This window comes from Aulostomus chinensis, chromosome 4 (genome assembly GCF_037954235.1).
Source record: "Aulostomus chinensis isolate RoL2024-O1b breed Wild chromosome 4, RoL_Achi_v1.0, whole genome shotgun sequence".
NCBI classification, from domain to species: Eukaryota; Metazoa; Chordata; class Actinopteri; order Syngnathiformes; family Aulostomidae; genus Aulostomus; species Aulostomus chinensis.
Genome location: NC_141323.1, coordinates 17,682,924 through 17,821,711, shown reverse-complemented (window position 1 = coordinate 17,821,711; position 138,788 = coordinate 17,682,924). Strand labels below are relative to the sequence as shown.

The window sequence follows — 138,788 nt, the reverse complement described above, 5'->3', positions numbered from 1 at the left end:
GGTCAGCCTCCTCCAGTGATTTGTGCTGGAGAAGTGGAACATGATTCCTTCTTTTCTTTATTTCACCCTTTTTTCTGATTTTCTGTTCTTCCATTTCCAAACTCACCTTCTAGTTTGTCTGTTTCTATTCCAAAAAGTCCAAATTGGTGGTCAACATGGAACATAGTTTGATCTCTAGTTTCTCCCACATAAAGCAAAATGTGAGTACTACTCACAGCCCTTTCACACCTGCCTTCTTTGGTCTGGACTATATGTGTCTCCCTGACTGTAGTCCAGTTGTTTGGTCCGGACCATGGTCCTCCTGAACACGTCAGAACCCTGTCTACTTCCATGTGATTCATGTGATGTTCTGCTGAGGTGTGTAAGGAAACAGACGAAATACAGGAAGTGAACAAAAAAACCTTTCTAATTTAACTGGCTTCCACATGCTGTGAGATGGGAAGGAAAGAGGGGCGAGGAAGGGTGGGCGGTTTTTAAATGTGCAACAGAAAGGGGAATAAAAAAGTTAAAAGGAGAACAGGGATATAATTGCAAGAGTAGAAAGTGAGCAGGTTCACGATGTTACTAATGTACAGATTCAGGAAATAAAAAGTTGAAAGGCTCTGACTGAAAGGTCTTTCTGTGATTTGAAGCCACATGGAGGACAGGACGTGAGCTTTTCTGACGTTTGTCTACTGTGTTTGATGAACTTGACAGAATGACAGCGTGAACGTAAACCAGAACAAATCCAAAACATTCGAATTAGCGGCAACTTCTCCTCTGAACTGCGCCGCGGCCACAGAAAGAAAGGTGTGAAAGCGACCTCTGACTGAGCAGGGCGATACAACCAAATCTTCAATCACATGATGGGTTTAGCGTGATTCGGGAAACAGACATGATTAAATGCATTCCAAAAGTAAACAATGTTGTTTTAAGTTTAGTATAGTTCTCCTCATCTTCTCACTGCCATCCATGGGGCTTTTCATGTGATTATTTTGGTCCTCGCAACTTTTTTCTCACACAGTCAGATCATTCGTTAAGTTGTTCAAGCTTGTTTAGTTTTTCTCCTCGTTTTTTGAGGGAGTAAGTAGAAGCCTTTGTTTGGATGCAGCTGTAAATCAGTTGAGTATCGCAGAGGTATGAATCAAGATGGTTCAGCCGTAACTCAGCATCATGGTGATAAAATCTCCGTGTGCACACTGGTGCTAGCTAGCCTGCTTGCTGGCCTCCTCGCCCTGTTTGTGAAGGATAAAGATTGCGGTTGTAACTGCATGGGTGCTCATTTGAGAACAAGAGAATTTATTTGTGTGAGTGTGTTATTGAGTGTGTTTTGATGATGCCATAGTCAGGGCTCCACTTCCTGCGGCATTTGGCCCTGTCAGGAACAATCAGTACTCCATGTGCAGAAGAAACCCCAGGGCCTCCCAGCCTGGACGCCATGAGTATAAAAGAGATTTTTTTTCCAAAAATGCAGTCTTCCCATTATTTTAAGCTTTTGCACCTCCTATCAAAGCCAGAATATTCAATAGGCATCATGCAAGAATAATCATATCTTGTACATGAAGTGCTGAAAACCAAATGACCCCTCTGAGGACATATTTGAAGTCTAATTCAATTGAGTAGTAAAGCACATGCAGTGGATTATACAAATATTGTATTGCAAAGTAATTAAATTAAGCAATACTGAGAGCTTGCTTTATGTTTGAAACTCAATAATTCAAAACGGATGAATTCAGCCAAGTTGGAGGGAGAGAAGATTCATTCATACCGAGTCACAAACGCTGACCATGACGAAACAGTTGTGCTGCATGTGCTCGTGTCGTCGTGTTTGCTCATGGAGGCCGTGCTTGTTTGCCGCCTAATGTTCGTCATGTGATGTAGCCACAATGCTGTTTATTAGTTGTTCACTTACAGCTCCAAAGGCTAAAACATCCTAACGGAATAGATTATAAGCTCTTGCATATCTTGATGGAGGTGTGTGACTCTCCAGTCCTGCTCGCGTTTTGGGATTAAACCGCATTGAGAAGCATTTGGTAAATACAGTATTTCTGAGGCTTGTCAGACAAGACTAAGAACTGTCTTGCATCCTGTCTGCAGAATCATTTAGTGTCAATGATTCACAACGACGACGACAAAAAAAAAAAAAAAAACCCTGTACATGCGCTTAAATCACAGGAACATGTGTTGGATCCTGGGTTGCAGTTTTCGTTGTCCAAAACATCAAGGTACTACTATCAAGTGTCAGGTACTGTTGCCAGTGGTTGTTTCTTCTATCAATATTTGAAGTGGTGATGCTGGTTAAGCTACTCCTCAAACAGTCTAAAACCATAAGGTGAGGACAGACTGCAGGGCATCCAGCTGCACTGGAGAACATATCTGTCAACATCTTCTCAATATTGGGGTCTTTCAGAGCAGGGGGCCACCATGATGAATGTGCATTACTGCATCCTTAATAACTATAATTGCATTTTATTGGAGTAAAACAAACAATGTTATAAAATTTCCATTACCTGCCGATGATTTATGGGGAGACCGCGAAATGTTTTGCGTTAGAATTACATTAAACACTACTTATGTGAGTGATTGCACTCATTCCTGGAAGTACTCAGTTCAAAGTTCAAAGGCATTTCCCGTCTTGATGCTCTGGCTTTCATCTCTACATGATCCTGGACTCCACATTGTGAGAAAACATCAGCAGCTGCCTGTAAAAGCAAGAGGAAGTCTGATCATAGGTGTGTTTGCTTCACTGGCCAGCACAATTAGAGGGGCTCGTGTCTGTGACTTTCTGTCGTTAATTATAATCACCGATGTCTGTCTGTCTGTTCCAGTTGTGGTCTGTGTCAGTGAAATATTTCATCTTGGTAGTCTGACTGGCCCCTGACACTTTTATACAGTGCAATCATTTGTCTGCTTATGAGGCATTTGACATTGATGGATTCTTTTCTGTGGGGGCAGCATGGCTTGGAGGTAGAGTGGCCATCCAGCAACCAAGGGGTCGCTGATTCGATCCTCACTCCCAGGATAGCCTCCAACCCCCCCCCTGTACCCTCAACTGATACAAGGTGTAGAAAATGATTGGCTGGATGGATTCTTTTCTGAAAACTTAGTGATTTGGGTCCCACAGTCACCAACACACAGTCTTAGGATATGTCACAGGGATCTGCGTAACTCTGATGAGCATCAACATATTAAAAAGAAAAAAAATCCTCCATTTAATCATCTGCCGCTGGAGTGTATTTTTATCCAGCGCCCCCCCCCCTTTTTTTTTTTTTCTCAAGAGCTCTTATGATTTAAGATTCAGTACTTAAGTGACAGCAGCAGGTACCAAAGCAGCTCAGCAGTACTCTGATGGAAAGTTCATGGTACGTACGTTATTATCCTTTTGATATGTGGATGGGCTCACCACTCGAGCATGGGAATCATCCACAGGCCACCCACCGGAGGGAATTATCATCTCCCATAGATGAATCGCACCCACCCACATCCACATGCACACTTTGCTCCACTGACGGAGCTACGGCTGGTTACCGGCGATCACTCAAGACTTCAGTATTGGATGGCAGGAGTAAAGAGTTACTTAGACCCGTCAGCCTTTGCTTCCTGTCGTAAGACTAAACTGAGGCTAAAAAGTCATGGGAGGATGAATTTATGGAGCAAGGCTCATTGTTTCTAGTCCTTTTTTTGCCTTACTTGGGTGTGCAGTCTACTGCCCGTTTATGGCCTGCTTGTTAGGAAAAGCTGACATGCTCTTTTTTTTTTTTAGTTTACAAGGACTCAAGATTCATCATTGGGCGTTGACTATTCTTCAGTTTAAGAACACATGCCAGACTTTTCTTAGGATCCTTCGCAGTGATTCGCATTATTTATTGCCTTCTTTTGCCCATTCCATTTGTGTGACCACTGGAAAACCACATAAACAATGCACCATCTATTAAGCCCCACAGAAAAGGCTTGACTGCTTCTCTCTTTCTCTCTCCCTCTCCCTCCAGACGTTGTCGTCAGCAGTGGTCCAGGTGTTCACAGCAGATAGAAACTCCACCTGGAACAAGAGATGTTGTGGGGTAGCCTGTCTGATTAAAGACAACCCCCAGCGATCGTATTTCATCAGAGTCTTTGACATCAGGGTAGGTAAACACACGCCGCTAATGGTACATGAATACCCAGCGGTGGTGTACCACCCTTCAACACTCTCAGTAGAGTTTTATTTTATATGGTACTTAGTGGAATCCATGGGAATGAAAACATTTAATGAACTACAACCATTGATAATGTTTTAATGACATTTATGCATGTCTGGAATGTTGTGTTTGAATTTAACTAACCAATCGAATTGATTTCTTATTCTTCATGGTTTGTTTTTCCACAGGACGGCAAGATGATGTTTGAACAGGAGCTGTACAACAACTTCAGCTTGTATCTCTCCAGAGCGTATTTCATCACATTCTCTGGAGATGTGAGTCGAACACCAAATGTCCCATCACCTTCTTTTTTCTTTTCTTTATTTTTTTTCCTACTTTTGATTCACCGGATTTTGATTTGTTTTCTTTCATCTTTTTTGGAAAACGCAGCTCTCTGCACAGTGAAGTCAGCTCCTAGCTTTTATCTCTCCTTGAATTTTACCACTGTTTGCCATACCGTAGATTTTTCATTTGATTTATTTAAAAAAGAAAAAGGAAAAAGAAAGGAATAAAAGTTTAAACAAAGGTCAACTTGTCCCACAGTGCATTCGGATACATTCAGAACAGCTGCATAATATGTTGTTAAACGTGGCTGATCGCTGGTCTGCTCGCCTGTTGACCCTCCACTGCTGCCACTGTGGGATGGTCAGCAAGCAGGTGGTTTGCTGATAGGTCAAGGGTCAAGCTGACACTGACATTTTAGAGTGTCCTTAACTGTAAAACCATTAAATATGGCTGCCCACGCCATGCTTTCTGTAATCAAAATGAACTAGATTGCACAAACGCTCATAATGTGTCCAAAATTTTGCTGTCAGGTGTAAAAGTACATGTACTTTAAATTTGAAACAGAATCAGCTGTCCACAATGTACACGTCAGTCTTGGTCTGCTGCATCAAAAATGTAATTGCAATGCAAAATACTAGAAACAGAGGAGCGCGTGTGCCGGCTCTGCCTTCCAAAAGATGTTGCTGTCGCCATCTTCCGCTTATTGGGTCGGTCCGGGTCGTGGCGGCAGCAGCCTCAGCAAGGAAGCCCAGGCTGTCCTCTCCCCAGCCACTTCCACCAGCTCTTTCGGGGGAATCCCGAGGCGTTCCCAGGCCAGCCGATAGATATAATCCCTCCAGCGTGTCCTGGGCCGGCTCCGGGGCCTCCTCCCGGTAAGACATGCCTGGAAAACCTCCCGAGGGAGGCGTCCAGGAGGCATCCTCACCAGATGCCCAAACCACTGCAACTGACTCCTCTCGACATGGAGAAGCAGTGGCTTTACTCTCCAAAAGATGTGAAGGCCTTTTATTTTTAAAGCTAAGCCTTCCCATCCTCTAGAACCGGATCTTTGTTTTATGTCATATCTTAAGCATTTTATGTGGCAAGCCTTTTTTTTTTATTTCGGAGCAATAATGTTGCTGGGTACATTGGCTCAGACTCCAGCAGACCATGAGGTATGTGGGATGACAGATTGTGGCGATAAGGCTCCTGAGTGTTCACTGTGTAGAGAGAGAAAAAACTAACATTTTGATGCCGCGACACATGCAAGAATATTCTGCCCCTCATGAGTCAGTCATTGATATATTGTTGTGTAGTTAGAGGGCTCGTCAGGCTGTTACATAACCTGCCAATCAGTGCGCCTCCCTTTGAATTTCACCCACTTAAGCTTTGTACCACTTTGTTCACACAGATGTCTCAAGTGGGCCTGAACTTTGCCAGTGAGGAGGAGGCCAAACGTTTCCGTGGTCAGGTGACAGAGCTACTGGGGAGAAGACAGAGGAAAACTGGTACCAGCTCACTCCAGCTGTTGACTCACCTCTGGACTTACTGACTGATACAGCCCACTGAAAACATGACAGGCTTAGCAAATTAATCTTGTGTTTGAAATAATCTGGCCACAGTAGTGCAATATGACCGTGTTTGTTTTAAGCATCGTTGTCTTTTGTCTCTCTTTTTTAAAAATTTTTTTTATTCAAATTCATAGTCCAGATCATTCGTCTTCATCTTCTGGCAGTGAGTTACAGCTACTGAAACGTGCAACCAAAAAGCTACACCATCTCTACAGTTTCTGCTGTAAAACAGTGGATTAATTGTTTTGATAGTCACACTCAACCACCCCAGAAAAACTCGTTTGACCATCAGACTTTGATCGATTTGTTCCAGTAACATTTGGAAAGTCCAGAAGAGCCACTGAATATTTCAACCTCTCTCAAGTTAGCAGAGGGCTAACCGGTGGTCGCTAGCTTGGCCAGCATGTGTCTTTGCAGAGCATGCTCAGTATGCATTCTCTCAGTAGCAGCAGCAGCAGTGCAGGAATGTTACAACATACCCAAACCCCTGTGAAATGCCTGGAGATTTACCAGGCGTGAATGAGTATTATGAGAACTCGTTTGAATGGGAGGGATGCTCATTTATATGAAAATATGATGCACTGTTGCTTTAAAGGCTCTTGTTTGTAGTTCAAATATGCCCCTGTGTATTCTGTGCAGTAAGTAAATTAATCCCAAACTGGTTCGTCAACCCCAGATCAAGTACATTTCTAAGCTTGTCACGTTTACGGTGCTTAATCACACAAAACTGGGCAAAAAAAAAAGTCTACATTTCAATTTATGGGGGAAAAAAATGCGATTGGTCCTGGATTGATGGTGCATGCAAAACTTTGCTTTTCTTTACCTAAATCTGTCTTTAAACCTCTTTTTTATTTATTTTTTATTTATTTATTTTGCCTGGTTTTGTTTACTATTCCATCTGTTCTTCCTCTGCTTGTCTACTGGGATATCTTCTCAGGTCTCTGAGACTGTAACTGCACATAACACCCCCCCCCCCCCCAAAAAAAAAAACAACTCCTCTCCAGTAGATCCTGATCATCATTGATTAAAAAAAAAAACTCAGCTTAATGGTCACACATTCTTTCTTGCTGTGTGAGTGACACATTTCCTAATAGTCATCTTCAAAGTCATCTTTACGGTCTCGTAATTGTTTTTAATAAGCAAAAACAGGAAGGACAGGATGCATCACAACAGGTTTGGGCCATGTGACAAAATGTGTCCAGCAGAGATTTTACAAGAACGGCAGAGCTACTGTATGTTCTGGAGCGGATATGTTGCAAATCATAGCAGTATCCTGGCATGGTTGCACAAATCATGGAGAATAACGTTGTTTTTAATGACAAGGAGAAGAAGAAAATAGTTCGACGGGAAGCTCATTCTTTAATTGAATGCAATGAACAAATACTGTATCATGCTATAAGCTTATTTGTGTAGTGATATGTGTGATTTTGTCCACATCACACCCCTCCTGTATTACAATGACATACTCTGGCGCTAGTAAACCACTGCTCACTGGCCTAAGGGGGGCACTACAGCCTCAGGTTGAAATGAGCAGGACCTAGGAATGAACAGCTGGGAGAATGACTGCAAAGCATCTTGTCATGAATTGAAAATGGTGATTCGTGTGGCCGACTAAAATCCATGCAAAGCTCTCAGAACATTGATATTTTACCTTAAAATGCGTGCTTTAAATTAATTTTAGAACAAGCCTTGCAAATTGACTTCAGTATGTCAGACCTTCAAAATAACAAACCCTCCATCTGATCTATTCAAGGAAATGAGCTCACGTTCATTTGTGGTCGTGTTCATCCACTCGAACTGAGCCGTTGAACGCTAACACTTCTTAATTCTATGACTTGTCGTCACTCATGAGACCTTGTAGTCATGTGCTCCAGGAAGACTTTCCAACTTTCTCTTGCTTCCTCTCCTGCTGGTCGTTTCCTTCGTGACCCATCAAATGGATCCTACTTTTCATCTTCTTTCCCGCTTCAACCCCTCACCGGGTGCCTCACCTTAACAAGGCTTCCTCGTCTGTTTGACCTCAGTCCAAAGGGCAACATCAGTATTTAGTGTGTGTGTGTGTGTGTGTGTGTGTGTGTGTGTGTGTGTGTGTGTTTTGATCCATTACATCTAATTCCGCGCTTTGTAACATCCTCGGGAGTTTAGTGCTTTGCTCCTTAAATTGTAGGATTTGTTGCCTTGTCTGTGTATGTATATTTACATCTCCAACGAAGTCTGGTTGGTAATTTTTCCAAATAACTTTCCACTTCGTGCAGCAAATGCACAACCCCGCCGAGTCCTAAACCCTCCTCTTTTCTGACGCACTCACACTTTTCACTTCTCACTAACACAGTCCTCCACTTAGCACAGGATTGTAATGATTTCATGTGTCTGTGTGTTCACAGAGAAGAGACGCGACCCTCCAAATGGTATGTTTTCCACTGTTTTCTGCCAATAAATTCAGATGTTAAGAGACAGCAAGCGTCAAACAAGAGGCTGGTAGTCTGCTTGGTGTGCAGGATGGGGTGTAGGAGAATTCAGGGTTTTGTGTCACTTGGCATTTTTAAGTAGCAGCACACTTTTCACATTCTGGTATCCATCATGATGGAATTAAGAAAAAAAGATTAGAACAGGAACACCTTTAAAAAAAAAAATGCATTTACATATTTTAGGAATATATGACCCATTTCAAAGCGCATTCTTAGACTAAGTAGGTTTTAAGAATGCTGTGAAAACCTTAAATATGTGTAGCCAGTATGGAGATTAAAAAAAAAGAACAGCACATTTTAGTGCGCTGTAAATGCGTGTCGCTCCGAAACATTCTGCTGTCCGTCTTTGTGTTTTTGAGTATCAGTGGTTTTCTGAAGTCACAGTTTTAACGTTATGTACCTTAGCACGAAATCACGGTAAAGCACACTTTTGTTTTTGTGTACTAACTGCAAAATTGGTATGTATTCAATTAGCATGGAACTGGGACACAGCTGCAATTGGTTTAGCCCCCCCCCCCACCACCACCACCACCACCACCACCTTCATCCCACTCCTCTCTTTACCGTAGCACTTCTAAAAAAATGACAATGTGGAGAAACAAATCTCTTCCGTATCCTAGTACACATCATTCACACACACACACACATGCACACACACACACACTCCAATTAACTAATCATTTCTCGTTGTTCTGATGCTGTTTTGGCTTCCAATTTTGATAACGCAGAGCGAGCGAGCCGTATTGTTCACAGATTTAGGTTTTTCAGTGCTTGTAATAGTGCACTACACACACACACACACACACACACAGAACAACAGAAGCTTCACTGTGCTCTTCATAGCCTTTCTGGAGTGTTCAATATGGCCTGATCATTGAAACAGATGGAATTAATTTCTGGATATGCACACATTTGTTTTAGAGGCATTACGACGTAGGTGTAGATCAGGGGTGGGCAACCCTGTGCCATGGAGGGCCGTGTGTATGCAGGTTTCCCTTCCAACCAAACACTTTAACAGGTGATTCCACTGATTAACACACCTTCAGCCACAGAAGAGTGTTAATCAGTGGAATCACCTGTTAAAGTGTTTGGTTGGAAGGGAAACCTGCATACACACGGCCCTCCATGGCACAGGATTGCCCACCCCTGGTGTAGATGCAAGAGAACTGATTTTAGATTGACATGTCACATCATTTGACCCAGCTGGCGTGTTGATGAGTCTTTGTATGTGTGTATGCAGTCAGTCCGAGGTCGTAACTGCACAGGTGATGCAAATAAGCTCAGATGCGGAGCATATAATGGAGTAGGACTTCTTTTTTTTTTTGTCTTTGTGTAGCACGTGGTCAGATGCTCTGTACTTGGTATCCTAAGAATATGTTGGTGTCTTTTCAAGATGTCTTCCTTCAAAATCCTTCAGCAAAAAAAAGGATGAAATGTTTATCATATTATAATAATTATAATGATGCACCAAATTGTGCTTCAGTTTCTGTCTTGGATTTGTGACACACGCTGCGTTCTTCTTGTATGAAGGAAGTTATCCATGTTATTTATGTCTCCATTCGTCTGGAGAGACAGTTTGGGTTGCGTCACTGCTGATGTTAGTCTAAACTGTTTTTCCTCCCGATCAATAGTCCTCATCTACCCTTCATCCTCTAACACTTCAAGTCAAGTCTTCATTTGTCTCTCTCTCTCTCTGTCTCTCTCTCTGTCTCTCTCACTCTCTCTCTCCCCATAGATTCATCAGGTCGTAGAAACCCCTGAGATTAATGCAGGATTAGGCATGAACTGGGGTTTATAAATTACGTAAAGTCCAGCAATAAATCCCAGAATAATTTGCCGGGATTATACCCATTCGTGTGTTGTGAAGGGAAAGGGAGGAGATGCCAGTAGATGTGGGTGGAGATGTGGCCCCGGTGAGCCAATCCAAGCGTGACAATCTAACAGCGCGTCCTGCTGGGATGCAAAGTGATGGGGGTGGCGGGGTAGAACATTAGTATTTGAGAAGAGATGCCTGTATGCTTTACAGGGAAACTGAGTGAATCATTTGAATAGAAGAAAAACAGCGGCTGTAATGGAAGTGATGTGAATGGAGGCAGTTTGGCTTGAAAAAGGCTGGCTGGCTCTCGTCTCTTCCGGTGATGCTGCTGGACATCTGCTTCCACAACTCAGGCAGTGTACGGGTCAACACTGCCAGATGTCTGATGAGGATATTACATCGATGAAGCCAGATTGTTGCACCATCTCCACTTGGTGTTTTGGTTGAACCTTTGGCACCTTCTTGACTGTCTTGTCTTTGGGTTTCAGCAAAACAGAAGGCTTGTTTTTTTTGGGGGGGGGGGGGGGTTTGGGGGGGCTGGAATCGATTCTTAATCAAGCAGAGGTGGCCTTTACCTGGGAGGGGAACCTCTTGGATATGTTGCGTGTCCACCATATTTTGTTCCACATTTCCGTCTTGAGTACAACTGAGTACATCAGATCTGCCTGGTGGTTTGGAAGCCACAAAACTGCATTCAAATACTTTTAAACTAGGTTTTTTTCTCAGCGTATCTACCTGAGCTGGCTCCCGCCATACTGCCCATGCCCTGCAGCAGCTTGCAGTTACCATGATGTTCTGCACTACCTTCTTGTCTGCCCCCACTGAAGAACTTGGGTGTGAAGGCAGTGGAGCGACAGTATTGGGTGGAGGTTTAGGCTCAGGTAGCTGCCTGTCGTCTTTACACTGCTTGGTTCTCCCTCAAGATGAGCTTTACCCATCTCTTTGCGACACCACCGCTCAGCTCTCCGTTTACCCCGAAGAGCAGCGAGCTCGCAACTTGTTCAGTAAAATGCTCCTTGATGTCAGTATGACCAGCTGCAGAGCGAGAGACAGCGGGTGTATTTGGGACAAGGTGCGAAGGCGGCGCAGTCGATCGGCGTCACCTTTACCGAGCAAAACGCCAAAGAGTCCCAGTTTTAAAGGTATGTGCTACCTCTGAGAGACTGATGGGAACCACTGAAACAGTGTTAGGGTGATACATCCATGGCCTAACTCAAAATAACGTTAGAGGAGGAAAACAAATCGATACTTGGTGCATTAACTTGTCTGGTTTTTTTTTCCAACAGCGGTGTGACCTCTTGTTGTTTGGCTGAAGGTGTGAGGAAGCTAATGTGATAGCATGTTTGCTGTTTCCTTCATAATGAGTGATAATGTCATGCTTGGGTATAATCATCTTTGTAGTTAAAAAAAAAAAAGAAAGAAATGTATACTCAGCATGATACGACCACATAGACACATGCTAGTCTTAACTATTATGTACCACACACAGAATAAAAACTGCTTTGTGATATAGTTAAGTTAATATGATTTGGAAATACGTCTGTGAAGGTGAAGTCAGTTGAGAATAAATGTGAAAATGTTGTTGGTGATGGCATTTAACCACACTGACCGAACAAGTTCAACCACTCGCTCTTATTCCTCTCCATCTCCGAGACGTTTTACATCTTTGGGAATGAGGCTTTGCTTACTAACAGCTGTGCACTTTAATTAGTTCTGTCATTTCGAAGAGAAATCCCCAGTTCTCTCTGAAGCAGGTGGGATACATAACAGCTGTTAGATAATAGATCACATAACCGAATACTGTTGAGCCCATGATTGAATTTCAGTCTGCAGCGTTTTTTGTGTTTTCGTTGGACTCCATTAAAAAAAAAAAAAAGTCTCTCTGGAAGTATGTAGTTGGAAACCTCACGACCACGTTTTGTCACCATAATCTCCTGTGGCTACTCTTCTTCATCAGTACTGTGTAACGTGTCTAACTCAAGTGTTTGAATCCTTTTCCAGGCCCGACGTTGCCCATGGCCACCGTTGACATTAAAAACCCAGAGGTCAGCAATCTTCAGCGTTTCCATAACAGCTCTCAGGTGAACAACATCGTGCACTCCAGCTTCCCCAAGAGGGAGAAGAAAAGCAAAGGGAAGAAGAAGAGGTTGACCAAGGCCGACATTGGCACACCAAGCAACTTCCAGTAAGTGTCTGGGTCCATACGGTCACAGAGAAGTCATGGAATTTTGGATTCTTGTCCTTTACGGTGACCTCAAAATCTATGGTTCAAGGTTGACGCACAAATCCTTTCAATTTGATATTGACCTGCTTTAACACGTATCCGTGTCGTGTAAAACCACGTAGTTTCTCATTAATTTCAGTTAATATAAACCGGTCAATTTATAGTTTCAGACGATATATACAGTCATGAGAATTGTCCTCATCGGAACGAAAAGATTATGAGAATTGATCGGAAAAAACGCACATGAACCCCAGCTTCTGTAATTATCGATGTCGTTATGCATGCAAATACTTTTCGAGGATCATGTAGTTGTACACTTTCTATTTCAGTTCATAAAGGTGAGTGAAGAGAAACGTCACATCTCCGTTTATCTTCTGGTTTACTGTCATCGTGTTTCCCAGGCAATATATTATCCCCGAAGTCTGGTCCTTGAACATCATCTTGAGGGCGTGTGAATATGTGGGAGGGCGGTCTTTATTCAGACTCCAGTGTTTTCAGTGAAGACCTTCGCTTGTGTCCCTCTTCTTTCTGGGGAATTTGATCTTTTGCATGATCTCATGCGCTACCCCTTTTGTTTTGTCTCGCAGGCACATCGGGCATGTAGGGTGGGATCCAAACACAGGCTTTGACGTAAGTACATGTCACAGCCCGTTTTAATATGTCCGACTGGACACCAACGGGTCATAGTTGATCTGTGTGTCAGTCCAAACCACCAACGGACAGATTTTTCATATTTACTATGAAGCTTTGCTGCTCTGCCAAGTCATCAGTCGGGTTACACAAGGAGATTTGAGAGGGAAGAGAATCAAACCTGCGCCTCCATAATCCGTGGACTCTTTCCCAAAAAGCATCAGTAATTATGCTGAACGCTGGATGACGAGTATGAGATTATGCAGGTCAGGGGACTTGCTGTGTCTCTGCATGAAAAAGAAGATGAATTTCAGATGATTTGCCTTCAGAAGTTAATGCTTTCAAGGACTTAAATTGATTTGAATGGTCGACATCATTCAAATGAAGCTCGATCACCTCTCTAATCCCCTCTCTTAAAGACGGAGCCTAAATGAGCAGGCGGCTTATTTTATATTCTTAATCCGTCCTCGACCCATAATCATTGTAGATAAAACACTGCAAAGTTCCACAATTGAAAGTTTTCCTTTCTTCGTCGAGTTTAAGCCAAGCCTACCCGAACTTTTTCTCTTGGTGGGCCAGTCTTGATAAACCCGAGGATACCTAATGGAGAACTGGTAGAGTAATGTTACCTCACAAAAAAAGAAAACGGCAAATATGGTCAAAATTTTTACTCTTTAATTCATTCAATTATCAGACTATTATTATTATTTTACATCTAGTGGGCCAAATCTATGCTGCGAGTTATCCTTTTTGGCACCAGTTAGCTCTCACATTGACACTTGACCAAGAATTAGGAAGTAATGGCAATATTGAAGTAGAAAGAGAAATGCATTTGTAGCTGGCGAAAAAAGTAGAATTTTTATTAGAAAAACTTAATTATTGAAACTATGGCTTCAGTGGCTTTACTACTTCAACAGTGGCAAAACTTGTAATACCACCCCACACCACCAGATGGTAGCAGCATGGCTGTCATGCAAGGCCTGACTGTGTGTGTGGGTGTGTGTGTGTGTGTGTGTGTTTGTGTTTGTGTGTGGGTGTGTTTGTTTGTGTTTGTGTGTGGGTGTGTGTGTGTGTTTGTGTGTGTGTGTGTATTCTGAAGTCCCAGATCTCACACACATCCATTGTTAAGTGTTTTGATTAGATGCATCTTCCTGTGTATTCTCTTTCCAGTTAAATAACTTGGACCCTGAGCTGAAGAACCTGTTCGATATGTGTGGCATCTCTGAGGCTCAGCTAAAGGACAAGGAGACCTCCAAGGTCATCTACGACTTTATTGAGAAGAAAGGAGGCGTAGAAGCTGTCAAAAATGAGCTACGGAGACAAGGTCAGGCACGCTAACAACTAAAAGTCCTGTTTACTGATACAGTAGCAGTAAATCTGGAAATCATATGAAAAATGTTGAGCTACACTGTTGTGAAATGTGGCCTATGCACCTGTTTTTCAGCGTTTAGAGGGCCAGTTTAAAACAAGCTAACTAGTGTGGTGATTTTATCCCCAGGTCCGCCCAGATGGAGCGGTAGGTTTCTGTGCATGACCTGCTGTGATAGCTCATGACGTGCATGCAGAATTACACTCTGACATGATAAGAATTCAACCACAGTGTGACTTTTTTTTTTTTTTACAGTTATTGAAATGTGCGCTGTTGTTAGATCGACACTCAGTTTTTGCGAGCAAAAGATTTCGACGTTGATACGTAAACAACGTCAGCAAAATATGTACTTAAATCGGCCCAACAAGTACACCCAAGCTGACCAGTAAAATGAGCCATCTGTTGGGCTCTGTCTGTTGTTGTTGTTGTTGTTGTTTTTTTTTTTTTGGTGGGGTGGGTGTCGAGGAATCAGATTTTCCCCTTATCTGACTCTGGATCAGTGTGACAAAATAACTCCAAGCTGCATCAAAATGTTTAACAGACCTACTGCATTTCACATGGCAATCACGTCTTTGCTGTATAACCTCTGTATTAGCATTACATGACGCTACACTTTGAAACTCTCTGGTTTGACATATTTTAACACTTTGCATGTGAATTGATGCTTTTTTTAACACCGTTTTGCAGTAAACTTTCGAAACATGATGTGTGGATGGAGCAGGCCGACGGCTGCTCTCAGCTGATACTGAGCTAGTCAACGACAAACAAACAGAAATGCCTCTTTTATTAGGTGTCCCAACGAGCCCCCCCCCGCCCCCCCCGAAATTTAGAGTGCACCTCTCTTGTGATATTTATGGGATGAAGAGTTTGCAGCGGATTGCAATTCTAACAGGAGAAGAGCTTTATCCATAATATGAAGAATGCTCATTTGAATACTTCAGACTACTTTGGATAAATGTTTTTTTTGTTGTTTTGGGTTTTTGTTTTTGTTTTTGTTTTTTTTTGAGGAAAGAGAAAGAACATACGCATAGATAAAGAGACTCCCTCATTTTATCTGGAGTCTTTATTTGGAACTCGGCATGATTCCGTAGCTGGCTCTTAGGAAGTTGGAATGGATACAGGTGCTGACAAATTACTTGCATCACACAGTTTGGAGTGAAAAGGCTGCCCCCTGTGGATTAATTGTGTAACTGCATGATGCATTAACATGAGGAAGAATTGGGAAACGTAGCAGTGACCTTCAGAACCTTTCCTGAATGTAATGAAGCACTTGGATGACTCACTTGTCAACTCTTGATGATGTTTATTACTCTATATTAACCTTTTGACTTCTCTCTCTCCAGCTCCTCCCCCGCCTCCATCCAGAGGCGGCCCTCCTCCTCCTCCTCCCCCACACCACGGCTCTGCCCCTCCTCCCCCTCCTCCCGCCCGTGGCAGAGGTGCCCCACCGCCTCCTCCACCTTCCAGAGCTCCCATCTCTGCGCCCCCACCTCCCCCTCCATCCCGACCAGGCATGACCGCTCCGCCGCCTCCTCCGCCTAGCCGAGGCTCTCTCCCGCCTCCCCCTCCGCCGGCCCATGCCTCAATTCCCGTGGCGCCTCCTCCGCCACCTCCTCCCCCATCAGTCTCACTGCCATCCAGCACTGGATCAGCACCTCCTCCCCCTCCACCTCCACCACCGCCCGGCCCTCCACCTCCCGCTCCTCCGCTGTCCATGGACACTAACGGAGGGGACGGCGTGCCAGGGAAGTCAGCGCTGCTGAGCCAGATCAGAGAAGGAACCCAGCTGAAGAAGGTGGAGCAGAAAGAGAGGCCGGTGTCCAGCACGGGCAGAGATGCGCTTCTGGACCAAATCAGACAAGGAATCCAACTGAAATCTGTACGTACTGGTAACGTTCCACTCACCTCCTAACTCATTCACCTGTATCCTGACTCTGGCTGTTCTTCTCTGCAGAGGGATGAGAGTATCGACTCGGCGCCTTCCTCTGTGGCCCCATCAGCAGGCATCGTAGGGGCTTTGATGGAGGTGATGCAGAAGAGGAGCAAGGCTATTCACTCGTCAGGTACACGCTCAATCCAGCTTCAGTGAGCCTCCACCATCTTAGTTACTGTTACATCACTGGAGAAACCCTTCATGTGGAATTTAATTGAACCTAATAGTAATAATCCCATTGTGTTTATGTACTAAGTTTATGCTCTCAGATAAATCTCCAGCCATTTTCTTCTGCTTATCCTGTTAAGGGTCTTGGGGGTGGGGGGGGGGGGGCTGGAGCCTATCTCAGTGTCAACGGGTGAGAGGCGTGGTTCACCCTGGACAGGTCACCAGTCCATCACAGGACCAACACATAGAGACAGACAACCATTCACACTCACAGTCACACCTACAGTCAATTTAGAGTATCAATCAGCCTCGTCCCCTCTTGATGTCTTTGGACTGTGGGAGGAAGCTGGAGTACCAGAGAGAACCCACACAGGAACAGGAGAACATGGAGATTCCACACAGAAAGATCCTGTGCTTGAGGCTAAAAACCCTGAACCTTCTTGCTGTGAGGCGACAGTGCTGACCACTGCGCCACCGTGCCGCCCTCAGATAAATATACCCCAAATTATTTTTTAGGGCCTGAGCCAGAAGGTACTTCTGGCGAAGACCCTATTATGTTTGCTCGGCAGAGCAACACATTAGCAGCACTAAAAACACTAAAAACACACACTAAACAGTGTCCCAGGCCCCCCCAACACCCATGAGGCAACTGGGTCAGACGGCCCGGAGCCAGTTTTCACATACACACCCATTCAAAACCTGGTATTATACTGTTCTTGCTCTCAATGAGTGCGCGCTATATGCGCATAATGCGCATAACGCGCATAATCTAATTTGACCCCCTGAACATGCATGAAATTCGCTGAATTTCGGCACAATCGTTCGGTATGTCTCAACATTCACTAATCAAAAACAAAAACGCCACAAAAGTCTATAGCGCCACCTAGGGAGCCACACAAAAAAAAGATAATTTTTTTTAATTTCGCGCACTATAACTCCTCACACAAAACTCCCACAGACATGGGACCAACACCGTTGGACTCGTCTCATCAAGACGAACAATTCTTACACTCTGACCCCTCACCTATCTCCAACAGAATGTCCACAAATTGGACAAAACTGTCAAAATCAGGACTTTTTTTACTCCCCGAACAAAATCTATCTCCTCCTAAACCGTAAATGCCAGGGCTTCCAAACTTTCACACATTACTCTCCCAACTGTGCTGATTAAAAGTTCAGTAAGAATAATATACTACGCGCTCGGTTCGGATTTTATAAGCCCTCAAAGTGGGGGAGACACGTTTCACGCTTACAATGGAAGTCAATGGGGAGGCCGTGTCCTCTCATGGTACATACTCTCGAACAAATGCTTCTCACGTCTATACCATACATCGCACAGCTTTTAAAAACATATCACTGTATTCCTGACAAAAATCCCTACAAAAATATGGTATTTTGTGTTACTTTCCACCAACGTAGGCCGAGTTATTCAGCTTTTACACACTACATTTCTCTTAATCCTCCACTCTCTCCACTCTAGCACAGATCAAAGAAAGTGCAGCGGGGGAGGGGTTCTTAATGGGCCAGCTGGCAGCTCTGCTCTCAGCTCTGCTCTCAGCTCTGACAGAGATGGCAGAGATTTGTTTACTGTAGTCATGGAAACCACAATTGGCACTTCTCTGCCCTCATGTACATACTCTCAAACAAACACTTGTAGCTTCTAAACTAAAACACTCACACCTTCAGAAAACACACCATTGAATTCCTGAGAAAAAAACTCTACGAACTGATTTCTTTACATTACACTTTTGACCAACATATGCAGAGTTATGACTGTGTTTGTCAGTAAAACTGCCAAATCCTCCTCTGCTCTCCACTCTGACAGAGATGGCAGAGAGCGAGCAGAGAAGGGAGGGGCTCTTAAAGGGCCAGCTCTCAGCTCTGCACTCACACTGTGCAGCGCACTGAGGCTCGTATCTTCTAAACTACAAGGCCTAGGGATTTGCCGATTACACCGTTGGATTCGGGCCGGTGTCAAGGACGCGGCCGTAGGCCGCGCGGGGGCTCAGGCCCTAACAACGCTGCTTGCAGCTTTAATTTCTTTTATTATTCACTGTTCACAGAAGTATCCTCCTTCCAGTTTCGGAGCTACCCTCACATCTACTTTCAAATTTTAAATCACGTCATAATCCAACGCTTAAAAGTTGCATCATGGAATCTAGGAATTACTGCACCTCTTGTAACTGCTACTTGAGCAGGGACATCAAGATTCTTTTTCATTCTGCAACGTGTGTTTTCTAACAATACTTTGTCACCCTCATGAGTCAACGTTGTCATTTCACCTTTACCACCAATCTGTTGATCACACTGGAAAGAAGTAGACATCGAGTCAGGTTTCATTTCAGACAGCAGCACATTTGCTCTGCTTTCAGAAGGTTCACCTCATGGCTTCACCCTCCAAAAATAGAGCAGACGCCGAGTTTGTCAGCTCAACATCAAATCTCGAGACTTTACGTCAGCTCCCGCGGGTCAGATGGAACTTTGTTGCCAAAATATAAACTCTCACCACTTCCTCCTCCGTCTCAAACAACCTTGTGATTTCTCGTTTCTATCGTAAGCCTTCAGGTTGAGGAAGCTTCTCTCTGCCCCGAAATAGTCCTTTAAAGTGACCCGAGATGTGTAATGTCTCCTCCTCTCCTCCGCAGATGAGGACGACGACGACGAAGACGACGAGGACTTTGAGGACGATGACGAATGGGAGGACTAGCCACTTTTGTTTTCCTTTCCCCTCCTCAACCCCCAGATGATTATGACACTAAAATCGGTTCTTGTCTTTCTAAAAGGAAATCTTTAATTTCAAATTTATAAATGTAAATGTTCCATCAACTTGCTGTACATGTTTGTTGCCTTCATGCTTTTTTTTTTTTAAATTAATCTGTGCAATACCTCATTTAATCCGTTTAAGTCGGTCACGCTCCTATCTTAGTTTGTTGTGTCGTCATTCTTGTTCGCTCTGTGTTCCGTTGTCTTCAAAGCAAAATCGCTCTTTTTAACCCCCCCCCCCTTTTCCCGTCGCCCTCCTCTCGTCTCTCCTGTTTCTCGCCTCCATCTGTCAGTCGTCTTCCGTGTCTGCTGCCTCCCTTCTCTCGTGTTCTCTCCCTGTCACGCTCGTCTTTTCCCATGTTCCCAGAATAACGTGCAATCTTTACGTCAAGCTGTCTCTTGAACTTTAGAGTTGAATGTTTTGGGGTTTTTGGTTCTTTTTTTTTCTGTTTTGGTCAGTGATTGAAGGGAGCTCCTGCTTGAATAAGTAGCCACAAATCCTTCATCGCGTCATCTATGTTTGTCCGGAGGAGGGGGGGGGAATTGAACTATTTTCATACCCTATTGCTCTGTAGTTTATTTTTGCTTATTCTAATGACCCTAGTTTAGCGCTCATATTTTCTTAAAACAAGTTCAAAAGGAAAAAAAAAAAATAGAAGAAAATCTTTTTTGGAATATTTAGCTTCTTTTGCTGTCGACTGTAAATTTGCTCCAGATTTTGAGTCTTGTTATATTTTTGCACAGAAAGAGGAGACATTTTCAGGTCTGAATGGATCACACGTGTGTATGCTTTAAGAAATGAGGCAAAATACGCTCGGACGTTAAGCATTTTTAACCATTAACACACCGCACTACATAGAGTACACATACATGGTGGTAGCCCACTCTGTCATGGCTGTTCTGCTCTCCGTTGTGAATTTTAGTTCTGTTTTTTTTTGTTTTGTTTTCTTTGTCAGTCACACTACAGATCCAGCTATTGTTTTCTTTTCTTTTGTTTCTTTTTATCTTTTTCTTTTTTTACAGCATCAATTGGAGTCTTGATAAATGCGTACTTGTTGGAATCAGGTCATTCATCTTGTAATACTTGAGGAATAAAGACATTTTAGTTTTACAATCCTGATGCTTACAATGGGTCCATATGCTAAGTTACTGCAAAGAAACTACAGGAGCCAACTCGCGTTCTTCCTGCCGTGCTGCAGTTTAGGAAAACATTTGATCTATGGCATTGTTAGTAGGTATCAGTATTTTCTTGACGAGTGCATAATGAGGTGTAAAATGGGAATTTTTTTTTTTTTTTTTGGTTTTTTTTTTAAATAAAGATCTCAGACAGTGGTCAATTTTCCCTACAATGATGCAGTGATTGAATGTGAAAATTGGTGCACGATGAGGTTAAATAAGCCTGAAAAGTCCTTATTTGAAGGTGTTTAACCTGAGGGTGGATTTGCCACGGCGTCGTCCTCCAGCAAGAGTGAACGACGACTCAGCTGAGACTGTGAATTGTGTTTGGAAATGCAGAGAAAGCGAAGCTAGCGAAAGTAGCCTATTTGTTATTTTGAGCAGATCTTTCATTTATGCCCCGACATGTAGACTTAAAAAAAAAAACAACAACAACCCTTACGTAACAGGAGTAGAAACTTTATAATGAGATGATGTAACTTCTGCTTCATCCCAGCCACTGCACCCGCAGGTATGCTAATATGACATCACGCTAAAGCAAAGCTGAACTCGCTTTAAAATGATATTTCACCCCCCCCCCCCCCCCCAAAAAAAAGTGTCATTTGCACTTCAGTTACTCACTATTTGGTGTTTTGAATTCACACAGATGTTTTTCCACCCCGCATAACTTTTTGGTGACTGCAGAATTCAGAACCCACACACACACATATTTTTAACCTGAAGCACACGGGTGAAAACATCTGGAACTTGAAGATGCTTAAGGCAGTGTTCTTGAAAGGCAAATATTACTTTTACAAAAGCACAAATGTACTGTAGATAAGTTTTAAATGATAATTCATTTTAATATATGTTAGGCCACCTTGACAACTTGTCATACCAGAGTAAAAACCGCAGTAGAGGCAAAATCCTGCTTCTGCTGATCAGGGGTGTTCTTTATTACATTTTAAGCTCAAAACAAACTGGTCGGGGGGGGGGGGGGTTCCTTCCTCCCTCCAAAAATCCCGCAGTGTCACCTGAAATTTTCGCAATGAAGGCCACTCATGACGAACCCTTTAGCTTAGCATTAGCATGGCAGGAATATGAGGGGATTTAATGTTCACAAATTTGGGAAATTCTTAAACTGTTTTTTTTTTTTTATGTGATGTCCTAAAGTTTTGTAAATTAATGATTCAAGCACTTTTTGCCTAACATTGATGGATGGGTTAATAAGTAGAATGTCATTGAGCTGGATTTAAACCTGAGTTCCCCAAAGGCGTATGGCATTAACTGAACATTGTCATGTGAAGGTGTTAAAGTGTCCAGATTATGTATTTATATGAACATTGTGTAAATGCCATGAAGCTGCTTAGGATTTAACGCAAAATTAGTAATGTTGTGTTTTTAATTGGAACTTCTGAAAACAAGCTAGCATCGTACCAACTGGGGGCAGCAACATGGAAGCGCTAATTACTTAGCATGAGCAGGAAGGTTGAAAGAACGAAATCAAAGAGTGGTCGCTGAGATGTTCCTTCGCACTTTAGTAACTCACTATCACTACTGTGACGAACGAAGTGATATTATGGGACAGAAGGGACCGCTGCCAGCTTTTCAGCATTTCATATTTTCGTTTTAATGTTGCTTAAGCTAGCATGTATCATGCTAACATTCCCGCCATAACTCCAACTTACTACGCAACAAAGTTTTTCTTTCTCGTAACGGTTCGCCACTTCAAATGAAAAGATGAACCTTCTTCAACTTTATCTTTGAGAGATAAATTGCCACTTGTCTCATACGGCAATACTGCTAAAAATCTAGCCATGTTTTCATTTCTGTAGGTAACTCGGGTAAATAAGATGTTATGCCAGGTCTCATCATAGAGGCTGGACAAATATGAACTCTTCCATTGTACACTCCAATAAAAGGTTGAAATTAACATTCTTTTGTATTTTGGCCTCCTAATATTTTGATTTTTTTGTAGCATTCGATAGTTCTATATTTCACCCAATGTACCGGGTAGAGAATGACGATGCAAGCGGTGACATCCAGCTTGTGTGTGTCTGACACGGCTGTCTATTCCTGGGAAACAAACAGAAAGATGGAAACCTGCGAGTTTTTATTGGAGTTCATGACTGACGTCAACTCTGTATCGTGGGATTGATCCACACTCATCAGGCGTGTAGTCAACTTTCATTCAATCTAGGGTGCACGTTGCACCTCAACAGTCACGCTTTGAAATCCTTGCTCAGTTGTTATTTTATGTCCACGTGAGCTGGAAAGAATGAGTCAGCGAAATGCTAAAAACGCGTGTAGCCACTGCACAAATGCCTATGGAGACCATAAAATCAGTGTAGCCTGTAAACAACTGTTAAGTTCCATACAGTGTGAAACAAAACAGATGTATGAATACTTTTCCATTTATTTTTAGTTAATGACACCCCTCCAACCCGGTATCATTTCTCTGCTGCAGACCTTTTAAGAGGGATTAGAACAGGTATGGCACTTTCCACGAGTGGCGCAACACGATGTGAGCCATCATAGAGACCGACACAAACACACCAAAGACAGGGGGCTACAACGCGTAGTTTTTTTTTGGTTGTTTTTTAATGCGAACGGCATTATTAAATCTATTCGGTACAATTAACTTCCTTTGAAAAAAATGTTTTAATAATTGCGGCGTCATTTCACGTTGACCGGTCCGATAAATCATTTTGGCTGATGTTGGCTAATCGTGGGTGTGTTGAATTTCGACATATAAGTTGTTTGATATGTGCAAGAAAAATGATATTTTTTCTATATAACATAATTAAGAAAGAGATGCTCTGTACTGAATATTTGGCGAAGTGTATTATTTCAAGACAATGAGATTTACCTTGGAACTTTTGTCATATGTTTTTACAAGCTAAATTTGTGGGATCGATACAAACAATGATTTTAGAACTAATACATATATATATATATATATATATAAAATCGGTCACGCATTGAGTGGTTCATACACGAGCTAGTTGCCTTATAATCTGATCTCTGTTGAGTAAAAGCTGGGATTTAATAACAGTTCAGTTATTGGTGAAATTGCAATTTCATGCACTTGAAACTAGACTTCCTGCAGCTTAAAAGATAGACAAGCGTCCATTTGTGAAACATGCAAGCAGGCATTAAATGCAAATGAACCTCTCACAAAGATGTATAGATTCATGCTGAAGGGACCAGTGCAAGTCCTCCATTCTGAAGTTTTCCAGGGGTTATCTTTCCCCACGGAGTGCGAAAATCTCCGTCCATCCTGAAACAAAGTGTCTTGAATCTTTAATGAGGAGCACCCTGAGTGCAAAGACCACATTGACAAGCAGGAAGTGTCTATATTCATGGCGGATTTTATTGAAAGATTCCTCTATTGGCAGTTTGACAGATATGAGTAAGCGCTGCACCTCCTACAAAGGAGTTTTATTCTCAGGAATGCGTTGTGCATGCTGATCTCTACTTGGGAGGGCCGTTGAGCTGAATGCTCTTCTTAGCATCAATGTTCTCCGCACAGGCTCAGTCGGCTCGAACCAAACCGTCCCACCAGTCTGACTTAAAGTTGGATTTTCTCCATTAAGAAATGTAAAATGTGTCGATTGCTGTTTCTCTCAGTTTTATCCTTTTATTTTCCACAAATCCTCTTCTACTTCTACTCAGTGGTTTGTGTGCTTTCAACCTTTCTTCTCTACAGGAAACTATTGCGAAGCGTAACCTGTCCCAGATGTTCCAGCATCTTTTTGTTCTGCTTTTTTTTTTTTTTGGGATTAGCAAATAAATATCATCCTGAAATCTGCAGAGCCTTTGAGAGGTCATAGACAGAAAAAAGAAAAAGAAAAAAATCTTGTGGCCACAATATGTGTCTTGTTCCCGTGCAGATAATTGTTTGTTTGTTTTTTTAAACAAGGTGTATTTTATGCTTAAAATTTGATCAAATTTAGGGAACAAATAACTACTAGTGTCCAAAAATGTTTTAAAGTGAGGGAAGAAGTTTAATATGGAGGCCAAAAAAATTGATCGCAATGAGGGAACGAGTTTTATATCATGACCAGAATTTAATTTGGGGGATTAAATTACATTTTGTTGCCAAATATTGACTAAAATAAAGGAAAAAGTTACATCTCAAGGCCCCCCCCCCCCCCCAAAAAAAACTTAATTGAGGGAACAAGTTACAACTCGCAGCCAAAATGATTAAAATGACGGATCGAGACAAGTCTTGTTGTCCTGCGGTCGATGACGCTGTAACACATCCTGTCTGTGGCTCCATTAATAACTTTTCTTTGCCGTCACGCGTTGGGAATCGCTCTGATCAGTCGGCGGGGTGTGAATGTGGTGGTGTGGGAATATGCATCACAAAAAGTTGATGACTCACTGATTAAAAAAATAAAAAAATAGAACACTGGCGACACTGAGTGTGGTTCTGCATAGCAGCTTTATCCTTGGCTTTTAAATGGACAAGAACAAAAAAAAAAAAAACACAACCCAACAATCTACATACTTTAACGGGCAGGACAACGACTACGTTTAGAAATTAACATATAATTCAAGCAACAACAACAAAAAAACACACGATATTTACAAGTTTACAAGAAAACAGTGGGTTGAGAAATGTATCGGTAAACAGCTCCGACTCCATTTTTTAATTTCAAAATCAGAATACAGACGATGATCAATTATGTATAAAAAAAAAAAAATCTAAAGCGTTATTCAAATGTAAATCTATTATAGCAGTGCAAATTTCCAGTAATTCCAGCAGGTTTTCGTCACCTTGTGCTTTCACCATCCTTGGCCTCTCCATCACTATTTCCATTTCCATGGCAACAAATAGACCTCTTATTTCCATTCCATTATCGGAGATGATGTGGGAGTTCCACCTGCAAAAAGAACAATGTTATCAATTTTATTTACATCTCTGAGTTGCATTTGAACATTAATTTTTTCTGAAAACAGTGACAGTAAAGACATTTGCATGACAGAAGTTGCCCAACATTAGCTTTCTTTATTTGTAGTCACTGCATTTATGCTTTAAAAGTCATACAATTGATGTTCATCATAACCTTAAGTGTCTTAAATATTTCTTTCCCACGAGTTTATTTTGTTGCGACCATCCAAAATCCGGAGTAAAAAAAAATCCGTCGGTTTGAGTTCGAGGCGACCCGTGGCGGCGCTGACTTCCAGGGTGGCCTGCAACATTGTATAAATGCAACTTGTAGGCAAGTAAGAAGATTTTGGGACTTCCTGGGGTCTGTTTATAGTCAACCAATCACAGTTGAGCAGGCTTCGAGCAGGTTAACTATCGCATTGCCTGAATGCAATCTTGCAACACATCTGGTCTGATGACAGTTTAGCTTTTGAGTGGATTCACGTTCATCGTCCTCAACTCTAAACCTCATTCTCAGATCTCTAGTTTCTAAACGGACAGAAACTTTAGCTGGTTTCCCCCGCAGAGGAAGGAAATGTTGGTAATGTTAACAATAATAGCTCCGAGTCCAACTTCAGCCAAAAGGAGCTCAGCTAGCAGCAGAGGCAGCAGTGGAGGTGGTCCCCTGCTGCTGTGAGGTTTAGCGATGCTCTTCAGCGTGCCTGAGCTTTACCGAGTGATGATTCATGTTCCTGTTGCCTCCCTATGGTCTAAAACTAGTATACTCATTTTTGTCTGTCTTGGTTTGAAAATCAGCAGATACTTGGTATCCATACAGGATTGCAAAATGTGGTATTTCTTGACATGGACTGGTGAACTGCTGGTGATGTGCTTCTTTGATGGTGTTTGTGCGCTGTGCGGTCGGCGTGTGCTTTGTTAACATATCCTATCTGTCTTTATCATGGCCCTGCTGAGGGGTTTCTATAAATACCAGCTCTAAGTGTGGGGAATTTCACAGCTAAGAGACTCCTCTATCTGAGGACAGAGCTGATTTTCCACTGAAATGATGAAACAAGAAGAAGTCGTACTAGAGGTCTTGAAGGAACACGACACCCTTCCTCTGTGTGCGCCCCGGGGAGCTGAGACCTGCTGGCAGCTAGTTAGCTTAGCACAATGAACGGAAGTGGATGGGAATTCAAAGGTCATCTCTTTTCTTGAATGACCTTTGACCGTATTTATATAGCTTGGGGTTGTTGTTGTTGTTTTTTTTCCAAATAATGATTTAAAATGACCAAATATTGTAATTTTAGAATTAAACCCATTTGAGGAACTACTTTCCTCTCAAAACAACTGGGCGAAGTGATTTCCCGAAGCACTTCAAAAAGCTCTGTTGTAACTGAAGTCAACAAAACAAAACTTAGTTGACGACTACAACAGCAACTGCTCCTACTAATCATGGCAAATTTTGTCGGAGAGGATGAGAAGGATTGCCTCTGGACAAAGATCCTGAGCTTGATTTTGGTTGCTTTGGGCAGTGGTATGCTAATACTTCTATGCGCTCACTAACTAGCGGTCTCTGTAAAGCCTTTCCCACCGACAGGGAACAGGTTCAAGGCTCATTCGCAAATATTTTGACCCTTTTTAAGCATTCGCATTGAAAATTAATGGGGAAAAAAACCAAACGAGGTTCTTTTCTTTGTTTCCATGTCGGTTTATCTTGTCCTTTCTGAGGTGACTGTGTTGGCTTTTGTGTTGCTTCTCTCTTGTGGTCGAAGCATTGTGTTCATGCCACATTGCTGGCTAGTGGTGTGCAGTCATTTGGACGCCAGCCACCGTGTAGAAACAGAACATGCCATGTCAGCCACAGAGATGACTCAGACACAACTGGCTCTGTGTCATCCTTGTCTAAATTTAAACCTCCCCGCTCAGTTCGCCTGCAAAAATCACAAGTACGTCGCTTGATTGCTAAATAGTGCTTAAACAAAGGGTGGTCTTCTTTCCTGACGTTGCTCTCCGGTTCAAACCGGAGAGCAACGTCTCCATTCACCTGTCTCAGGTTGCGGATGCTGCTGTTGCGGATGGACTCCATCAGCTGGTCGTGAGCTGACCTCATCGGCGTGGAAGGCCTGCTGCCCTCCTCCCCTTTCCTCTCTACCATCACAGGCCTCAAAGCGTTCTTCAGCTCCTTCAAGATGCAGGTTGTCTCGTCCTTCCCCGACTTCCCCTTCTTCCCTTTCTTCCCTTTCATCTTCGTTGCCTTCTTGCTGCCCGCCTCGTGGGCTTTGATCACCTCTGCAATCATCCTGGTTGGCTTCCTCTTCTCTTGATACGTGGGAGGCATCGGTGCAGAAGGCGGTGGGGGAGGAGGTGGAGGAGGTGGTGGCGGTGGCGGTGGTGGTGGGGGAGGTGGTGCAGGAGGAGTCTGTTTTTTAGCCAGGTCGCTGCGGGGAAGTTTGGGTGAGGACCAAGGAGAGGCTCTGGGTGAGTTGTAAGGTGATGAAATCGGTGTTCCTCTCTAGAGAAAAACACACGTGGAGAATTAAGGCTCAAAATTACAGCCAGTGATGCGGTCCAATCTCCTTCTGTGACATATTTGTACCAGTGCTGTGGTTCGGGGATTGACGGCTCCTTCCAGTAACCCCTGTTGCTGCAGCTGCCTCTGCTCCTGCAGTCGTTTCTGCCTCTGACGGTCCTGGTTCCTGGTGAGGATCCCTGTCATGCTCATCCTGGGACCGGGGAGGTTAAACTGGTAACCCAACTTAATCAAGGTGTAATTTTCCCTCAGAATCTTCACCATCTCCATCTCCACCTGAGGGGTTCCAGTTTGAGGAAGGGAAACGGTGTTTAAGAAGAACAGATGAAATATAGACCAAAAAAGAAAACAAAGACAGAAACCAACCTGCCCTCCACACATGTGTCTCTGATTGTGGAACCGGAGCTCGGTGAGGGTGTTGTTTCCCGGAAGTGCTTGAACTAGCGCCATCACCCCTTTCCCAGTCACATAGTTGGACTCTATATTGAGACTGACGATGGACGTGTTCTCCCGCAGCATCTTTGCGATAGCCAGAGCCACGGGGTCGTCAGCGTGAGTGTTCGCAAGACTAAAGATCCGCACGTGTGTGTTGGACCGCAGAGCTTCGGCAAATCGGATGAGGGTCTCCTAAAAAAGGGGGGGGGGGGGTATTAGCATTAAGATTTGACAACTTTACTGAAGATGGAATTTTATCCTTTAAATATAGTCTCTTCACTGCCATTGAATGTAACCACAGTTCAATGGCCAAAAAACAACAACAAGAAAACACCCTTCATGGTGTTGATTTAGAGCACCATGCCTCTTCATTTGAACGTCTTCCGTTACATAACCATGTGGGAGATGACAGGTTCTAAAAATAAGCTGGCGTACAATCAAAAGATACTGCATGTCTGTCACCCTCCAAACTTTTCCACGCCTTAAAAACCCACAACAAATTCCTTCTTTTTTTCTTTTTTTTTTTTGTTGGATGAATCGATTTTTGCGAATAAATTCCCCTTCCGTCCCAACAACTGGCCCCATTCCTATGCGTACACTTTTTTCTTGAGCGCTTTCGTCCCCCGTTCAGAGTCAGACACAGGAAGCGATTTGGAACTCTTCGGCCCTGACATCCATTACTCACAGAGACTTAAATGTCTCAAGAGGTGTGCACAATAGACGCCAGGAGCAAAACTAAGGGGTTAAAAAAGGGCCATAGAACGTAAGAGCATATTTGTGCTTCAAGACATTTCATGAATGGGGCCCAATATTTCCTCCCATTTGTCACATCGTCCACCTGTACGTTTTTATGCACGTATTTCACTCATCGGACGAGCTTGCGTCGGAGCACACCTACGAAGCGGACTTACGTGTGTGAAATGTTAGCATACACATTTCTTCTCAAACATTGGCATGACATCACCGATTTTATTTCTAAAAACATCTCACCCATGTGTGATTGAAGGTGATTAATGCAGGTATTGAAATCATATTTCCTCTATTCAAGCACTGAATGAAAAAAGTATCCCCCATGAAACCGAAGTAAATTGGCGATGATTAAAAAAAAACAATTTCTAATTTGCCTCTTAAATCAGTATTTCAGTGAAAAATACAACGCGTTCTTATAATTTCAGCCCAGAATCGACAAATATTTATATAAACAAACCTCGCTTATAAAAAAGTGCAAATAATGTTAAAATGATTGAAATATATCTTGAGGATGTGAAGAATTCCTAACGTGAGGATGGACGATATGAGCCCTTATGAAGATCAAACTAATTAAAAAAAACGTTTGTTTGTTTTATCATTTGTCATTTCAGGGTAAACAAACGCAGGTTAGGTGTGTCAAAGCCCAGTTATATTTAGCTGGGTCAGTTCCCTGGTATTTACAACAGCTGTGGTACACTAAATAGAACCCAGCCATAATTAATTTTATCAGTCACACCTGTGTCCAGCTGGCTGCTGAGCCAAGGGCTTGAATTAGCCTTCGTGCTAATGAGCCGTAATAAACTATTACTGATCATGCGGCCGTCACGTTACTCGGCCCGTACCTGTTTGATGTCGTCGATGTTATTTAGATTAACCTCTGTGAGTTCAGGGTCGTCATTGAGAACTTGTTGGAGAGCTTCGTCAACAATAGTGGGGTTTCCAGTCATGTTGGGGTCAGCAGGTGGAGGGGGAGGGGTCAATCTCATAGGCTCCACCCTCTGTGGCCTGAGCAGCTTTGGGACCTCCAGCTGTGACGTTACAGGCCCAGAATTCTTCAAGGGTTCCGCTTTTGTTTTTTCTTCTTCTTCTGCTTCCTCCTCCTCCTCCTCCTCTTCCTCCTCCTCTTCCTCCTCCTCTTCTGTTACGGCTTCCTCACTCTCCTCTTCCTCTTCTTCATCCTCATCATCCTCATCCTCTTCCTCCTCATCTACGTCCGGTTGTGTTTCACGCTCTTTCTCGTTTTCATTGTCTTTTTCATCCTCATCCTCACTATTTCTTTCTGTCATGCTCTCATCCTCCTCTTCACCTTCATCCTGCATTGCATAAAATTCGTTAGTATTGTTTTTTTAAAAGACAAATTTCTTTAAAACCAACGTAACACTTGGCAATTAAAAACAAACTCGTATTTATATTTTTTTCCATCTTTTCAGAGCTCTAAACAACTTTTTTTTTTTTTTGGATCATCTCTCCTGAATTCTGAGGAAAGCCGTGCTTATAATTGCCTTTTAAATACCGTTAGTTTAAGAAAATAAACCAAACTTATGAGATGAAAGAAACCTGTTTAATTAACGCCGTTGTAAAGAAACTTTATTGTTTGAGATAAAGTTTGTTCACGCGAGATCATTTATCCCAGTACCCCAAGGTAAACTGACCGGTTTGGGACTCCCTCCACATATTTCATCTTCCAGCAGTTTCCGTGTCTCGTTCTCCCAGTATTTCATGAGGGCCTCCCTGCTGAAGGTGCCAGTTGGGGTCTTGTCCGTCTGGTCTCTCTGTCTGAGTCCAATAGGCACGTTGGCATCGGGATCAATGTCCGCCAACTCCTTCTCCAGCTCAGCCAGCTCTTCAGGGCTGAGGGAAGCCAAGAGCTCGTCCTCGTCAACATCTTCATACTTACTCAGCTCTCGGCGGTACCCGAAACAACTCATGGTCCAAAATATGATGAGTGCAGACCGGTTAGAGTCAGTTGAGCTACCCCAGAAAGATCACTTATTAAGTTGCATTGACTTTTTGTGGACACCAAAATGAAAAATAGAGATTCCAACAAATGACCAGATCCACTCTCAGCTCACAGGAGGTCCAGAGATGTAAGGGATCACTGGAGATTCAGAATCCACTTGAGTTGGTCCTTGGTGGGGAAAAGGGTTTGAACATACTGGGTCCAGCCTGATGTGGTTCTGCTGTGAAGGAGAGCGTGTATGTGTGTGCGTGTGTGTGTGCGTGTGTGTGTGTGATGGTGTCCTCGCCTCTCTAATCTCCCCAGCTGCTGTTCAGGCCTTAAGAGAGGGATCAGAGGGGAACGTACTCAAGCGTGGGCCCCATGATGCACCGTCTTTTTTGGGAGGCACTGCCCTGAGAGACAGAGCTACAAAAAGCATCTGAGCTCAGAGACTGTTGCCTGTCAACATAGCAGTCTGTCAGCAATGCCTGAGTGGCTTTGTTCATGGCCAAAAAAGACCAACTGGATCCAACATAGAACCCAGAACATAGAACCAGAGAGCCCACCAGAGATAGTCTATCTGTTATTTAAGAAAATGGCTCCAGTTCTGCTCATCACATCTCATTTCTCGATATTTTCTGTTGTGCTGGAGGATTTGCAACTTCAAGATAGATGTTGGATTCTCGGTAACGAATGTACAGTTAATGTTTGAGGAGGAGGAGTTTTCCTTTATCATCAAATCAAAGGATATTTTGTCATATTTGAATATATTTACATTTTTGACATATTTATCACATATTCCTGTTCTTTGGCATATTTCTTAAATACGTATACTCATTATTCTCGTGTAAAAATTGAGTTCGGTTTTCTGTGAAATCAGGGTTGAAAAATAAAATATACAATTCATGCTTTTGGTACAGCTCAAAAATATAATTTCAAAGAATATCTTCACATTTGTTTCTTATGAATTAATGTAAATATATTATGGCTATCTATTAGTACATATATTAATTCTATAGACATTTATTAATCCTGTCACCATCCCCAACATGGATTTGAAGGAACAAGATATATCTTGCTTTTTATTTTTCAAACTCAGAGCAATAAATACAACAATAATCCACTTTATTCTATATGTAATAATCTATATGACACTGTAAAGTGTAGGGTTAATGCATGGAAGGTAATAACAAATCAGACTCGGTGTTATAGTTATGTAAAATATGGATTTATAGATTTTACTTAATTTTACAGGTTTTGGATCAGTCAGCGTTTTTGGAAAAAGTCACAAATACTTCATTGCTTTTAGATCCCAAATAAAGGTGACGGAAACAATTAAGGATTGACAATATTCATTGAAATATACATTCGAAAAAAAAAAAAACTAAAAAGAAAAACGGTAGGAAATAAAACAGACTTCAGCCACCGTACACAGTTGACATAAAGACGCCTGCATGTGTTTCACATTTATATTTTGCACACTGAGTACTACACTTGTTGTATCAATCTGTTCTATTCAGCATCTGGTTTGTCGTATTCTCAGGGCGGTCGGTAAATCACAGAATGCACTTTTAGTGTATGGTACAAAGAGAGCACAGCAGCACGCATAATAATTCTCTCCACAAGGTTTGAGTAGGATGGATTTAATATCTAACAGTAGTTCCACACAAAAGCAACAAAATGGCCCCTACCTTGTTGTCATGGACACCAAGGGGAATTAATAGAATGTGTTTCAGGCGGTGGGACAGAGGTCGTACTCCCTGTAGGTCAGGTAGTTCTTTAGTCTGGGAGGAAAGGGGACACCGGCCATGGTCTCAGGATCATTCAGCATCCTCAGGCTCATGTGACCCCTGATTACCAGCCGGCACAAGTGCTGCAGAGACCGGGGCTTGCCTGGGGACACAAAACGTAAGCCTTAGTTACTCCTCTTTTTTTTTTTTTGCTCTTGTTTTTGTTTGTTTGTTTTTAACTGAGCTATAGCTTCACAGTTTTACTCAGTATATCAGCAATGTCCTCCCACTCTGGCGTCCTCTCCAGGATTATTTTGAGGTTTGGACAGATGTTGACGCGGCTCACGTAGTCCAAGAGCATCCTCACGACACTGCCCACCAGATGAGCCAGCCATGACACTGATACAAACTCACAGAACTGAACAAAGAAAAGAATCAGAGATTTGATTCGATTAAAAATGTTGATTTATTGGTTGGCTGAGGATGTGTCCGCCAAAGTTGACTCTTACTGAGATGACGTTCGGTTGCTGGTAAATGCGGTACGCTTGATTATGGAGGTCAATCCAGGTGCTATCCAGTTCTTCACCATTACCATGGCAACATTGGAAACACCTGCCAAGATATAAAATAATATATAACAGTCAATTTTGGTGTTTGAATAAGTCCAGAAGTTTGATCCAACTTCTGAGGTGGAGCTCTTGCATTTATAAGTATTTCAGATTAAGATATTCAAAACTAATTAAACTAAATTATCAAGACATTAAATAACTATTTTGTTGCTATATCAAAGAAATCTGTGTACTGTTTTGCAGAGCTCCAGCAGAGGATCTTTCTGTGTGAGTCTCCATGTTCTCCCTGTTCCTGTGTGGGTTCTCTCTGGTACTCCAGCTTCCTCCCACAGTCCAAAGACATCAAGAGGGGACGAGGCTGATTGATACTCTAAATTGACCGTAGGTGTGGCTGTGAGTGTGAATGGTTGTCTGTCTCTATGTGTTGGCCCTGTGATGGACTGGTGACCTGTCCAGGGTGAACCCCGCCTCTCGCCCGAAGGCAGCTGTGATAGGCTCCAGCCCCCCCCCCCCCGACCCTTAAAATGGATGGATGGATGTTTTTCAAAGGATGTGTAGCTAACAGCTAATCAAGGTGAGCAAGCAAGTGAAGCCACAGTCCATCCCATCTCAAAATGCTACTTTGTACCTAAAAAGGTGATGGTGACAGTGTAGCATTCTGCCCAGAGGCTATTTAGTACAGCAGGACATACTTGAACAGTATAAAAACTTTACAAATTGCGCGGATATATGGTTTTGCTGGAGCTAATTTGTGCCGTATGGTCTTGCAGCTGCTGACAGTGAGCTAAGCTAGCTGTAATTACAGGCTGACGGGTCATTTGAAGAAAAGCAGCATTTGAAAATGATGTATAATTTTGGGTATCCTGGCTTTCAATATTTTTAACCCTGATTTATGATTGCAATTTATGATTGCTTGGTGTAATCAACAGAAAAATGGCGACCTGCCTCCCCAGTTTTTGAGTGTCGACAATGAATGAATTTGACAGCTGGCCTGTTTCTTTAACATAGCACCGACGGATCGTATGCAGTATGTCAGCACATTTGTCCTGTAACAGGGGCTAAAAGTACTTGTAAGCCTGATATCCACTGTTGAGCAGCAGTCGCAGCATGGCGCGATCCCTCAGGCTGTACTGCAGGGCTGTTGGGAACACGGTGTCACTGATCACTCTGAAGTAACAGTTCACCTCCGCTCCATAGGACAGCAACAGTTGCACCAGCTCATACCTGGATAGAAAGGTCAAAGGTCGCCGCAACACAACAAGGGAGCTCCTGCTTTACCTTTATCATATTTAGAGTGAATACAGACACACGTTGCACCTTTCAGCTCTAATGGCAACCAGGATGCATCTCAGTGGGTCCAAGTCAGTTCTCGCTCCAGCTGCCAGTAACATCTCGGCACAGGTCAGGTCCCCGTTGGAAACCGTGAAGTAAAGAGGTGTTTTCCTGAGGTCTCCGTAGTTCTCTGTTAAAAAAAAAGTGCCACAGGAATTATTTATTTCTGTTAGCATCCCAATGAGTTCCCTTAACCAAAAGCTAACCGGATTTTTACATCGTATTTCGATCGACGTCTTCAACAAGCTCTGCGGCGAACAAAAGATTTACACTTTTTTCTTGTTGCAAGATCTTCACTCGTACGATTTTGAAAGCATCAGTGCAAAGCTGTTATACTCTGAACAAATTATAAAGGCGCATGACTGAAACTTCCCCACATTTCTTTGCACTCGGTTTTGCAGTTCTGTTTTTGGTGTGATGACATTTAATACCTGCAACAACTTCTGTAGTCTCATTTCGTCATTTGTTAGCAACTGCCGTTTTAAGACATTTCATAAATGGCTTTGAAATCCCCCCCAAATGGTAATTATTGGCTTGATTTATGAATAGAATAAAATTTTGAAGTTTCCTAAGCTTGTGTTAAACCACTCAGAAAAAAAAAAAAAACTACTGAAGTAGAGATGAGGGGACCAGATGCTCTTCTTAATTTGGGATTTTAGCAAAGTCCTCCTCCAATTCTTTCAAGTAACATTTGGTAAGTGAACAGGTTTGTGCTTTGGAAGCTTAAGGTTTTCAAATCATACTTGTGTGCTCTAAATTTTGGACCAGGATTAGCTCGCAAAATATTTGTGATGTCATCCACAACGCTTATTTCTCTGCTCCTTCAAATCACTTTTACCAAGAAATGTGATTTTCTGTCAAACCCCGCACAAGAAAGCTTCAACGTTCGACTGTAGGAAGAAGAAGAAAAACATCTTTTTGGCAGCAGGAGGACTTTAGCGAGTGATGTCTTCGAATGTCTCATGACATGAATGCAGTCATCCTCCATATTCAGGTCTGTTTGCATCCTTTGAGATGTGTGTGATACCAGAGATGTGTGTTTCCAGCAGAGCGTTGACATTGTATCCTCTCTGGATAAGCAGGTCCAGACACTCAACCTGCCCACCATCAGCTGCTGAGTGGATGGGACTCTGCCCTGAGAGACGGATGGCTCTCTTGGTGGTGAGGGGGATGAGAGTCCTCAAGGCTCTATACAACAAGAGCACACACACGCGCACACACACACACACACACGCGCGCACACACACGAACAGAGTGAGGTATACAAACTGTGACAAACATGCTAGAAGAAGAAAATGGTTGACAGGGAAAACACGTTCATGAGATTGTGGTTTTGTGTTATTCAGAGACAGAAATGACAAATGTGAGAAACAGACAACTCTTTGTGGAAATTGCAAATTGAAAACACTGCAGCGCTGTGAGGTGAAGCGAGTCATGTTTCAGTCTGCAGCTTAATCACTCTGGCTGCAGGATAGGAGGGAAAGAATGTTAATTTGTCTTGAGTAATGTCTATTTCGGTACTGGGACTTTTAAATTTCAGATACTGTTAAGTTCATTGTATGAGAATATTGTCTTTTTTTTTTTCTTCATCCAGTTTAGAGGGTTGTCACAACATGAAGTTCAGCTCACAGAATGTGTCCCTCGTAGGCGGCCCTGTGGATGGGCAGCTGGCAGGCGTAGCTAGCTACATTTGGGTTGGCTCCGTGTTGCAGCAACAGTTCAATACAATCCAGGTTCCCAGATCCAGCAGCATCATATAGGACTGTGTCTCCATTGTTGGCCTTGGCGTTCACATCCCCACCTAGTGGAGCAGAGGGACACTACATCACTGGGCATAGTGACACTGAAGGAATGTGTGGTAACGCCATTAAAGCGTGTTACCATGCTGTACAAGTACTTCCAACGCATCAGTGTTGCCGTATTCAGCTGCAATTCCCAGAGGTGTCACCCCATGACCGTCTCTCGCGTTCACTTTAGCTCCATGGCGAAGCAGCAGCATGAGGATAACGGGACACCCCACCTGAGACCAGAAATATGAAGGAGTGAATGTATCTCAAAAGTTTGGGCTAAGTTCTATTTCTTACTCGATGTTGTGCTGGTCACCTTTGCAGCTTCATGAGTGGCCGTCCATTTAGTGAGACACAACTGCTCCACGAAGGCCCCACCCATAATGAGAGCTAACACCATGTCATAGGAACTCTGCCTCACTGCTACAAAGCACAAATTTACATGCATAACACGCTTTAAAAAGGATTTTTCTCACTGATACGTTTGAAATTCAACACAATTCCAGATGAATGTGTTGCTGAAAAGACATCAAGGGCAGCCGGAACCATTTGGAGGGAATTATTATCATTATTCTCTCAAAACAATCATGTGTTTTAGGGTTGAAACACGTTCACGAAATGGTCACAAAAACCAGACGGAGACAAAATTTATGCAGAATATTGTTTGACCTGCATGGGTTGCTACAATGAAGGCCTGTAACCTCTATGTCGCACCTCCTAAAAAGTAATACTTGTTTTCGTAATATTGCAAACCAGGAAATGGACTCGGCTTCATGGTCAATCAGTGGGAAACTAAAACATTTTCATATTGCACAAAAAAAATATGTATTATAATAATACCTCCCAGGTTGCAGGTAAAACAGGAAATGGCACATAACCTAGCAACGCAAGATCTGCAAAGTTTGTAACCCATTATTTGGCACTGACACACAAAATTGCACAACAAACTCATACTTTTGAGTATCGGCCAAAAAAAAAGTCTTCTTTAAAGGAGAGTCGATAAGCAGCAACAGAAGATTTAAACTTTTGATGTTGTTTCATTGCCTGTCCACCATTATTACTTGACTATAATCGAGGCTATAATGAAGCGTTACTTAATGACTTAATAACACTGATTTACCGAGGAGCAGAGGGGACTCGTTCCTGTTGTTGGTGTTGTGTGGTGAAGCTCCATGCTGCAGCAGTAACCTAACATTTTCCACCCGGCCGGCCTCAGCTGCCAGAGTCAGAGGTGTGTCTCCGACATCCGTCTGCTCCTCCAGGGTCAAATCTGTGGACGTCAACACAGCTACACACACACACACACACACACACACACAACAGGTACAAAATGTTGGAATAACATAGTCTCTCCAGTCTTCACGTATCAACAGAAATGATTTTTATCTATTTTTTTCAGAGATTTGGCACCCCTTCTGTTGCGGCGAGATCTCACCATGCAAGACCTCAAGCAGGGTCTCTCGCTGGGGCTGCACAGCCGCAGCATGCAGAGGCAACCACCCCCTGATGTCAGTCTCTCTGAAGGCCGACACACAACCCGACAGCCCCTGCAGAGCAGACACATCACCTGTGGAGACACAACCAAGCGCACAGGGAAGTACCCACACAACTGTAGATATACACAGAGAGCAGTGAGTTCATGCGAGTAGAGACGCGTGTGTGCGCACCAGCACTTCCAAGAAAAACAATTAAGGATTTAATGTTAATTCATGGGTCTTTTTCTCTTACCTTTCTGAATGGAAGCCATTATCTTCATGAAGTCATCACTACTGTGTTCCTTTCTATGAACCACAGGAGAGCAGAGTTTCAATTGAAAAGATTTCACTCAAAAAAATAGGAAAGACCTTTAATCCTTTTATATGACAAAACGTGGTTTTGAACAGAACCTGCAGCAGGACATTTTAAGGCATTTTAGCTTCATAAGATGAATGAGAGAGACCGGAGGCAGTAGGAGCCAGCCCAAATAAGCAACTATAATCTCTCGCGCCCCCCCCCCCCCCCCCCCCCCCAAAAAACCTGTCCAAATTTGTAAGTGATTTCCAGTCAAATAAACCCAACTCATTAAGCGGATTTGGCAACACTGTCTACACAAAATAAATGGAAGTGAGATACAAAGACTGCCTGGAAAACCCTCACAGGTAAAAAGTGAAAGAAGCGCGGCCTGAGTTAAGTAAATTTCAAGTAAACATAACTGCGCAACTGACTGCTACACGCTAGTCGGTGAGCAGTTTTAGCAGACGTCTGCCAAAAGTCATCAAAAATACTTTTCTCTCTAAGGCATTGCCTTAATTTACGGGTTGTGCGTAATATACTATCGAATCAGCTAATGATTTATTTATGCTAACACTTACCATTTACTACCATTCATTGTGCTAAGCTAACTAGCGGTCAATAGTTCTTAGCTCCTGAATCAACGCACAAAGGAGAGAAGGGAATCTATCCTCGAGTCTGGCTCTGGAGAGGGCAGCATATCACGCTATTTCCCAAAAAGTTGATACGATCCTTAAAGACTTTTGCTTCTTTTTTTTTCCAAATAAATGAATTTTAACCCATACGAAATCCAAAGCGAAGTATTTTCAACATATAGATGAATTATTTATACCCGTTAATTTGTAGAGAACACGACAGATTGTAGGAATCTTGAATGCTTTCTCGGATGGCAAACTCGATGAGTTCCTCATTTATGTCTTCCTGCTCATCCATCTCTAAATAAAGACACAAACAGATGAATGCGTTTCCCCGGGGCTTCTCTTATTTTAATATTCTGTTATCATAAACAGTAACGTGCACAAAATAGGTTGCATTTGCCTTGTGACACATAACATGTGACTTGCACGTAATTTTCTCCGCTGCATGCAAGGCTTGAAATGACATCTCGCGTGTTTTTATTAGTATAAATCCGTCATACGTGAGACGACACTTCAAATGTAAGTCATGTTAGTCAAATCAATCCGTCTCACCTGTTGATCTGACTGTGTGTGCCCTCGAGCGCTTTGAGCTCACAGCTCTCGTGCTTTTGTTTTGCGGGTTCCTGAGCACAAGTCTGGGTTATATTTAGATGTGACCTGCTTTAAAGGACCTGACTCAGCTCAGCCTGTCATGTTTTCCCTCCCAGTTCCAGTGGACAAAGTACTGCTTCTCCGATTGCTACACACTCGTAAACAAAACACATGTAAACAAAACACATGTAAACAAAACACATGTAAACAAAACACGTTACGTGTTTGCGAGATCACATCGAAATGTATTTGCACCCACGTTTACAAAAAAAAGTTCTCATGATTAGGTTCACATGTGCCACTTGACTCCGCTCGATTCGTTTCTGCCGCATGCTCGATCCTTTTTCTGCAACATCTCCTTAGTCGTATTGATTTGATATTGGAAATCAATAAGGGATAATGGCTTTTCATCATGATGCAAGCACTTTCTCCAGATGTACACACACACACTTTGTATCCTGAATCTTGGATAAAATGTTGGAATGTTACATGTAAATAAATGACAAAAACAAAGGGTTAAATATGTAAATGACCGTAGGTTTGGGGGTCCAAACTTCCAACATCCCAGCTTCACTTTCTAGACAACAGCTTGGGGAATAACTTTGACATATTCCAAGCGAAATATTCCTTCAAGAGAACAAGCAGACACTTTCTACTGATGAACAAATTGGTACGTGGGAGTTTATGGAAAAGTCTCAGACAGCGTCAGTGTGTGACACTGTGACTCAGCCTGTAGGCGGCCTCTCCGCCACGTCAAAAGACTCGATCAGTCTGTCTGGAGGGAAGCAGACTGCCGGCCCATCCTCAAGTTTCACTACAGGCTTGGACATTACACACATACACACATACACACACACACACACACACACACACACGCACGCACATCCACATGCTGTTAGCTCTGGTTTTGGACTGATAACACGGACTTTCATGCGTTGGATTTGAGCAATCTTGGATTCCTGCTCCATATGAGGAAGAAAGTAAGTCTGAATTCATGTTTGTTCTTTACACAGCAAAGCTGGTCTACAATGTATTGATTAATATAGTGAGGCAGCTACACAAAAAACAAGTCTTGGCAAATATATGCGCCTGGTTTCTCATTAATAATTCTAAAAAAAGAAAAAATGAGTAATAATAATGACACTACAGATCAAAAAAACAAAAACCTCAATCGGACATTGTTGCTTGTAGCAAGTGAAATAATGACTAATAATAATGATAGGATTATAAGATTTGAAATAAGATTATGTTGGCTTCAAAGCAAAGCATTGGCATGTACATTGATAAATTATTCTGTCATATTCAGTGCAATCTCATTTATTTATGTAAAGCCAAATATAGTTGGCAAGACATTGTTTTTTGGCAGATCCGCATTCTCACTCGTGTTGTGCTTGTTAAAGATCCACTCGGCTGAATATCGGAATTTCAAATTTTCCCATTTTTTTCAGATATTATTTCGGCGTTTGTGCAATGGGACGGGAAAGTGTCAGGATTTCATTTTTGAACAAATAGAAGCATATTCACACGAGTGAAAAATAAACAAAATGTGGATTTGAAAAATGATGCTGTGACATCCCAGCACGTTTATAGGCTGGTGATGGTTTACCCGCTCCGACTGAAAGCGCACATGGACGCACTTCGCTTTCATTCAGCGTGCTTGATTAGCTGGATCAGCTCATATCCATCCTCATGGCCACGTGTAATTTCTGTTCATTTCTAAAGCTAATGATATATTTATATATTTTACGAGAAACCTTTGAAAGCCTGGCTGCCACGCTGACGACTTTGAAGTCTTAACGATAGCTCATATCAGAGCTCATTTTATGTTTCACAGTAAAAGGTTTTCCTCTTCAAAGTAGCTGTTGCAAACGTTCCCAATTACTTTGTGCCTGCGGTATTATGGCATTTTTAGAGGATGTAATGATTAGACAAAAAAAAAAGAAAAAAAAGAAATAAGAGTGAATTAAACCATTTCTTATTTGGCCAAAGGAGATATATTCACTGTAACTGATGATACATTCAGATATTCCATGTGATGAAGGCAAATATACAATTCAATATACTCAGGGAATAGAAGTTATATTCAGGGAATTTTTCTAAAAGAGCAGGACTATAAATTGAAACAGAGATAAACTTCGACTTGTAGTTGGCGGCCGTCTGCCTGAACCAGGTGATTAGGTCATGTTTTTTTGTTAGTACAATCATGTAAAGACTATCAGGCTGCTGGAGCAGAGAGTCAGAGAACAACCCATTGAATTCAGTGTCAGGTCCATGTAACAAAATTTTTAAAAAACAACGATGAATTTGGCTGAGGTAGCAGCCTCTAGTTTTGATTTTTAGTATTGTTGGTACGGGTGAATTTGACCTTCGCCTGCATGTTTAGGTAGGCCATCAGATCACTTATATACATGTACACACTGACTACAGCAATGCAGTATATTATACTTGCCCTTTTTCCATCCCACAGATCTTGAAAGCACCTTGTCTCTTCTTGAGTCTGTTCACAAGTTTGAATCTCTGCTCTGGAAAGTTTGGGACGCCGATAACTGATGATGTGAGCAAGCTGTCGTTATTGGTGAGTGTAGCAATGCTGATACGTGTCACATTTACATTGGGTTAATAATTAGAACCCGCCAACAATATGTTTTAAATACCTTCTTCTCATTAGAAGCAGAATATCCCCTCGGATTATGAGATTCCTCTTCATTACATACCCAAAGAAGTGGTACGTTCGAATTACAAGAACGCACAAACGGTCAAACGCTTTGAAATATAAGTTTTGAAGGAAACGTGTTTCCTTTATTTCAGGCTGGCACGTGCTGGGTGGTTTTAAACATCTACCCTTTGGAGCAGAGTCTTCGGAAGCTTGCCAACATGTTTGGCACCATCTCCTCCAACAAAGAAAACATCATTGTCTTCATTGCAATGCTGAAGAGTTTACGCTTCACCTTTGACCACGAGGAGCTCGTACGTAATCAAACGCAGCTTGTTCTCGTTTAGGGTTGTCACTTCAATCACGTGTGTGTATTCTCGTTACTGTAACGTGTCTGGAAATTCCTCACGCCGGATCTTTATGTGCATAATTGGGTTGTTTAAAGATAAATTGTTGTTTTAACCACCAGGAAACAGCGATGCAAGTCTTCCAGTGTCACTACCAGGATGGGAGCTTGATGTCTGGCCTTTACTTCGACTACATCAAAGATGTCTTAAACACTGCAGCTCAAGGAACATCCGGCTTCTCGTGCAAACCGCCACCCTGCCGTAATTCACCTCAAACACCAGGTTCATCAATATTTGGCTTTATTTTTAATCCGATTGTTGTGGACAAGGGACAAGGACACACAGGGATCAAACATCAAATTAAACAAAGCAAAATTCGCTTCAAAGCAAGTTTTTTATGCTTCTCGTTTTTTTTATAAGCCTCCCAAGTTTTACCACTTGATATCTCAAATGAGAAACAAACTGGAAGCTCAGATCCCACCAACAGCGCTTCCTGTGGTTCGACAGATAATGATCCATGGAATCGGTTTGCCCGCGATCAGATTTCCAAAGTGTAACTCGAGTCAGACAATTTACCAATAACGTCTCCTTCTTCCAGGGGGGCAGGAAGGTCGGGGATACAGCTCCAAAAGAACTCCCTTGCTTCTGACTTTTATTCCAGTCACAGCATGTGTTGTTCTTATCGTGTGGCTGGTGAGTAAGTGAACCAAATACTCTTCAAATTAAACTGAATTTGTTGCATTCTGATACATAAAGAGAATTAACAGTCATAGAAAAATGTAAACAATTGAATTTGACAAGTATCATTATTATTTTGTTAAATACCTTTACCTTTGTCCCACACTTTAGCTTAAGGCTTGCTATTGCTAATCTACCACTACTCACACTGAACCTTTCCTGTGTGTTTCGTGCTAATTGGGATATGTTTGCTAAACTAGCATAACCAAATAGCTGCTAAACATTAGCACGCTGTCATATTAAGCATATTAGCATTCAAATGGATCCATTTGAATGCTAATACATAATGTGTCAAATGTTACAATGCAGTTATAGGATTAACATAATAGCGGGGCAGTGTTAGCATATTAGCATTAAAATGTAGCCCGTTTAGAGCTGAAATCTCTGTACGATATAGTTTTGGAATCTTTCACAGCCGTTTTAAAAAGCCGTTTCGCTGCTATGCTTTGTGTATTGGAAAACATTTGCAACAACCCTTTAGACAGCTAATTGACTTATTTATGCACCCGCCTCAAAAAAATACATTTAAATGGCACAGTAACAGTTTGTTCTCTTGCTCTCACAATTTTTCCCCCCTCTTCGTCATTTCAGCATCACTTACACAGAATCTGATGTTCTGCCATTTTAGAAATTTACATTGATGTATACCCCAATTTATAGTGGTACCCTGTTGTTTTTAACACAATGAGAAACCTAAGAACCCCCCATAAAACTGTCCTTAATGGTGACTTCTGCTCTGAGTCTCTGTGGGTTATAGGCCTGTTTTAGTGAGCACTTCCAGGAAGGAAATCCTTGTTAAGTTAATAACTGCTCATCAAATATTCAGTAGTACTTTCAGGCTCCTCTATTACCTCACCTAATGATGTCCACTCCACAGATTTAGTATGTCCATCTGAACAAACTGTCAAGAGAAAACACAGTTTAATTGTATTCTATTTCATTTTATCTTTAGGTCAGGTCTGGAAGGCTTTTACCAGCGTGCTGCACTGAAAATGTCCAAATAGCACCTTCTGAAGCGATTCCAACCGTGTCTATCTCCATCCCACTTCAAACACTCGCCCACGCCGCTGATGCTCAGCCAGAGGGGGAGGCGATCCCTGAACATGAAAGTGGATGAAGAGTGATCAATAAAGAAGAGAGGGGGGAAAAAAATCTGTACAGGAGAGAAACAACGAACTCTCCATGTTGTTGGCAGCTGGATGAACGAGTGTGGTCTGACGCTCTGAGTGCACGGACCTGTTATGAGAGAGGGCTCACCTGTTGTGAAGGCAGGTGTTTCATAATATTCCCCAGGCACTTCTAACACCTAACCAGAGGAGGGTTTTTGTTGTTTTGTTTTGTTTTTGGAATTAGAGGGAGAGCTCTCTGAATAATGGCTTATGTGCCAAGATGGAGACTGAGACCGTCATTCCTGCCAGTCTGGAGCTGCATCATTGGAGCCTCGAATTGTAAAATCGCTGGAATGATTCCGCATTTTTCAAGAAGACTTCATAATATTCTGAAATGGGAAGCTCTGTCATCAGTTTCGATGGCTCTTTGGCTCCTGGAGACTTTCATAGTAACGGGTGACTACTCCTGTCCATACATTCTGAGGGTCTGCAAAGAAGCCTAACCCTATAGTCAAACAAAATAAATGGTTATTACTATATCTTAAAGTAAATGAATGCATGAGAAGGAAAAGGATGGCCGAGGAAGCTGCATTTTGAGCTGCTGCTCAAGTCTTCAACTTGTTGTTGACATTATTATGATCTGTCATCCATCACAAAGTACAAACCTGCTGGTTGCAAACAACACGCTCAGCAGTTCAACAAGTGTCCCACTTTGTGTATCAGAGATCTGACCAGATGGCAGATCGCCACGGCCAGAGGCACTTTCAATCCCTTCATTGTGTTTAATAGCTGTTGCCCAGTGATGTATAGCTGCTGCTCAACCGCAGTGAGTGTGTTGGAGTTTTTAATGTCTTATTCACTGAGTCAATCATGTTCAGTCATGAGAACATGACTCTCCTGAGTGTGAGCGCTCATCTACTGTATGTGTCAGAGAGAGAGGGAGCGAGAGCGAGGGAGGGAGCAAGAGATCGGACAGACGGGATGAGGGCAATCCAGATAGATGGACGGACGGACGGATGAGCTCAGTGAGGAGCATAAGGGGGGCTTGTTCTCGCCACAAAAGAACTGGCCGTAGGCTGGAGGAAATGCCAGTTACAAACACGACTGATGTCGACAGATCCCTATGAATCAACAGCCGAAGAATCTTTCCAGACCGCAGGCTATGTGGCCACATCTTCGGAGGATGGTTAGTATTTCAATAACAGTTTTCTGTATTTTGAATGATTTAATTCCACTCCACTGAAACACGGACACACACTTTCATTAAAATGTACAAAAAGTCTACACTTTACCGTGGTATTTGTTGTCTTTTTGGTGACCAATCTGTACGATTATCATTTTCTTTTCTTTTTTTTTTGTCAAAATGGTATATTTGTATTTAATTTGAGATATTTTAACTTATTTCTGTTGCAAACAATTTACAAAATGTCATGAAAATTTCCAGTGTTATTTTTTTTAAAATAGCACTCATTCCATTTGTGAATACATGGGGTGAACAACATACTGTGAGCATATTAAAATAGTTGTATTTTTCAACTGCACGCAATACAGTTTTCCCCTTTTTTGTCATGATTTGCACAACTCTTCATCCAGCTTTTTTTTTTCTTGAATTTACGGTATTTTGGGAAGATTTGGCATCATCTTTTTTTTTTTTAATTTATTTTGCATTTAAATCGCCTCCATGACTTCCACTGATCAACCCATTCTTTGGGTTTTATTTAAAAAAAAAAAAAAAATTCTACCTGAGCAAATTTATCTAGTCAATTTAAAATCATGGATGTGACATGGGTGGTTGGGCATTATATTATTTATTCAATTAAGGATAATTCATCCTGAAATAATTCAAATAAAAAGGATAAATATGTTCTTGGTCAGAAGAGAATCCATTATTCAAATGAGAGGAAAAGGGAGTATAATGAAAACTAACAATGAATAATAGGGCAAAATAAAAGCATAGAAATAAGAATAAGGTCTAAGATGACAAGGGAAATTAAGCCTGCATTGGGTGACATGAATGTGTACAGAGGGGAATATGTATTGATGTAGTTATTCGTTTCGATATCCATGCTGTTTGTTTATAAAATCTATGTACAAGCACACATCTCTATTGTCATTCCTGACGCTTTCAAAAATGTATACCTCACGGCATTGAGCACAGGGTTTTAATTTTGATTTATCCTTTTTTTTTTTTTTTAAATGACTCTTTAACATTATCTAGGAGTACAGATCTCCCTGATGTTGACCAAAACACAGTGATTTGGGGTTATAAACCTTGTGTGGACATACTGAATTAACAATATTCATGACACAATTCATTCAATTTAAAATGACATCATAAACAGTTTGATCCATACTGAGGTTCTTTCTGCTCCACTGCTATAACGAGTCTTAAATCAGTGCTTTTATTTTATAAACAAAGTTCCGCCGGAAGTTTTCGGACTTTTGTTTTGGAAAGCCGCTAACTAGCGGTCGCCATTATTCTTCCTGGCTTGACGTTCGAAAGATAGACGGTTTAATAGTTTTAAATATTATATTACGAGAGAAACTGCAGCATTACCATTGCTTCTCTGCCGTCGGGTTATTGACTCATGAATTAGCGACACACCGTGCGTCCAGAATGGAGAAACGATCCGAGGCTGTCGGTAAGTTGCTAAGCTAACGTTAGCAAGCTAACAGCAGATGCCGCCGAGGACTGTGGTCAAAAAATAAGATGCAGTGCAATAAAACTGTTGCCTTAAACTGAGTGTGAGCTACAAATCGCAGTCCGACGTGTGTGTTGCTCGTTCTGGTTCGGTTATCTGGGAGAATATGAAGTTGATTGTCAGCTAACGAGTAAGAGCGAGCGATGAGCGTGCTGCTTATCAAACTGAACAATCTCTCGGCATCGAATGTCCAGATCGACCACTACATCGTGTAACGTCAACCAGGACCATTCAGCTATTACGCTGACCACACGAGCGGCTTCAAGTGCCTTTCTTCCTTAATGGGTAACCGTTTGGCGCTCATTCGCTTCACGACTGCTCGGGCACGCGCAGACGGGCACAGTTCGGACCTGTTTGAAGAACCTCATCCACCGTGATGGGCGCGCGTCTGTAGCGCCCCCAGGAGCAGCTTCTGAATTCATCAGCTCGACGGTTAATTGGAAACACACACACACACACACACACATACCTTTACATACATTCACATTGTACTGAATTGGTCATTGCAGACCTCGCTGCTGGTTTCCTTTTTAGAGCTGCAGTAACGAGACCTTACACACGTTTTCTGTTTGTAATGTCTCCAATAAGCCATGATCACAGTTGGAAACAACTAGGAACTATACCTAATTGCCTTGTCCAAAATTAAGCTTTGTATGTACATAAAGAATTCTCGTGCTATGTCTTTTCTCCTGAGCAATAAAAACAACAACCATATAAAAATGTAGGTGAAAAACTTTGATTTGAAGTAAATTCCCCGTCTCTTTTCAGCATTCAGTTGTATAATCACTGTTAAAACCAACCTATTCACTACAATGTGAGTGTATGTAAAGGTGTGTGTGTGTTTCCTGTTAACCATGGAGCTGATTCAGTAGAATATGACATGCAACAGTCCACTTGTTTATATATCACTAGAACATAACCCATGGATGTGATTGCTGCACGTATGTTTCTTCTGATAGGAGGAGCTCTTCCTCTGGCCTCCCTCCGTTTGATGGCGTCCCCACTGCAGCTGACGTATTCGTACATATGGCAGGTCATACGGCAGAGAAACGTCAAGCAGTATGGGAAGGTGGAGGAGTTTGTCACCATGGTGACGCAGACGGTTCCTGAGCTCATGAGTTACAAGCAGACTGCTCAGCTCGTCTTGGGATTGAGAGCAAGGGTTAGTGTTTGTTTTTGTTTTTAATTCATCTATATATCTATTTATATATATAAATATGAATACATTTTGATATCTCTTGATGTGAAATAACTGCTGATATAAAAAGGCCTGAAATTATGAAATCTTATGAACTGGTTGTATCAGTAGTCCATAATTCTTTGTTTCCAAGTGTTATCCTGTTGTTTCAGCAAAAGTTTGATTTTTTTTTTTTAAGAACGTTTATATAAGCCAAGAGTACGACAGCAAATAAACCTACTATATTCTTTGTTCATAAGGGTTTTTATATGGACGTGTCCTCCTGTTCTAGATCATTTTGGATTTACTCCATAAAGAGGGCCCACCAGATTCCCGCACAATTCAAGCGCTCATAAATAAGTTGAAGGTCTCTGCGTCTTTAGGGGTAAGTGTGCAAATATTTTCTTCCAAACAAGTCATCTGTCTATATTGAGTGTTGAAGACAAAACCAAATAAAACCTGAGTTTGTCTCTGTGACACAGAAGGACCCAGAAGTGGATAAATCTCAAACTAACTTCATGGTGCTGGTCCAGAATCTGCTGAAAAATCCCACCGAGAGGAAGCGCTTCTTCAAGGTGTCTCTTCACATGCTAATTTTGAGTAATATGAAGAGCAGTTCAACACACAAATACAAAAGATCTTTCCTCTTGACCAGAGTTAGTAGCCTTCACAGACTGAAGGACACGGTGTTGTTAATCTCTCTGCAGGAAGTGTTCCCTCTTCAGTACGGCCCAAAGTTTGACACAGCGCTGCAGACTCTGACTGCAGGCCTGGTGTGCAAGTTGGAGCAACTTCTCCCTGTTCCCAATCTGTCCCAGGTATGCTCTCGAGCTGCTGATATTCTGAGATATACTGGAAAAGACCAAACTCGAAAACATGCACAGCAAACTTCAAACTTCACTTTCCATTTCTTGTCTCTCAATCCCAGCTCGGTTCTATGCTGTCATCAGAGCCCACTGGCTTGGAAGCGTTTGGGGGCTTCATCCCTGATGCTGGGGACCTGAAGGTCCTCCTTCTTCACCAGCAGTCCAAGGGATACCTCAGTGGTAAAGGTATAATTTCTGCTATTTATAGTATTACATGGCTTGCTCCAGGGATTCACTGTGAGTTATGGTTGTTGAAGATATTCTTGCAGTTGAAATGAAAATGAACTAAAACTCCTCTCAAATTGTGCAGCAACCATCTCGTCTTCTGTGGGCGACTGTGTGCTCTCCTCTCTTGCCTTCTGGCCCAAGCCAGTAGAAACGCCACCAGCGCCTCCACCACCACCACCTCCACCTCCACCTCCGCTTCCACTTCCACTTCCACCTCCTCCAACGGAATCACAGAAGCCATTAGAGGTTAGCCTCCAGGCAACGAGCCCTGCCTCCGTCTGTGAGAATGAAGACTTGGGAGGGATGTCGGATGACTCTGACAGTGCAGCTGCCACCGTCAACAGGTCACAGGGGAAAGCTGATAATAGCACCAATGGCAGCGTTGCTAATGAGAAGAGTGTCATGACAAGAGCTTCAAAGGAAAATCAGAAGAGCACTCCTCTGGAGACGCCTGCCACGACTGAACAGAGCAAAGGGGAAGAGGAAGAGCCACCACCAGAAAAAGCAGACCAACAGGGCTCACCCTTGAAATCAATTCCTTTCAGGGTGGTTCAAGTGCCAGTCAAGTCTGCTTCCACCTCACAGAATGCTGGTGGTGCTGGAACAAAACTTGGCCAGAAGACTCAGAGAGTCACACTGCATCAGTGGGTGTCCCAGATTGCCACAAACTCGCTTTCCCTCCCAGCCCTGCCACCGCTTCCTCCAGCAAGGCTGACCGCAGGGGATTACATGAGGCCAAGTATACGAAGAAAGAAGCAAATCCGGCCTCCATCTGACAGATTTACATGCAGCGTGTGTGATAAGAGCTTCCCATATCAGTCCAAGCTCATGGACCATGAGCGTATTCACACTGGAGAGAAGCCTTTCGTATGCACAGCGTGCAATAAAAGCTTCCGTACACAGGCATTCCTAAACAACCACCTGAAGACCCACAGCACTGAGCGTCCTTATGCTTGTGGCCAGTGTGGCAAGTGTTTTGCCAAACTGCAGAGTTTGACGAAGCACATGCTCGCCCACAGTGGTCAAAAGCCCTTCTACTGTGACATCTGCAACAAAGGGTTCACGCAGTCCACCTACTTCAAAAGGCACATGGAGTGTCACACGAGCCAGATGACATTTCCCTGCAAGCACTGCAACAAAAGCTTCCCGACAGCCTTCAAGCTGACCAACCACGAGCGCTGGCACACCAGAGATCGTCCTCACATGTGCGAGCGTTGTGGAAAGAGGTTCCTCGTCCCCAGCTTGTTGAAGAGACACATGGGCTATCACATTGGCGACCGTCAGTATCTCTGCTCCCAGTGCGGAAAGACTTTCGTCTATTTGTCTGATCTGAAGAGGCACCAGCAAGACCACGTGCCCAAAGCGAAGATCCCGTGCCCTGTTTGCCAAAAGAAGTTCTCAAGCAAGTATTGCCTCAGGGTCCACCTAAGGATCCACACCAGAGAGAGACCCTACCGTTGCTCTTTGTGTGACAAGAGCTTCACTCAAGTTGGTAATCTGAAGGTTCACATCAGGTTACACACCAATGAGCGCCCCTTCAGCTGCGATGTGTGTGGGAAGACCTACAAGCTGTCATCTCATCTGAACGTCCACAAAAGGACCCATACTTGCAAGAAGCCCTGGACCTGCGACACGTGCGGGAAGGGTTTCTCTGTCCCCGGCCTTCTGAAGAAGCATGAGCAGCTGCATATGAGGGAAGCTAACCCTGAATTCGCTGCTAAAAGGCGACACAGGGGTAAACACAAGAAACACTCCCTCAAGAGGAAGGAATATGAAGAGGAGGAGGAAGGCAGTGACGACTATTAACCAAAGAAACATCTTGAGATAAATATGGATGTGCGTGCCGATGCCGGTCACTGATTTTATACAATTAGAATGGTCCCACAACAAAAAGCTACCATATAAGACTGTCCAACCATGGGATTTTGTTACCTTGCAGCAATTCAATGATCATGATTGGTTGAATTGTTAAAAACATCCCGAATAATGTGTCAGCTGGATTTTTATCAAACCAGGTCGTTGCTCCTATAGCAATTATTTTCCTGTACAACAATGCTGTTTTTTTTCATCTGATAAGGTGGATAATGTGACAACGCAACTCACTGTAATCAGTACCCTAAGCTGTCACATCTTGAGAAATGTAATGTAAAAATATAACTCTTAATTTTGAAATTGCCTGTCGTTAATAATCGTTCTCACTTAAAGGTGTGCAGGGTGGAGGAAGTTGACAAAAACTATTTTCTAGAAGAAAACCTTTTTGTTTCATAAGAAAAAAGAATCATTTGCTTGTGACTGTGGAGAAAATCCGCTTTTGTAAATAAATGCAGTGTCCGTGGGGAAAACAATGTAACACTGTAATTGTGGAAATAGTTACCATTGGAACTACTCACCACATGCTTTTTAATGTGACATCAAACTGTTAGCTCACGGCTTTTCTACTTTTATTTTAAACTGATTGTAGTTATGATTTTTGTGAAGTAGGGATTCACTTTTTCCTCCATCATTGAATATGTACTGTATAGGTCTAACTTAGCTCTATTTTTTTTTATTAACAAAAATGAAAACTAACCTTTAATTTCAGTCCAATACAATTTATGTAAATGTCTTGCTACCCTTTGCTTATGTCACTGCTTGTGACTTGTCTGCTTTATATAGCCAACTTAATCATATATCCGCTCTGTTTTAATTGCTTTTCATGTTTTGCATTAAAAAAAAAATACTTCGTAAAGAACAATTGCCTTTTTTGTTTTGCTATCTTTCAAAAATGTGGTCATAAATTCTGAAATTAGAATTTCAAACTACTATTGAAAGGAATATTGTATGTAAAGACTAAAAAAAATTCCCAAAATGGTGATTTTGTTTTGTCTTCTATTATGGATACAACTTGGAACGCTCTTTTTAGTTTTGTTTTGTGTGTGTGTGTGTGTGTGTGGGGGGGGGGGGGGGGGGGGGTAATCACCCTCAAGGTTCCGGGGCGTTTTTCAAAATTGTCCTAAAAAAAAAAAAATTAAAGGCAAAAAAGACGTTTCTTATGAAATATGTCAATAATTCAGAAGTTTTTTCCCCCCTCAGCTGATAATATGCTTCCGTACTGACACAAATAGAACAACTATATTAAATGTCTGAGAAAAATAGAATGCAATTGAGGAGAGAAGATACTTGTTGTTGTTGAGGTTATCCTCTAAAAATACACACATCTTAAACACATTGTGAGAGACTTTTCGGGGATTATTTTATTAGTAAAGATCAGCATTTTTTGTCATCAGCGCGTTCTTACTCTCAATTGCGTCGTACGTCATCATTTCGCGACGCGGGGCATTTGTAAATAACCGAGCCATTTTTGTTCACACAACACTTGACTAAGATTAAACATTACCAAATGGCAAACCGCAATATCATGCCGTGGTCGAACGAGGAGGTGCAGACGTTCCTTAGTTTGGTAGCGGACGACAGAATCCAGCGGGAACTGGAGGGAGCGACACGGAACGAAAAGGTGTACCAAGAGGTGTCCGACCTGATGGCGGCTCACGGCTACCAACGGACCTCCCAGCAGTGCAGGGAAAAACTGAAAAAACTCAAAAGCGACTACAGATCTATCAAGGATCTCCGAGGTCGGGGAGGTACGAACCGTAAGAACTGGAGATGGTTTGACCGAATGCACGCAATTTACGGGAGGGAGGAAGGCGGCCTGGACTCGGCTCCAACTTGGCTGCAGAGTCTGATGGAGGAAGGTGAGTATCAGATGCGAGAGGAACTACTTGAAAGCTAACTTCCAACGCTAAAGTCTGTTTTACTCTTGTCTGTCAGCACCAAAGAGGAAGAAAACCCGGACCAGAAGCAGTAGCGTGGAAGGAAAATTCCACCACTGGTCTGTGGAGGAGACGAGGTGTCTCCTGGCCCTCTGGTCCTCCGATGAAGTCCAGGACCAACTGGAGGGTGCTTCAAGAACAAAGCCGGTGTACGAACAAATCCAGCGCCACTTAGCCGCTGCAGGCTACGACAGAAACGTCGAACAGATTATCAACAAAATAAAGAAACTGAAGAGGGAGTACAGGGGCCAAAACATGTATATTGGAGGGAGGGGCGGTGGTCGGTCACGGAGAAATCCCCATTTCGATGTTCTTGACTCGGTCTTCGGTGACAAACCGCAGGTGTGTCAAATGACCGGGGAGAGTCCGGACTCTCCATCCGCGACGCTTGAGGTGATGTTGGATGATGATACGCTGTCGCAAAGCTCCACTGGTAAATTTATTTCCATTTTTTATGCTGCAGCTGTATATTTTCTAAGCTGTATTTTAGGTTGAATTTTGTAATGTCTTGATTTTTAGTATAAATAAAGTTTGAAAAGGGAGGCGCTAGCACAGGGGTGGGAAACCATGTGCCATGGGTGGCATGGAGGTTTTCCTTTGAACCAAACACTTTAACAGGTGATTCCACTGACACACCTTCAGCCACAGAAGAGTGTTAATCAGTGGAATCACCTGTTAAAGTGTTCGGTTCGAAGGAAAACCTGCATACACACGGCCCTCCATGGCACATGGTTGCCCACCCGTGTGCTAGCAGGACAACACCTAGCTAGCAGAGGGATGCCTGGAATGTTTTGTAAGCTAGCAGGACAACACCTAGCTAGCCCAGGAATGTCCTTAATTCCCTTCATTAAATATCATTTAATCTTTAAAATCTTTTAACATCAAATTAACACCATGCTCTATGTTTCTGTGACAATAAAATGTAATTTTTTTAAGATGCTTCCATTACATTATAGTCCCAATATTAATGTGCAGGTGAAGCAGGAGAACACAAATGTACCATAATATGATTGGTTCTAAACTTCAGCTATCCGGTGCTTGAACAACTACAATATCAGACTGATATACGGTGCAAAGTGTCACTCTTGGTCAAATTCTGAAAAATTATTTAAAAAAAAAATCAAAATTAAAAATTACATTTCATGAGTATTTTTTAACTTATACCAAAGAAAGCAGCATAAAAGGAAAAGTTACAGTATATTTGTAGATTCTTAAAAATTATTTAGTCAGATGATTCATTTTTAAAAAATAAAAAGAATTGCAAGTCAAATATAACCTTATAGTTGGTCAGTTTTGGCTCACTGGCCACATTTTGGATATCCCAGAGTTAGCGGGTCAACTCCCTATATTAATGTACTATAAGAATCAATCGGAGTCAATTTTGAAACAACAAATACACAGTATTAAGTAAACAAGCAATGTAGGGAAAATGTTAAAAAAAGAAGGTAGAAACAGTGTTTATTTTCTGCCGAATTCTAGCATCTTTTTGTCTAAAAACACAACAAATGAGTACGCCATTAAACCGTCAATAATTAAGTGGAAAAAATGTTAATACGATGCACAGTTGAGTATATCATTCCCCTATACGGTGTATTGTTTTTCTTTTCTTTTCTTTCTCTGGTTGTTTGATTGACTTTATGCGCACGTCTCCTGCTAATTCTACACCTCTCACTTGTCCACACAAGCGTATGCAGGCTAGGATGTGGAGGATCGCAGAAAGACCCGTAACCTCACTCTACTTCCTGTTTCGTTTCCTTAGATGAAATCCAGTGGATGTCCGACGAAGTTCAAGTTCTGATGACCCTTTGGGCTCAACCAAATATTCAAGAGCAACTTCTCAGCCCAACAACAAACCAGCAAGTCTTCACATACCTCAGCAACGAGCTCACCCTGGTGGGTTTTAACAAGACTGCAGATCAGTGCAGGGTCAAAGTGGATAGCCTTAAAGAGGAGTACAACAGAATCAAAGACGTGACACCGGATAGGGATGTTAAAGGCGACTGGTTTGATATTTTGGATAGTGTCCTCGGCGCAGACGGCGAGGCGGATACGTCTGGAGTGTTGCTGCAGCCGAAATCGCCAGAAGATGAGTACATGAATGGTATGTTGACGATGATACGTTTTCATAGATAGATGCCGCAGCACCGTAAGCTATATGATTGCTCTCTACAGATGCGCTACAGGCCATTTGGACATCAGATGAAGTCAAAGCGCTGCTCATCAGATGGTCAGAGGAGAGCGTCCAGGAGCAGCTGAGATCATCTCCAGGAAACCTGAGGGTGTTCGCTCAGCTGAGCTCACAGCTCGCCTCTCAGGGCTTTTACAAGACCACCAGCCAATGCTTCTCCAAGATACAACTGCTGAAGCAAAAATACAGAAGGATTAAAGAACAGAATGACTCCAAAAAGCAAAAAAGTAGATGGTTTGCCATCATGGATGAAGTCCTTGGTCGTCATGACCAAGAGGCTGAAGATTCAGATTTTTGTCTGGAGACGCCACAGCAGGATCCTTCTGAAGCAGCAGGAAACCTCGGTAAAACACTCGCACCTGCAGCATGAGCTATATTAACAACAGATGAACCAGTGCAGTGCTGGTTTGAGGTTGGATCTGTAGCGGGTTTTTTGTTTTTAAGGCTGTTTTGTGTGGGATAGTTTGAATAATCCTATTTTGATTCTAATCAAATGATTTATTTCCTGATTTCTCAGGTGGACGTCTGTCCTTGTCGTCACTGTGTCTCCTGGTCCCGACCTTGCGTCTGATGTGTGCCTTTGCCTGGCAAGTGGTCCAGTGTTGTAATGTGGCCCACTATGGGAAGGTGGAGGAGCTGGTCAGGTTGGTAACAGAGCTGGTCCCGGAGCTGCTGACCCCCAGAGAGAAGGTCCAGGTCCTGCTCAGGCTGAGGGCCAGGGTAAGGCACTGTATAACATACAGTATGTGTTGGTTTATAGGCAAGAGTAGGGTACTGGAGTAGATATAAATGGAGTTCTCAGTGGTTACCGGAACGTGAGGGGCTTTTCAAAATCATTTAACCACATGAAACTTGCGTAATATTTGATTCCGACTACATTTGTCACCAATTTTAGGGAAGTTCTCGCTAAAACGTTCAAGTATTTCTCACGCTCAGCCTACAACGACGTCGTATTTATTTATGAATCCTTTTGCGGGTTCGATCGGCGACACTGGCTGAGATTTCTGTTGTGTTTTTTTTTCACATCTCGCGTAACACGTCTGAACGCAGCCTCAATCAAAATATCTCTCAATGTAACGACCACTGAGCAATATCATCTCAAACGAGGGTCTGGTCTTAAAGGTTCAGATCGTGGAAAAAGTTCTTCTATTTTTATATCATTTGAGTTGTGTATCAAAACTAAGATTCAGGTGTTACTTGCTTGTGTGTGTGTGTGTGTGTGTGTGTGTGTTGCAGCTCGTGTTGGAGTTGTGCCGCTGTGAGAGCACAGCCAACCTGTCAATCATCGAGCCCCACCTGATGGTCATCCAGAACCTGGAAATAGGCTCCGACTGTCATCAGCAAGTAGGTCTGCAGGCTTGACGGAAGACTGACCTGAAACCAGCTGCGAGAGTCATTGTGTGCTGAGAAAAAAAAAACAGCTTTAAACTCAAGAAGAAGGTTACAGATCATTTAAAATACACAATTGTTTAAGTAAAGATCACATTTGCACTCCATAAAATCTTCAAAGCATCTTATTAATGTACTTTTTTTTTTGTGGTCACCATCAGCAGTGTTGTGGACTGGTGTTCTGCTCCCTCTGCGGAGACAAGCGCCCCTCTTGTACTCATAAGAGATCAAAAGTCAAGGTCAAAGGCAGACCATCAGAGACCAAATGAAGTAGCACTTCGCTTTGAATCCTCTAAGGGCCTTTAGAGAGGAGGACTGCGCGACGTGTATTTGCACCTCACTGCACCCCAGGCAATCATCTTCACCCCTCCAACACTTCAGAGGGCCCCTGTGTTGTCTCGTCTGGACGAGGGCACGAACAGCAGCTCTTTGATTTCTGACCCCTCCTCTGTTCCCGTGGGTTCTCAGGCCAAGCAAAAATCTCCCTTTATGTTTAATTGATGTTGCCTTTGCATCTGCTCCTCAGTGGAGATGCAGGAAGAGGCAGTATTGACCAGCTACCAGAGGGATTTTGAGTAGTGCCTCATTGAGAGATTGATTTTTATTTTTTTTTTGAATTCTTAATTTCTTTAATTACACCCCGTTTCATGCTCTTACAGCCTTTCTGCTTAGGTCTTGGAGCCAGAGTACCTCCAACCACTATATGATATGTAAGTGCTGTGATAGTTGTTGCAGTCAGTAATCATTGCCATCATACACGGGTCAACACGGATTTTTGGGCACTCTGAAAGGGTCGTTTCGGCATTTCCACCCACGTCGACTGACTCGCCAAGCGACCCGGGGGTTTAGCGGCTCGGCTCGGCTGCAGTGTGCAAAGGGCAACCCACGTCATCTCAGGTTTCACGCGACCTTCCTGTCGCATCCTCACAGCGGGAGTTCAGACTTGGGTCTTCTGGAAGCTTGAATGCGCCCTAATGCCGAGCAAATGTGGGTCCAAAAACCCGCATTGCCACGCGTTTTTCAGTGTGAAAAGGGTATTAGTTAGCTAAGCTAAGTTGGTTGTTTTCTTGTTTGTTTGTCGTTGACAAACACTTTTCAGGAGGTGGAGGAGTTGGAAAATTCCAAGTCAAACTTTGTGGACGTTGTTCATAGTCTGCTTGAGGACCCAGCTGAGAGAAACATGTTTTTCAAGGTCAGATATTTCTTGATCGTGTCTGCTTGGTGTGTATAGCTTCGTATGTAACTCATATCAGTGTTGGATCTAATGTTTCCCCAGGAGACCTTCAGCATCCATTATGGCCAACAATATCAAGCCACGTTGAATACAATAGTGTGGAAATTCATCTCCAAACTGGATCACCTTTTACCCGTACCAGACATTATACAGGTAGAAATACCTCATGTGCTACGCATTTTGGGAGCCCTCAGCTCAAGTTAATTTTTGGCAGATTCCTACATGTTTACCTTTTGAAATTCATGCATAGAATCATTTCAGCATTCACCCTGGGATTTATCAACCTGTGTCCTAAAAGCCGCTGTGCTCTCATCTCGTCTGTCTTTTGTTGTAGCGGTGGATGCTAATTTGGAGCACCACTGGAACGTTACTGGAATGTCGGAATGTTGACTTTTTTCCCCTTTGGTAAAGCCCAATTATGAAAATGAAACCAGGAGCGCGGCACTTGCGGAGTGGGGTTAATGTTACTGTGCATGATATGAATTAAGCAAACGCGAGTGGTATTGTGTAAACGTGCTCTTGTCCTGGCTGCACACGCTCTCAGCATGTCCCGTTTGTCCCCTGTAGACTGCACAGTGGCTCAGCACTGCTCCCTCTGTGATGGAAGAATGTGGGCGGCTGGTTTTGGAAGCAGACCAGATGAAGTCATTGATGCACTTCCACCTGCAGATGTCAGGAAACTTAAACACGTGTAAGTCGCCCGCAACAGCTCACAAAGGAAATGGTGAAATCCACTCGGCTATCTGAGGCAGACTCGGCGATGCTGCGGTTCATGTCGTGGGAAAAAAAGAGAGGATAGGGAAAAAAAACCAGCACGATGCCTCAAAATGTGCAGTTTATTCAGTTTTTGTTCTGAATGCTTTTTCCATCTCAAAACTGAGCAAGATCGCATGACGGGTAGTAAACCTCTTCGTAAAACCACAGCAAATAAAAGTCGGCTTACAATTGTGCAGACTCACGGCACCACCCAGTATGTTTCATGAGCACTGCACTTTCTCCATGAACCGGTTTCGCATAATTTTTTTGATCCATGTTATTTCTTCTTTGAACCTTGTGTTAATTGATTTTACTTTCCATCAAACGTGTACGTTTTGGTCGTATTCTCTCTCTAAACGTCTCCTATAACAGGTGTTTAACCTGCACTTTGGGGTTACAGTTTCTGCGTGAAAGCTGCTACTCATGTAAAGCTTCTGTATTGTGGTCGTTATCTTGTGATCACAGGACCTCTGTTTTAATACTTGTCTTGTTATAATGAATTTGGCACAAGATATTAAAATAAATTCCACGCATGGCCTTTCTCAGCTCCCGTAGCTTAGCCCATTGGTATCTCTGAGAAATTCTTTGCTGTTCTTGCTGTTGTATAATTTCGTGCTAACACTGTGAACAAGCTAATGAATTAGCTTCTTTTTTTTTTTCCTTTATGAATTAAAAAGGGTGTAATTATGTTATCGGCCCATTTATACTGGAACCAAACCATACTGAGTTCATATAGTTGGGTTTCGTAGTATTTCTATACACATTTTAGGAATGCATGTTGTATGTCATCATTTGTCCTGGGTGTAATTGCTCCTTTTGCCCCTGCAGATTACTCCGATACACAGAACATGTTTTTGCCGAGGCTGTCTCTTCCTCACAAAGCAAACCTGAGGGCTGCCACGCATCAGGACCCGGCCACGGTCGAGGGAGACGAAGAGCAGTCGGGCAGCAGCGACAACGAGGACTTCGTTGAAGACAGCGATCGCGAGGAGACCGGGGACAACTGCGGGAAAAGAATAGAGGACACACAGTTGCAAGACGAGCAAAGTAATAACGACAACCCAGATAGCGTCAACTTGTGCTAATGTTGAGGTCCGCGAACAGCTCTGCCGCATCAACTCGACATGGGATTGATTATGGATTCACAGAAATAGAATTCATCCAATTTAGCCCGCTAGTTCATGTTAAACCAAGAGAAAGGCATAATTTGGGGACTTAGAGTTGCTATTTAATTGGGATGGTTGGGAACAGATTTGATGTGGATTTGCAGGAAAAGACTTGGACGCATGTCTGAATTAGGCTACCTAACGTGCCCCAGCCTGAATGCTAATTTGCTTTTCTCGGTTGACGTCATAGGCAGTCTTGTGCTGGAAAAGGTAGGCGACCCCTGGTTTAGCGCTTACAAGTCGGGGAATTCAGGTGGAAAGACATGAATTGAATTCAATTGCCAAAACTCCACCGTCTATTTCAGGTTTTTCGTGATGTTTTGAAGTGTGCAACTTTTTTTTTTTTTTTTAACTGACATCGTCGCATATCTTTTCAGATTTGCAGACTTACAAAAGGGCTTATGCCTGCCCTGACAACCAAGCATCAGAACCTCGCACACCTGAAGAACTTGAACCAGACAGCGTCCCCCCGCACGTTACCAGTGAAACGCCTGAGATGGAAAGCACAACCAACACCTGTGAACATTGCGGGAGGGTCGTCAACGATCTTTCAGCCTGCCTCTGCAGCAGAGAAACGTGCACTTACGACTGTGACAAGTGTGAGAAGAAGTACGCCTCCAAGTCGTCCCTGATCGTGCATCGTCTGAGGCACACGGGTGAGACGCCATACTTGTGCTCGCACTGCGGTCGAGGCTTCAGGACTTCGAACAGCCTCGAGATGCACATTCGTATCCACACAGGGGACCGGCGCTATAAATGTGACATTTGCGGGAAGACGTCCATCCAGCATCTGGCGAGACACATGCGAATGCACCGGGGGGAAAAGAACTATCTGTGCACAGAATGCGGAAAGGCGTTTCTCTCCTCCGGGGAGCTGAGGCTGCACACGAGGTATCACACCGGCGAGAGGCCTTACTCGTGCAAACACTGCGGAAGAGGTTTCATAGCCAAGTGCCTGCTGACTCGCCATATTCGCCAGCATACAGGAGAGCGTCCCTACAGGTGTTCAGTGTGTCCCAAATCCTTCCCAACTCTGAGATCGCAGAAAAGACACCTGAAGATACACTTGAAAAGAAAGTCTTACTGCGTGGTAAAATAATCGGGCCAGAAAGATTCATCCTTGTACGCACAAAAGTCAGAACTAGCTGGATATTTTGTGTTTTATTCCCAAAAAGAAATATTTCAGCTTCAGAAGGCCACTCGCGATACAAACATCACAATCCGGCATTTCTACCATTGTCAAATCCTGATTATCTGATTATCAGTATTTTGCAAGACAGTTCCTCGACGTTACATTATAACAACTACGTAACTGAGGAAAGGAAAATACCCCGAAAAAGGTCAAAAGCAAGAATTGTTTCTTTACAGCTTCTCAAAAATCGACAACTGAGAAGAAACCACGCACAACAAAGTGCAGAGTCTTTGTTTCGTGCCTCTTTAACACATCAAACCAACAACTTGTTAACATGGCAACATGAATCTGTTTATATTTAATGATGTTAATACGTTATACAAAAATATTGATATTTACCCCCAGTGTATCGATATATTGTCCCACCCCGCATTATTGTCAGGGGGAAAACTGTCCATGTGTTCATGCCATCTCAGTGTGTAAAGCTACGGTTCCAAACACATTGCGATTTATTGTAAGTAAGGTCTCGTGTCAGCCTGAAATGGTTTCATAGTGAATGGAAAATATACAAATGTGGAAATTAAAATCGGTAAAAAAAATAAGAAATCTCTGCGTTTATGTCCGTATGAATGCGGCTCAGTCATCACATTATCTCAATACTCCATTATTAGATCTACATCAGACTCGGTGTGTGTTACTGGAGCCTCCTGCAAGGGTCTGCCATTCTTTCAGAGCACTCGGTTCACTCAAGCAATCTTTTCGTTGTTAAGATTGAAGTAGTTTGGGAACTTCTAAACTGCTAAATCTTCATGTCATATTTTAAGTTATAAGAAAACTCATCACCGCCATAAGAAAACCTTTAATATCAGACAATCTGATACTGTTATATTGCAATACTGACATATATTGAAGCAACATCTTTGACTCAAAACATGGAAGTTAATTGAGGGCAAAAGCACCAGTTTATCAAAGATCTCTGTTAAAATTATATTGTAGCTTAATCCTTTAAACAATTCTGCTTTAAAATGCACACAATAAGCAACCAAATGCTATATTTTATCAACTTTTTATTCAGTTTTTGTCTCAATTCAGCCATTCCTAGTGTTGAGAAGAAAATCTGGCCGTGCAGGGAGTCCTGGAAGGGAAGGGACCTACAACTACAACTGTGAGCTACAAAAGAAAGAAGTTCTTTGTTACTGCAGCTGATTGAAGTACAATTTCACTGATTCATATTCCTTCATTACTCCGACTTCATTCTCCACATTTCCATTTTTTTCTTGCAGTGCACAATGAAAATAAACGTTTTACTTTGTCATTTATTCTCCACGTTTTGTCCGTGTTGCTGGACATTCTGACGTTGCAAAGTGCAACAAGTCCGATTAAAAAAAAAGTTTTTAAATTTAAAGATACAGCTGCCCGTGAAACATTTATTCCAAAAAAAAGGCCGTATATTAATCTTGCCTAGTTATTACCAAAGATTTCATGGACATACACTTTTAAGAGAACAGGAGCTGTGGCGGCTTGGTGTCCATTACCAGTAGTAGGAAGTCATCCATCCAGCGGCCTGCATCTTCCAGTTGCAGTTTGCCGACCCGCGGCTCCTGGAACAGCTTGGTCACTGCAGCAACAGTGACGTTAGCCGAGGAAGGACTTGTCAGGATAAAGGGAACACATAACCACTGACGTACCGAGGGGGAAAAGGATGCTGTTTCAAATGTGTTCATCAACTTTGCGCGTCCTGTATTTGATCTTGAACTTTGTGCTTGCTAAGGTCCAGAGTGCGAGAGCTCCACTCAAAACCTAGATATTTTAGTCAGGACAAAAGCTGTTGCACCGACAAACAAACAAAAAAGGGTTCTAATAGTTTGCATGCGTCTTGAACATCTCTTACATACCAAGCTGAAAAAAATCAGGCTCAGCTGGATGACATCGGTGTCGGCCACAGAATAGAGCCCTCCCACGAATGTGTAAATGATTGCGACTGCAGCAGAGATCCACACTGCCAGCGAAAAGTTGATATCCATGACAACACTCAATGTTCCTCCTGCAAAAAAAAAAAAAAAAAAATCACAAACACACAACCAGAGAGAGGCACGCACAAGTAATGTGTTTGGAGTTGATCTTTTGGTTTGAACGGGGAAAAAAAAATAGTCTTGGAAAACACGTGGTCCCCGGTTCCACAAAAAATACACAGAGAGTATTCGAAATCGTAGAAATAATTCTTTTCTTAATCAAAATTGAAAGATTTAGTCGCAGTTTCACCAAGACACTAATGTAGGTCATGTTCTCTGACTCACCCAGTGCACTGAGAATACACGCCACCCACAAGACATCTGCCAGGAGAGCAGGGGTGAAGAGGATGGCAGCGAGGGTGCTGCCGTACTTCTCTTGAAACGGATCCATCAGAGCAACGTAATTCTTTCGCCGGATGGGTTTGACGAAGAAGAGCCCACCTGAATATTTTAATGTTTGTGTCACCTTCAAGGGAGGTTTGACCCAACTTTACTGGCTGCGATCTTTTAACAACACTACAGATACGAAAGCAAGTTTGCTATTTAACTCATCTCATCTTCGTTGTGTTTCACTGTCGAATGAGAACTTCTCGATCACCTGCAGGGCCCACTTGTCAGCAGCATCAATATCATCATACTTCAATCAGTCAACAATGTAACAGGCAAGTTACTGATGGTACTAGAGGATCGTGGGTTACGCCTCCATGGCAGGAAGTGAATGTAAAATGTGGCGAATTCACAAGAAGAGCGGAATCGTTTGTCATTTTCGCTTTTCGTGACAATGCACGTCATTCGTTTATGAAAACGGCTAATTCTATTTCAAGAAATGCATCTCATTAGTTCAGAAACAAACAACTGAAATGTTTCCCACAGGATCGCGCATGTCATTAATTTAGAAAAAAAAAAACCAAACCCAGCTGAAATGTTGTTTTTCATGGAACGGTACGTCAATTTTTAAAAATGTCCTCATGAAATAAAGTCAGGAAAAATTGATTAAAAAAAATAAACAAATTAAAAAATTTTTCTCATGATAAAGTGCTATTTCTGGTCCAAATGTCCAGACTGCTGTAGTAACCTCTTCAAAAAAACAGATCAACATTTTATTGTGTGGATATTTACAGTCTATTTTTCAGCGGTAAAAAGAATCGCTATTCTCTTGAAGCAGAAACAGAACCTCACCCCAGGTCAGATTGAGGGCGAAGGCGATGGGTCCTGTGGCCTACACCAACCCCTTTGTAGGATCATAGACCAGTTCAGCATTACCCAGTATATAGCCTCCCCCCACCCAGGTGGCTGGAAAACAGTTAGTAAAGTCTAAGAAAGAACATTCATCAAAATTGGAAATAGGTGCATTTAATTTCAATTCAAAACAAATCGATTTTGTTGAGTTTTTATTAAAAACACCCACCATCAGAGTGACTCAGTACTCACACAACCTTTTTGTACTTGCCATAGTAAAGATGCTGACCCAGATGTTAAGGTTCCGCCCTCCAACCATGGCAATCTCACTGCGTTTCTGAGGGCGCTTCTTCTCTTCCCGTTTGGACTTCCTGGAGGCCCACATGCCAATTCCCAGTACGATCATATAAAACACTCCTACGGACAGCAAGTCCCAGCCAGTTCGCCGCCATCTTCAATCCCTGTTGTGAGCCGAAACTAACACTTAACTTCTCAACATAAAAGGTGAACTTTCAGGCTTTGTTGGCAGATATTAACTCTGTTAAGAATTCAGAATTCGCTGACTAACTGAAGTCAGCTTTTTACCCCTTAAACATGAACCTTTATGTAAAATGAATTTGAAAAATATGACATCTACAGTATTTGGTGAAAATATATTACCATAATTGTGTTTAATATTTGGGATTTTGATACAATAAACAAATGGTATCATGAATCAATTTGCTTGGTTTTTAGGTAAAATGCAGACGAGTTACTGATCATTTTGAAATGTGCCTTCAGACGTACAAAATAGATCATTAAGTTATTTGTACATGAACTTATTTTTCAAGTAATCATATTTCACTCAATTAGTTTTTAAAAAAAAGAAAAAAAAAGGCAATTTCTCCAAAATGTATGCATTCCAATGTTTGTTCAAAAAATGGTTGGTGTGTTTAGTTTTTTGCATTTTTGTATTTGCACCAGTTGACACATTGTGATAGCAACTCAATTAATCACGCAGCACCATACAATATATGTTTGGCAGATGATAGAAACATGCTCACATCTATGGTCACATGGATTAAATTCAACTAATTATCTATATTTAGCTCTTTCGTCCATTTCTGTTGCAGTCACTTTACATGTATGGAAAAAGCTAATTTGGCGGTTCCCTCATTCACGTGTTGGTCGTTTTCAGTCAGACTCTTCATCCGTGTCCTGTACATTAACAGTTTTTTAGCCGTTAAATGGGCAAGTAGGGAGTGTAAATTCATTGTGGAGTGATATAAAGGGTTGAGACACCAGTGCAGGTATACAGACACCCTTGTTTAGAAGCTAACTGTTAGCATAGCGCCTCGAGAAGTGATTCTTAAAACTATGGTACGCGAGCTCCCCCAGGTGGTAGGTGCAGGAATCCCAGACCTTTTTTTTTTCTGAAAATGAAACAAGACCAAAAAAAAAAAAAAAACACATTTAAAAGAAATAACACAAAAAAGTATGGATGAAAATACGTTAACTGAATTCTAACTCGCAAAATTTTTGACTTTTTTGTAATATTTTTGTGTCGGCCCATTACCTGGTCACTTTTAGTTATGCTGCTCACAAGTAGCCGGGGCGTCCAGGCACCTGCTACTGCTACTAATGTTAGCAAGAAACAACACAAGATGGTGAAGAAAAATGACTCAAGTCATGTCCATTTCTGATTCAGTTGGACAGAGGAAGAGTCGAGGCCCCTGTATGCTGTGTGAGACAAAGTTCTGAGCGGTGAATTCGTGATACGTGAGGCCCTCAGACGGCTTTTAACAAAACACCGAGGGCTGAAAGACAAAATCTTGGATTGTTTTTTGAGAAAACACAATGTATCCTGGCGGCGTTCAGCGTGAAATAACACTGGAAACGATCCAATTGTAGCCATAGCTACCAGCGCTTTCCTGTGACTGAAGGTAGGATTCATTCTGATGAGTTCAATTGTAGAAACTTTCTGGTCGTCTCGGTCGCATAGCAACCGATCAGCGCTGAGCTGGTGCCATGTCGCTCTGCCTTCTTCAAGCTTTGATTGATTAGTGATAGTGGTTGATATTAAGCCTTATAAATGCGGTATTTATTTGGTTTACCATTGTGTATTTCATCGTTTTGATGGACATAGATGAGGGTACTCTGGTTGAGGGTTCAGCTCTCATTTTCAAAAACAATGGCGTGAAAGTGGACGAGAAATGTTTGTAGAACCCAATTGGGAGGCCATCTTGTCCAGGTGTTTGGTTACTGGGGATGCCTTTCAGTGCTCCATGTAGTCCCTCAGGTGATGAGGGTTCTTAATTTGTTCTTGTGCTGGTTGGAGTGGTTGAAGTGTCTCTAAGAATGTGATATATGATATATATATGATATGTTTAATGTTTAGTTTATGATCTGACGTGTATATTTTTTGTTGAAAAATATTAAGTATATGTCATATTAATATTATAAATTATATGGCGGCACAGTGTTGAGTGCTTATCACTGTCGCCTCACACCAAGAAGGTTCCAGGTTCGAGTCCTGGCTCAGGCACGGGATCTTTCTGTGTGGAGTCTCCATGTTCTCCCTGTTCCTGTGTGGGTTCTCTCTGGTACTCCAGCTTCCTCCCACAGTCCAAAGACATGCAAATGGGGACGAGGCTGATTGACACTCTAAATTGACCGTAGGTGTGACTGTGAGTGTGAATGGTTGTCTGTCTAAATGTGTTGGCCCTGCGATGGACTGGTGACCCGTCCATAGTGAACCCCGCCTTTCGCCCAAAAGCTACTGGGAGGGGGGCTGGAGTCTATCCCAGCAGCTTTCAGGGGAGTCATCTATCTCCAGGAAGATAAATTTTTCAGGAGTTGATGATTGAACAAGATGTCACTTTCAGATGTCTATAATCTTGAAGTACATGTCCTGGAGTCCTTTCATATCTGACTATCCTAAACGCCATCAGCTGCCCTATGATTCAAGATGTGCACCTGGCAGATTGGAAATTAATTGCTTTTTTTTTTAACCAGTGTCAAATTTGATTGGCCATAGAGTAACTCTCATTTCTACTAAAACGTCTAAACTAAGATATACACTCCAAGAGATATGTCCAAGCGATTTGTTAAAAACTTCCATTGGGTGAAAAAAAAAAATTGGAAAACGGTGGAACTTCATGTGGAAAAAAAAACAATCAACCAAAAAACAGGCAGATGTCAGTTTCAATTGACAAAGATCATTCCCACAATGTTTCGACAGATTCTGAGATGGTCAGACAATGCTCAAATGACAAATAAAGCCCTCAAAAAAAAAAAAAAAAAAGCTTAGCCTTCTGATACCATGAGGCTGAGATTTCAATAATCAGAATCTTTTATGTTTGTGTCAAACATAAAAATAGAATGAAGTGTACGAAGTGCACTGAGCAGTTCTGCATTCTGATGTTTTGGTAAAATGAGACAACTGAGGCTGTGATTCAGGCAGTAAAAGGACCAACCAGTTCTAAACAGAATTGTCTTCAGAATGTACCTGTAACCTTTATTTATTTTTTTTTTTTACACTTAAAGGCACTCCGCAATTTAGATTGTTTTAATTGTAGATTATTACTTAAATGAGTTTGACAAGTCAAAAGTTGCTGTTTTTTTACTTTGCTGAAATGCAACTGCCCACATGTGCCCCTGACAGAAGGAAACCAATCACAGTCGTTGCTCTCGCAATGTAGACTGACGTAGAAGCAGAAATACTCTCGTCTCCAATTGAACTGTGGTTTTAAAACAAATCTGCCTGTATTGATTACTTTCTATAAAGAACCTGAGCTCTGTCCGGCTCTGTCTGTGTGCTGAATATCAGCGAAAAAAGACCCTGTGACACATTTCCTGGTGTCTTGGGCAGGGTCTTTGGTGTACAAGGACGCAGTCGTAAGTATAGAAAGTCAGGCAGCAACATCTGGACCAGCTCCCGGTGCAGCCCTGCTCACAGTCCCCGTTTACAGACTGTTCATTAATGGAAGGAAGAAAATTACACCCTTGCTGCGGATGTACCCACTAAGTGCAGGGGGGGGTCTTTCAGACACCCAAGAGAGTGTCAGAGAGAGCGGCGAAAGGACACACCCTTGGGGTGAGAAGAAACACGGAGTCTGAAGAATGACTCCGTGTCTTCTGAGTGGCAGTGGTCACCTGATACTTTTTTTTTTTTTTTTTTGCTCATATACTTCCTGTTAGCACATCATTTTTAGAGCTTGGCAATCCTCACAAAATGACTTATCATGATTCGACCAGTTTGGTCCAGTAACAGTTTATATAAAGTATCTATAACAGCCAGAAGGTTAAATGACTGTGTTGTCACTCAATTTAAGAAAAGGCTAAACAGGAAGTTGGAAGGCTCAGCCAACAGAATCCTCTTGCTCTGCTCTCTGGTGCAGCCCGTAGAACACGTGCACCCACCTGGGTTTCTTCCATACCTGGAAACGCTGTATCCAGTTCTCCAGTCACCACTAAAGCATTTGCTGGTTAACTAAGTTTCTCCTCATTTCCAGCAGAAATGAATGGGATTTATTGACGACATAGATAATGTAGAATGTTGACATTGAATGAATGACAATCTTTGTGTGCAGTAGGAATTCTTTGTCCTGCTCCGAGGGGGGGGTGACCATCTGGGCCAACCTTCAGCTGAACCCTGAAAGTCCTGATAGCAAGATGGCCGTCTACCTCCTCCAGCCCTTGTGCTTTGTCTGAAAGAAAAAAAATCCTTAATACAAAAGAAATGGTGAAGATGTGAGGGGGATATTTATGGGCCTGTTCCACAAGTAGAGCTTGATTTGGACAAGGTGGTGGAATGGGGGGTGGGGGGTGGGGGGTGGGGGGTGGGGGGTCCTTGTAAGGCTGCTGGGCTGCAACAAACTTTAATTGTATTGCTACATATTTCAAGCAAACTATTTTTTTTCACTGTACTGCAGTGAAAGCACACCAGAAGCTACATCTCTGCTTCTAGAATTATTTGTTTAACACTCCCCACTGGAAAAAAAATCCTTTCCTCACCCAGGAATGTTGTTCACACCATGTTACTTGGGGAAGTTTTGTCTGGCACCACTTTCTCAACATTGTCACCATTGTTCAGGCAGCACAGCAGTGACCCCCCCACCGTCCCTCACCACCGCTGACCGCAGACTCTTACAGTGTCACTTCAGCGCTGACACACGAGGCCGCCGACAGGGAATAGCTCACCACTCGTCTGACCCTCCGACCCCATCAGAGGGAAAACCCCCTCTGGACCGGATCTTATAGATGCTGCCGCACTGACTCAGAGAGCCAGTCCACGCTGAGCTCACAGCTCACGTCTGCTGCTCTTCAACCTATATGACCATATGGGATTGTTCTGGCTGCTTAGTCATTCAAGTCATATGTTTTATTGACTTGACCTTGTTTGAAAGGGAGCACGCAGCTGAATGGAGCTGCAAGGATGAATGAACATATGGGAGGATGCAGTAATGGGATTATGAGTGGCACAGATGACATGGTAACAAATGACCATATTAAAGTTGGATGTTGTGGTTGGGGGGACTCATGTCAAGAGCTAATTAACATACAATCATAAATCGAGTGAATGAAAACAAATCCTTTTAGAGGAACACTGCTGATTTTTGGGAAACACCTTGATTTGTTACATCCTCCAGAAACAGACGAGAAGATACCCTTCTCTCCCTTGTATGTGCTGAAACCTAGAGACCGACTCAGCACAAATATCACACAACTGTTAAATAAAATACTCAAGATGGAATGAGGGAGGAGATAATGGCACTGTGTGAGACTATGGGAACAGTTCTTCAAAGCAATTGCAGTTTTTATATGCCACCAGAACACGAGAATGTTCCATAAATTCTCTAGCCGCGTTGGTTTTATACTTGCATTTTTCGGTTGTGTGAGCTAAAAGGGTCATCGCAGTCAGAGACTCTGTATAAAAAGTGGCAAAGTGACTGCATCCAGAATGATTTCTGAATATAGATGGATTTATCTGTTGTAGGCTGCTTGAGTCTCCCACCCTACATGTTCCAGCACTGAGGCCTCAGTAAGCTTCCCCCTCTCCTCCTCATTTACCAAAAAGCCTGTCAAGACCCAGAGGAAGGTGGATTCTGATCCTGGAGATGAAGTTGATTGACAGTTAACTCCCGGTTGGCAGTGCACCAGATGTGGATTTTCCATCGAGGACAACCAGGGCCAAGTAAGTTGACCCTCAATCTTCTGACTTCTAACATTTTGGTGTCACCGAACTTAATGACTCAATAGAGCAAAACTTTCATACGCAATAGTTTTGTAGATAAAAAGGAAAGCATTCTCTATTGACAGCTTTTATTGCCTTACACAATCTGTGAGACACATATTTACAAAATAGTTTAAAAAAATTAGAAATTCCTCATTAGAGTTCATGGTCTATTTTATTGTGGTGTCCTTGTTTTGGCGATGTGAGCGACTCCCATATCTGAAGGGGAAAAAAGCAACACTGTGGTCCACAATCTCCTTTTTGGAAATCGTAAGAAAAATGTATCCATGGAAACATCATCTGGAGGCTTTGCTGTTTTCATGGACGTCCATCCTGTTGACAGAGATAACGTCAGATAGATACAGAGCTTAGATGTGATCATATTTGAACTAAAAATACAACTGGAATCAAACAATTCTTTGATGCACTTGTTGCTTACTAAGTGTGTCTGAGTGGCGTCTGGCTATGTTTACTCTAACCGACTAGGACGCATGATCGAGAGGGACGTATCGCAACCAGCTTGTCCTCTTCACACACACACGCCTCCGGCATGTTTTAGCCTTCAGATGCCCTTAAGTCCTACACACTACTCTGCTTCTACAGGGATAAAGTGAATTAATACTTCAAAAGAAAAAAACAAACACACCCATTTTCATCTTTGAGGTGCTGGTACAGTTCAAACTTGTTGTTGACTGAGCTCATTCTTCCAAGGAACTCCTGGTGCTTCCTTGAGTTGGCTGTAGTGATCCGATTGGTCCACATGGTGAGGAGGGAGACAGGACCTGCAATGACACACCGTGACATCAGCACACTTGTAATAGGGGCCTGATTGATGATAACATTTCCAAGTATTGGCAGAGGAGATGTTGGTGTGGCTTGAATATGTTTCAGTGGTTCTTAAGCTGGGAGTTGCCAAACAGTTGGATGAACAATAAAACTGGACTGGAAATGTTTTTTTTACACTCCAGCACTCATAAAAGTGACATCATTTGTCATGGCAAAGATTTTAATCAAGAGTGACAGTCGGCTTAAAAGACAAATAATGGAAAGAAATCCATTCTCATATTTCTGAGGTAACTGGTGAACTGTTAACATGTCATAAAACAGTGAGGTCTCAGTCTCACGGGCCTCAGTTGAACAGTTTACGTTCATAGTTTCTGCTCAGAATCACTTTGAAACTATAAAACTACACAAACAGGAAGACTACACGGCGATACTGTTGTATGCACATGTAAATAGACCTAGTTAGCTCATGTTCCATTGTTCTTTCTTTCTTTCCGTTATCGCTCTTAATTTCTTTCCATTATTGGCCAGAATTATGCAGGTTGTGGGCGGGAGCAGGTCAACTAAAAAAGGCTAAGTTTAAAAGAATGGATCCTTCAAAAGAAATGGAATCTGTCCCATGAAAACACAAGTTGCAAAGTGTGCATCTCACAGATCACTATGGTATTTAATTCAAAATGTGGCAGTTAAAATACCTTTTGTAAATGAGTCTCAATACTTTTAAGCCCCTGCAGAGGAGGAGGACAAATGCTGATACCTTTTGCTCTCTCTGGAGGCTGAACTTCCTCTATGGAGAGGCGGGGCTTCTTGTTGAGGGGCTCTGGAGAGTCCGGGGAATCCTTGATGACCTCCGACTCTTGATCTTCTTTATCTAGCAAACCCTTCACCCTTCAAGATAAAAACGTAGTACAAGAGAACTTAATAATACTTCATTCCAATCCCAATGAAATTTCTTCTGCATGTCACACTAAGGAAGAGCATGTTTTCTTTCTGTACAAACACATAAATGATGGCGTTCAAATGGGGAAATGAGTGATTAATACTTATTAATATTTTAAGAAACGAGTTGGCCTCACCTCTCTGAGTCTTTCCAGTTTTTCTCCTCTGTGTCCTTGCTACCATTTTTCTCAGTCCGGTCTTCCCTGTCCTCCCGCTTCCTTCCTCTTTTCTTCCTTTCCTCTTCCTCTGGAGGTTTGCTGCGGCAGGCAATGATGCAGTCCAGTACCCGCTGGTGTCTGTCAGTGGCTCCAGAGTGAGTTTTCACTAATGTTTCCAGCTCGTTCCACATTATACGATACTGTTCATCTCTGAAGAGAAAAATAGTGCAGAAATATTATTCAAGCTAATAAATGCTCATAATCAAAGACAGAAAAATAGGTGATATTTTAAAAAGTACCTCTTGGGACCTTTGCCTCTGGATCCCACAGTGGAGATAGGAAGAGGGTCGTTCTTTCTCTCCATGTCCACCAGGTTGTAAACTGTCTTCTGGCAGGTCAAAACGTCCTCCTCAGTCAGAGTCTCTTTCACAATCAGGTTAGCTAAAGGAACCACCTAGTGGCCAGAAACAGAAATACTACTCTGAAAAAGGACAATGATGAAGGCCCAAGGGTTTACAGTAGAGACTTCTGGTGAAGTGAAGCATCTCTGCATGCTGCTTACTGCTTGCATGTTGAAAATGGTGGTCTGGGAGATGATCATGGGCCAGTATCGCGTGTGGCGTTCCAGCTGAGCTTTGGCCCTCTCTGCTGGAAGCTTCCCGGAGGGATCGTGGGAAGTCTCTGATACAGGAGTCAGACGGTTTTCCCTCATAAATTCACCAAAGTCCTGAAGGAGATCAATTTTAAAAAGATTCAACGATAGCAAAAGTTTGTTTTACACAACACAGCCAGTGCGAGCATAACGTACAGTTATTCGGTAGTCTGTCACACGACCTCCGCAGCCCTCGCTGATGGAGGGCGGATCTTCCAGCGTGGAGCGGTTGCTATTGAGCACATGCAGGAAGATCTCGCCTCCGTGGCTACTGAGCATGTGGCTGATGACTTTTGACCCCGACTTCCTCGGCTGCTCCAGTAACACTGATCGACCTGGTAAAATAATAAGACCAAAACAATTAGTCTAAAAAAAACAAATACTTTTAGAGTGAATGTTCAAGAATTTCAAGAATGTAATAGAGAGGAGTAGCTCACCGTTGAGGAGGAAGTTTGTCAAACATGACGATGGACGACTGTTCACGTCCGTAGGGGAAATGCGATAGGCTCCTGTGCAGTAATGTAGCTCTGAAGTGGCAAATAGAAGAAATAAGGCATCTCAATTCACTTTTGTCAATTAAAGCAAAATATTGCTCATAATTACTTAGCGGCGCAGCAGGAATAAAAAAAAACAACAAAAAACTACTACTAATAATGCCCATTACAAAACCATTTAACAATAAACCTGCTAGGACTTTGCAACGTTTCACACGTTTTACTCAATTTCAAGTCTACTGTATAATTCACGACAAAAATCTGGATATTATGTCAGCATTTTAAATTTTATAAAATATATGTAGCAGGAAAGATGGGGAACTAGTTTCTCTAATCAGAAAATAAGAACTGCATCATCCTGCAGTCGACTGAACCCACCGATGCTGTTGGTTCGAGGAGTGCACCACTTAAGTGTCACTGTTTCTTTAAGTCCATTCTCTCGGGTGCTGGTGCCAGCCATATGCAAGTCTCCTGAAACATGGAGAGAACAACTCATCAGCTAATTACCTCAGAATATATTAAGCATGAATGAGAAGAGATAAATTAAAAACTGAGTTGAACAGCTCTATGTGTGGTATCTAGAGCACTTCCTTTCCTACGCCCTAAATTTTAAATTCTAAATCTTAAACTACCCACCACTTTTAAAGAACTCCAGGTGAGCGTCCCTGTGATGCAGAAGCTCAACATCATAATTGGCTGATGTGTTGGCGTGCTGCTCTTCCTGTTCGCCACGCAGAGACGAGAACAAACATTTATCAGTATGAAGTCAGATCTTGAAGCCGGCAATTACACACATACACACGGACACAGACACATACACTGCTGATTTCATGTTCCAATGAGTAAATGACAATGACATGTTCGCTCCCTACTTTTTCAAACATCATCAAATACAGCATTCGATATTTTGGCTTCAACACCAAAACAGTGTAGCTAACAGTATTCACAAGCCTTCAGTTGCTGTTTTTTTTTTCCTTTCTTTTTTTTTCACTTGGACAAATTTCAGTGCGATTGGTGGATTAAACATTGATGGTAAAGTTTCTAGTTATCAGGACGACACAATGGACTGGACTAAGACACTCAAGGGGAAGTGAGTGGGAACTGACGGGACAGGGGAACAAAGAATTGAGGTCAAGTCTGGGCAGCTTTTAAGGTGGACACACCTGACAGGACACGGACAGTGTTTACGAACTAAGAAGAGACAACACTGGTCACTGATGTTTGGACATACAAGCAGCTTATCCACAGGCTTTTTTACAACTGCGTGTTTATTATAGTGTAAACTAGTGCTGTACAATTTGGTGAAAATTGCAATTATGCTGTATTATATTAAAATATAATTGTATCATGCATTACTGCTAAAATTTGAAGCGTGCCTTGCTCAACTCAAAACACACCAACTTAACTTTAGCATGCAGGAATACGAAAAAACATCTGTGCAGTAAAAGAATCCCTACATCAAAATTACAAAGGTTTACCTTATTGGAGAATGTTAATTAACTTACATCACCGTGTTCAAGTAAACTAAATATAGAACATGGTTTTACTCAATTAAATTAGCAAAAAAAAATACCTGTTACAAAATTAATATATGAAACATTTGTGCTGTACTGTTCTAAATAATAACTGAGTTTTTTGTTTTGATATAATTACACATTTTCACAATTTGAGTTAATAAAAACAGTTAATTGCACAGTACTAGTTTATCATGCTAGTTTAAAAAAAAAACAAAAAAACACCACAACAGCAACAACAAAAACAGATCAATTCCTTTTCACTGGTCCCAAAACCATGCTTGGATGCTGTTGCGGCTTTAAAATTCACTATAAGAGTTTCGGAATCCTGGCGGTATTATTTTCCAATACTGTCTGCTCTTTTTTTCTATTCAACTTTAAAGCATAAAATGAAATCGGTTCACTACAACAGGAAAGTTAGTCAAAAAAGAATTATATCCAGGAAGCAAATAAATAATTGCCTAGTCCGTATCAGCCTTCAAGCAAATCAATTAAATATGAATAGACATGGAATCAGGAAAATATTAGCATATATAGCTTGTAGTCCACTGATGTGTCTATCACCTTGGCAACAAATTTCATCAAGACATCAAACAAGATGAGGAAGAAGGGAGGTTACTTCCCATTTATTATTCTGTAGTTCATAAATATTTAAATCTCATAGGATTTGAGGAGGCTGACAATTTGTTTTTTTAAACAAGCATTGTCTTATACCCTGAAGGAAGGTCAGGAAGGTATGAAAAACCAGGTACCACCCAAGCCTGCTGCAAACTGCATTCCCTGATTGTCCACATGTGACCAGAGTTGCCTGTCCTTTACTGCAACCTCAGCGTCAAATCTTTACACCAGTTCACTTCAAAAATAAATGAATGATGACAACAGAGTTGAAAATATAAACTCTACACACAATGGTGTTTATTCTGCCCCTTCCTCACTTGCATGTGTGTGTGATAAGAGTACTAACCTGTTCGCAAACATTTAATGTGGGCTAGCAAAACAGAAAATACAGCATGAAACCAGCAGCAGGTTCACAGTCATATCAACATGCAGGTGAGACAAACAAAAAGATAAGACTGTAAAGTTTCATGAGTTGTTAAAGGTGAGGAAGGGCTCACGCATGATGTTAAGCAAATAAAAAGAAAGTTCAAAAAGTTCTGAAACAAGAAGGAAACAAAACCAGAAAAATAAGCCATCAATGCTAGAGAGTGAATGGTGCGATGCATGCTGCACATGACAACATTTTAACTTGCAAAAGAAACATAAATAACAGTTCAGGTTTAGGTGAGTTAAGACTTTGGTGAGGTATGTGCAGATCCAGTTGGTGGGCAGGAAGCCCCTTACCTTCATGGGGATGTTTGTTATGGTGGTGGAAGCCAAGTCAAAGTGCTGCTGGACCAGTATGTTAAGTTTGGTGGCCAGGTGCCTCCCCGCACGAACACTGTGAACTTCACTGGTGAGCAGCGCCGAGATCTGAAACATGGAGAGGGGCATGAAGGGAGGAGCGGCATCACTTTATCCTGTCATGGCTACACTTACATGTCTTCAGTATTCCACTAATATTCCAGTTTTTGCCCTTACTTGGAAAAAATTGCAATATTCTTCAGAGCGTCTTTATATGGCTTAGGAAATATAATAATCCAGGTGCAAATTCAGGCTAACCATCCTTGTCAGAAAGATGGAGTTCTATGTTCAAAATTCTATAAGACTACTGACCCATTTTAGGTCATGAACATGCATGAAACCATATGTGGCAAGACTGCAAATTACTGTAAAACTCATGTCTCAATGTGCATATTCTGAATATGCTGTATACATGTCAAAAGAATTCTCTTCTATCAACTTATCACAAATGTTTTAAATAGAAAATACTAAATCAAAAAAAGCCACATTCTGAAAATCCAACCAGTATCTGCTGTTTATTTGACCCTCAAATGTGCAATACTGTACTTTTCTGATAAATTGTAGGACATTGTTGTGCACGTAAACTCAATTTATGAGTTCTTGTATCAACCCAAACAACATTGCTTTTGATTAAGTTCAGAAAGCTGAACTTCTCAGTTTCCCTCACCTCTTTCTTCGGCCGGTCAGACACCAGTGTGTCCTCCCCCTGCGGGTAGATGTGAACTAGAACAAGATCGCACTGCTGGATGGCCATTAGCCTGAAACATATAAGGTAAATCACTCACTTTGGACCCCAAATGCAAAACCAAACTTAATTTAACTGTTTATATGATGAGATTTATCAACCACATGTAAATCTACTCATAGTAGTACCATAGTCAGCTGCAAAATCATTTGAAACGGACCTGTCTGAGCTTGCTGCCAGCTTGTTTTGTTCTAAGATGGTTTCCTGGATGCAGTCTTCCAACATGCGCACATGAGTATCACTATATGTAGGACAAAAATATTAAATAATATGAATCAATATGTTTTTTCAATTATCACATAACATATCCAATAATCATCTGATTTTGGAACTTTCTGTCATAACAGTACAGACAGCACTGACCTTTTAGCGTTTGTTAGGCAGATGATACGACCCCTATTTGCGACTCTCTCCGCCGTGTCCATCAGAGCAATGCGCTTCTCTCGCTGCAACTCTGTGATCTTGCATAAAGACTCGACAGCGGAGACCAGACCGTGGAGAATACTGCAACACTCGGGGTCCTCCCGTGGGTTAGGTGGCCCAACAGCTGCCAGAGCAGACATGAGCTGTCAGAGAGAGAGAGAGAGAGAGAGAGAGAGACCACAAAATCATATTGCAAGACTCCTGCAGTTAAAAAAAAAAAAGGTAAAGATTCCAGAATGCTGAAGTTCTTCAAATTGAGCAAACTGGAGTTGCTGAGGACAGAAATCAATAAGTAAGCCAGAATTCAACTTGAAAATGACTGAGCAGTAAATTACCTCATGAGTGCTCTGGTCTTCCCGTTTCCAGCTATTCAAGATGTGGAACTCTGAATCACTTACAATGTAATTAACCTGCGAAGTGCACAAGAGGCAGAAAATGTTAATGGAGTTGCTGGCATCACTTGCACACTCCAACAAAAACTCTCCAAGTCTACACAATCCGTTATGTTACTACCTTTACTGACCTCACCTTACTACAGAGGCCAAATTTCACACTCACGTTAAGTAAAGATGGACAAAATGTTTGAAAATACATTTCAAGTTATAAACCAATAAAGAAACAAGCTAACCAGTTTGTCCACTGGATAAATGTCATAGAGGATCCGACAGTACTCCATGGAGCACTCCACAGCACAGGTCCAGAGGGACTTGGACACAGGGGCAAGAGGAATGACACCTTGAGCTCGACTCTTGGTCAGCACATCACACTCCACCTGCTGACGGCTAGACTCAGCCATGTAGGGACAGTGGTCCACTACAAAGACAGTCTTGTGAGACACTGAAAACATCTTCATTTTGAGAACCTGCAGGGAGTGCTGATCTGTAAAGATAATAGAAAAAAGACAGTAACATTAAACTCTTTCTCACAGCTATCACAAAGTCTTGATGTTTCTCTCCTGTGTCATATTCAGGGATGTAGCCACCTACCGTATACAAAAATATCTAGATCAATATGCCTAAGTTCATTTAGGTAGCGGAGTTGGTCATGATTTCACGGGGACTGTGAGTGAATCTTTAAATAAATCAGCAATTTATTAATGACTAAATCAAAGAGTAATAGTCAGTGATTTAGTATTTTTTTAATCAATATTTACCTATATTTTACAGGAGTATAAAATGGCCTGAAGGTTCTTAAATATGCAATATACAAAAACATCACTAACTGTGGGAGTCACTTAATTATTTGCACAAACTCCCCACAAAGATATCGAGCAAATAATAGCAAAATATAACCATAGCAACATTGATGTTCATTTAAAGTGCGTAGTATTGAAGGGTTATTTGTAACTTGATTGACAGCTGTCATTAAGTTCGACATATGCAAAGCATAAATGTTACACATTCATCTTTGAAACATCATCAGTATCTTTGTTCAATTTCCCATTAACTTTACAGCTGAAACAGCAGAACGCGTTCGATGGCAACATATTCCCAAGCTGCCAGGCTAAACATTTCTCAACTATTGTTTGATACAAAAAAAAAAAGATACTCACTCACTCGAGGAAAATGAGCAAGGGAAAGCTTCCCAGCCAAGAAGTGGTCGCAACTGATTAAAAAGTGACGTTAGGGTGGGTATTCTACAACAATTTAAACTATCTCTCTGGTTACCACAACCTGTTCAGTTTCAGGACATCGTAATCGCCAGCTCTGTGCCGTTAGCAAGCTAACTCCATACTACCTGCTAAAGGGACATGGCTGGCCAACGCGTTAGCTAACACAAGCCGGAATTTTTTGGGGGTTTGTTCTCGCCGTTAATCACCTGCGACACGAACATTTGCATATTTATATTTATAATATTAAATTTAATGTGTATACCTCCCACTTCCCGATGATAATTTTTCCAACTATGAAATGGCAATAGCTAGCACAAACAATAGCTTGTAAGTCGTTGAAAGCTAGCAGGTTTGTTATGGCGGATATATGGCCGATCGGGTTCCGTCACTAATGTCCTTCCCCAACTATGAAATTGGTTCCTCGCCGCATTAGGAATCGGAACACTCCTCAAATCTTTTCAAGTAGACACAAGTTCAGCATCGTAACGGAACTTTATCATATATTTTTATTATTCCACGTATGTCCACTAAATATTTCAACGAGACGAAGCCATTTAAACATTTCCGCTTGCTACGATAATCATTTTAAAAAAAAAAACTTTCCTGTTGGTAAAAAAAAAAAAGTTTGAATACGACAATAGAAAGCCGTCACAACCATCTTCTGAGTTACAGGTGAAACAAGAAAACGTTTTATTTATTTACCGATTTCACTTGATTTGCATAGAGAGGGCTATGTAAATTACGTAACGGTCAAGTAACTTATGAGGCTCCCGGTGGTCATGCTTACTGAATGGTAAACGTTTTGACAGAATCCAGGAGAAAAGTCGCCGCAGAAACTTTATGTGACATTTTGAAACACCAGTACAACGAAAAGTTGTGCTAAATTTTCACACATAATACGTGCGTAGCGAATATGTTCCACAGCTAACTGTAAATATGAAAGTGGGCGTATCCCGGGCCGTCAAATATGTCTGAACAATATGAGCAGCCTCCTCCTCCGCCTCTCCGCCTACGACCCCACCCGTTTCTCACATTTTCTCAAGTCTCAACCAGAGTTTACACGCTGGTCGTTGTTGTGAAATAAAAGAAGAATGTATTGGGGAGGAAAGGGCTGTTGTGCTGTAAAGCAGCTATAAGTAAACGTTGGAACATTTTCAAAGTTGATGTCGCTGGTGACGTGACCGGAGCCCAGATGAGGACGATGAGCGACAACGATATCCTGGAGATGGACTCCTTGTCGGGGTCGGAGGACTTGGAGGGAGATGTGGACATTGACATGATAAACGAGGACGTTGGTGAGGGAACACTGGCTGTCTTTCTTAAAACATTCAGTCTCAACAGGTTCATAGTGTGGGATTTTGAGGAGAGTCTGGATTGCCTCACTGTAGTTAGGCCGTACTCCTCTCCAGCGAGGTTACTTTTTACTCATTCATTCCTGACAGACTTTAGATTATGTTCAAATACTTTTTTTTAAACTTTTTGTTTTTAGGAAACTTTTAAAGTTCCTTACTGGCACAGAAACTGCACTTCTAAGTACATTGCGCTTTTTCTATTGTACTGTACATGTATTTGAATATTAGTTGAAGGTACAAACAAGGTACAATTTTCCAGATTCAACCACCTAATGTAGCAGTTAAAAGATTACACCTCAAACATTAAAATGCAAACTAAATGAGAAATGCAAGTGTGAATAAATAACTGTGACAAAAAAAAAACAATTGAGGGCTTTGATGCAACACTTTCTTTTGTTTTGTTCCAACTGTTTTGTCACTTGCGGGGGGGGGGGGGGGGGGGGGCATGGCACTCACATTTTTAAGGAGGCCCAAGCTCATACCACCATAACCAAAAGAGCCACGAACCTAGATAAAACGATAATAAAGAGAAAAAAAAGTATAAAAGAGAATATCCCGCAGTGTTGGCCCCCCGCGTTGGTTTTTGCTGGAACGGGTTCGAAGCACTTGTTTCTTTACATTGCTGGCATTCCTGTGCAGCTCCTCAGTAAATGAAGGACTGCCAAAGCGGAAACCCTCACTCGCCGTGTACAGCTGTCAGCTCTCACGCGTCTTATGGGACACACTTCTCTCTAAACACTCCTTTGTGTGAGTCTTGTTCATAATGACACAGTGTCTTGTGCTGCGTGCCAGCTTTTTGAGAGACAAATGGCCCCTTCGGAGGAACCTAAACAGTTGTTAGAAGTACCAAAGGATGATTATTTTTTTTTTTCTTTTCATTTCAAATCCAGGGCACTAAAGCTATATTTTTACTATTTCAAGATTACCCGCTTTTGAACAGAAGAAAAGTACAGTCATGAAATTTCAATCTGATTATCCTGAAGCAAGATTACAGTAGTAGTAGTTGTATGTTTTATCCTACCTATTTTGAATTGTTAAGTATTTGAGAAAGATTTTGCCTTACTTTCTTTGGTCAGTGCATGTATGACTCTGATACTAATAACAGACCAAATAATACACAAAAACAAAATCTATCCTGCTGGCCTGTGCGAGTTTAAAGAAAACTGAAAACACACTGTATACTTTAACAGGGTAAAAATGCTAATACGACTTTATTCTTATTCTTATGGAAGCGCGCTAACTCAGAATGGGTCTCTCTCACTCCACATCTATTTTTAGTTCTACTTACACGATAATCATGTTGACGTGTGATGCTGTCTTCATGGTTACCACCCCTGACTCAAAGGGCATTGTAGGTCAGCTGAGTGATATTCTGCTGTAAATGGCAGACATGAAGGATGTGCCAATAATCACCTGATGTCAGTTTACAATCCTGCAAGATCAAGCGAGCTGAACGCTCCTCAAATGATTGAGAGAATTTTCCGATGAGGAAGGACCCCTGTTTGCGCTTGGACATGAAGAGAGATTGCATATGCTCATGAAAATATGCATGCACATCTTAGAATGTACGCGTCTCTATTGAAAAAGGTTTCTATGTTTACTTTTTGTTGAGTAGATGTCCTCAAGAGAGGAAGTGAGCACTGGGTGGGTGTTTCTTTTCTACATGAAGGCTGTGGGCACAGATTCAACATGCTTTTCAAGAGAATCATACTTCCTGACTCACTGTTGGCTGTTTCTGATTGGTTTTGTTATGACTCAGTAGCTGCTGCACTTTTTTTTAATTAATTTTCAGAGATAAACCACGCAAAATTCAAAGCGTGTGAGACGCTTCTATCTTGTGTAGCTTGAATATACACAGTAAGGCTCTGTTTGTGTATCAGTGAATAAAAGGTGGGGAAAATATAAATAAGTGAGATAACTACAAGTCTGTACCAGTGAGAGGCTGTTGCATCACTGGCATATGTTGTGTTAAATCGGAGTTTCTTGTGTAACAAGCTTTTCCGAAGGAAAGTCTGAGCTGCCGAGCTGTGATTCTCCGGTTAGGTCTCCAGTGAGTCAGTTACCAAGGCTGGTGTTTTCAAAACAACATCTGTCTTCCCTCTAGTGTTCCGTTTAATACGGAAAGATCACAGGACTTCCCATCCTCGTCTGGCTTGTGCATTCATGTTCTGTACAACGAGAGTAGGTGAGCAGTGAGGGTTAACCGCTCTACACTAGGTGGTCAACTATTTTCCTGCTTTTCCAGGGAGGAAGGAGGAAATTTACGTCAACGGTAAACAAGCAACAACAACAGTGTGAGGTTCAGGGATGCTTTGTTACAAACAGGAGGGTGAACATGTGCTGACTTGGCTATTTTTAGGGAATCCCATTATAATCTGTTATAACGCAGCATTAATAATCTGTAAAAGTATATAGATGGGTTTGTTCTGTTTAAAGAAGTGAGGGTTGCTATAGTTTATTTCCACAGTCACATGCACCAGCATATTAGTGACGATAATAATACTGTTAATCTTTATTTGTAAAGCACTTTTCAAACAGAAATTGCTGTTCAACGTGCGTTACAACGTCAAAAACATCTGAAAAGAACAATAAGATTGTGTTAAAAGAGAATAAAACCAGTAAGCACATCATAAGATGGAAAATAAAGTAAAATGACAAAAAAAAAAACAGTAAGAATGAAATATATAATATGAATAAAGTTACAATGTTCCTTTAGAATGGCGGCATGGCTCAGGGGTAGGGTGGCCGTCCAGCAACCGAAGGGTCACTGGTTTGATCCTCGACCCCGGTGACCATGTCGAAGTGTCCTTGAGCGAGATACTGAACCCATAATTGCTCCTGATGAGTAGGTTGGCGCCTTGCATGGCAGCCTCCACCATCAGTGTGTGAGTGTGTGTGTGAATGGGTGAATGAGATGACACTGTAAAGCGCTTTGAGTGCCGCTAAGGTAGAAAAGCGCTGAATAAAATTGAGTCCATTTACCATTTTAGAATAAATGCAGCACAGAGATGCAAGGTAAAGGCTAAAGAAAAGAAGGAATTTTTTAGCTTTCTTTTTAAAAACATCCAGTGACCTCGCTTTCCTTGCATCCGCTGGTATTGTGTTCACCAGTTTTGGGGCGTAATGTTCCCCTGGCTGACAATTGCAGTGTTCTTGAGGGCATGTAGCTAACGAAAGAGTTAGCAATGAAGCTAAAAAAAAAAAAAAAAAAATTAGCAGCGTCGCTAACTAACGAGTTAGCATTGTAGCTAACTAAAGTGTTAGCGAGGTAGCTAACTCATGAGTTAGCGATGTGGCTTGGCCCTTGCTCATGAAGGGCTTTGCATGTGACGAGGAGGACGTCAAAATCTAGTCTAAATGTTACAGAAAGCTACTGAGGAGCAGCTACAACTGGACAAATGTGTTCTCGCCTCTTGGCTCTAGTTGAATTTAGTTGTGCGGTTTAGTTGTGGACTCTTTAGTTTCTATGACTGACTGTTTTTAATTTTGTATTTCCTGATGGTGTTTCTTGTGTTTCCTTGACAAATAATTGAAATGTATGTCAGTAAAACTAAAATAAAGTATTGATTGGATGTGTTTTTGATATTCGTGTGCGACAGCTCATTTCAAAGAGAAAAAAAATCAACACGATTAAACAAAAACAACAAATAGTTGCGTGTACTTAGAAATTCCACAAATAAAATCATTGTTCAGTTCGCAGCTGTACAATTTCATGTTCCTAAGTGTTAAAAATAGAAGATTCTTTGTCCATGTCCTCATTTTTACGTGTTATTTTTTTTTCCTTCAGTTTACCCCGAGGAGTTTCTACCAACATATCACAGTATTAAAGAAGGATCAACAGTCGCCAAAGCGCATTTGGTGAGTCAACACTGTTAGTTTTGTGTTCTTTTTTCTTATATCATCGATCACATGGGTGTAGCTGAGGCCATTGTTCCAAACAAGCATTGGAGCTTCTGTTGCTTGTGTCTTACACGTCAAATGTATATACATTTAAATAAATATAAAACCAGGAGCCTTTTAATATTGTGAAATGAGAGTTACTGGAGAGAGAGGGAAAGAGAGAGAGAGAGCGCACGCAGGGCGGGTCAGATGTTTGTTGACTCTTCCCTCTTTACCTGCATGGGCCAGAGATCATAATACGTGGCTCAACGTCCGTATGTAACAGACGCACAAGCCTCTCTCTCTTCTCACCGTACCGTACATAATGTATGTCAATATGGAGGAGGAGGAGTATGAGTTTCAGGCCGTGGACTTACCGGACGAACCGTGTTTTTGTCCTCAGGCAGAGTTCAATGACAAACCGGACTCTTTATTCTTCAACGATGGTGTGCGGCGGATCGATTGCATCCTGGTCTATGAGGACGAGGACAAGCAGAACTTTGAGAAGAGGCACACATTCCAGCGCCGCAAGGTACTTTCCACTTTTTTTTTAATACGTAGGATTGCTTTCGGAAGTCTTGCAACAGCGTTTCATATTAAATCTTTTATTTTCACAACTGAAGCACTTTTGCGCTTCCTATGGACTTCTCCTTAATTAAGTCTAAATTCTTGCTTGTGTTGTACGTCACTTTGGACAAAAGCGTCTGCTAAATGAAATTGTAGAATAGTAGAATTTTCACACTGAATACACAGTTTTATATGTATGGTGTTAAGGTTGGGGGTTTTTTTTGGGGGGGGGGGTGGACTTTACTCATGAAACATACTACAAAGCCTAGAACTGAAGACACTGACATTACACGATCAGTATCCCAGATACCCTGACCCTCTTCCAGGGTCTAGAGCACAATATCGGAACGATGATGATGATTAAAGGAACATTCCAACAGTTTGTGAAACACACGTGTTTGCTGTCCTCGCCGGAGCCAGACAAGAATACCGATACCCCTCTTTACTCTATGTGTGCACTCAGGAGTTGTGACCTACAGAGATGGGCTGGCCACTTGTTATCTTAGCACAACGAGTGTGAAGTGTTTGACACCTTCATTACTTTTGAACTCGGTATGTGTGGTGACTATAGTAAGAATAGAATTATAGGAATAAGATTGCTTAGAGTTATGACAGTGACAGTGAAGAGGCAAGGAAAGCTTGACAACTACAGACAGTGAAACATTCTACGCACCATGTTTACACACATGGGTGTGTGTGTGTATATGTGTATAACTGCGTGAGTGTATTTGAGTTTGAGTGTGTGTGTGTGCGCGCACGTGTGTTTGTGTGGACAAATTTAGTTGAGGAATTCTGTGACAGAGTCTTCAGTTACATCACTTAATACACAGAGTCCAGGTTTCCTCCATGGACGTTGATAAATTCCTCTACTCTTACTCTTGTACTTCATTCAGCAGTGACACAGAACCCTTCAATCACATGAACATTCGAATTGACTTGAACAGTTGGAATATTGGAATGTTTAAGCACACATACACCCAGGGAGAGAGAGAGTCTCTGTCTTATCATGATCAGACAATGCTTCTTTAATTTAATAGTCCTGGGTTTTCCCGCCAGACGAATGTTTTATGGCATTCTACGGGGGTAGAAGTTACAGAGAGGTGAGAACCCCCTTTGGCTAACCCTCCTGACTGGAATTACGAGTTCCTGGGTCAGGGTGAACAGGAGACAATGACTGGTAGACTGGTAACGGGGCAGCAAAAGTTCTTGGTTGATGTAAGTGCTGAATTATCGTCAAAAAAGTCAAAAGGGGATTGTTCTGCTCCTCTTTCAGAACCAAGTCATGGGGGGGGGGGGGTGTATCACTCCAGACATCCTGAGAAATATGATGAAGGAAAAAGGGGGGCTAGTACACCACGTGTGCTATTTTCTTCTCTGGCTCCGGGGAGGATGCCAAATGAGCCAATTTCCCCCCCCCAAAAAATGCGGTGTTCCTCAAAATTGGCGGGTAACAGAAATGAAATACTATTAAAATCCCAAGAGTGCAAATGGGATTGAAAACTGGTTCAGATGCGGTTTGCCAAACATAATAAATGAAGCGTTGTGCTGCTGTGCTGCTACAGAGATACACCGCCCCGCAAATCATCCTCACTAGATGAAAGGGAAAACGCTTGTTTGCCGGGTTGTTTTTGGGGGAGGGGTATTTTTTTTGCAAAATGAAATGCAAAAATTCCCACTAAAATCACGAGTCATTTCCAACCACAGTCTCATTTTGACAGCGTCTTCTGCTGTTTGAGTACTTGATATGTTTACTTATTTCAACTCTCACTCTCCACTCTCCCTGCATTGTGACAATACTCCCATCAACCTCCACTTAAAAAAAACAGCAGCTTATTGTTAATAGGAATGACGAACAAAATCCAATGTTTCTTGTGTGTTTAATTTCACACACTGTTTATAGTCACTCTTGACTATTTGTTAAGGGAGGGTTCGCTTGCGTCACAATGGCCGTCTCAAGTGAATCGTGAGTTCGGTGTGCACAGGGACTTTCATATCGCTTCAAATGTCTCTTCAGTTGGGCAGAGGTCAGCTTAGCCCACATTATTTCATTGTTCCCACTTCCCAGAAGTAATTAAGAGGAACATAATTAAGGGAGTTGTTCCTGTTGTTCCTAAGCAACAGTGATGTTGGTCGGAAGTAATTAAGGTTTGTTCGGGGTTTGTTTAACTACACTTAAGTGAGTTTTAGGGAATTTTCGTCAAGGGTCGAAGCACACAAATTATTGGTAGAGGTCCTCATCGTTTTCACATTGCTCCGACTTCATAGACGGAACTGAGATGACATTCCGACGGATTTGATGTGTTGTTACCACATTCTTTCACAACAGGCTTACACTGAGTATGAGTATGAGTATCGTGGTGTTTGCAAACAATTGATCTACACGCTTTAAGGTGTGTTACCTTTTCGAATTGTGATATGCCGATGCTTGCCTAAGTTCTCCTCTTGGAGATGATCACAGTTCATGGGAAAATAAAAACTGGCTGGCAGGGACAAAATAAGCTTCGTCACCACAGATCCTCTGGGACTGAAGCAATTTATAATCAACCCAAAAGCTTCTCTGTCAGACACTCCCTCCTGTTTGTTTTTGTAAACCTTAACGCGGGGTTGCAAAAGAGATGGTTGCAATCTGCTCAGTGGGCGTGGCTCGGCTCAGTCAGCGTGAGCTCACTTTAAACGGATTTTTTCGAATATTGTGTGTTTGCCAAATGTTTCGTGTACTTGTGGTATTTCCCGTTTGTCATTAAAAAAAGAAAAAAAATCCACCCGAAAAAAGAGCTGCAATCCTGCTTTGCTTTTCCCTCCAACAGCATGCGTTCTCATAGAAATGACATAACGGAGGGAAATTGTACATTTTCATTTTAGGTCATTAAAAAAAAAAAGAGGTAGGATTTTCTTGAATGATAAGGATCCAAGTTGGCGGATTTTTCTGTTCCTCAAATAATTACCTGAAGCAGCGTTAATTCCTTCCAAACGAGCGGTGTAGCTGCGGAGCATTTCCTTGAATTACTGAATGGCATGTCATGGATAAGAACCTATTCATTGCCTCTGCGTGTCGTGTAAATAGCACCTTCTGTTGTGCAAACGAAAAATGTTCTCAGGAAAAAGGTCAGCTCTAAAGGTGACCTGAAATATTAGGTCACATAATAAATATCAATTCGAATATGTTCAAACAAGCACTCGTTACACACACACACACACACACACACACACACACACAAAGTAGTCATAGGGCACTCAGGCAGCTCAGGCCTTGGCCAAAGCCAATGAATTATTAATCCATTTTTTTTTTTACCTCTATGTTATATACAGGTTTTATACACCTTTTCAGCAATAATGTTCCTTTTTCATTCCTTTGAAGAATATGTTTATTTTTTTTTTTTACAATGTTAACATTCAAAAAATATATTTTTGTGTATTTAACTTGAGATTAACGACAGCTACCTGTGCATCATTTCTCTTAAATTCTTTTAACAATGCATGTATTTGTGAATCAAATTTCCAGGCATTATTTATGGTTGCCGGACCTATAGTTCAAATTCCAGTCAAGCAAAAAAGAAAACTGCGGTGTAAATGTAACCTCCTTTGCAACCCTGCACAGGTTTTCACACTCATGCCAAAGATGTCGTGTAACACGAACACAAATCCCTCACTGAAACAATTTTTTTTTTGTCTTCGCATCTGCAGAGACGCCGAGAATACTTTGAGGCCAGCTTAATGAAAATGGGAATGGAGCTGGAGGCAACGCGATCTGTAAGTCAACGTAACAATTAACTGTTTGTTTTGCCTGCCTATAGACCTGTAAGTGTCTCCAGAGGGAACAGCCTCTGAACAGGAGCGGTTCAGATCACGTCTGTATGACAATCCAGACCCGCATTTTTGTTATTCTTGAGGGCATGCTAAACAGTTTAAATATCTGAACATCTGTTAAGAACACCTGCTGCAAGCACCAAGAAGTTGTGGACATTGAATTGACATCTTTTGGACACGTCTTTGCTGAGACGTTTGTAGCACGCCTCTTATGTTTGCTTGAGGTTGGCAGCCTGAGGCTAAATTAGCTGCTACTAGCATCACACACCTGAATCTGTACAGTCAAGAGAATGGATTGGTGTTGTATCGGTTTCAGGTTTGACAAGGAGAAGGAATGCATGGACAAAAAAAGGCAAAGGAGTGCAATGCTAATACACTTAAGAGCTAATTTCTCTTTGTGCTTTGCAGGTAATTGATGACAAACTGACCTTCGTCAAAGTCCACATGCCATGGAACGTGCTGTGCACCTATGCTGAGGTCCTGCACATCAAGCTCCCCATCCAGCCCAACGACCTGGCCTCGCGCCCCTCGCCGTGGCACTTCCTCTCCTGCATCACAAAGCACTTCTACCCCAATGAGGAACTGATCAGCAAGGAGACTGAGTTCTTCACTGCTCCGTTTGAGAAAGACCGCCTGGAGTACTTCTACGTGAAGGATAAGGACATCTTCTTCACTCCGTCCATGAGGAGCAGGATGGCAAGTTTACTCACTTTTGTTGCTGATTGTGACAGCCTGCAAGTTGTTCTTGTTTATTGTTAAGTTTAGTTTTAGAAATGAGAGAGAATTCAGTGGTTTTGGGAACATTGTGTGCTCGTAGCAGCTGAATTAAGGAAAGCTGAACCGTGACAACGTCTTTCCCCAGGCTTATTACATCCTGAGCCGCGCCCCCTACGAAATACGAGGGAACATAAAGAAGTTCGGTATCACGAAACTGTTGGATGGTGGAGTCTACAAAGCTGCCTACCCGCTCCACGACGTAAGTCAGCCTGTTCGCCACGATTGGGTCGGTTAACTGCATCCAAGAGCTGCGGTTTCCTTGATGAACTGAGAAGGTTTTGAAAAAAGACTTCACAAAACATGCTTTTGTCTTTGTAATTTCTCAGTAAGGCCACGGGGGAATTTCATAAAGCTTCACACAAATGTTCACTCGGTAGAAAAGGTTGTTTTGATGGTCAAGGTAGCTATGACCTCCCAAAACAGGCTGTTGGTCTTGTGATACCTCAGCTTGAGGTTTATTTTTTAACAATTTGGCGTAAATGTTCACTTGGACGCAAACACAACCTGATTAGACTTTTCTGGTGAAGGCCACATTTTTGATCATAATGCTTGGATTTACGTGCTAATCATGACAAATAAAGTGATGCACTTTCAGAACATTTTTATTAAATTCCTTTAAGTTCTGTGCCACATACAGTTTATTTTACGAGCATTGACAAACAGGAATGGGAACTTGACTGGTTGGCGGGGAGTGAATGAGTTGCATTGTTCTACTGACAAACTCTTGTGCGTTAGCGCTTATTTTTGTGCCTCGGCTTTTTTAGTGCAGGTTTAACGTCATGTCCAAAGAGGAAGGCTGCCCCAACGAGAGATATCTACTCTATCAAGAATGGGCTCATCCCAAAAGCTTCTACAAGATGCAACCCCTGGACCTCATAAGGTCAACAGCAGTTTTTATATTCTCATCTTCAGAAATACGAAAGACAACAGTTGCACGGCGATGATTTTTTTTTTTTTTTTTTTGTCCTACAGAAAGTATTATGGGGAAAAGATTGGCATCTACTTCGCCTGGTTGGGTTTCTACACAGTAATGCTGGCCCTGGCTGCTGTTGTGGGACTGGCGTGTTTCATTTACGGGTACAAAACTCAAGAAACCAGCACATGGAGGTAAACTACATGCAGAATACGCCACCGTCCATCTGTCTGTCTAAATTATGTCCTGTAGATTATTTTCTCACATATTTAGACTGCGAAAGGCTTCAGAGCTTCAAACGACATCTGCAGCTGGTTGTCATAGCGATGGCTCACCACATAGACCCCTAGGGATCCGCATCACATGAGCGAAATTGTTTATTTTGGTCAAGTGAAGTTCAACAAGCGAAGCATGAGACAAGTTTGGAAAAGGTAGATTAGTTCCTGGAAATCGATGAGCGTTGTTAAACCAGCAACACACTGACTGATTGTCACCTTTTCGACATCGTTCGTGAATGTGTATTTCACCTACCACGTGTTTTATGTCCGTAGCAAAGAAGTGTGTGACCCTGAGATTGGAGGGAGGATAGTGATGTGTCCGCAGTGTGACAAAGAATGCAAATACTGGAGGTTAAACAGCACCTGCGAAGCTTCAAAGGTGAGTTTCATTTTTTTTCCACTGCAACATCCTCGGAATGTGAAAAATGTGTTCCTTGAAAATTATTTTCAACATCGTCCTACCATACCACGAATGGTGCGCAACCCAAAAACAGGGAAAGTATACAGCTCCGTAATGTTACATTTTGGAAATTCTGACTTTGAGAATCATTTTTGCCATCGCAGTAGCCAATTTAACATAAATCACGTATATGAACATGTTTAACTGTTGGCATGAGAACGGATTTCATTTTTATGTTATTTCTTTTTAGAAACTGTGCATATTTGATAACTTTGGAACCCTCGTGTTTGCTGTTTTTATGGCAATCTGGGGTAAGTCATTTCTCCTCGTCGGTTATTCTTCGGGGGGGGGGGGGGGGCGGGATCACACATTAAATATTTGTATCTACAGAGGAACGCAGACAATCAAGTGTGTCTTTGCTGCTCTTTTTCACACCCTCGCTGTAGTTACTTTGTTCCTGGAGTTTTGGAAGCGCTACCAGGCAGAGCTGGAGTATGAGTGGGACACTGTGGAATTTCTCGAGCAAGAACAGCCGCCTCGTCCAGAATATGAGGCCAAGTGCATCTATGAGAGGAAAAACCCAGTCACGGGGGTAAATGACGCTCACACATAGCAGTTTAGATTTTATCCCACTGTAGGAAAATCCATTTTGTGATCATACAGCAGGAAAAAGGAATGTCGATGGGTTTTGAATGTGTATTTTTTTCTTGAAAGCATAACTTAAAGATATGTCCAGATATAATCATGTCTTGTATTTCATGTATTTTATTTGTGTGTGATTGAGGTGAAAGAAAAAGTGCCTTTTACTGCCTGTGGACGATGTGTTCGGGTGTCGATTGGAATTGGGACAGTCTTATTTTGGGTAACGTAAATAAATGCCATTTTTTTATTTTGGTATATTAAATCTTAAAGTCTTCGTTTTATAGCTTTGTAATTTTCCTGCATTTTCCTTTCTGGATTTAAATGGATAATAATTGCTGAGGAAAAAGTGAGATTCTATCTCTCTCAGGCACATTTCCTGTCATTGTGGCTGTTGCTTTATCAAGGCTTAAATACATTCCCATTCATTTTCAGATCCTGTTGATCCTGGCATCTATTGTGGCCATCATTGTTTACCGCCTGGCAGCATTCTTTGCCTTCTCTGCCAAACTCCGAGCTCAAGACCTGAAGGAGCTGGAGCCGTTAAAGGAGTATGTGACGCCACAGATGGCCACTGCCGTCACCGCTTCACTCATCAGCTTTGTTGTCATCATGATCCTTAATATACTTTACGAGCGGGTCGCCATCTGGATCACCAACTTCGGTAGATTGTTAAAGGATGAATTTTGTTTTTAAAATGCACGACAGCGGATTTTGCGCCGTAATGTCTCCCCTTTCACACCCGCCAGAGCTTCCGAGGACCAAGACGGACTATGAGAACAGTCTGACCCTGAAGATGTTCCTCTTTCAGTTTGTCAACTATTACTCCTCTTGTTTCTACATCGCCTTTGCCAAAGGGAAGTTCGTCGGCTACCCAGGAGATCCTGTTTACCTCCTGGGAAAGTATCGGAATGAGGAGGTACGATTTGTCCGGCTTCAATCTGCATATCTGCTCACTTAATACCAAAGTGTTATTTTTGACTCCTCCTTCCTTCCTTAGTGTGATCCTGGTGGTTGCCTGATTGAGCTGACGACTCAGCTGTCAATCATCATGGGTGGCAAAGCCATCTGGAACAACATCCAAGAGGTTTTATTACCGTAAGCATTCATAATTCTCAAAAAATAACTTTGACATCCCAGAAAAAGGATTGTTTCATTCCTGGTGGAGGGTCATGTTAGAAAATCAATCGCACTAAACTATAAGGCTGCAGTTAGTTGCTGTTGCCAGGCAACCAGCGGATGATTGAGGAAGCTGATGCTTTTGACTGTAGCTTCGTATCATTTAGCAGATTCAAAAGTGATATTGATACTTTCTGGCAGCTCAGGAAAAAAGAATACATTTCCCAAAATATTAAACGCTTCCTTTTAGCAACAATAGCTCACAGATACAACATGTCTTCACAGCAATATTTTTACTGTTAATCTGAAGTGTCATATAGAACAGCTTTCCATTTTCACACAGTCACTGATGCATGATCGTAACGCTTACACAGGTGGGTGAAGAATTTGTTTTTCCGCCATTGTACCCGTGTGGCCTCCCAGAAAGTGATTCCACGTTGGGAGCAGGACTACCAGCTCCAGGCTATTTCAAAACTGGGACTCTTCTATGAATACCTCGAGATGGGTAAGAAGAAGAAGACTTGAGTCCTCCTCCTTGATCTCCTGTAAAGCTGACACATAGTGTAGTGAGGGTGCGCCGGCTAATTACATCCTATAAAGATGTGTCAATGAGGTAGACAGTGATGTATCACAAAACAGGTCGCACCACAGGCTCACAGAGAGGTCGCTTGTTAGCTTATGCTTACATTTGAATGAAGAGGAAGAGACGCATTAAATATGACAGAGATGAAAATGTCGTTCGATGATTGTAATGTTCAGTCGATTATTGACTTTGTTGTATATGGTAATTTATGACATGTTTGCGTGACGAGGGAGAAGTAACATAAGATATGCTCGATATAAAGATGCTAGTTGATTCATAGACTGAGCTACAGCTAAGAGGCTAGGAGCTTAGAACAGTGTAAGCAGGGTGTAACAGGTTGTCTGCCTCCGGAGATAAAATGCACACCTACCAACACACAACTCCCAAATGCACCTGCTGTATGTTTGTCTAATATGTATACCTACAAAACATAGAAAAATATGGAATTTACAGAGTTATGTAACGAAATACTGCTGTTGTACTCCTCATAAACCATTTCTGTTTGTCCTCAAGTGAAGCAAACAAAATATAACCAGGTACACATAAGTGTGCTTTTTTTGTTCGTGTCTTTATGCTAAGCTAGCCAAGCTAACATTTGCTGCCCCTTTACAGGTATCGGTTGTTCAATCCCTCAAGAAGCAAAGCGTATCATTTAGAAAACATAACAACACACTTAGTTACACCGAGTCTTATTCTGGACTCCCAATTTGACTCTTACCAAAACACACACCAGCATTTGAAGTGATTTTGTTCAACAGGAACAATTCTATCTCGATATGTTCTGATTGGGGCCGCGTTCACTCACCCCACCCATCAAATCACATTGCCTGAAAACTGGAGGGAACTTTGCACCTTATATTTCTTTGATTTATGTTACATAGCTAAACAGTTGTATTGGTGGCCAGGTTGTAATTACATAGGTTTTAGGAGTGACTTTGCTCACAAACCTAATAGTGGTTTTATAATAGCCGGTGTACAGTAATAATGGAATTGTGTATTTTCCTTCTTACATGCATCTTGTCACGCTCAGTCATCCAGTTTGGCTTCGTGACCCTGTTTGTGGCCTCCTTCCCTCTTGCTCCTGTTCTGGCGCTGGTCAACAACCTGTTTGAGATTCGGGTCGACGCCTGGAAAATCACTACCCAGTTTCGCCGCATCGTTCCAGAGAAGGCTCAGGATATCGGAGCCTGGCAGCCCATTCTCCAGGGCATCGCCATCTTGGCTGTAGCAACAAATGTAAGTGGCTGAATAGTAACAGTTGACCAGTGCTTCTAATTTAACACTAACAACACAAGAGAGCTGCTAAATGATCATTTTATTGTTGACATTTTGTGAAACGGACTTATAAATGCACACGTTTCTTATTTCATTAGTTTTAGTTTTGTTTCTATCATCTTTGGCCCCGCCCACTTGGGGATGACAGTACGTAAGCGCCACTTCACAAACACATACGTCTTCTTTTACGTTTTACATATGCAAAAGCAAGCACATGGAAAAAGGAAGAAAAAGAAAGAGAAACAAGATCGAAAACTATACAAAAATCAAACAATTCTGTTTGTGCATTCTACATATTTACAAAGGGTGTTTTTTATTTTTATCTCAGTAAACAAATTATTGCTTGGTAACAATAAAGAGGACAGTAGAAAACTGATTTTCAATATAATTTGGAATTTGTATTAAATATATGGATTTTTTTTTGGTCTTTTGTTTGTTTTCTGGTAGAAATTCTATAATTCTATCAGAATATGTAACAAATTGATGATGATGTTTAGTAATCAGCAGTTTAAACCTTATGGAACTCCAAATAAAGATCATTTAGGGTAAAAAAAACAACAACAACAACAACAAAAAAAACAGACTGAGATATTTGTAATTGGTTGAAAAGATGTAGATCTGTAGATGTGTTCCAGTTCGAGTTGGGTACCAGACATTGTGAATCTCAAGAAATAAGTAGCAATCAAGCCAGAATACAAAGTGTGACCTAGTTTTTGTTTTGCATACTAAAAAAAAACAACAACAAAAAAACCTCAGTGTATGGAGAAGCAGACCTTTTTGACTAGCAAACCAAAAAAAAAATGTTCAGCAAAGGTTTTTTAATTTGCAAACAAAACTTTATTTTCAAAAATAAATTTAGAAAAACTCATAAAATAATTTTACTTGCAATTTTGCAAGTTTCTCCCTCTCAAACCTGTTTTGTTTAACTGCATAATAAAGACAAAATACCCTCCGTAGGTTCAGAGGCCTAGCCAGGAACCAAAAGAAGCACAATTATTCACATGATCAATTTGAAAGAACGAAAAATGACACGCATTGGTGTCTCAACAGGCGATGATCATTGCTTTTACATCAGACATGATCCCACGGCTGGTCTACTACTGGTCCTTCTCTGTCCCCCCATATGGAGATCACACCACTCACACCATGGAGGGCTACATCAACAGTTCGCTCTCCACATTCAACACCAACGACTTCTCCAACCACAGCCGACCCCTGAGCACACCAGGCAACATCACCACCTGCAGGTACAAGAGGGAAGGGAACCAGTGTGTGCTGGGATTGTTGCGGAGAGAGAAACATTTACAGTTCAAAACAAAACTTTCCTTTGTTTGTTTTTGTTTTTTTTAGGTATCGAGATTTCCGTTATCCTCCCGGCCACAGGAAGGAGTACGAATTCAACATGTACTACTGGCATGTGATCGCTGCCAAAATGGCTTTTATCATTGTTGTTGAGGTACGTATGAACACAAGAGAGAACCTCAGAGGCACAGAAATACAAATATTTCAACTTGTCAATGAATGAGTCATGACCTTCCTCGTCACAGCACATCGTTTACCTGACGAAGTTCATCTTATCCTACGTGATCCCAGACGTCCCGTATGCTGTGAAAGAACAAATCAAACGAGAGAAATACTTGACCCAGGTTATCCTCCACGAGACAAACCTCAAGCTGGTCAGTAGACGCTTGAAACCTACCCAGGACGACACCATGAACCTCTCGGAGGAGAAACTGGCAAAGGAGGAAATAGAACTTGATTTCTGACTGTAAGCCAACAAGGGTGTAGAGGATAGAAGGAGACCAGAACATCCAGTTCTCACCTGGTCCACATCCTGTGAATTGATGCCAAAATTAGCAAGCCAGAAGTTTAGCAACAGGTAAGAAGGAAGACACCGGAAACTTCTGAGGAGGCCGTAGGACAAGAAGAAACCACTGGTGTCAGGTCTTGACCCCCCTGAGCACCGATCTATGCACCAAAATGCAACAGGAGCAGACAATCTGTCTCCTTTCACTTTTTAAAAGTTGACTTTTTTTTTCCAGTGAAAATTTTAAAGTCAGCGTCTTTATTTTTTTAACAGTGCGGTAAAGGAAAAAAACTGGACGATTGTCATGAAAATGATGGGGCTAAGTGGCTTTTAGGGTTTATTCAAAGGATTTGTTGAGATTTCACTTTTGATAAATTCACACAGTCAAACGTAAATAAATTAGAAGTCACTGACATTTAAAGTTAGCAGATAGTTTATATATGTCAAGAACAACTGCTGGCTGGATGTTACAACAAAGAGAAGCAGCGATGTCACATCATTGACTGATACCACTGTTTCTGAACTCGCGAATCAGAAAATACCGAACACTGATGTGATACCAGTCTGTTAAAGACAGTACATATACATATATATTCTATGTTTAACACGTGTAAATACTACTAACCTTATAGATGTGATACTGTACGGTTACATCATTGTCGTATGACCTGACCCGGGTTCTAAAACATAAACATCAACGGAATTAAGCCATTGTGGGTTTTCTGATGTAAAATATTGCCACATATCTGACCATCTGCTGTCTTCCATCCAGCTAACGTTACACATCCATTCTTCTTCTCCCACATGGCTACTCGGTGATGTCGACCACACAGTTTTTGCCAGTACGCTACCAGAATACCACTAACTAGCGCTGCTGACGCGATGTGCTAAGGTGAACATGATATTGGCCAATTTGTTTCTCGAACTTTCAACCATATCACGCGGTCTTTATCAGGAGATGCAGCATGCCCACTTCCTCTGTTTCACTTTCAGAAATTTCTCAGAGGGATAGTGCTAAGTATGAATAAACAGCTGCTGAGTTTGTATGCCGACACATCCGGCTCCGCTTTGTGTGATTGCGAGCTGTGGATAAAACTAGCGGACCCTGCTTTTGTTTCACGAAAAGCACCGGAATGATCTTTTGACCCTCAAGTGTCTTCCAGTTCTTCCACTTCATGAATTTTTAGCTTCGCGGTGACTCATTGTGTCTGTCGCAGCTCAAAGCTCTGACACACGCCACTGTTGGATAATTGTTGTAGTTCAAGTGCTGATTTAATTTCAGTATTATTAAAAACATGTTAATGCAACGTTAACTTGTTACTCTTCCAGTCTGTTACAAGCGATCTGTTGAACAGCTCACAAATTCACCTGTAAGCACATATACTAAAGAAACGTAACTGAAAATACAGTTCAGTTTGGCTGATTTTTTTTGTTTTAAATTAGTTGATTCGAGTGGTTTAGTCGATGATACGAGTACTGTTTTGCTGGTACCCTGGTCTATTTTATGCTGCTCTTTTTACTTACGTTCTGTGCCATGATCACCACTCTGCTGCAGGTTATTTTAACTGCATGTTTTATCCTGTGATATCATCAATAATATAATTTCCTCCTGTATCATCGATGACGTCTTTGATCAATACCTCCACTGTATTATTGACTGGCTTTGTGATGGTACCATAACCACAATGTATGTAAACAGTATCACATACCGGCTATATCTGATGATGCATGTTGTCCGTCTGTCTGTCTGTTTTATAAAGTGCCATTAAATTTTTTTTAATAAAACAAAAAGTTGCCCTCGTTTACCCTATTGATTTATTTAATGGCCTACAGGTCATAGTGATTTATTTAATGGTTTTTGGTACAACCTGCAATCATAGGCTGATACATAAGCCTTTTTTGGGGGGTGGGGTGGGGGTGGGGGGGATCATAGCCACTGTTTGGTGAACAAAAACTTCATTTTTAATTCATGATATTTGTGTTTACAAAGTTTTCTTCTTTCATTATCAGTGAAGATGCATTTTCTTAATTTCAAATAAATAAGTGCAGTTCAAGTTAGTTCAGCAATTTTGTAGATCCTGTCACCCTCTAATTGTATTTTATTAGATCTGGGGGGGGGGGGGGGGGGGGGGATGAGGATTCGGAGAAGTAACTCAGCCGTTTTAGAACATGCTATGTATTTTCTCAAAATGCTATATTTTAATGTATTTATTTTGTACTTTGGGGGACTTAAAAGTCTCTAATTTTGAATCGTATGCCACCACGTTTGTTTGTCTACAGACACATCCTGTCCTCTGCCTTGTGTTTAACCTAGATCTCTAAACTACTTTATTTTACTATTAATAAAAGAAATATGTGATTAAAAACGTGATTAATATTAAATAAACACTTTAGCAATATTGCGTTATTTTTAAAATGGACTGTTGTTGGCGGTTCCTGTCGTTTTTTCGCCTACATTTCTGATCAGGCAGGCTTGTAGAAACTCCTGCGTACGTTAAAGGAACTCGACGGAGGACCCATCATGTTTTGTCACATGTACGCCCACAGTGGCCATACGTGAGTTCAGTTAGTGCGATTGCTAACACTTGTTCGAGTCATTATTTCTATTATACCTACAGAACAAGCAGTTACTTCCAGCATGAGTTCCCAGATCACTTGTGTCGGCTGGGTGAGACGAGGCGTTGCCAAGGGAACGCCGGACAAGGTAATTAGCACTTATAGCTAGCTGATGTTAGCCGAGCAGATGCTACTGTGTCAACAAGGTGGATATTCTGACTTAAAAAGCTTTTTGGGCACGATTTATTTTTCGGTTTTGATTCACAGCTCATGTTTCTCACACCAGAATATCAAAACAATAGCTGTCGTTTCGTTTGACATCATGTTACGTTACTTTATGGTCCTATACTCATGTAGCTGTTACAAGATATTAGAATGACTGAAACTTTTGCTGTTGAAAACCTAACTATAGGGCTCCTGCTATTAGAAATAAATAGTCACAGTGTTCAAAAAAGTTTTTTTTTTTTTTGTTCATTTGTGGTCATTCTATAGTTGAAAGGTCTCCTGGATCTCAATGAGTGTGATTAAGAGGCTCTAAGAAAAACGGAGACCTACTTGATTTTGATAGAAACCAGCATTTATTTCGTCTGAATAATAGCTTCTGTTGTTGTGCTGACATGTTTGTGGAGAAGATGGCGATCTTATGTCTCCCCAACTGAGTGTGTGTGTCCTTATAAACTGTTGTATTCTTCTCTAGGTGGAGTTGAGCCAAGAGGAGCTACAACGCATCATCACTGAGGCAAAGGAGGAGCTGGGGTATTAAAACAAATACACATTGATGCAGGATAGTGGTGAAAAAGTGGATATGGCTCAAATTTGTCAGCTACATGTCAGTTTGATCTCTTAACAGCATGTTTAAAAAAAAATGGAATCTTAACCGCTGTTGAAAATTTCGGATGTCCCATTTTATTTAAATCTCTCTGCTGAATCAGGGAACAAGCAGCTGTGGATGAAGAAGAGGATGATGAGGGTATAGTTGCTGAAGAGGGTCCTAATGATGTCACGTTGGATGATGCTGGAGTTCCAAAGCAAGAGACCGAAGAAGAGGATGAATTAGCAGAGTATGGTTTAGATAGATATGATGAAGAAGATACCGGTGAGCGAGTGCGTATTCGTATTCTTTAGCGTGTACGCTTTAGTATTCACTAACTTGTTTTGTCTCTCCGTGATGCAGCGACAGCCAACCTGGGTGATAGTCTGGCTGGGCTCACAGTGTTCAGCTCCAATGACGAGGATCCTTACATCACTCTTAAAGACACAGTGAGTTCCTGGAGTTGTGACTCTGATTTCCTCAAGAGAAGTGCTTGGTGAGATGGAGACCCAAATTAAATCCCCTCCTTCCACTCCTTTTTGAACCTGACAATCTTTAGCTTCTTTTTTAACTCTAAACACAACTGTTTCTATAGTAAAAGCATTTGAAATTGAAATGGAGATGAACGCAAAAGTTTAAACAATATAGTCCGTTTTTGTAAATGCTCGCCTTCGTGTTAGGAAGAGCTGTTCCTGTTCAACTTTAACCCTGGTGTTGACCAAGAAACCAGAAGTCCTGTTTTTTAAGGACGATGAACATTTTGTGTGTATCAAAACATCTTTAGAAAATTTCTTGTCTGCAGCTTTGTCCCTAAATTAACGACGTCACGTCAGCTCACCCGCCCTTGTTGGTCTCTCCAGGACCAGTACGAACGGGGAGACTTCCAGATCAAACCCACCGACAATCTCATCCTGGCAGGGAAGGCTGAGAAGGACTGCTGCAACTTGGAGATCCACGGTGAATATCTGCTCGTGTGAAGTGGACCATTTCGGAGACGCAGCGTTAATATCTTTGCTTGTTATTTATTCATTTTTGTCTGGTTTGGAACAATGTAACATTGTAATTATATTTATAATTCTGGAATAGAATCTAACGGAGAATGATTTCTTGTACAGTTTATAACTCAGAGGAGGACTCCTTTTACGTTCACCATGACATCCTGCTGCCCGCTTACCCACTGAGCATTGAGTGGCTGAACTTTGACCCAAACCCCGCCGAAGGACCAGGTGAGGAATTGCATTCCAATACGCGCACTTTGCTACGACAAGATTTCAGAATATTCAGATCATTTCTGAGAATTCCCTCTACATGTAACAAGTGTCACAACTCTATTTAAGTTTTTCTTTTTTTTAATGTGTTTTTAAATGTTCCAACAGTCAACATAGTCACAACTTCACACCGTCATCCATCTGACGCCCTCTGTAAAACGCAAGTTTAGCTTGAACGTGGACCCAAACAGTCAGTAAAAGTTTAGGCATGGACAGAAGAAAATGAAGTACAAAACACAAGGACAATGAACAGAATCAAATGTGGTGCGCCTTCAAGGTACTTGGATCACTCTGCAAAATTAAAAAAAAAAAAGGGTTAGGGAATAATAAATTCAAACACGTCCTTTTTATGACTATGATATGTGGTTGTGACAATCAAGATTAAGCTAAATCTGCACTGCAGAAGCCGCTAGATCTTGACAGCAGTCTTCTCTCTGTCCTCCAAATGCAGGGAACTACGCCGCTGTGGGCAACATGACGCCACAGATCGACGTGTGGGACCTGGATGTGGTGGATTGTTTAGAGCCAGCCTTCTCCCTCGGGAGCAAAAAGGCCACGAAGAAGAAAAAGAAGAGCAAGAAGGCATGAAACGGCTCACTTAATTAGCAGCATTCAATATGTAGTATCAGCAGTGAATCACGCATGTGTTAGCTGACTTCATCTGGAATGGCTTTCTAAAGTTACGACCCGTGTTAATTCTCTCTTGCCTGTTGATGCCAGGCGGCGGCGGCGGCGGCAGAGCCCATCGATGGGCACACAGATGCGGTGTTGGATTTATCCTGGAACAAAGTGGTCAGGTCGGTATTTCCTGATTGTATTTTGATCTAACATGCGTGTAAGTCGACTTGCCATACACCAACATAGAAGGGCTTTTATTGTGAAAAATCTCCTCAATTTTAGGAATGTCTTGGCCAGTGGATCAGCAGATGACACGGTTATCTTGTGGGATCTGACTCAAGGCAAAACAGCCACGACCCTGCGCAGACACACTGATAAAGTACTCAGTGACACACAAGATGATTCTGCGTTTACTGTATATCTTGTGTATTCAGGCTTCAGCTGCCGTAAATCTCTTTGTTTTTTAAGGTTCAGACGTTGGCGTTTCACCCCTTTGAAGCACAGACGCTGATATCTGGATCATATGACAAGTAAGGACATTTAGAATTACAAGATATAAACACAGTTTTTCATTCGCAGTTGGTTTTAAACGACTGTTCTCACTGTTGCAGGACAGCCATCCTCTATGACTGCCGTAGTCCAGACGACAGCCATCGAACGTGGAGGTTTAGCGGTCAAGTAGAGCGAGTGGTCTGGAACCACTTTTCACCCTGTAACTTCCTGGTGGGTGTGGCTTCTTTGCCATGAGACTGGATAGGATTGGGCGAACCTTCGCTGACACCGACCAGATGCTCACATTCATTTGCCATGCTTATCCATCTCTGTGTCTCAGGCCAGCACAGAGGACGGCTTCGTCTACTGTCTGGACGCACGCTCTGATAAACCCGTGTTCACACTGAGGGCGCACGATGAGGAAGTGTCAGGTAGGTCAAGAGTGTGTTTGTGTGTATGTGAAACAAAGACGACCACAGTTGAAACTAGAAAGCTGCGAGCGGCAATGAATAACAAACCCCCCCCCCCCACACACACACACACACACACACGCACTAACACTGTTCTGTAGAGTGTACTTTGGCGTGACTATCTCTTCCCATGTCCACTAGGTAGCGCTAGAGAACACACACACACACACACAAAATACCACGTTGCTCCATGTCATTTTGAGACTACAGTGTCATTTTGACGTCAATCACGTTTGTTACATCCGACCTACTTCCTGTAACCACTAGGTGGCGCTATGAATTAAATTCAGTTTGTTAATCAAACCTGTGAAGTCTGGAAACGTTTTACCCTCATTCGTTACTCAAGGGGGAGCTTTACCACCTGTAGCACGTAGCAGAGAGGTATAGATCATCTCTCCACAGCCAGCTGTTACTAGCGGATGCTGAGTAACCAAACGTGTCAGCATCTCTCTGATTATATCCTTTTATCACGTTGCATTGTTTTTCGAGAGCTTGACTGTTGCTGCTACGTTAATATGCGTGTATGCACTTTTCTGAGATTACAGGGAGGCTGGGGCATGAGCTCTATGCACTTTTACTCCTTTTTTTTTTCCCCAAAGTCAAAACTGTTGTTATTTCTGTGCCGTATTGTAATGATGTCCGTTTAACGTAGGGACGACAGATGAAAATTAGCCACCAGCTGGAGCCGGTGTTATTCACCTCGTCCCGTGTTTTGACATTAACGCCAAATGCACACAATCCCTGACAGATTAGCACATAAAATAGAATAATAACTACATTTCTCCCTCCAGTCCAATCACTCGCGCGTCTCTGAAATATGAGTGGGTGTTCAGTTTTACAGGCATCTCTTTGTAGCAGAAGGAATGTGTGCGCATGTTCGATCATCATCTGCATGTAAACTTGTGTCTCGGCAGGTTTAGATCTTAGCAGCCAGATTAAAGGGTGCTTGGTCACGTCATCTGCGGACAAGCATGTGAAGATCTGGGACATTCTGGGGAACAAACCCAACCTGGTGCATTCAAGAGACATGAAAATGGTAAGAAAGTCTCAAATTCTCAGAGCTTTTGACTTTTCTTTCCGCATGTCAGTCAGATATCACTGCGATCTCTTGTTGTTTTGCGTGTGCGGTGGCTGACGTGTGCCCTCACTGAAGACGTCATCATAAATTCTTTCCCACATGTGAACAGGGAGTGTTGTTCTGCGCTTCCTGTTGCCCCGATCTGCCTTTCGTCTACGCTTTCGGAGGACAGAAAGACGGCCTGCGTGTTTGGGATATAAGTGATGTCTCAGCAGGTACAACAGCCACACTTGATGAGTTTAAGTCTTTGTGGTGAAATGTCAACAGTGGTCACATGACGTTTTTGTGATTGTTCGCCTGCAGTGGCTGAAGTGTTTGGCAATCGAGAGCGCCTGGTGGTGAACACAGGATCACAGGCCTCCAGCGCCGCAGCCGCACCTGACATGGAAGTCTCCTAGGAGCAGCAGTACACTGTGCTTCCCAGGAAATGCATCCCGCTTCTCCGCTTGTGGCAACATTCTCATGCATTATAGCGGAATGCCGCAAAAGGGAGTGAAAGCATCAAAAGCTGCATTCCAGAAAGACTTGCATTTTTGGAACGGAGTGACAACAGGACGTAACATACCTGAACAACTTTTGCTCACCTTTTTTTTTTTTTTTTTTCAGTCAACAAACAATTTTCATCAAATCTTACAGGAATCTTTTACTTTGGTAGGGACAGGTAGAGGTGAAGCTGTCATGTAAACAGTGACATTCTTTAATCTTTCTTTGTACATTTGCAAGTGTAGTATAATGCTATTAAAGTATTAACATACCTTTTACATGGTATGAATGGTAATATGAAATATTGAGATCTTGTACAGACATCTGTGTACAAACAGGCTTTTCAGAATGTGTATATCCAATAAAAAAAAAAATTTATAACATCAATGTTGTTTTTTGCTCTCTATTTGGATAAAATGTGATAAATTCATAAACTGAACACACTGCGTCTATCACAACCTTTGTTTTTGTATCCGTGGCTCAGTTTTGGTGTCACATCCCTTGATTTATTTCCCAACAACATTTTAAGAGAAAATCTTGCGTTGCTTATGTAATTATATCTAATAATTAGGGCCTGAGCCTGAAGGTACATCAGGTGAAGACCCTATTGTGTTTTAAGTTTGAATTTTAAGGTATTTTGTCTGAAGGGAATCTTAAGGGAAGATATGCTATTTTAAATTTTAGCAGACTAAACAGATGTCCGAATAGTCTACATCTAAATTACAGCATATAAAAATCAGCCCGCCGTTTTACAATAAACTGCAAATAGCTGTTTTTGTTACGTCAGGCCTGTTATTACTGATAACGTGTAGAGCGGAACTTAAGTAGGCGCAGTAGCACGGAACCCTTACAGTGATGCACATTGGAACTTTGCTGAAAATGGCGTCGGTTTATTTGTCCAGGCTCCACACGCTCCTGAGAGGATTTTCGAATTGCTCCAAACTGCGACATATACAGCGTAAGTTCTGTTTATATCCAATTAAAACGATTTTGTCAAATAATATAAGTGTGAGTTTACCGTCAATAACCTTAAACTCATAACAGAGATTGAAGCGAACAGTGGCTAACCTTGACGTCTTGTCTGTGCAGCAACGATTGACCAGCTCCGTGTCAATTGAAATTGAATCCAATACACTCCTTAATTACCCTTAATTAAGTTACACTTTATTAAATATGAGAGATCTGAGAATACGACTGGCTTGGAAACCTGGTCAAATGTCATTTTTCCCACTTGGACTTTCCTACATTTCTTTACCTAGTCCACCCTGTCCTCTCACAATATTTTAGTACTGCAGTTTATCATTTGGCTTATTTTTTGTTTTAACAAAGTGATATTTGATTATGTTCATTCCTGTTGTAGCATGTTTGGTGCCAATTCGACAGAAATCCAGTCTTCCACTTGATGACCCTAACTGGTACGTTAGAAGCTTGAATCCATTTTAATTCGATTTGAATCTTGCAAGTGATGTCCTGTCATTAAGGTGTTAATGTCCTTCGTCATCGGAGCAAAATAGGAATAAAGATACTCCTTTCTCCTCTGTGCCACATTCAGGAAATCAGATACACAGACCAGTTGAGTGCTAGTTAGCTTAGCATAGTGCATTGTAATTGATGGGAAGTGTTAGCATACCTTTGTCAAAAGTAATCAAGTACTCTTTTCTTCATATTAATCTCAATAGGGTCCCCCCCCCAAACATTCAGAATGGCAATAACATAATTTAACATTATTAGACCTTTTTTAATTTTACATTTGAAACAAATTTTAAAAAATTGAGGCAGCTCCTCAAAAGCCCAGTTGTAACCTGGTCAACGAAAGACACATTTGCATTAGTCACAGGATAACTGTTACTACTGATCAGGGACTGGAGGATAACCCCTGGACAAACTAAAACCCTGATCCTAAATTTTTGATAAAAGGATGCTAACACTTTCCATCTACAATCATTGATTATGCTAAGCTAACTAGCATTCACCTGGTCTCTGTGTGTCTCAGCACAGACAGATGAGAGATTGGGGTTCTATCTTCTTGTCTGACTTTTGGGAGGATGGTAAATAGAATTACTTCCCCAAAAAGGGGGTGTGTAGCTTCAATAAATGTTTTTTTTTCTTTTCTTTTTAGTAATGTGGAAATCGGCTTGACCTCCAATGGGAAAACCATTGTGTGCTACCATCCAGCCAAAGATATTCCATACGAGCTCACGCAGGTAGGAGGGAATTTTCTAGCATTATTCAAAGCTAGGAACACAATAATTCTTGGTTTCACCTGACTTATGCAACCGCAGCTATGAACATTACAGTGGATTTGCAAATAATCCATCCTAAATTCTACACATGGCATCTTAGATGCAAATGTAACAGTAGTCCATCCTTCTCTCACAGCTGAAATCACACCCATTTGAAATCGGATCAGCGGTTTGATGTTGTAATTCATGATGACATCTTTGCAGCCTATAGTGCGGCCTGACCCCCTCATAAACGGGGCTGAGACCCACGACCAGGTTTTGAAGGCCCATCTCAGCAAGGAGGTTCAGAGTAACAAAACGGGGCCCACCATAGAGGAGCTGAGCAAGATGTTTTTCACCACGAAGCATCAATGGTACCCAAAGGGACAGTAAGTACACTTAACTCCATTGTTGACAATAATTGTGGGGCAAATTAAAGCAGACAAAAAGACTGTACTTAATGGAAAAGGTTTTGATTTGGTGTCTGATATTTTTCTTTTTTCAATGTTCACAGCTACCACATGAGACGCATAAAGAAGAATCCACCAAAGGACAGATAGAAAGTTAGAAAACTAGAAAATAAGTGTGTTTGTCTTGTTGTCACAATTCTGTATAATAAACTATTAAACTTCTTTTTTATGAGCTCATATTTACGTTTTGCTTAACCCGGTGTATATTTACTTCACTATATTGGATTGATTTTCATTTTCTAAAACGGGTCAATAGTGCATTTTTGTGTTATCAGCTTCAAGGTTTGCTGAACTGTGGGTTATAATCAAGCACTTCAGTTTTTAAAATTGATTTTGAATACATTCCTTGAAGAAAAATTATACAGCTGAAAGGCTTGGGTGACTGGAATGCATCACCTAATTAGGCTGGTTCTGCATCGCAACACAAAAATAGAGCATTTCATGAGCTTCCCTCCAGAGAGAGGCAGTAACTGAAGTTTTATATATATATATATATATATATATATATATATATATATATATATATATATATATATATGGAAAAAAAAAAACTTCAGTTGGCTGGATGAAAAACATTTCCATCCCTGGAGCTTCACCTTGATAAAGATAATGCTTTGTCTTCATTGACATAATAAACATTTTTAGCTGGGTTTTTATATGATTTAAGTCCAGAGGAACAGGTCAGTATTTCCTGCATATGTGGTACTTAAATTTTGGATTTTGTGACAATTTTAAGAATTGGTACAGAATTTGGAACTTATGCCATAGAACCATAAAAATGTAAAAGTTTACATTCAGGAGTTATATGTGCCAGCTGGTCTTCATCATGAAATGTACATATTACGATTGGAAATATGATGAAATTAATATTTTTAATGCCGGTTTTCATTTTAATTAAATTCCATTTAAAGCTGCAATGATGAATATTCTTTGTAGGTACAAATGGATGTTCAGTTATTAAATGTCTCTGAGAGAAGTGTTGATTTATTGTAATATTTATTGGTGCAGGGAATTAAAACAAATCTTGACATCAAAAATAGAAATATTCGCCCGTTACATGAGACTTTACTTGTGTTGATACTCTTCGAGTATAGCAGTAATAAAGACATGTATGCACAGCCAAAATGTTGCCCAGCAGCATTTTTCCTTACGTCATGTGAAAACACCGGAAGAGGGAGTTTTCTGACCCGCCCCGGCAGCTCAGTCAATTCCAGCCTGAAGAGAAGGCGAGTCCACGGCTAAAAATATAATAGCTAACACAAGATGGCCGGTTTGCCTCGTAGGATTATCAAGGTACACTTTATACCGAACACCTTACACATATGTTAATAGACCCATGTGAGGGGTTTGGGGTATTTCTTACATGAGAATATTGACGTAAAATTGCTACGATCCAGCGTGTAGCCTGGCGTTAGCGCGGTTAGCACAGTTAGCTCTTATCAAGCTAGTTATCAAGCTAACTCGCTGGTCCGTGTTTTGTTTGCCACTTCCGTTTACTCCCTTCTGCTCAGTCTGCGGTAGATTTATTTGAACAAATCAATCAGCTTTTGTATCGTTGGTTCACGTTTTAATCCTATATTTTGATCATTTCCAGTCTGAATCACCACTTAACGATAATTTCCCTCGGACGACATATGAATGGATTCGCTAAGTAAGCTAGGCTAGCGATTGGTTCACATGTCTGGCGCTGATGTTAATCGCTGGCCTCCGGGTGTCGGAGCATATAAATCCTCACAGTAAACCAGCTATGTTGCTGTTGTGTCTTCCTAATATCACGGAGCAAATCGTTAAAGGCCTGTTGCGCTGCGGTGTCTCCGTCAACCTTACCGCAACTTCACCGGGCCTGGTCCGGCAGTGGGCGCGTTCAACCCTTTCCGCCACATTTTAGACGTGAAGATAAGCAGGTTTCTTTCAGTTGAATAGGATGTTAAACTTGAAAAACCAGATCCAGGTTTAATTAGGTTAGTCAGGCTGTTTAAATCCTAATAAACAGTTCAATGATGCATTTATGATCAGACTGAAGCAGCTTCCTCATTGTTTACTGCAGGTGTTTCTTTGCACCTGCATGTCAAATGTTCCACTTTCTCCTCTTGATCTGTTGTCGCTCATTTTTTTTCTGACACTGTTCTGCATTAGAACCCTAAATCTGTGATGCATTATTTACATACAGTGAACAAGCATAACCCCTTACCTTAAAACTTATGTTATCGGTTGTATGTTTATAACTGATTGACAGCAAATATGGAAATCTATGTATCGATTCAGTACCAGATATAGTAATTTATCATCGCTGTAACGAGACCCTTTCGACCTCCTTCTATTCATCTTAATTTGTAACACTCAGGTAAAACTTCAGCGCTTGCTATCACATGACTCAAGTTTAGGTTTTATACTTGAAAAGGAAAAAAAAATAGGCTATCAGTCTCATCATGACACAAATAGTAGTAGACAGACATAGTGAGGCATGCTTGATGACAAAACACTCATCAGATATGTGCTATGCTGCATTATTAAACAGAGGGGGGAGGGAATCATGATCTACGTAACCAAATTTTAAATGAAGATTTTCTGTGTTCTGCTTTCTTACGCATTGTGGTGTGCTGCGTTCACGCGTCAACCACTCCAGAGCTATCTCACTTGCTAGTTGGATCACAATTACACAAGGTAGAGCAAAAGCAACTGTTAATTCAACATTAAGGCGCTCGCTTCAATTTTTCTTCCTCACTCGCTGCACTCGGCTGTCAGCCCCTACTGCCAAGGTTCACTACACTTGTGAACTGCAATTTTTGTGGCTCCACAAGGAAGCGAAATAGAATGAGTTGTGTGTATCTGCTGAGTGTGCAACACACACACACACACACACACACACACACAGATGGCGTGTTAGCTCTGCCCTCGCTGAGAAAGTACAGCAAAGAGCACAGGCATTAGCTCAGCGGTGACCATAAATGACTGCAAAACACATTACAGTGTTTGTTCACATTAGCTTGGTGCGAGCGTTTCTACATTCTCCTGGGAATGTTTTACTTCTCCTTTTTGCACAAAGCAAGATGAACTGAACGAAACCCAAAATGTGAACTCAAAAAAAGAATGCAATATAAACAGAACCCCGGGCTTGCTGAACCATTATAAGAAGGGAGGTCGAGATTCGATGTTGTGCTCGTACCGGAAAAGAAAACCCAACATTTCAGCGAGTGCAACTTATTTAGGTTTAAAATCGACGTTGATGTACAGGCACAAAAATCATGCGACAAATCGCTGTACGTCACCATAAACAAGCCACGTCACAAAGTACCATTATACACTTCAAGTTCCTCGTGTATGAAGAGGATAAAATGTCAGTATCTTCCATTTAAGTCGAGCCCTTCACATGTTAGGTCGTCTGTTCGAGACCCTTCAGAACGAGCAGGCATCTCAGATTTGTTGAAGAATGCGGTAAAGGTTTTAGTCTCTTTTTGGGGGGGGGGGGGGTGTCAGAATCGTGAGAGTGATGCATGATCTGAAGGAGAAAAATTGTGCTTCACATTTGAGCAAGAATGGCGCAGCTCTAATTTGTACTCCTCAAAACCCTGGTTATCGCAACTGGGACTGAAAAATCATCATCCTCATAAATAATAATTGTAAAGTGACAAACGGACAAGCGGCGATCTGAAATTCCGTGTGCATTGCAGTTAAACCAATTCCTTGCGAATTGCGGTTCTCCATCCCTCCCCTTCAATGGTAAAGTGTTCATAAGCAGTTCAGTTAGTGACTAAGCAGGGCAATTATTTTTTCAAGTGTTGTCTGCCGACGCCTCTACAGTCCTGACAAGTGACGTGACAGTGTGATGTTTTTCTCCTTCTGACCACACTCAGGAGACACAGCGGTTGATGGCAGAGCCTGTTCCGGGGATCACGGCTAAGCCCGACGAAGGGAATGCACGTTACTTCCATGTGGTCATTGCGGGGCCTCAAGATTCTCCTTTTGAAGGAGGCACATTTAAACTTGAACTATTTCTTCCAGAAGAGTATCCCATGGCAGCTCCCAAAGTGCGATTCATGACCAAAATCTATCACCCCAATGTTGACAAACTGGGAAGAATATGTCTAGACATTTTGAAAGGTAAGAGGACACGACAACCGGCTCATTTTTAAGAACGACTTATTTTGTGAGAGTCCATACTGTTGTCACACTGAAATATTCACGCAATCCAAGCCAGGCCTTGATGTGTGGGGATCCCCTCAAGGACCCCTGTTGGTCCCCAAACCCCGTGTTGACCACCTCTGTGAAAATCACACTTGCTGTTCAAGACATTAAGAGTCAGCCACATGTGTAAGACGCAGTTTTACATTCAATTAAGTTCGTACAATTTTGAAAGCAGAGGTTTCATACCTTCCTGCAAACATAACAACCCCTGCAGAGGTAATAGTTGATACGTTTGCAGGAAATGAGGCAACAAGTTGGAGGCAGGCAACTGTTATTACTTTAGTGGGACATTTATGACGTTTGTTGTATTTATCCAGACAACAACTGCAATTTTCTCGAGTGATTTTGATCGCTTTTTTTTTTTTTTTTTTAAACAAGGTGTGTGCAAATACATTCCACTTGAAAATAAATTGCACTATATATATATATTTAAAAAAAAAAAAGGTTCAACTTTCCCTAAAGGAAAATAGTGCACTGTCAGCGTTGCAATACACATATAATTTATTTACATCAGATAGTTTCTATTATAATGTTACCAAAAAAAATAAAAAAAATAATCCAGTTATAGGTCAACACCTTTCGACATAAAAGGAAGTGCAGCATTTCTTAATTTATACTTCACTTGGCCAACTTCTCCCCGCTGACACGCTGCTATCTCGCTAGCTTTAGCCACTTCACCATCCGGCTGCGGAACATGCCTGATTTGAGGAAGCTAGCAAAGGTTCTGAGCAGTTGTCTGATGAATTGTAGTAGTTTGCTACTCCTCTTTTTACTACCTCCTGGCCATTCTCAGTTGTGACATTAACCAGCATCTCCAGCCTGATTCACTGTTTTTCCAGTAAAACTGATGCTATATTACATTAAAAAAAAAAGCCTCGCTTCTGTCGTAAATTTCACCCCGAGCCTGTCGCTTTTATCTCCCCATTCGTCTTTCCTTGCTCCAGATAAGTGGTCCCCAGCCCTGCAAATCCGTACAGTGTTGCTGTCTATCCAGGCGTTATTAAGTGCTCCCAATCCAGATGATCCCCTGGCAAATGACGTCGCAGAGCAGTGGAAGAAAAATGAAAGCCATGCCATCGAGACAGGTGAGGCTGCGTCTGCCCTCTGTAGTGTGTCAGGAGATTTCCTGTGTTCAGTCAGACTGTAGCAATCATTAGCTCAGTTGCAGACGTGAGTTGTCCAAACATCTGGAGTGGCTCTCATGAATGGTTTCTTGTGTGGGTAAAAGTAAATAACTCCAGTCAGCATCCTTTTGAAAGCCACATTAACGGTATTTAGCCGCGACCGGCTGCGAATACAAGTGGCGAGATATTTTCACAGCGCAACAAAGTCACTTTGTAAACGCAGGGAATTCCCCCCCCCCCCCCCCGAAGATGTTGAGGGTTGATGTTTGTGACCTCAAACCATGTCTATTGAAAAATGTTGCTCAGTCACATTTGAACTGTGACAGTTGTAGTTAAAATCTTAGAGGAAGCAGTGACGCCCACATGGCACACGGTATCATCCATGTTTACACACACTCAACGTTCCACCATTTGTCTGAAAAGGACAATATTCCAAATTTGATAAGGACCCTGTAAGCCCATATTTTCCGACATTTTAGCATTTTCTGATTGACGGGTGGGTGGGCTCTGGACATGTATACGGCATCCTCGGAATATTTGTCTTGATTGAAGGTTTTCAACATCAGTTGAAGACCCTCATGCACACAGTGTCCTCCCTGTTCACAGCCAGACGCACAGCTGTGCTAGTAGACGGCTGGCAAACAAAAGCAGCTCATCGAACGACCCGAGACAATCGCTAACTTGTTATAACGGCGTGAGGACAAAGTAAGCCACTTTCTTCACTTCAGTGAACGCGCTTCAGGAGAAAATATACCTGTAATGTCTCACCGTTTATATTTCAACTGGACAGGAGGGAACCGACGGCAGCAAACTTTAGTTCCGCCTAGCCAGTCAGAGTTTGTGCGGCTGCATTTCACGGGGTTATTAGTGGAAAATTCATTATTATTCGCCGTGTCAGCACCTTAGTTGGTGGCATTTTAGGAATAGGAGATAATAAAAAAAAAGAGCAATACCAAGCGCGTGTAAACACAGTCGGTGTTTGGAATATGATATTTTTATGGTTGTTTGTAGCAGTGAAGTGCTGTGGTCGGCATTTGGTTATTTTATTTACGGCGCTTGAAGTCTGGTATCTTCAGTCACGCTAGTTAGTATTGAGTTCGGCGTCTGTAACAGTAAATTTAAAGTTGGACCGACTGCGTGACTCTGAAGGAAGATGGATGATATTTTGACACACCCCTTCCTCCACTGAACATGAAAACAGCCCACTCGGCCTCTCCTATTTGCGTGCGTGTGTGTGTGTGTGTTGTCAGGCGGTGGAGTTCTCTGCAGCAGTTTGAAGTGATTACACAAATTTATGGTGTTACTCTGCGATGCTGCAGCCGTCGCAAATGCGCAGCTCACTGTCTGGTCCAAAAAAAATTCCACACCACCAAAAAGAAGGTGCTCAGTGAAGCTTATTAGATTCTTTCCATTGATTTAACGTTGTTATTTGTCCTTGCGTAACTCGTCCCCCCTTCACCGGCGTCCCACTCTCACTAGGGTTCTACGCTCTGTTTCTGCTGCTCTGCATCATAGGGTGAAACATCACTTCGTTGTTTGTTGAGGGAGAAAGAAGGAGCGCTTGTTTTGATGCAGCTGGTGTCCCTGATGAAAATGCAGCAGAATCTTTGCATTCAGAAATTAGACGGCGTAGAGATTACTTCTCCACCCTGACGTTGTTTGGGTTTTCACAGATGAGCGTTGGTGAGGTTTCAGCGCTGTTATTTACCTGTCATTACTATCCTTTATCTCAAGAAAGAGGGAAGTGAGTGACTTGGTTCGAGTTCAGCTGTTTGTAGGGAAGCCTCCTGAAAGGCGGTGATTCCAATCATCCATCAGAAAGCCGTCTAGGATTCTTCCAGTCAAGACGCTCTCGTAACGCCTCCTCTTCCCCAGGTCTGCCTCTTGACATTGAACCTCCTCCAGGAATGAGCTTTTGGAAATGCGGATCAATAACCGGGCTGGTCATAGAAATGAACTTTGTGATTCATAGTGAACGGGTTGTGGATGGTGCGATAATGGATGGCTCATGGGGACAGAGATGCAGTGAAAAAAAATAATAAGTATAAAATTTCATGTCACATTAAGCATCCAAAAAAGTTAACAGTAGTTTTAATAAAAAAAAAGACCAACCTCTTAAAGAACTCAGTGGCGTTCCGTACGATGACTCTACGAGTTGGATGCGTTTCCGCCTTTCAGGGGGACTTTATTTTTACATTGACAGCAGACAGGTTAGCTGTCTTTAATTTAGTCTCCCTCGCCTTTCTGAAAATATTGGAAACACACCCACACTCTTGACCTTGTCCTCTCTGAGAGCTGAAAAACCTCCCTCTCCAGCGCTGCCTCCGCCATGTTTACAAGGCAAATGCACGTTGTCTCCTTGAAACTTGGATTGGTGCCGCCAGACAGAACTCAGTGTATAAATCATGAGTGTCACGTGTGGCTAAGGCGTTCTGCGGCAACAGATTTCGAATTGCCACAGTAGCAGTAACCATAGGGAATTTTTGCCACCGTTCACCGTGAAACAGCTCCTTATTACACGGCCACACGGGTAAAACAGTAAGATGCGTTCTTTATTGGAATGGGACCAGCAGAACTGCACCTCGCTTACAGCCTCATGTTTAGTCACCCGGCACACTTCCTGTTTGTGTGCTGCATCTCGCACATCTGACAGAGACGGTATCCTCTGCAGCCCCGTGTTATTATAGCCATCGTTAACCATGTTTATTGTCATTTCAATATAAAAACAAATGGTGTCGTACCAGCAAAATCCCAGTGGTCCCAGATCGACTCCTAATGGTTGGTGTAGTTGCTGTCATGGGAACTATAACCTGTTTTTTTGTTGTTGTTGTTTTTTTCTGTGAAAAAAATGGGCCAGTTTGAGCCGAGCTCTGTTTCCTGTCACTTAAATGAGCAACTGGTGTATTCAGACCAGCACTAGCAGGTGTTCAGTGAAGTGTGTGTACTTCTCAGCGCCCTCTGTCTCGCCACACACTCATCGACAACCCTTTTGTTTCTTGTGTTGCAGCCCGAACATGGACCTCTCTCTATGCAGGCAACAGTGAAGTATAGAAGAAGAGAGACGAGGCGTCTGAATGTGATCTACAAAAATGTACTCCTATTCTGTCAACATTTGAATTTAACGGACACACACACACACACACACACACACACACACACAAAATAGATAAAAATAAGATTATAAGTCCAAATCTATTTGAAAGAAATGACATGATTTACTGCTGCAGACCTCTGGGTGACTTATTTTCCTTTGTAAGACGCGTTAAATGTGTGTTAGCATTTTTTTTTTCTTCCTGTGTTGCTATTTAAATGCATGGACAGAGAATGCCACCCTCCCCACCACAGTCTTTAAAAGAACGTGTTCATTTAACATGCAATATGTTGTCCTTGAACGAGGCACATACTGGTACGTTTGCAAAACTATACATGCATTAAAGCTGTCCTTCTTTTAACACATGCATTATTTGTCAACACATCTGTACGTCTTTTATGGGAGACGCCGCGTTTTGGCATTCCAGCGCAGAAAAAAGTACGGACACATCTTGGAATAAGACGAATTTCAAAATAAGGCCTTGCATTCAAAAAGACTTCCGGTTTGATTTCACAGGGTGTGTGTGTGTGTGCGCGCGCGCGTGTGTGTGCATGCGCCTGTGTGTGCATGCGCCTGTGTGCGTGTCTAATATCTCAGGTTGCTTACGAGCATGCAAACACTTGATAACACTGAATATTAGTCGGTGCTGCAGCTTGTTGAGCGTCACTGAGCATTTAAACACGCTTCACACATTATATTCTTGTCCTCCACACCAAATATGGTCTTGTTTGTCATAGCAGGCATCAATTACACTTTAAAGTTGGAGGTTTTTGGCGAGACAACAGGATGGAATCTCCTTGAGAGAGTGAAGACAAGTTGATCCAAACTTTTCCAAAAATCACAGCCATTTTTGTTGTTGTTGTTAAAATAGAATGTTACCATTTCCTGCCAGGGAAGACATACAAATTTAAAATGTAAAAACACTACGTATATCTTACAATTGATCATAGATTGATTGAGGAGACAGATTGTGTTGTTTTAGCCCGATAAATTTACACACACAAAAATGTGGGGAACAAAAGTTGATTTCATGTCAAAATTGTGTGAAAGTTTGTTAAAAATCCACGATACACTTAATATTTGAGCCTCACCGCTGATCATTTTTCTCAGTAAAAGCTGGAAGTCCTTTTACTTTAAGACAGTTTGGGGAGGGTGACTGGACCTGTGAGACATTTCCATTCATAAAAACATTCAGAAAGGTCGAATCAGATCTCACTCGAGCACCTCATCACTGCTGGTGCACATTTACAGCGAAGGAACCGCATGCATGTTGCTGCAGCTGAACACAAGTTGATTCTGATTATTGAGGCTGTAGGAAGAGGAGCTGTTCATTCTTATTTTCCTGTTTTTATTTAACTTTTCATACAAGAGCTAAGGAAAGTCGGTGGTGTTCTTTTTTTCCCTGAGTTATCTGCTTGATTCTGATTTGTGATGAATCGTCGAAGCAGCAGATATTCAGACTAAAAAAAAAATTAAAAAAAAAAGTTAAAAATCCCAATCATGCTCTTCTGGGGGTGTATAAACTGGAACAAATTCAAAATGGACAAATAAAAGAGTTCAAAGTTGCTGATTTAATTTCTAAAATCCTGCTATTCCCCTTTGTGCGGCCCTGTAGTCGTGGATTAGATTAGACTGAGAGTGTAAAAAGGCCCAGTCGTAGTTTAGACCCTACAGGATCATGTAGAGGGTGGACTGTGACATCGTGTCCCTGTCACATTATCGCAGGCGTGCTATCGCTCGGGCTCGTGTTCTTGTCCTCACCCTGAAAATCGGACCTGTTTGGAACATACGAGATGCGGAACGGTTCGGTTAATTTATTGTTTCTCTTGACATTAAACCAAGGAAGAGTCACTCACTGGATTTTTGAAGCACCGAGATCAAAAACTCAAAAGAGATCAAAGATATGAACCAGCTACCCGTGTGTAAAAAAATAAATAAATAAAATTTAAAAAAATCTGTCGGTAATTTCAGTAAGTTTGCACACATGGCTCTTCAATTACTCTGTAAATAAACTGAGTTGAGTAAGTAAGTTTGGAGGCTCGTCTGTTTTATGTTGCCTGGAGTTTGGTAGCTGATTGTGCAGGGAGATCTGATGCAGTAGTCAAATACTGTGGAGTTTCTGGGGTTTGTAGTTTGGATGAACACACTTGCGCTGCTTCTTTTCGGTAGCAGGAGGAGTGGCAGTGCCGCGTGTGTAACCAGTCGAATGCGATTTAGAATTAAAATACTTGTTTTTATTATGAATGTCTTCAAAAAAAACAACAAAAAAAGACCAAACCACAATGCTTGTAGCCTCAATTTATCTGCAATAACCGGCCCACATCTTGCTTCACTGAGGAAGTGCACCACAAATGGGTTTTTATGAAACGCATTCCACACCCAAAACAGTGGAAATGGCCGATATTAAAACACCAGCAATAAATGGAAGAAGACAGAACAACACAAACAACAGAAAACAAACAAGAAATTTGCTTTTTAAATGAGTGTATGTGGTTCCCTTAAGATCAAGATTCGGTTAATATTGATTTCAACAGATGTCTGTACTGGATTAAACCATGGAGCTTGTAATCTAAATTAAATATACACTGGTAAAACATTCCATTATGGACGTTTCAGAGAATATATGGTTGTGACGATTTAGGAAATTTACTGGTATGAACGTGTATGAAACCTCAGTGTGACTTCTGCCAGGGTGCTATGTTTTTGCTTTGCCCTTTTAATATTCAAGAACCTTAATTATTTCTCATAATTTGATCAGGTGGGAGAAAGCGGGATTATATTCCATTCTTCATGACATCATCGGTATTGAAACCGAAGGGAGGTCGGGCGACCTCTGACAAATTGAACTCTTTGATTAAAACGGGATTTAGAATGTTATTTCAGGAGCACATTGGGGACGCTTTGATCAGGATCGCAACGACATTTAAAAGAATTGCAAATGTTGTAAAAATCCTTGGATATTTCCCGAGAAATACTTGAAAGCACTTAAAAATATCAGGGCCATGAAGCCTTCCTGTAGAATTCCACCAGATGGCGCTAGAATCTACCTGAAGCTGACCGCTTCTTCCCTCTGGTTCCAGCTGGTGTGTGTTGTGAAATTACATGTTTGGTGTGTTTTCAGGTGTTGAGTCAGCCTCGGGCCTGACATGAGTTCTGGTAGGTACGATGAGAACCTTACTTCCTGTAGTGAGGTGGAGGTGTGTGTTTGTTGTGGTTTATGACTTGGTTCAGACACTGAAAACAACCTGAAACACTTCCTGGTTGTTTGAATCTCTTGTGAATTGATCAACTCCTGTATAAAGGAAATGTTTCTGGTTTATTTTTTGGGGGGGGGGGGGGGGGTTTAGCCAAAACTAAAGGACGGAGGACTGCCACAAAAGGGGAGTGAGTCTCGGCGAAGTCATCACCAAAATCACTTCAGCAGAGTGCAGTCAGGTGTAAAGACTTACATATTTTAGGCTTTATGTATTCGTAGGATGGTGTCAGTTTGGTTATTCTACTGTCACACACAAAAGTCTTGAAATAATTTTAAAAATATATATATAAAAACAAGATATCAGATAACCAGGCAAACATTTTTTTATGAGTTTAAATGGTGAAAATGTCCTGTATATACATCTGATTCATTGAATCGTGTGTGTGTCTAACTGGTTTTTGTTACCTATTGGAGACCTCCGGTATTAACGCTCACCTTATCAGCACCCTTAGTCTGCATGGGGACCAATGGCCCGTCATAATGCAGCACAACATCATTTCTGAGTTCCTGGTTAAAGTCAGTTTAACCTGGTCACGGTTTGTGTGTGTGTGTGTGTGTGTGTGTGTGTGTGTGAGAGAGAGAGAGAGAGTACATTGTTTCTGCCCTTAGCTCAGAGGGTGTTTGTTAAATGATACCGCAACCTTTTTGTTACGTAAAAATCTATTCATTTTATTAAATTTATGGCTCTTTTCCAAGGCTTTCACACCGTCCAGACATCAAATCAATCTGCAATACACCGTCAAGCATGATGTCAGCGGTCGTGAAGGATCATGGGGACTGCTCTGACCTTCGCTGTGGCCTAACTGACTGTGTGAGCGCCTGACAATGCAGCTACAGTGACGCCTGCACCAGATGACATGTCAGCAGCATCCTAAACATAGCGCCGCTCCTCCGTCAGGGCAGATCGTCTCTCACTGACTGCAGTTGAAAACTCTCATAGCCGACTGGTGAGGACAAGCTTCCTGTTTGTGTTGTCACATGTGATCAGCATCACACCTGAGTCGCTGCATTGTTTTCCTCTTCTGCAGACCGCAGCCTCACCTCACCTGTAACTCTCTGATGTTGCATAACCGTCCTTTTTCTCTGCTCTGAGCATTAAAGCAAAGTCAGCTATAGAGAGAGGGAATCCCTCCTCCTGGACCAGCAGGAGAGTTGGAGGAGCTCTCTCTCTCTCTCGCTCTCTCTCGCTCTCTCCCTCCCAGATGTTATACAAGACATCTGCAGCAGAATGCCAATGTGCTCACTTTACTGTAAATGCAAATGAGGAACAAATGTTTTCAGCCAACACCTGCAGCAGTTACAAGTATTTAATGGCGTTTTACGAACAAAAAAGTCGCGCATGTCGTGGATAAAAGAGTTACACCTGCCTCCATCAACCATGGTGAGAACAGTGTGTCCTACACCATCTTTCCACTTCCATGCTCTCATGCTATATATAACTGCCACTGCAGGAATAAAGGAGGGTGTGTGCATATTTCTCTGTGTGTGTGTGTGTGTGTGCACTGATGTTTGACAGTAGCACCAAGACCATTTCATATATTGGCGTGAAAGCCGCCTCACTTGTAAAACTTAAACTTCTTCAACTGATTGTTAAAAACACACCCCCTCCTTCCTCGCACCTCTTCCCCGTCTCCCTCCCGTGATTTTTGAAACGATGCGCACTTTAAAAAAAAGAAAAGAATCTTGATCGAATTCCTGACCGAATGGGCATGTTGTGAGGAATCATGGAGCAGGAAATGCGTTTGAATGAACATCCGTGTGTGTGTGTGTGTGTGTGTGTGTGTGTGTGTGTGTGTGTGTGTGTGTGTGTGTGTGTGTGTGTGTGTGTGTGTGTGTCAACCACTGAACATATGAAGTCTGACGGCTTGACTCAAGAGGAGGAACTAAGCAGTGATGGATGTAAATAATTCACAGATTCCATGTGTACCTCCATGGAGGCTGAACCAGCTCGTATAGATAGTGGCTCTTGCTGTATCAGTCATGCTGCTTCTGACAATGCTGATCAATAACCTGTCAAACAAGCGGGCTGCTGACTGGGAGGTTTTACTGGTTTAATACGTGTTTAGCCCTGCACTGGAATTCCTCTGAGAGATTAGATTCACACACAGACGACAGATTGACAGATTATTTGCACAAAGAAAGCCCATTTACATTTCAGCTGCTCAGCCACACTGATTGCTAACCCGTGACTCTTTTTCTCGTTTAAGTTTGATTTACTTGTTGCATTTATTTGTGTAATAAATGGAGGAAGAATGTCATGTAATTTTGACACCAAACTTTTCTGAGTCTATGAGCTTCAGTCAAAGGGGAGAGAAAAAAATGGTCATCGGCAGAAGCTTAACTGGATATAATTTTTGCAGACGTGCACACAGAGGGTTGACGGATTTCTCAACGCTCTTTCCTCGCCAGACTGGTGAGGGTGATGATGATTACACCTTAGACAACTTGATAAACAGCGGTGAAGATTCACATTTAGCCTGATGACACGAGCAAAGAGACCTACAACACGTATTTATGAGAGCGTTGCTGCAAACAACAAAAATGATGCACGTTCATTCCTCCCTCTCCCCTCTCTCTCTCTCTCTCACTCTCTCTCCTTCTGTCTATCTGTATTCGGGTCACTCTTTCTTGCATAACAGCTCATTCATAAATCAACGCCACACCTCAGGGGAGGGATGAGGGGAAGACGACTGCTGCGATGTATAGAAAATGTCGACACAGGGAGGTTTTTTGCTGCAGTGTGAACGTTCGTGTGAGGTCAGGTCGTTTCCACAGTGGAATCTACTTAAAGCCATCTTATTATCATGTAAAGCAAAAGACCTTGAGAGTTAATTCAAGAGGAGGTGTTTGCAATTTTCATATCAGGGACATTGCTGAATGTTCTCTAAACGAACATTTTGTTGTCTCTTACTTCTACAGCAACAACAACTTCAAAACAGTGGCGGAACAAGAGGTTTTGTTTTTTTTTATCTGGGTTGATGTCAGGGCGGTGAAGGCTCGTTCAAGGGGATCCTGATCTTGTCAGGGTTGTCATTTCGGTTGGGAAAAAAACCAACAACAATTAATCAAAGTTGTGTTCCAACCCGATGCTATTGTTCCAGCTTGATGTGATCAAACGTAGCCCAAATGGGTGGAAAACAACCCAGTCTGGCAACGTAGATTCAATCAAGGAGGCGCTAATGTTCTTTAAACATGACATTACAGCATTTCCTGTAAGATATCATGGGAACCAATGTTACAGGAACATTCCCATGATGCTAAATGTGTAAGAAGTTTCAAAAAGAAACAAGAATGTGGAGTCATATTGCTCTAGTAAAATTGAAAGAAATATATTTTCATGAAATGTTGCCAGGGAGCTTTTCTATTTTGTTTTTAAAGCGCAATAACCTTGTCTAGAAAGAAGAAAGTTTCTGGGAACGTAAACAAAAGTTGCTGCGGAATCTGTTTACCTCAACTGAGGAAGTGATCACATTACAGGCTGAGAAGGTTGTGTTTTTGGTGTTTGTCAGAAGGTCAGTAGGATTATTTCAACTCTTTTCAGCCAAATTTCACCAAACTTGGTAGAAGGGAAGGGTGTAGCATGGTCAGAATTAGAGCCTGTAAAAATTTAGGGTAAATCTGATTCAGAGGAAAAGGGGAAAAAAAAGTTGGTGGAAAAATCTTGTAGGGAGTAGAATATTCAGGGACCTGAGACCATCTGACCACTAGTTAGCTTAGCACAATGAATGGTTGTAGGTGGTAAGTGTTAGCATACCTCTGTCATGATCCATTGAATGTTCAGGGTCCTGGTTTGAGGTTAATCCCCCTCATCCTCTCTTACAAAACCAGCCGTGATTAACAGCCATCAACAAGCACTTTTTTTTATGTTAGCCCAAGTTGCAAAGAAGTTTCTGAGGAGCTGCATCCACTCAGAAAACTAGTTCTGACTATGCGTGTGATTTTAAAATGAAACTTCTTGTCATTTTAAAATCATTCTTGAACGTATGTTGTACACAACTCCCACTTCCCATTAACCCAGGCGGATATCATTTTTGAGAAAAGTGTATTTGATGACAGCGGTATGCTAACAATTCCCATCCACTGCTATTCATTATGCTAAGCTAACTGGAGGTCAGCTGTTCTCTGTGGGTCTCAGCTCCCCAATGCACACACAGATGAGTGAAGGGTATCTATCCTCTTGTCTGATTCTGACAAGGACGTCAAATAGGAGAACATTCTGGAGCAAAACTACAAGCAACAAAATATCACTAGAACATGGCATTTTCTTATTTTGGACTATTTTTACTGTTACTTAAAGGTTCAACGATGCATTTTCTGACATTTTGCTCGATAAGGGCTGTTGATAAAATAGACATTTGTATTTGAACTACATCATCTCCATCTGTTTGACACCGCATCGGCGTATGCTTTTATTTGTTATGCCTGAGTGTCCCATGACTTAAAATAAATATGTTCCTGTATAGGAATTTTGAGTCTTTTTTTAAGCGAGAGCTTCACCTGGCCAGGTGTGATCATTCAAAGCGTGGAGAGAGTGTCTTGTGGCCCCGGATCTTCTGTCGTGTTTTGCTATTCCTTCAGGCGTTAAAACATGCCATTAAAGATTTAAAACTTCTCAGCTTATCTCAATCTTCTGCCCATAAAACTTAAAATAGTGACGCTCACATCTCTAACTTGCTCAGAGAGTGTGTGTGTGTGTGTGTGTGTGTGTGTGTGTGTGTGTGTGTGTGTGTGTGTGTGTGTGTGTGTGTTTAAAAAAAAAAAATAAATAAAAGATTTTCTGTGATCTCTGCCGCCTTCAACGTGTTTCCAGAACTTTTCCGGAATCAGCGACAGTTTGATTTCCTCACCCTCAGTCACTGCTCCCTGGCTTTACCGCAGTCACGTTCCTTGTTTGGCTGAATGACATGTTGCCTGTTTGTGTGTGTGTGTGTGTGTGTGTGTGTGTGTGTGTGTGTGTGTGTGTGTGTGTGTGTGTGTGTGTGTTTGTCATCACCGTGGGGTTTTGGTTCAGACAACTTTCCCACATTCTGGAGAGCACACTGTCACTGTCTGCCTTTGTTTACACGCCTTAAAGCCGAGTCTACACATGATTATGGGGTGTTTGTGTTTTTTTTGTTCGCCCTCATTGCTGGAGCAGTCTGAGGAGCTGTAGTTAACAGTGACATGCTTGAGACTTTCCTCGTGAAGATTTGAATATAGAAGCTGTAAACATCGTGCGTGAACCCACCCTCACTGATCCCTAAGTGATATTTACCCATGTTGAGTCTCTTTTATGCTCAACTATCACAACAACAAGCTTCAATATGCACCAACAAGCCCTCACAGGAACATGGTAGCGATGAATTTGCTACGTGTGTGTGGGTGTGTGTGTTTGTTTTTTTAAACTACAGGACTGTAAAGACATGTTGCTGTTTTTCTGTTGTGTCTCTCAAAATAGGGTACAGCAATGGGTACATGAGTGTTAACAATTTAAAAATATATATATGTCTTGCACATGGATATGAAAATATCCATCCATCCATTTTCTATACTGCTTATCTGATAAGAGTCGGGGGTGGGGCTATCTCAGCTGACATTTGGCGAGAGGCGGAGTTCACGTTGGACGGGTCACCAGTCCCAGGGCCATCAGGAGCAGTTAGGGGCCCAGTATCTTGTTCAATAAATCACGTCATTACTAATATTCCCATTTGCAATGCAGTTGATAAGTTACCAAATGATCAATCTCATTTGAGATTTGGATTTTCTCCAATTTCGGAAAAAGATGCAGTTTAAATGTTACATTTATGCAGTTGGATTAAAATCAATTTAGGAGTAGATTATAAATATTAAAAAATATATATTTATGCTTTTTTCAGGTGGTTTAATAATGATTGAGTGCTGTTTTGTACCACTTTATATGGGTTGACCAGGTTTACTCCACACACACAACAACAAAAAAATTAAAAGGAAATTGTAAAGATTGAAAACTTGTCTTTTGGGGGACAAAGTGGAATAAAGCCCAGGTTTTTAACCGTCATGCCATTGCAACATAACATAGTTTCGAAGAGGGTTAGGCTTGTTTTAAGGGTTAGTGATGTATGTGTGTGTGTGTGTGTGTGTGTGTGTGTGTGTGTGTGTGTGTGTGTGTGTGTGTGTGCACGCGCGCCTGCGAGGTTCTGAGCTCCGAGTCTAGTCTGCAGTCGCCGTGCATGCTGGAGAAACTCTTTTCTAGAGGGCAGAGATCGTTCTGCAGAGGCTTCAAAGCTCTTAATTCAACAGTGACAGCAGCTCACATCTGTCTTGGCAGCCTTGGCCGCCTGTCAGGAGGTCGTTTCATCGCAGGATGAGCTCCATCCCATGAAACATCCACCTCGCCCTTCAAACAACGCTGTGATTAAACTATCCTGAAGTGATCTGAAAGAGGAAGTGAACAGCCAGTGTATGATTTTATGGGCGAGGGAGAAATAATGTTTAATTGTCATCGTCTCATGTGAACTTCAGCTTTGCAGCTCTAATGTTCCCCATCAGGCAACTTGGCTAGCTGCCTTCCCCTCACATGCCTCCTGTCTGATGGCTTGGCGCTCAGGTCAAAGAAGAGACTTATGGGTGAGCTAATCAGCTCAGGATTTTATGTGTGTAATCTAAGTTGGCTGCAAACTCTGAGTGGATCAGAGACAAACGAGGAGACAGATTATTAGACCCCCATGTGTGAGTGTGAATGTGAGAACATGTCTGCGTTACCATATATCAGCAGTAAATCTACTGGATATGTAGGTCGTATATTTAAATGTGTGTGTGTGTATTTAGAATTTGAGCTCACTGTGCAGCCGTAAAGCAGATGTCCTGTGACTCTCCTGATAAAGCGAGGACTGCGATAGGCTGACGTTCTGGCTCCTTCTCTCCCCCATCTGTCTCTGCGCGAGCCAAGAAACAGAATCCTTAGATTCCCTTCAAACTAAAAGGAGATCTCCAAGTTGTTTTTCCATTGCTACGCAAGAAGATGATAGTAGGTCACTTCAAGTAGCGTGATGACAGAATGTTTTATTGTCCTCTGTAGTGGCTGAACACAGAACGTCCTGAACCTTTAGGGAACATATAAGAAAATGTTATTAAAGATCCTGTTTTGATGCTGGTATTCAAAGAATGTTCTATATTCATTTTCTAGTCACACAGCAATATTACAAAAAGGATTTATGGGAGCTGAAGAAAACGTTCCCAAATGGTCCCGGAGACACAGAATGTTCCCTTTAGGGGGATAATCTTCGAGAATCCTCTGAGAACACCTTCCCTTGTGTAAACTGCATGTTTCTACAGTTCTCTAAGGGGTAAAGGTGTGTAACTAGGTAGAAGAACCATTAACTAAGAAGAGGAAGCATTCAGAACGTTCTAGGATCTAAGGGCATGTTCCCTCTATATCTTTACATTACAACTGTCGGTCAAGACGCGCAGTTCTTTAAAAATAGATGGACATTATTTGGTGGATCGTCAGGGAACCTTTAGGATGTTGTAGGAACATTTAGAGGAATGTCCGACAATCTACAACAGGATAAGAGGAACCTTTAGGGAGGTATACCAATAATGGTATTATTGGAATTATTTAGGTTCTTGCATCACCTCCCCAAAACAAACTTATAAGTTCCCTGAGAGTCGACCAAATAAGGTTCCCCTCAAGTTGAGTTGTTGATTTGAGAGGTTAGTTTCTGTTTTCAGTGGATGAATAAATCATATTCAAAGGGCATCATGGTTTGAAATGTAAATCATTTTTAACACGCCTCCATGACCCACATAAAATGTTACGAAATTGATCTAATCCTGACATAATCTTCCAAAATATTCAGATTTGACATATTTCAATTCATTTCGGTCACATTTGAATCCAAATCCTGCGTACAACTGAGCTATACGTGCTCATTTGAAGAGGCTTTTTTTTTTTAAATCCACAGATGTTGTAAATCTTGGCGAACGCATGTTTTGCAACGTTTGTGGAGCTGCAATATCAATTACGGAATCAGGTCAGCGTAACATAGACTCACCATCAATCAACCCGTGGAGCGACTGTACATCGGAAGAAGTCATAAGTCATGACCTGACAGATGTACAGTCAAAATGTAGTTGCCGGTGAGAGGATAACGTGTCACCCTGCTAAAAACAAAAATTACGATGTTGTACGTAACACGGAGACCCGCATACTCAAGTGCAGTTCTGTCGAAATCAGGCGCTGACATCATGCGATCACATGACTTTTGAAGTCTTTATTTTTGTAAACACGTGGGAACGTCTGAGTTTTGTGTAAAAAAAAAAAAAACAAAAAATTGCATTTCACTATGATTACATGTGATAGTATCGCAGGTGACGAACTGGATTGATGGTAAATGTCGCAACACATTCGTAGAGTGTGTGGATGTTTTTGTTACACTTCCAGTGAGTTAATCGAATGACATCACCGTTTGAATTATGACGGCAAAATCCCATTGTATTTAAACGAGCAAGAGATTTCACTGAAACAGATAAAGCGATACGTCACACAAAGGGTGTACTTTAGTCTTTGAGGTCATCACCAATAATGACTTCTTTGTTACTCTAGCTAATGGTTACTGACGACTAACACCAGCAAAACCCGTCATAAAATGGAGTTTTGAGCTGGCAGGCTCAGATGAACCAGCTTGATTGTCCAAGGTAGCGGTAGTTTGTTTTTCACTCAAAGCAAAGTGTTTGTGGATATCTGGGCGCATGGAAAACTTAGATTATAAAGGACAGTGCACTTGAGAGTTTGTACATGCGTGTTTTGGACAGTTTGTCATTTTGTTGCTGTTGCCATTATTTAGTTTTCAATCCTCGTTAGCTAAATTTACTTTTGGGATGCAGGCGCTCCGTGAGGAGCATGTTAGCATGATCACGTTTGCTAATTATTTACTTGTGAGTTCAGCAACCAGCTGACTCTCTGACAACATCTAAAATTACATCACCAACAACATGGTGACTCTGTGGCGTGCAGGCCGACATCCAAGCAAAAGGGGAAACAAAAACTACTTTTTCCCATGTTCAGTGGAGCTGTTCCCAAAAAAATGGATATTCCATTGACCTCTGCACCACCCCTACAACCAAGGTTCATGAAAACTGGTAGATTTTGGGCAGTGCTCTTTTTTTGTTTTTGCTTTATAACAATTCTTTCCTGTGAAAACTGACCTGGTTGTCTTTGTGTCAGTCAGACAAACCAAAAGTCAAAAGAATTAAGAAAAACCAAAAAAACACAGTTTTTCCAAGCACCTGAATGCGTGTGCGGTGCCAGACACTCTCTCGTTTGCTACAACTGTAAAGGAATTTTGAAAGCAAATGCTTCGTGTCCTCACATTTTTCCAACAGCCTCAAAAAATTCCGTTAGATAAGATATCACTGTCAACAACTCCTTATTATCTTCACAAACATGCAGATTATCCAAAGCTTTGACCCACTTTGATCGAGCTCTGATCAGTTTTCTTTAGGAGGTCATGTGCAGTGTTACATCACGTGACCTGCAGGTCAAAGGTGAACTGATGGTGCTGACAGATGCACACCTTACACAGGTTTCTCCTCAGGTGTATTGGAGTGTGTTTTCAACGCATGCTCCCAATTTATTAATAGTTTGTTTGTGTATTACATAATTGAAACTATATTTAATCAACGAGGTGACAGCGTCTTAAAAGCACCTGCCTGAGCGGTCACAGAGAGCATCATCGCTTGTTATATGACTTTAATTTGAACCCAGACGTAACGTGGGAGCGCCATCAGATAGGACCTGAGACAGATTCCACTGTAATGTGTTTAGTCAGGGGGAGCAGTTAGGAGTGGTGCAGTGACATAGTAACAGACAATATTGCAACACACAACTTTAATATCATGGAACGTACACTTATATGCCTGTGCAAATACCTGATCCAGGACTAATTCACTTGGAAATGGTGAGTTTGTTGGCCGTGAATCGCGATCTTACGGACAATTTTGAGTCGATGTTGGGATGCAGGAGGTGTTTACATGTGACAAGCGACGACATACCGACACTGGAATGTGTGCACCTATAGATCAGGGACATGTGCAGCTCTCCTTCAGCAAATATAAGGTGACATTATGTATTGTACATTACATGGATTTGTACAACAGGTGGACCTTGAAACATGGAACACCCAAAAGAAAATGCTTGTAAGAGAGCAATAAAACGCCATGTTGGCTGACAAATTCGTGATGATTGTAACATGAGTCATTTTCATTGCCGTTCGTACTCAACTTTAGGAGAGGTGAAAATAGCTGGAAGTGGGTGTGTGGGCGTGTTTATTACAGCTTTGTTTGGAGGGAGTTAACAGACGTAATTATGAGAGATTTGTTTTTGGGTCTGTTTATGTAACATTTTGAAGCGACTGAAAATGTTTTTAATCACCTTTACTGACATTTCTTGATTGGATTTAAAGGTTTTCTCACGGCGAAATATTGGTTTTAACATGTTTTATTAATAAGTGTCATTTTTAAAGCCGTCCTACCACATCAGCTAAGAAAAAACAAGAGGAAAGGGTGGATTACAAACTGATTTATTGTCATTTTGTTTGAGAACATGTTAAATAAAGCACAGTGGCCACTGACGACAATCAGCGTGTACATTTGGTTTGAAGATATAAGTAAACAGTAAATATAAATGTATATATGTGTTTTTATGCATCGATGTTTTTCTAGTTATTATGAAGTTACAATGTAAAAGTAGAAGATACAGTGTATCAAGGTAGAGTATATTTCATAGGTTTTGAAGGTTTTCTCAATTTACATCCACTGGATAAAAAAACAGGCCAAAAAAAAGGTTTTACACAGAAATAAAATGTATAAATACATAACAAAATGTCACTTTAGGGCCGAACAGTTTGATATCTTAGCAGTTTCTGTACCTGAACTCATGTAGCAGATAAAAGGTAAAGATTGATAATTACAAACTTGAGAGTGTCGTTAATTCAAATTAGTGACAGAGGGTTTATGAATTTTATAAATCCGCAGGAGTTAGGTATTTGTTTATTATCGGGAAGTGTAACTCCGCCCACTGAGAGCAGCTCGACCAATCAGTGCCGTCCTGCCTCAGAGGAGTTATCCTCGACTACACCGTGCTGGATCAATGTACTGAGTCAGCGGCCATGCGCAGACAGATCCAGAGGAGGGCTGTGCTGTGTAGGCTGGAGTCTACATAAGACCTCTGCCTGCGGGGCTGCACACACCGCCAACTGGAGATCACAGCCGGCAGCTGGAGCTTTGACTTATCCATCTCTCGTCGTCCCGCCTTGATCTTTAGAGGAAAATAGCGAGCTTGGAGTGCCACCATCAACCTCATCCTCGAATGACTGACTGATCGTCACGGATGCTCTAGCAGCAACGATGCGGCGCCTCTGCTTTTAACTCCTTGGACCGTCCCTCCTCGCCCCGTCTCCCACCTCCTGTTTTTGCCGGTTGTACTTACCGCGGAGGCAGACCACATCCAGGATGAAGCTGAAACCGAACCAAACCAGGACATACGACGGCGAGGGCTTCAAGAAACGTGCGGCGTGTTTGTGCTTCAAGAATGAACGTGAAGAAGAGGTAGGTTACAACGCCATGAGGCGTTCATGGACCACATGAACAATGTAGAGTAGGACTTCGTGGCCTAGTCATACCCATGAGCAACCCATCTGTCACACAGTACATTTTATGAATAAAAATGTCTATATTCGTGAATAATGCACATATTTTTCCTTTCTATCCTATAGATGTAACTTGGTTTAGACTCTTTTTTTATTGTTATTTTTACATTTATCTCATGCGACTGTGTTGGTGTGTGTTTCCGTGCTTTTGCTGCTGATGTGCCTTGGGCTATCCAGTTTTGGCTAGTTTCAGGAGCCCGTAGAGAAAAACGACTGTTGTCAAGAATTACATCGATTACCGACAGTACTTGACGGTCGGGGCTTTCAAAATAAATCTCTTATAGTTAAACGTTAGTTCAGAACTGTGCTTTGCGTTGAGGCGAGGGTCTTATTTTGTAGGCAATGCGTAATACTTCCGCTTAGCTTCTGCTAACTTTAAGTAGCAGATACACAGGGGGCGAGGCGCTCATTTTTAGACGTTTCTTTCAGGTTTAAACCACTTTTAACGACGGTTTGTGTTCCGTGGGAATATTATCTCAAATCTTTATTGATAATATCAATTGAAAATTGTCCACCATAGTACATTTAATATCCCTACAGCGCAGCATCTATGACCAGGTAGTGGTCATTCATGGTTATGCTGCATCCCGACCCACCGGCCTCGAGTTGCGTAGCAATAATGTGGATGAGAATTTAAAGGGGCCTTTACCATGTAAATAATACATGAGAGGTCGCTGACACATGATGTCGATGTGTCAAAAGGACTTTTCTCAGTGTTATTTAACACTAAGAACAACTGCAGATGGTATTTATTGTTCAAGGTCAGTCCTTGATACTTTTCTTAGAATTTATATACTCAAACCAAATCGCGTTGTTTACCCACTGATGGTAAAATTCTCGATACTCTGTCTCAATAAAATTCTCGAGACACTGCAATATGCTTTTTTGTTTTGCGAACAGATTTTTTTTTTAATTTTTTTGTTTCTTTTTTTCCCCCCTCCCTCCAATGTGCCAAGAACGCAAAATATTAAAGGTACTGCTTTAAGGTCTTTTTAGTCCCGTATCACACTGCTTTTGAGGACAGAGTCAATATATTAAACATATTTTATGTATAAATATACCTCATGTATTGAAATTATGTTGTTTCTTTTCTTGAATGGTGAAAGCAGTTGAAGGCCTCTCATTTTTTTGTGATTGGTAATCTAGTGCCAAACCTACCCCTTTTTAGTTTATAGCTGGGGGGCGCGGGGGGGGGGGGGGTATTGCAGTTTGTCAAGCCACTTAACAAAAATATACCTTGGGTGTGTGCACTTGTCTTCTTGGTGCCATAGGCCCCAGAAGAGAAAGTAAATATACACATAAAGCAGAACTCCCACCTTGAAGCTGTTTGCCCTCTTCAACCAGTCAAGTTGCTGTTTATATCCATGTTTGTCAGGTGTCCTTGACAGACGTGGTTCAGAATTGTAAGCTTGCGTGTAGTAAAGGAATATGATAAAAAAAAGTCTGATATGTAGCTTTTCTGTTCTTGAACTAATGTTGAATAATGACCAGAGAGGTGTTGAGCATAATGATGTCACAAGGAGGCTGTATTTTGATTTGCTAGTTGGTATGAGGTCACGCTAAGTATAGACCAGTATGTATTTTTTTTCATGAAGAAATGACCATTTTTCAAAATTTGGTGCTTCCACCATTATTTCTCATAAACTTTATTAATGAATGAATATATAAACAAACAAATAGCCTACACACAGAGAGAGAGAGAGACGGCAACACTTTTTTTTAACTAACATCGGATTAAAAAAAAAAAAGCTGAATATCAAAACTGATAATCAGTCAGGTGGAGGAGCTGACCCCAAGGTCACAGGCATACGAAAACAAATGAGTGAAAATAAATGCCTCCTTCACATAGTGGATTAGCCAATATAGCCTGCTTCTTACAGTTAATTCTGTCTTGGCAAAATCCTGCCAGATGCAGTTTGTCAAAAAAACAATCTTGCATTGATCTCATGTACCTCTGGCTCCTGTGGGGCTCATAGGAACATTCATACGTGATTAGTAAGACAAACTTGTGCAACGACATCAGGACTATCTAGTATTTATTGATGTCACGTCTGAATCCACCCTCCTCTCTGAGTGTGGAGTGTTACACAATATACAGCTAAAACATCCCAGTCTGTTTTCTGGCACACCAAAAAAATCTTTAGATTCACACACAAGCATCAGCACCACACATGCTTGTTATGTCATCATGTCTGGTTTTTAGTTTTAAGTTTCATAACAGATCAGGGCCTCCTCAGAAATTCATTAAAATGAGGGTTTATATCTGCACTTAGTGTTAGTTATAAAACCCCCTGGGGCACTTTCGCCTAGTTTGTTTCTAAGAAGCTGCTTGTTACCTCGTGATTCTTGCTATTTAACTCTCACTTACAGGAAAGGACAGACTGGGGATATTGTGACAACAGAGGTGTGTAGGTGTGACCATCGTGCTCAGGATTTTCACGCTCTGACGTACAGTTGTGCTGATAAAGTCAGAGATGACTTAACTTGAGGTGAGGGAACAGGTCTTGAGCGCTGGAGCTGTGATTTTGTATTGACATTACCGTTTATTGCCAGAGAAGCTCAAGATATTGGCCTTTGTGGGATCAATTCTCTCCTTAAACACGCACCCAAACACACACAATCGGTCCCCTGAAACAGGAGAACCGACTGTGGTGAAAGAGGAGTCCTACGTGCTGTAGGACGGTTTTGTTTTGAACAGGAAGGGAGAAAGCTGAGCCATCGGGGGCGAGGAACTCCATGACAATTTCTCTCTGAGCAGGGGACGCTTGAGCCCGATAGTGCAGAGGGACAGCAGAGATGGCTACACAAGACACCTGTGTTTAACAGCATGTGTCCACAGAGAAATGAAGGGGAAGACTCAAGAAACCACAGATTCTCCCGCAAGTCCAATTTTTGTCACAGAGAGGTTTTCGCTTTCATTTCTCATAACAAAGGAAATATTGATATCAAATAATGACACCGTCATTGTTTAGCTTGACCTCAGAGCTCCCAGTAATGCTATGAGTGCTACGAATAGCAGCTAGGAAACGAGCTACATGGATATTAAGGGTTGCAATTTTGATATTTCCAAATTTCAACCAGGATAAAAATCTTTTTAGCTTCATATGCAACCTTGTACATAACACATGTTCCAAACATTTGGTACTGAGTTCTGTGTAATAAAAACAATATTTGGGTGGTAGGGCAGCATGGCTCGGAGGTAGAGTGGCCGTCTAACAACTGAAGGGTCGCTGGTTTGATCCTCGCATCCTCTGGTGACCACGTCAAAGTGTCCTTGAGCAAGATACTGAGTCCCAAATTGCTCCTGATGGCCCTACAATGGACTGGGGACCCATCCAGGGTGAACCCCACCTCTTACCCAATGTCAGCTGGGATAGCCCCCCCCCCCCGACACACACACACACACACAAAACCCTTAATGGATGTGGTATAGAAAATGGATGGATATTTGGGCGGTATTCTCGGCTTCAGTTTGACTAGTTTCAGTAGATTCGATGAAGCATTGCAATATATCTCGATCAAATCGTACTGTGAGGCCAAGAGCCAGCCCTTGTTTGTATGAGAGAGATGAACTGTGATTAAGGTGACAGTTTAAGTTTTAACCTCTGTGACAATTAGATTACAGCCTTTATTGAAGGTGCTGTAGGAGGCTGTAAAAGACGAGATAGGAGAGGATGCTTCATCGTGAGGTGACCCGGTCTCTGCTTCTGTATGTCGTATTTGTTGATAATACAGTGAGAATATTACTGTTTCAGAGCCACTGGTTCTACCCATGCACTTGCTTACTGGAGTGCCTCAGACTTTCCATCATTCTCTCCTCCCAGTACCCAGCCTGGCGTGGCATTTAGAGCCTTTTTTTTTTTTTTATTTGACAGCTACAGGCGTTCCTCATTGGGGAGGAGGTGTTTATGTCCTCCTGTCCAGAATATCCCTTGCTGTTGTGTTGTCCCTGCTGAGGCCAGAAGACTTACTTTCTTTTACTGTCAGTGGTAGCTCCTACACCTCAAAATAAATCGGCTTTTCACTGCAAGTTCAGATGGTCTTTGACTTTTTCTCTCTATGATGTCATTTTTTTTCCCCAGAAGTGAAGCTTGTCCTCGTGTAACTTTGTATTGTTTGATGGATTTTTATTTTTTTTTATTTATTTTGTTTTGTTTTGTTTTGAAAATTCATCAAACTGACTGGCTGACATTTGCCCAGCTTGTTTTTCCATTTCCCAGAAGAGATTCACTGTATGTAGCTACAGAATTTGCCCACCTCCCCTTTTACACATAGGGCCCCTCTGGTAAATGGTGTGAGTTGCAAAACCATAAAATGTCACCGGGAAACACTCATGCGCTCCCTCTGGGGTTTCAGCCTGCCCCTCTTTCCAAATATAAGTGGGTTTCTGTGCTCAGAGTTCAGCTGTCAGTTGACCTTTGACCTATCTATCATGATGGTGTGAGTCCCTGGTTTGTGTTTACCCTCATACCTTCAACTGTTGTCAAGAAAACTTACCATACTTGTGACACGGCTTTATGAAAGGCAGTCAGCTGATCTCCTCACTTGGATCCAAACTATCTCTACAACTGCTGTGACAGATTTTTGTTCAAAAATTCTGAGAACCTATTGTTATGATTCAATAATTGAATAAATTATCATGCTAACGTGAGCCAAAAGCCGCGCTCTCCTTCATCGAGCTGCTAGCATGACTTTGAACACTTTGTTTCCCTCATATTAAAAGTTTAGCACCAAATTCTTGGGAAATATGTGTGTTGACCATCCTCCTGAGAGCCAGACTTCTCTTCTCTGGACCTGCTTTAGGGATCTGAGACCCTCCAAAGACTAGTTGACGGCTAGTTAGCTTTGAGCAACTAGTTAGCTTTGTGCCACCAGCAGTTCTTTGAGGTAAATGGACTACTTCCTGTTACAGCCATGGATAAATTATGCAGCTGCTTTGTTGGAAATAAAAAAAATATAATATGTAACAATTTCCACAAGTTAACTTAAGCTGTATATTTAGTTTAGATGTGTAAGTAACCTGTTTCCAAAAATAAAGTGTGAGTGTGATTGATTTGGAAACAGTGCTGGGTTACCCCATGACTGAATTTGCCACATAATGTTAGCCACATTAACTGAATGGGTGTTAGAGAAGTTAGCAAGTTAGTGTCATGTTAGCTAGTATTGCTTGCAGCTATTTCAAAAGAGGGAATCAGCTTCTTTTTTTTTTTTTTTTTGGTCTGATTTGTCTTCAAGAGTGGTTTAATAAAGACACCAACTCACAAGACTCCCAATGTCATCAGACTATATTTTTTTGCTACTAATTTAAGTGAAATGCAGCAGAAATGATAGAAGCTGTATTTAATTCAAACGAGCCGACGAGGTGTCAGCCATGGAAGCCTGCAGGCTTGAGTTCACTGTGATGACAAGTGTCTCTTCTTATGAAGCGTCCCTTAGCGAGGCTCTAAAACCCCAGCTGCTCCCGCTCATGAAGTGTGTATCCGTATTCATCTTCACAGGACACGTGAAAGATTAAATTCCTAATTATATACAGTTTGTAATATGTCGATTCAGTACTCTACATTCCTGTATTTATTAAAAGAAAGCTAAATGTAGATCATGCTGTGTTTTTGTTGACGAGGGTTCGTCCCGGCTGCCCCGGAAACACTCTACCTTTTTTGTTATTCTATACATACCACACTTTCAGCTTTGGGGACGTTGACACCAGCATTCTCCCTTTTAAACCTCGCTGGCTGCAGTTCAAAACACACGCGTGTGTGCGCACACACACACACACACACACACTTAACCAGACAGCAGCGCATGGGTGGGTGTGCTCAAACACACCCAGCAAACAAAGAGCAAAAGAATGTATTTTTATACCTCTGCAACGGCCCTTTCTGCCTTGCACTTGCAGACACATCTGGCAGGTGGTATCCAGTTTTCAAGAAGAATGAAATCCAAATAGTCTTCTTGTCAATTTAATTTCTTTAACCTTACACGATATTAAACAATTCATCTTCAGTTTCTGTTACATCACTCTGTGAAGCTTGTCTGTGTCTGTTTTATTACGAATTTCAGTGAAAAGGCATCATGTTCTCCTTGTTTTATTGGCACGACAGACCCCCTCCCCCCAGCCTCGAACACACTTAGCGCACGCTATATAGTGCATTCACCTGCTGTGTATGTGTTTTTGGAGCCCTTTCATGTCCAGGAAACAGGACATATGTATCCATTTCATCATGCTTGGCATTTATATACAACGTCCCCACACTTGTAAATAAGCAGCACACGTGAGGAAAGCAGCCTCAGCTAGAGATCGCTGTCAAGGCCCCGGTCATGTGCTGTTCTGTCAGTATGACCCTTGCCTCCGGCCTGTTGGAGAACCTCTGAACTCCTCTGCTCTCTGCAGCCAGAATCCCATTAGAGAGCGTAAGGGAATCTTCATGTGTCTGGATTAACTGACAGACTGAAGCTTCAGATTATTGGACGTGGCGATCAGCTGTGAGGTGCGTGCCGCCATCTGTCCCACAAGCTGCTAAACACATGTTTCTCTAGTAAATGAATGTGTATTCACTTTTATTAAAATTCCTGAGCAGACAAAAACCATAGGCGACCTCTCTGGTGTTATAGATATATTGATGTTAGAGGGAGATGCAATAAACGCCGTTAGTGCCGCAAATTAAACGCCGCACAAATAGCTGACTGTGCTTTTAGCCGTTCTTCTGTAAACCGTTTATTACAATGTGTGTTAATGATGGTTGAATAGCTCTATCAGAATGTGCTAAGGTTTACAGCAGGTGGGCTTGTGTCTTGTGTTATGGTTCCTATATGGATACTTCCAGAAAGTGCAGACACAGGTACATCTGATCCGTCCGTATCAGTGCACACTGCAAGTGTAGTGTAATTCAAGCTCCGCAGACGGTTCAGGGGTTGGGGGGTGGGTTGGGTGTGTGTGTGTGTGTGGGGGGGGGGGGTGCTGACTGATTTTGAGTGCTTGGTTTACGTGCATTGTTAGTTGAGGTCAAGTTGTTTTGGAAGCAGCTCAGCAGTGGCTTTGATTGAGCTTCATTCCCGGCACTAGAAATTTATAAATACTTGAAGCGAGAGCTTGTGTGTGTGTGTGTGTGTGTGTGTGTGTGTGTGTGTGTGTGTGTGTGTGTGTGTGTGTGTGTGTGTGTGTGTGTGCCTGAAGGGGAACAAGAAACTTAACAGACGTAATGTACAAATACTTAAAAGTGTGTGGATAAATAATCGGTTTACTACGACGCTACTGAAAATGTGAAGCTGGTTGGGTCACAAAAATATCCCAGACTGAAAAATACCTCTTAAAACTAAACCAAACAGCAGAGGTTGGAGTTGGAGGAAGCCTCTGGTCTTTAACCTTCATGTCTCATGAAATTCCAAGTTGGTGCAGTGACAGTAGTCTTAAAAACGCATAATTGATTTGAACCCACGTCTCATGGCTTGAATGTAAAAGCTGACATTCCACCCACCCATAAGTTAGATAAAAATGACACATCAATATACTGTTGTGGCTTTTCCTGAGATGAACAAAGTTGGTTGTGTTAATTGTGTCACTGGATTCTCAAGCTGCTGATGTTGAACACCGGTGTTTAAAAGTTTAAAATAATTTTTTTTGGGGGGGGGGGGGGTGAAGCCTTCTTGATTGCTCTCATTGGCCCTCTGCTGGTCTGTCGCATCCTATGAAGCGACAAGTGTACATGTATTAACAGAATCTTATTTCTAAACCTCGCCATCTTGGGACAATATCGGCACGTCATCGGTAGCGGCGTATGTGTTTGTCATATCATATCAGGCATCGGCAAAATATACAATATTATATCCCATAACTTTGAAAAAGGGACACACACACACCTAATTCACATGGCAGTACATCAATATGGAACTAATAGTCACGAACTTGCAGCACACGGTTAATTTATCAGAGAACACACATCCGGCTGTTCATTTGCCTCGCAACCGAGCTTCAGCCGGTGTTTTGGAGTGTCTATCATCAGACAGAGCAGCGAGTGATGCTGCTGAGGCTACACCCTGCATTTTCGTATTCAATCTGTGGGGAAGTGTAAGTTACGCTATCGCTAATCTATCCGGAGACTAAATTGAGTCTAAATTTCAAGTCGAGTTCCAGGAGACTATGTCAAGAGTTTATGATTTTAGTCTTCCAGCTGATCAGGCACGTGTATCTGTGTTCCTTATCTTCATATCACAGTGGGGAAAAAAATGATTATTTTTACACAGTTAAATGTCACTGTGCTTCCTTGGAACAGGTCTTGCTGGTCAGCAGCAGTCGGCACCCGGACCAGTGGATCGTTCCCGGAGGAGGGATGGAGCCGGAGGAGGAGCCCTGTGGTGCTGCAGTCAGGGAAGTGTTCGAGGAGGTAAATGGGGTCATTCGTCTTTATAGGTCAACCGTGTGTTGATATAAAGTTATTATTAACTCAAAATGGAATAAGTAGACATAGTCAAACACATTCTCAACCAAAATAACAGCCGTCAGAGCTTTATCTCCAC

At 41.9% G+C, this 138,788-nt stretch overlaps 13 protein-coding genes and 1 long non-coding RNA gene across 23 annotated transcripts in view; 9 read left to right on the top strand and 5 right to left on the bottom strand.

The window, feature by feature from the left end:
• Positions 1–20,320, top strand: part of LOC147262907 (actin nucleation-promoting factor WASL-like) — a 25,318-nt gene extending 4,998 nt beyond the window's left edge. The window contains exons 2-11 of one of the 3 annotated variants that reach the window (XM_086202193.1): positions 3,969–4,103; positions 4,346–4,432; positions 5,833–5,929; positions 8,377–8,400; positions 12,278–12,461; positions 13,088–13,130; positions 14,301–14,454; positions 15,843–16,378; positions 16,454–16,562; positions 19,246–20,320. In XM_086202193.1, the coding sequence (XP_086058319.1) occupies positions 3,969–4,103; positions 4,346–4,432; positions 5,833–5,929; positions 8,377–8,400; positions 12,278–12,461; positions 13,088–13,130; positions 14,301–14,454; positions 15,843–16,378; positions 16,454–16,562; positions 19,246–19,307 (1,431 nt within the window). In that variant the 3' untranslated portion in view covers positions 19,308–20,320. Of the gene's footprint in view, positions 1–3,968; positions 4,104–4,345; positions 4,433–5,832; positions 5,930–8,376; positions 8,401–10,800; positions 11,419–12,277; positions 12,462–13,087; positions 13,131–14,300; positions 14,455–15,842; positions 16,379–16,453; positions 16,563–19,245 lie in introns of those variants that run through there. The other 2 variants (XM_086202194.1, XM_086202195.1) reach the window with 2 other exon arrangements.
• Positions 20,321–24,668: 4,348 nt separating this feature from the next.
• lmod2b (leiomodin 2 (cardiac) b) lies at positions 24,669–31,389 on the bottom strand. Of its 2 annotated transcripts, XM_086202472.1 has the most exons (7): positions 31,185–31,389; positions 30,765–31,083; positions 29,955–30,425; positions 28,294–28,554; positions 27,994–28,203; positions 27,442–27,909; positions 24,669–25,407 (listed from the first exon to the last, which is right to left on the bottom strand). In XM_086202472.1, the coding sequence occupies exons 2-7, from the start codon at positions 31,038–31,040 to the stop codon at positions 25,381–25,383; spliced, it is 1,713 nt and encodes a 570-aa protein (XP_086058598.1). In that variant the 5' UTR covers positions 31,041–31,083; positions 31,185–31,389; the 3' UTR covers positions 24,669–25,380. The 2 variants fall into 2 exon arrangements, with proteins under 2 accessions (XP_086058598.1, XP_086058597.1); XM_086202471.1 differs by having other exon boundaries at positions 30,765–31,389.
• Positions 31,390–31,965: 576 nt separating this feature from the next.
• Positions 31,966–36,689, bottom strand: LOC147262905 (ankyrin repeat and SOCS box protein 15-like). Its single transcript, XM_086202190.1, has 7 exons — positions 36,564–36,689; positions 35,710–36,483; positions 34,668–34,812; positions 34,419–34,574; positions 33,291–33,393; positions 33,046–33,199; positions 31,966–32,944 (listed from the first exon to the last, which is right to left on the bottom strand). The coding sequence occupies exons 2-7, from the start codon at positions 36,116–36,118 to the stop codon at positions 32,784–32,786; spliced, it is 1,128 nt and encodes a 375-aa protein (XP_086058316.1). The 5' UTR covers positions 36,119–36,483; positions 36,564–36,689; the 3' UTR covers positions 31,966–32,783.
• On the bottom strand, positions 36,308–39,488 carry LOC147262904 (ankyrin repeat and SOCS box protein 3-like). Its single transcript, XM_086202516.1, has 8 exons — positions 39,430–39,488; positions 39,072–39,174; positions 38,198–38,250; positions 37,905–38,036; positions 37,590–37,757; positions 36,786–36,892; positions 36,564–36,702; positions 36,308–36,483 (listed from the first exon to the last, which is right to left on the bottom strand). The coding sequence occupies exons 2-8, from the start codon at positions 39,170–39,172 to the stop codon at positions 36,308–36,310; spliced, it is 876 nt and encodes a 291-aa protein (XP_086058642.1). The 5' UTR covers positions 39,173–39,174; positions 39,430–39,488.
• On the top strand, positions 38,481–46,641 carry LOC147262903 (uncharacterized). The gene is made up of 7 exons (XM_086202192.1): positions 38,481–40,448; positions 41,936–42,043; positions 42,137–42,193; positions 42,277–42,435; positions 42,591–42,750; positions 43,067–43,161; positions 44,159–46,641. Exons 1-7 carry the CDS (start codon positions 40,437–40,439, stop codon positions 44,321–44,323), a joined length of 756 nt encoding a protein of 251 aa, XP_086058318.1. The 5' UTR covers positions 38,481–40,436; the 3' UTR covers positions 44,324–46,641.
• Positions 46,642–46,748: 107 nt separating this feature from the next.
• LOC147262902 (uncharacterized) lies at positions 46,749–52,023 on the top strand. The gene is made up of 7 exons (XM_086202189.1): positions 46,749–46,957; positions 47,977–48,179; positions 48,487–48,579; positions 48,677–48,769; positions 48,902–49,012; positions 49,123–49,246; positions 49,371–52,023. Exons 1-7 carry the CDS (start codon positions 46,933–46,935, stop codon positions 51,092–51,094), a joined length of 2,373 nt encoding a protein of 790 aa, XP_086058315.1. The 5' UTR covers positions 46,749–46,932; the 3' UTR covers positions 51,095–52,023.
• A 582-nt stretch (positions 52,024–52,605) lies between these two features.
• On the top strand, positions 52,606–62,277 carry LOC147262901 (uncharacterized). Its single transcript, XM_086202180.1, has 11 exons — positions 52,606–53,019; positions 53,096–53,530; positions 54,857–55,198; positions 55,270–55,629; positions 55,803–56,005; positions 56,522–56,629; positions 57,774–57,866; positions 57,951–58,061; positions 58,476–58,599; positions 59,493–59,711; positions 60,208–62,277. The coding sequence occupies exons 1-11, from the start codon at positions 52,668–52,670 to the stop codon at positions 60,927–60,929; spliced, it is 3,069 nt and encodes a 1,022-aa protein (XP_086058306.1). The 5' UTR covers positions 52,606–52,667; the 3' UTR covers positions 60,930–62,277.
• Positions 62,061–64,256, bottom strand: LOC147262900 (uncharacterized). Its single transcript, XR_015112501.1, has 3 exons — positions 63,260–64,256; positions 62,858–63,006; positions 62,061–62,762 (listed from the first exon to the last, which is right to left on the bottom strand). It is a non-coding gene; the product is annotated as an uncharacterized LOC147262900 (long non-coding RNA).
• A 198-nt stretch (positions 64,257–64,454) lies between these two features.
• On the top strand, positions 64,455–98,290 carry ano6 (anoctamin 6). 4 transcript variants are annotated; one of them, XM_086202183.1, is made up of 21 exons: positions 64,455–64,657; positions 70,131–70,328; positions 84,228–84,298; positions 84,723–84,851; positions 88,571–88,636; positions 89,102–89,389; positions 89,556–89,669; positions 90,235–90,350; positions 90,443–90,577; positions 90,935–91,040; positions 91,312–91,372; positions 91,508–91,653; positions 91,846–91,923; positions 92,136–92,364; positions 92,450–92,619; positions 92,701–92,798; positions 93,194–93,324; positions 94,433–94,638; positions 95,728–95,924; positions 96,028–96,133; positions 96,225–98,290. In XM_086202183.1, the coding sequence occupies exons 2-21, from the start codon at positions 70,295–70,297 to the stop codon at positions 96,441–96,443; spliced, it is 2,700 nt and encodes an 899-aa protein (XP_086058309.1). In that variant the 5' UTR covers positions 64,455–64,657; positions 70,131–70,294; the 3' UTR covers positions 96,444–98,290. The 4 variants fall into 4 exon arrangements, with proteins under 4 accessions (XP_086058309.1, XP_086058308.1, XP_086058307.1 ...); XM_086202182.1 differs by lacking the exon at positions 64,455–64,657 and adding an exon at positions 65,608–66,075; XM_086202181.1 differs by lacking the exons at positions 64,455–64,657; positions 70,131–70,328 and adding an exon at positions 80,075–80,383.
• On the bottom strand, positions 70,446–79,552 carry ints13 (integrator complex subunit 13). 4 transcript variants are annotated; one of them, XM_086202187.1, is made up of 18 exons: positions 79,351–79,552; positions 78,105–78,355; positions 77,812–77,886; positions 77,417–77,619; positions 77,214–77,294; positions 76,976–77,066; positions 76,249–76,377; positions 75,872–75,895; positions 74,030–74,114; positions 73,772–73,864; positions 73,337–73,426; positions 73,056–73,234; positions 72,810–72,974; positions 72,547–72,701; positions 72,227–72,457; positions 71,908–72,038; positions 71,014–71,149; positions 70,446–70,700 (listed from the first exon to the last, which is right to left on the bottom strand). In XM_086202187.1, the coding sequence occupies exons 2-18, from the start codon at positions 78,327–78,329 to the stop codon at positions 70,664–70,666; spliced, it is 2,130 nt and encodes a 709-aa protein (XP_086058313.1). In that variant the 5' UTR covers positions 78,330–78,355; positions 79,351–79,552; the 3' UTR covers positions 70,446–70,663. The 4 variants fall into 4 exon arrangements, with proteins under 4 accessions (XP_086058313.1, XP_086058311.1, XP_086058312.1 ...); XM_086202185.1 differs by having other exon boundaries at positions 79,029–79,549; XM_086202186.1 differs by having other exon boundaries at positions 79,033–79,549.
• Positions 98,291–98,998: 708 nt separating the features above from the next.
• Positions 98,999–104,405, top strand: pwp1 (PWP1 homolog, endonuclein). The gene is made up of 15 exons (XM_086202470.1): positions 98,999–99,188; positions 99,738–99,796; positions 99,973–100,136; positions 100,215–100,300; positions 100,712–100,808; positions 100,967–101,077; positions 101,571–101,701; positions 101,840–101,916; positions 102,020–102,116; positions 102,206–102,267; positions 102,349–102,460; positions 102,570–102,660; positions 103,614–103,735; positions 103,887–103,992; positions 104,081–104,405. Exons 1-15 carry the CDS (start codon positions 99,123–99,125, stop codon positions 104,173–104,175), a joined length of 1,476 nt encoding a protein of 491 aa, XP_086058596.1. The 5' UTR covers positions 98,999–99,122; the 3' UTR covers positions 104,176–104,405.
• Positions 104,406–105,101: 696 nt separating this feature from the next.
• On the top strand, positions 105,102–107,408 carry mrpl42 (mitochondrial ribosomal protein L42). Its single transcript, XM_086202469.1, has 5 exons — positions 105,102–105,218; positions 105,621–105,675; positions 106,380–106,464; positions 106,708–106,871; positions 106,997–107,408. The coding sequence occupies exons 1-5, from the start codon at positions 105,116–105,118 to the stop codon at positions 107,040–107,042; spliced, it is 453 nt and encodes a 150-aa protein (XP_086058595.1). The 5' UTR covers positions 105,102–105,115; the 3' UTR covers positions 107,043–107,408.
• A 686-nt stretch (positions 107,409–108,094) lies between these two features.
• ube2nb (ubiquitin-conjugating enzyme E2Nb) lies at positions 108,095–115,446 on the top strand. Its single transcript, XM_086202178.1, has 4 exons — positions 108,095–108,245; positions 110,807–111,053; positions 112,082–112,222; positions 115,269–115,446. The coding sequence occupies exons 1-4, from the start codon at positions 108,216–108,218 to the stop codon at positions 115,310–115,312; spliced, it is 462 nt and encodes a 153-aa protein (XP_086058304.1). The 5' UTR covers positions 108,095–108,215; the 3' UTR covers positions 115,313–115,446.
• A 14,288-nt stretch (positions 115,447–129,734) lies between these two features.
• nudt4b (nudix (nucleoside diphosphate linked moiety X)-type motif 4b) overlaps positions 129,735–138,788 on the top strand; it is a 15,754-nt gene continuing 6,700 nt past the window's right edge. Inside the window, exons 1-2 of the mRNA XM_086202177.1 lie at positions 129,735–130,173; positions 138,545–138,655. Coding sequence (XP_086058303.1) covers positions 130,078–130,173; positions 138,545–138,655 — 207 coding nt within the window. The 5' untranslated portion in view covers positions 129,735–130,077. The remainder of the gene's footprint in view (positions 130,174–138,544; positions 138,656–138,788) is intronic.

What these genes read in the sequence shown, in the direction of transcription:
- lmod2b (XM_086202471.1), bottom strand. Translation starts at nt 31,040, where the DNA reads ATGAGTTGTTTCGGGTACCGCCGAGAGCTGAGTAAGTATGAAGATGTT. An exon ending in GACACATGTGTGGAGGGCAG is followed by an intron (nt 28,204 to 28,293) that starts GTTGGTTTCTGT and finishes GGAACCCCTCAG; the next exon opens with GTGGAGATGGAGATGGTGAA. An exon ending in GCATCCGCAACCTGAGACAG is followed by an intron (nt 25,408 to 27,441) that starts GTGAATGGAGAC and finishes TTCTTTTTGCAG; the next exon opens with GTGGAACTCCCACATCATCT.
- LOC147262905 (XM_086202190.1), bottom strand. Translation starts at nt 36,118, where the DNA reads ATGACTCGCTTCACCTCACAGCGCTGCAGTGTTTTCAATTTGCAATTT. An exon ending in GTTGCCATTAGAGCTGAAAG is followed by an intron (nt 34,575 to 34,667) that starts GTGCAACGTGTG and finishes CTTTCTATCCAG; the next exon opens with GTATGAGCTGGTGCAACTGT. An exon ending in AGTGGATATCAGGCTTACAA is followed by an intron (nt 33,394 to 34,418) that starts GTACTTTTAGCC and finishes ATATCTTGGCAG; the next exon opens with GTGTTTCCAATGTTGCCATG.
- LOC147262904 (XM_086202516.1), bottom strand. Translation starts at nt 39,172, where the DNA reads ATGGATGAGCAGGAAGACATAAATGAGGAACTCATCGAGTTTGCCATC. An exon ending in CCTGCTTGAGGTCTTGCATG is followed by an intron (nt 37,758 to 37,904) that starts GTGAGATCTCGC and finishes GTGTGTGTGTAG; the next exon opens with CTGTGTTGACGTCCACAGAT. An exon ending in CCACTCATGAAGCTGCAAAG is followed by an intron (nt 36,703 to 36,785) that starts GTGACCAGCACA and finishes TTCTGGTCTCAG; the next exon opens with GTGGGGTGTCCCGTTATCCT.
- LOC147262903 (XM_086202192.1), top strand. An exon ending in ATTACATACCCAAAGAAGTG is followed by an intron (nt 42,194 to 42,276) that starts GTACGTTCGAAT and finishes CCTTTATTTCAG; the next exon opens with GCTGGCACGTGCTGGGTGGT. An exon ending in TTGTTCTTATCGTGTGGCTG is followed by an intron (nt 43,162 to 44,158) that starts GTGAGTAAGTGA and finishes TTTTATCTTTAG; the next exon opens with GTCAGGTCTGGAAGGCTTTT.
- LOC147262902 (XM_086202189.1), top strand. Translation starts at nt 46,933, where the DNA reads ATGGAGAAACGATCCGAGGCTGTCG. An exon ending in GAAACGATCCGAGGCTGTCG is followed by an intron (nt 46,958 to 47,976) that starts GTAAGTTGCTAA and finishes TTCTTCTGATAG; the next exon opens with GAGGAGCTCTTCCTCTGGCC. An exon ending in GGGATACCTCAGTGGTAAAG is followed by an intron (nt 49,247 to 49,370) that starts GTATAATTTCTG and finishes CAAATTGTGCAG; the next exon opens with CAACCATCTCGTCTTCTGTG.
- LOC147262901 (XM_086202180.1), top strand. Translation starts at nt 52,668, where the DNA reads ATGGCAAACCGCAATATCATGCCGTGGTCGAACGAGGAGGTGCAGACG. An exon ending in AGAAGATGAGTACATGAATG is followed by an intron (nt 55,199 to 55,269) that starts GTATGTTGACGA and finishes TGCTCTCTACAG; the next exon opens with ATGCGCTACAGGCCATTTGG. An exon ending in GTCAGGAAACTTAAACACGT is followed by an intron (nt 58,600 to 59,492) that starts GTAAGTCGCCCG and finishes TTGCCCCTGCAG; the next exon opens with ATTACTCCGATACACAGAAC.
- ints13 (XM_086202187.1), bottom strand. Translation starts at nt 78,329, where the DNA reads ATGAAGATGTTTTCAGTGTCTCACAAGACTGTCTTTGTAGTGGACCAC. An exon ending in TGCCTAACAAACGCTAAAAG is followed by an intron (nt 77,295 to 77,416) that starts GTCAGTGCTGTC and finishes TCCTACATATAG; the next exon opens with TGATACTCATGTGCGCATGT. An exon ending in AGAGGCAAAGGTCCCAAGAG is followed by an intron (nt 72,458 to 72,546) that starts GTACTTTTTAAA and finishes TTTTCTCTTCAG; the next exon opens with AGATGAACAGTATCGTATAA.
- ano6 (XM_086202181.1), top strand. Translation starts at nt 80,281, where the DNA reads ATGAGGACGATGAGCGACAACGATATCCTGGAGATGGACTCCTTGTCG. An exon ending in TGTTTTTATGGCAATCTGGG is followed by an intron (nt 91,373 to 91,507) that starts GTAAGTCATTTC and finishes CCCTCGCTGTAG; the next exon opens with TTACTTTGTTCCTGGAGTTT. An exon ending in GGAAAAACCCAGTCACGGGG is followed by an intron (nt 91,654 to 91,845) that starts GTAAATGACGCT and finishes TGTGTGATTGAG; the next exon opens with GTGAAAGAAAAAGTGCCTTT.
- pwp1 (XM_086202470.1), top strand. Translation starts at nt 99,123, where the DNA reads ATGAGTTCCCAGATCACTTGTGTCGGCTGGGTGAGACGAGGCGTTGCC. An exon ending in AAACCCCGCCGAAGGACCAG is followed by an intron (nt 101,078 to 101,570) that starts GTGAGGAATTGC and finishes CTCCAAATGCAG; the next exon opens with GGAACTACGCCGCTGTGGGC. An exon ending in GCACGATGAGGAAGTGTCAG is followed by an intron (nt 102,661 to 103,613) that starts GTAGGTCAAGAG and finishes GTGTCTCGGCAG; the next exon opens with GTTTAGATCTTAGCAGCCAG.
- mrpl42 (XM_086202469.1), top strand. Translation starts at nt 105,116, where the DNA reads ATGCACATTGGAACTTTGCTGAAAATGGCGTCGGTTTATTTGTCCAGG. An exon ending in CAAACTGCGACATATACAGC is followed by an intron (nt 105,219 to 105,620) that starts GTAAGTTCTGTT and finishes TTCCTGTTGTAG; the next exon opens with CATGTTTGGTGCCAATTCGA. An exon ending in CAATGGTACCCAAAGGGACA is followed by an intron (nt 106,872 to 106,996) that starts GTAAGTACACTT and finishes CAATGTTCACAG; the next exon opens with CTACCACATGAGACGCATAA.
- ube2nb (XM_086202178.1), top strand. Translation starts at nt 108,216, where the DNA reads ATGGCCGGTTTGCCTCGTAGGATTATCAAG. An exon ending in TGCCTCGTAGGATTATCAAG is followed by an intron (nt 108,246 to 110,806) that starts GTACACTTTATA and finishes GACCACACTCAG; the next exon opens with GAGACACAGCGGTTGATGGC. An exon ending in ATGTCTAGACATTTTGAAAG is followed by an intron (nt 111,054 to 112,081) that starts GTAAGAGGACAC and finishes TCCTTGCTCCAG; the next exon opens with ATAAGTGGTCCCCAGCCCTG.